The sequence below is a fragment of the Vigna umbellata genome, chromosome 2 (assembly GCF_029865625.1).
Source record: "Vigna umbellata cultivar VRB3 chromosome 2, Vumbellata_1.0, whole genome shotgun sequence".
In the NCBI taxonomy this organism is placed as follows: Eukaryota; Viridiplantae; Streptophyta; class Magnoliopsida; order Fabales; family Fabaceae; genus Vigna; species Vigna umbellata.
The window spans coordinates 3,084,560-3,213,761 of NC_142166.1; the positions used below are offsets into that span (position 1 = coordinate 3,084,560).

At 30.9% G+C, this 129,202-nt stretch overlaps 16 protein-coding genes, 1 non-coding gene and 2 pseudogenes across 22 annotated transcripts; 12 read left to right on the forward strand and 7 right to left on the reverse strand.

The window, feature by feature from the left end:
* The first annotated feature begins 9,837 nt into the window (after positions 1 to 9,837).
* LOC124836895 (uncharacterized) lies at positions 9,838 to 11,890 on the forward strand. Its single transcript, XM_047312140.2, has 3 exons — positions 9,838 to 10,311; positions 10,416 to 10,666; positions 11,354 to 11,890. Exons 1-3 carry the CDS (start codon positions 10,165 to 10,167, stop codon positions 11,742 to 11,744), a joined length of 789 nt encoding a protein of 262 aa, XP_047168096.1. The 5' UTR covers positions 9,838 to 10,164; the 3' UTR covers positions 11,745 to 11,890.
* Positions 11,891 to 13,148: 1,258 nt separating this feature from the next.
* Positions 13,149 to 17,516, forward strand: LOC124836904 (importin subunit alpha-2-like). Its single transcript, XM_047312153.2, has 11 exons — positions 13,149 to 13,545; positions 13,724 to 13,820; positions 13,914 to 14,005; positions 14,114 to 14,245; positions 14,337 to 14,522; positions 14,606 to 14,769; positions 14,860 to 14,938; positions 15,227 to 15,355; positions 15,945 to 16,072; positions 16,176 to 16,559; positions 16,674 to 17,516. Exons 1-10 carry the CDS (start codon positions 13,333 to 13,335, stop codon positions 16,543 to 16,545), a joined length of 1,590 nt encoding a protein of 529 aa, XP_047168109.2. The 5' UTR covers positions 13,149 to 13,332; the 3' UTR covers positions 16,546 to 16,559; positions 16,674 to 17,516.
* Positions 17,517 to 21,982: 4,466 nt separating this feature from the next.
* On the reverse strand, positions 21,983 to 22,934 carry LOC148203212 (uncharacterized). The gene has a single exon (XM_088107922.1). The coding sequence runs from the start codon at positions 22,752 to 22,754 to the stop codon at positions 22,254 to 22,256; it is 501 nt and encodes a 166-aa protein (XP_087964048.1). The 5' UTR covers positions 22,755 to 22,934; the 3' UTR covers positions 21,983 to 22,253.
* Positions 22,935 to 30,129: 7,195 nt separating this feature from the next.
* On the forward strand, positions 30,130 to 32,876 carry LOC124836920 (COBRA-like protein 7). The gene is made up of 2 exons (XM_047312170.2): positions 30,130 to 31,051; positions 31,310 to 32,876. The coding sequence occupies exons 1-2, from the start codon at positions 30,532 to 30,534 to the stop codon at positions 32,725 to 32,727; spliced, it is 1,938 nt and encodes a 645-aa protein (XP_047168126.2). The 5' UTR covers positions 30,130 to 30,531; the 3' UTR covers positions 32,728 to 32,876.
* Positions 32,877 to 33,054: 178 nt separating this feature from the next.
* LOC124836930 (two-component response regulator ARR2-like) lies at positions 33,055 to 37,102 on the reverse strand. Its single transcript, XM_047312181.2, has 6 exons — positions 36,712 to 37,102; positions 36,095 to 36,247; positions 35,634 to 36,008; positions 35,066 to 35,142; positions 33,730 to 34,911; positions 33,055 to 33,637 (listed from the first exon to the last, which is right to left on the reverse strand). Exons 1-6 carry the CDS (start codon positions 36,872 to 36,874, stop codon positions 33,566 to 33,568), a joined length of 2,022 nt encoding a protein of 673 aa, XP_047168137.1. The 5' UTR covers positions 36,875 to 37,102; the 3' UTR covers positions 33,055 to 33,565.
* A 5,609-nt stretch (positions 37,103 to 42,711) lies between these two features.
* Positions 42,712 to 52,819, forward strand: LOC124836934 (protein FAR1-RELATED SEQUENCE 11-like). Of its 3 annotated transcripts, none has more exons than XM_047312212.2 (4): positions 42,712 to 42,803; positions 49,615 to 50,630; positions 51,168 to 51,620; positions 51,691 to 52,819. In XM_047312212.2, exons 2-4 carry the CDS (start codon positions 49,662 to 49,664, stop codon positions 52,552 to 52,554), a joined length of 2,286 nt encoding a protein of 761 aa, XP_047168168.1. In that variant the 5' UTR covers positions 42,712 to 42,803; positions 49,615 to 49,661; the 3' UTR covers positions 52,555 to 52,819. The 3 variants fall into 3 exon arrangements, with proteins under 3 accessions (XP_047168168.1, XP_087961884.1, XP_047168162.1); XM_088105758.1 differs by having other exon boundaries at positions 51,168 to 51,611; XM_047312206.2 differs by lacking the exon at positions 42,712 to 42,803 and adding an exon at positions 45,096 to 45,233.
* On the forward strand, positions 44,839 to 46,630 carry LOC124836958 (cytochrome c oxidase subunit 2, mitochondrial-like; annotated as a pseudogene).
* A 3,083-nt stretch (positions 52,820 to 55,902) lies between the features above and the next one.
* LOC124836963 (cytochrome c oxidase subunit 2, mitochondrial) lies at positions 55,903 to 60,083 on the forward strand. 2 transcript variants are annotated; one of them, XM_047312237.2, is made up of 3 exons: positions 55,903 to 56,027; positions 57,871 to 58,299; positions 59,036 to 60,083. In XM_047312237.2, the coding sequence occupies exons 2-3, from the start codon at positions 57,908 to 57,910 to the stop codon at positions 59,793 to 59,795; spliced, it is 1,152 nt and encodes a 383-aa protein (XP_047168193.1). In that variant the 5' UTR covers positions 55,903 to 56,027; positions 57,871 to 57,907; the 3' UTR covers positions 59,796 to 60,083. The 2 variants fall into 2 exon arrangements, with proteins under 2 accessions (XP_047168193.1, XP_047168202.1); XM_047312246.2 differs by having other exon boundaries at positions 55,988 to 56,133.
* A 1,790-nt stretch (positions 60,084 to 61,873) lies between these two features.
* TRNAT-AGU (transfer RNA threonine (anticodon AGU)) lies at positions 61,874 to 61,947 on the reverse strand. Its single transcript has one exon. It is a non-coding gene; the product is annotated as a tRNA-Thr (tRNA).
* Positions 61,948 to 62,196: 249 nt separating this feature from the next.
* On the forward strand, positions 62,197 to 65,930 carry LOC124836977 (protein DEHYDRATION-INDUCED 19 homolog 7-like). 2 transcript variants are annotated; one of them, XM_088105759.1, is made up of 5 exons: positions 62,197 to 62,376; positions 62,483 to 62,619; positions 63,144 to 63,221; positions 64,925 to 65,192; positions 65,594 to 65,930. In XM_088105759.1, the coding sequence occupies exons 1-4, from the start codon at positions 62,307 to 62,309 to the stop codon at positions 65,186 to 65,188; spliced, it is 549 nt and encodes a 182-aa protein (XP_087961885.1). In that variant the 5' UTR covers positions 62,197 to 62,306; the 3' UTR covers positions 65,189 to 65,192; positions 65,594 to 65,930. The 2 variants fall into 2 exon arrangements, with proteins under 2 accessions (XP_087961885.1, XP_047168211.2); XM_047312255.2 differs by having other exon boundaries at positions 62,198 to 62,376; positions 64,925 to 65,184.
* Positions 65,931 to 71,746: 5,816 nt separating this feature from the next.
* Positions 71,747 to 72,467, forward strand: LOC124833087 (pathogenesis-related protein 10-like). Its single transcript, XM_047307466.2, has 2 exons — positions 71,747 to 71,942; positions 72,077 to 72,467. The coding sequence occupies exons 1-2, from the start codon at positions 71,762 to 71,764 to the stop codon at positions 72,367 to 72,369; spliced, it is 474 nt and encodes a 157-aa protein (XP_047163422.1). The 5' UTR covers positions 71,747 to 71,761; the 3' UTR covers positions 72,370 to 72,467.
* Positions 72,468 to 75,013: 2,546 nt separating this feature from the next.
* LOC124833077 (protein LlR18B-like) lies at positions 75,014 to 76,089 on the forward strand. The gene is made up of 2 exons (XM_047307457.2): positions 75,014 to 75,282; positions 75,542 to 76,089. The coding sequence occupies exons 1-2, from the start codon at positions 75,102 to 75,104 to the stop codon at positions 75,835 to 75,837; spliced, it is 477 nt and encodes a 158-aa protein (XP_047163413.1). The 5' UTR covers positions 75,014 to 75,101; the 3' UTR covers positions 75,838 to 76,089.
* A 2,111-nt stretch (positions 76,090 to 78,200) lies between these two features.
* LOC124833080 (major strawberry allergen Fra a 1.04-like) lies at positions 78,201 to 79,041 on the forward strand. Its single transcript, XM_047307459.2, has 2 exons — positions 78,201 to 78,472; positions 78,607 to 79,041. Exons 1-2 carry the CDS (start codon positions 78,289 to 78,291, stop codon positions 78,888 to 78,890), a joined length of 468 nt encoding a protein of 155 aa, XP_047163415.1. The 5' UTR covers positions 78,201 to 78,288; the 3' UTR covers positions 78,891 to 79,041.
* Positions 79,042 to 80,810: 1,769 nt separating this feature from the next.
* LOC124833079 (melanoma-associated antigen G1-like protein) lies at positions 80,811 to 84,255 on the reverse strand. Its single transcript, XM_047307458.2, has 6 exons — positions 84,051 to 84,255; positions 83,711 to 83,957; positions 82,037 to 82,189; positions 81,704 to 81,815; positions 81,474 to 81,588; positions 80,811 to 81,105 (listed from the first exon to the last, which is right to left on the reverse strand). Exons 1-6 carry the CDS (start codon positions 84,096 to 84,098, stop codon positions 81,070 to 81,072), a joined length of 711 nt encoding a protein of 236 aa, XP_047163414.2. The 5' UTR covers positions 84,099 to 84,255; the 3' UTR covers positions 80,811 to 81,069.
* A 1,914-nt stretch (positions 84,256 to 86,169) lies between these two features.
* LOC124833081 (cytochrome C oxidase biogenesis Cmc1-like protein) lies at positions 86,170 to 86,747 on the forward strand. Its single transcript, XM_047307460.2, has one exon. It carries the CDS (start codon positions 86,285 to 86,287, stop codon positions 86,543 to 86,545), a length of 261 nt encoding a protein of 86 aa, XP_047163416.1. The 5' UTR covers positions 86,170 to 86,284; the 3' UTR covers positions 86,546 to 86,747.
* A 913-nt stretch (positions 86,748 to 87,660) lies between these two features.
* Positions 87,661 to 92,634, forward strand: LOC124833083 (uncharacterized; annotated as a pseudogene). The gene is made up of 4 exons (XR_015784029.1): positions 87,661 to 88,789; positions 89,080 to 89,379; positions 91,826 to 92,002; positions 92,131 to 92,634. The product of XR_015784029.1 is annotated as an uncharacterized LOC124833083 (transcript).
* Positions 92,635 to 94,420: 1,786 nt separating this feature from the next.
* LOC124833084 (putative polygalacturonase) lies at positions 94,421 to 97,402 on the reverse strand. Its single transcript, XM_047307462.2, has 6 exons — positions 97,122 to 97,402; positions 96,283 to 96,594; positions 96,023 to 96,143; positions 95,755 to 95,929; positions 95,581 to 95,651; positions 94,421 to 95,444 (listed from the first exon to the last, which is right to left on the reverse strand). The coding sequence occupies exons 1-6, from the start codon at positions 97,125 to 97,127 to the stop codon at positions 94,771 to 94,773; spliced, it is 1,359 nt and encodes a 452-aa protein (XP_047163418.2). The 5' UTR covers positions 97,128 to 97,402; the 3' UTR covers positions 94,421 to 94,770.
* An 8,655-nt stretch (positions 97,403 to 106,057) lies between these two features.
* On the reverse strand, positions 106,058 to 113,323 carry LOC124833078 (topless-related protein 2-like). The gene is made up of 24 exons (XM_088107571.1): positions 113,049 to 113,323; positions 112,748 to 112,927; positions 112,541 to 112,654; positions 112,268 to 112,426; positions 112,038 to 112,158; positions 111,827 to 111,956; positions 111,344 to 111,435; positions 111,116 to 111,251; positions 110,922 to 111,031; positions 110,008 to 110,077; positions 109,852 to 109,925; positions 109,678 to 109,773; positions 109,500 to 109,592; positions 109,144 to 109,271; positions 108,821 to 109,055; positions 108,600 to 108,743; positions 108,307 to 108,459; positions 108,088 to 108,198; positions 107,756 to 107,932; positions 107,538 to 107,666; positions 107,364 to 107,459; positions 107,084 to 107,266; positions 106,401 to 106,576; positions 106,058 to 106,281 (listed from the first exon to the last, which is right to left on the reverse strand). Exons 1-24 carry the CDS (start codon positions 113,126 to 113,128, stop codon positions 106,152 to 106,154), a joined length of 3,117 nt encoding a protein of 1,038 aa, XP_087963697.1. The 5' UTR covers positions 113,129 to 113,323; the 3' UTR covers positions 106,058 to 106,151.
* Positions 113,324 to 117,247: 3,924 nt separating this feature from the next.
* On the reverse strand, positions 117,248 to 118,759 carry LOC148203213 (uncharacterized). Its single transcript, XM_088108058.1, has 5 exons — positions 118,532 to 118,759; positions 118,267 to 118,415; positions 118,126 to 118,177; positions 117,978 to 118,045; positions 117,248 to 117,908 (listed from the first exon to the last, which is right to left on the reverse strand). The coding sequence occupies exons 2-5, from the start codon at positions 118,402 to 118,404 to the stop codon at positions 117,402 to 117,404; spliced, it is 765 nt and encodes a 254-aa protein (XP_087964184.1). The 5' UTR covers positions 118,405 to 118,415; positions 118,532 to 118,759; the 3' UTR covers positions 117,248 to 117,401.
* Between the last annotated feature and the right edge of the window lie 10,443 nt (positions 118,760 to 129,202).

The window sequence follows — 129,202 nt, forward strand, 5'->3', positions numbered from 1 at the left end:
TTCATCATCCAATAAGCATTTTATTTTTTGGATGACTGGGTCAACACCTTTTAAAAACACTTTATATGCAGTGCTTCCATTCTAAAATAACAGCATTATTTTAGTTTTTTTTCTCAAAACCGACAGTCTTTTTTATGATTTTCTAAATTGTTTTTTTAATAGTACAATATAATTAAAAATAATAAAACATTACAATCTGTATTGAAAAGGGACACACAAATAGTTAAAAAGATAGTTTTTTTTTACACTTGTATGTAATTAAAAATAATAAAATAATATAATCTAAAGTGAAAAGGGACACGAAAATAGCTAAAAGGTTAAAGTTATTTTTTTTTCTTCATCTATATGGTAAAAGCTTAAAAGACTATTGTTTCAAAGAGAGGAATATCTAAAAGGGTCCTACTTTCTATTGTAATTTTTTTTTGCACTACCACAATAAACTAACTCTTGAAACAATACACTATTTAAATGAAATTTCTCCCAAAAAAAAAATGAAACAAATACTTGTCTAAAGTGGTAGCCAATACCATGTTCCTTTTCACCTACCTTGTGTTGAAGAATGGTATGTATTTCTGGTTTCAGTTAAGGTTGCAAAAGTCATGGTCGAATGGAAGTTGGAAATTTGACCAATGACAGTTTCAAATGATATTTAGGTTGAAGATTTGCGTAAGTTGAAGTACGGATACAGATTAAGAGTGTCAAGAAGGGATTGGTAGTTAAAAGATAACAAAAACACAACTGAGAATTAATGAAATATAGAGAAGATAGCAGGGGGAAGACCACCAATGGAATTAGGGTTCCATCTTGCATGTTGGATTAGACCAATTTCATATGTATTAAGAATTGAAATTAAGGATAACATACAGATGTTTTTTTTACCTTATCGAATCATATTCTAAATATTAAAATAAGACTATGTCAAACGAAATAGTACTAATGATTATATATATACAATTGTATAACTTATGTACTATATAGACTGGATGGTTATACAGTCTGCTCCATGCTAGTCAAAGCAGGATGATTTAAGAAGAAAGTCAGAACAAAGTTGAATATAGCGGGATCGACCGGTCAACTAAGAACGTCCGACAATATGCAGAAAGTAGGTTATATTACAGGAATTAAGGTAAATAATACTTAGAGGTATTGGGCTGAGATTGGGCCATGATTAAGGTTTTACTAATATCAGGCCCACACCCAAAAACTATAAATACAGGTCAAAGTAAGAGGTAGGTGATCGTATTTTCTGTGCATTTATTATTATTGCATTGAACTACTAAATGGACAGCTTACTGACTTTGACATCAGACTGGAACTAAAGATTGGACGGTGGAAGAGCATAAATTGTGTAGGTGTTGGAAGTGACTCGACCTCACACCCGAAACAACTTATAAGAATACTCTCTATAAATTATCATATATATTTTTAACTAAATTTTTTAAGTGAGATTAAATAATATATATTATAGATATGTTAAATAATTTAAAATTGATTCGACTAAAATTAATTTTATTACAATTTAAAACAAGAAAATATAAATACTCTGTTGTCATGGTTTTGTCTACAATTTACGCCTTTTTTTAATAAGGGCGCCACTAGAAGTACTTTTTGTGTTATTTATGAAATGAGACGAAGTTTAAAAACCTAATACCTTTGTTTCTTTAATAAATTAATAAGAAATATTGTAGAATAATATAAAAAGATTTCCCAATATTGTGTTGGTCTCAGTGAAAGGGACTTTGAAAAACTGTCACAAATTCAAATATTATGAATAAAAAACTAATTAAGAGAGAAGATTTAATCAATTGTAGTTAACCAAAATTTTCGTACCATCTAACATTTTAATATAAATATACTAAAAAAATAGAGAGATGAGAAGAAAATAAATTATAGTTCTCTTATACAATAAATAAATTAAGGGAATAAGAGACGTTATTTTAAGGGTTAAATATGTTTTTAGTCCCTAAACTATTAGCCGTTTCTGGTTTTCGTCCCTCTTTCAAAGTAAGGTACAGTTTGGTCCTCGTTCTTTTCGAAACGTTCGTTTTAGTCCTCGAAAACTAAACACTGTTTAAAAAGTTGGTCCTCATTTAGCAAATGAGGACTAAAACCAAAATGTCCTCATTTAGCAAATGAGGACTAAAACCAAAATTCCGAGGACTAAAACGAACGTTTCGAAAAGAATGAAGACCAAACTGTACCTTACTTTGAAAGAGGGACGAAAACCAGAAACGGCTAATAGTTTAGGGACTAAAAACATATTTAACCCTTATTTTAATCATTGTGAGATAACATTCATCGTTATCATATTATTTACACCTCTTAAACATTATAAATTTTGAATTTATCTTTATTTTCTACTTTTTAGACCTTTCTTTCATTCAAAATCTATCCTAAGAAAATAAAAATATTCTTTCAAACAGATAACCTTATATAAGCTTAAAGTAAAATAGTATAAAGTTAAAGAATTCTAACACTATATTAGTTATAGTTATTTTCAATGAAGATTTTAAGAATTACATAAATAATAAATGTGACAATAAATAAAAATTACACCCTTAGGCTTATGAATTTTGTTGCAACAGTGTGAAAAGAATAAATATCTGAGTGATATACCCTAAATGGAGTGCACAACATTGTGTGGTGTAAATTAAAGCACCCCACTACACGTAAACAGAAAATGCAACAACCTAAGACACTAACAAAAAATGAAAGAACGTGAAGAAAGAGAAGTTGGGAAAATGAGGTACACAATGGGAACAACATATTCCTCAGCCAATTCAATGATCGGTTTTCATTGGCCTCACAAGTACTATGAAACATCCATGAAAAGAGATTATGTTGCTCTTCCTCATTCCCAAACAATTCATTGCACACAAAAGTGGTCATGCCAAAGCCTTTACATCTCAATTTTTTAGATATAAGCCATTAATTAAGAGACACAAACATTTAATAATATTTCTATAATTTTTGTTTTTGTTAACAATTATATCATGTCCCAATTGATGATAATTGAATCCTCTAATAATGTGATTAATATTGTTTATGAACTTTGGGAGCACCTAATTTTGATGTTTTCAATTCATAAATTATTTTGTTCTTGGTATATTAATTATTTGTTTTTAAATCTACATACGGTTGATGGAATTCTATCAACAATAAAAATATATTAAATATAGAAAGTATTTGGGGATACTCAATCCTTCTACATACCTAAACATATACATTAATTAAGTAACCTTTACTACAAAAGTGCAAATAACTTTGACATTAAAACACAGTATAAAAGGCTTAACCAAAAGACTCATTATCTCCCCTTATGATTGATGGTGATTGTTTCACTTATTTCATCCAATAATTTTCATATAGGTATACGTATATGCTTTTTTTTTTCATTCATAATATTTTGTGCATTAATTGAGGGCCAGAAAGATGAACCCTGTTGACGTACTTAATCGTACTTCAATTTTTTTACAATTAGTGATATATATACTCAAAAGGTTTCTACAAATTGTAAGCACGAATTTCAATTTAAAAATCATCTGATAAAAAAAATTAAAATAAGAAAAATAGGTATTAGTAGATACAAATATTTGAATTTTTTGCATGATTAAACTAAATTATTGACACAACAAACGCTTGAAGGTTGGATCACAAGCAAAACCCTTATACATTTTCATTCAAAATTTTGTAACTATCATTGTGCGACGGGGTTAGGGTTCTAAAAGCAGACGAAATCATGAACATAAAAAAGTTTCTTGAAGCATGTGTATTTATTATTTTTTTAAAATTATTTATAGGGTATTGCACAATTTCTTTATAATACAACAAAAATTTATGTTGGTTTTTTCAGTAAAACATTTTGCATTGATTTTTCCTTACACTTATCTATGGATTCAACAGGAATTAACATGCTGCAAATTTTTGTTTTAGTTATATTTGTAGTTGATACCATTGCTGAATAATTAATAAAATTATCGTAAAGATAGAAAAAACCAAGAGTTTTTGTGTCTTATAGACAAAACATTATGTGTAATAAGCGTATTTATACACCCTAATGTCTAGTGTCTGTATATATTCTTTGACGATAAAAGAAACATTATGAACAGTGTTTTATAATACTAAGGTTGGTAGCTGAAGAGAAAGGAAAGTTGATTTGGTGAATGCAATGGAAATGGTGGAGATAGCAACACTGGTTGTATATGAAAGAGAAGAAGAAATGAGTGGTGGAAGTGTGAGAATGACAGTGACTTAGGTGCAATTAATGATTGAAGATGAAGAATGTTGCAGTCGCATTTGGGGTTAATCTGCAGATCAGTGTTTCGAGTTTTGGGACAAATTATAAACCTTCAGTAGTGTTTGCTTAGGGATCCTTTCAATTTATGAGGGGATAAAGTGAGAAAAAAAAAATTATTTGAAATATCTATACTTCTCTATTATTATATAAATCAATATTAATATTATTAGGATTTTCTTTGGTGTATACATTTTCTTTTTAATTTTATTCTTTAATAATTTTTATTTTTAAATTAAAATATTTTTTTCTTTAAGTAATTTTTTTTAATTTAATCGTTTCTTTCATTTGATTGCTTTTTAATTCAACTAATTTTTAAATTAAAATAACCATTTATAATAAAAAGTTACTTACAAAATTAAATAAATGATATCTACAATAAAATAATAATTATTATTATATTATTTTTTTACATTAAAATATGTAAATATATATGTGTATAGTGCTGATAAAGATGATGAGACAGAACAAATTAGTTAAATGATAATGAAGTCATAATTAACATATACTTAAATTTTTAATTTTTTAATAAATAAATATTTGTGTTAGTATTAATTCAACATAAATATTTTAAGCAAAAACAAAAATATAAACCTGTTTTTAATTCTTTTTATGAAATAAATCGAATTAATAGATCTTAAATAATGGAAGTTAAACTTATTTTTTTTTAACATTACATGTATTTAAACCGATATTAACTTAAAGAAAAAAACAAAATAAATATTAAAAACAAATAATGCTATTGTAATATTAACCTTATTTATTTATTTAAGTTAGAGTTAGTAAAAAAAATATAATATTAAAATAAGTAAGTTTAATCTAATTTTAACTTCATTTATTTGTAATATTTAGGGTTTAATTATTTTCCAAGTCTCTATGTTGGATTGTCTCAAATGACTATTTTTTTTCTCAATTGGACCCTTAAAACTGAAAAATTGAAAGTAATTGGCTCTGTACCGTTAAATTAGGTTAACATAATTACTTTAAGGTGATTTGTCAGTGTGAGCTGGAATAATTTAATGACGTCGCATATGTAGAGTCTCTTAAGTGAAAAATATTTCATTAAAAGATTAAAAAAAAATTCTGAAATATGAAATCAAAACATCACCAAATTATGATGGTCAATAAAAACCAATATGAAATGAAGTGTTCGTGTTCGAGCCTCGAGACGCAAGAAATTTAGGATTAATAGAATTTGATATTAGAGTGGGTTTTAAAAAATTTAATAATATTTTGTATTTTCATAAGTAAAATAAAAACCAATTTTTTACTTTTTTTTATTATCATGAGAAAAGATTGAATACACATATGCACAAACATATGGAATACCTCTTTTCATAACTTTTTATTTATTATTAATACTTTATTCATAAAATAATTTTTAATTATGGTTCTTTTCTTATTAAAAATGAATATAAATATTTGATGATAGATAAATTATATCGGTATCTTACGCTAAATTGCAAATTCATTTGATATAAATTTATAAATGTAACATATATTAATAAAAGTTTGGGCAAATATATTAATTTTTTTTATCATATCCAGCCTTTTTATTTAAAAATAAAAGACATAAAATAAAAAATAGTTTCACTGTATTTATAAAAATTAGAATATATAATTATATAACTTTTTTGAAAAAAAAGAGTGACCCAGTTTTATTATGGGCTTTTTGCACGAGGTCCAGGCCGGCTCAGCTCATTTCATTCGCTTTAGTTCTAAAATAGTCTTTGGAAAAGATTGTAAAGTTCTGGTGCATTGCCATCGCTATTAATATATTGATTAATAAATAATAGAAAAATAATTAAAAAAGTTTCATTAGTATGTTCTTAGTGTGATTTTTAATGTGAAATTTTTATTTTATTTCTTTTAAACTGGTGTATGAGAACACGTTAAGAGAACTCTTAAAAAATTGAAAAGTTAGGATTTTTTAGAATTTGTTCACTTGAATGAATTTGAGAGAAAGAGATTGAATATATTTGAGAGAATTTGAAGGTAAATTTTTTGTTGTTTATTTGAGTGGATTTGGAGATAAGTGAAAGTTGATTTGAAAGTAAAGTTTGTGAGAATTAGTGTAGAATTTGATTGATGTAACCGATTAAAAAAATTTACTTCTAAATTCATTATCACTTATTTCTAAATTCACTCAAATAAACAATAAAAAATTTACCTTTAAATCCTCTCAAATTCATTCAGTCACTCTCTCCAAATCCATTCAAGTGAACAAAGTGTTAAGAAAGTAAATAAAGGGTGATATTTTATTAGTAGCTATCCGTAAAAATATAATTATTATTAAATTAACTTGGTTAAATGAAATTATAATAATTTCATTATTCAAATTTTAAGTATTTTCATTCCTCTTTATATCTTAAATAAATAAACAAAAAATAGTGATATACTTAAATGGAAAAAAGAAGATGATGATGATATAGGTTGACACCCCTCTCCATTTTCTACATAAATTATTATTTTATTATAATATAATATTTAAATATGTCACCAGAGGAAACTGCAGAAAGCAAAACTGGTTCATTTATATTAAATCTCTTGCTGCCGGTGTACTTACTCTTTATCCTTGAATAAACTTAAGGAATATCTAGAACTTATATATTTATAATCCATACTATGAATGATAAATAATTGAAAAAAATATATTTTAATATAGATTTTTTTTAATAATATTTTGACATAATATATATATCAATTGTTTTATTGATTTATTATTATGTTAACATACTTAAAACTAACGAGAAATGACATGTGTACTTTATCAAAATGTTGTGAAAAAAAAAATCTGTGTTAATATATAATTATTCTTAATAATAATTTAGCACTTCATAATCTATTATTACAATATGAAATTATGCACTTTGGAAAGTGCGTCTCTTACTATCTATAAATTATTCTGCATAATCTTCGTCGAGAGAAACTTTACTTAACCTGCTAGGCAATGATTTGGCAGTGTTACTTGCAACTTTTCTTCTGCCATTTTTACGTAGATAAGATCTCAACACAGCTCTTCTGGCTAGTTCTTTTCCCATGTTGGATTTGGTGGGAGACATTTCTTGGGAACAGTTTCCTTGGTTGTTGCTGCTGACATCAAAACAGACCTTCTCGGAAGCCATTAACTAGGATGTTCGACGATGGTGAATGTTGAAGAAGAAGAAGAAGAAGAAGAAGAAGGGTGATTAAAACAGGGTACTAGGTGTCATATTTTAAGGTGGTTTGAGAGACATTCTCCTCTTATCATCATGCAAAAGAGAATATATGTTGGATGACAGCAAGGTTAATGGAGTGCTCGAGGAATCACTTCCAAAAGTTCATCACTCTTGGAATGTGTGAATGTGTTGTCTTGTTTATGAAGAAACTGTATTTCCAATATGCAGAAGATGCTCTTTTCTTCTTTGGTTACAGCTTTCATTAATATCCTTTAATTTAATAGGCCACAGAATAAAAGGACTAATTCATTATTTCAACTGTCAAATTCAAGCACCTATATGTTAATATCAAAATCACTTAACTCAAATCATCTCAATTCGACTTACTTTTTAATAAACATGAAATTTTGTAGCATGGTTAGACCAACTAGGGCTGGGATATTAATGAAATCAAGCAGTCATTTATTTTATTACATATTATTATAAATATAATAATTAAAAATTAAATTTTATAAAAAAATAAATTAAATATTTAAATTATTCAAATATTATTATATATTTAAAAGAAATTAAATTATCGACTTAAATAATTATAATTAAAATTTTATGAAAAAATATATAAAAACATAATAAAAGATTATTGTTGGTTAATTACATATTAATTAGTTCAAACTTATTTAATCCGACGAATTAAGTGACTTGGATTTTATTTAATTCATAAAAAAAAACTGAATTTTTTCCGATATAATGCTCAAAACCGTAATAGATTGAATTGACTGCGAATTTGAACCTATATGCATTAATTCTAAACGACCCAATAAATTTGGCGTGACATTTCTCTATATTGGCCCAACAGACTACTTTGACCCGATTTAAAGAATAAACAATAAATTCGAAAATTAAATGTTTTTTAAATAAGAGAAACACATAAAAGTAATTTTTATTTTTATATTTAATGATTTGAAATATATATATAAAAAGAAATTTAAGTCTCAAATCTAAGATTATATTTTAAAAATGAAAAATATTACACATCTAAATTTTTTACATCCATCTAACATTATCTCCCTCTATTTTTTATTCTCTTCTTTTTTTTATGATTGACTAATCATGTCATAATATACTTTTACACTCATTTGACACACACTATAAGGATAAAATGATCGTGTAATTTTTGTATTTTTTCGAAAAATAGGAGGGTAAAAAATGTAGTATCAAAAATGTAAAAAACTTATATATGTCAAAAAATCATTTTTCTTAATGGTTTTATTAATTAAGAGTAAAATTGGAAAGAAAAATGAAATATCAGGGTTTCATATGAGTGTAACTTCCACATAGGTGTGTTAAACAATTATTATTCTTTAAAAAATCAAAAGTTTATACTTTTTACCTTTATACTTTATATTAAATAAATATAAAAGTGTGTCATGATTATATTAGTAATAAAATACACTCCGTTCCAAATAATTACTCAATTAGGTATTAGTCTTGAGTATTTTCGTACTCCCAAAGTAACAGTATTTTTGTAGTTACCATCACTGAGCCAAAGAAAAATGATTCTTTGACACACCTAAATTTTTTACATTGATTTGACACTACCCTTACTTACTTTTTACTCTCTTCTTTCTTGAAAAAATACAAAATTTTACACTTTTAAGACTATTTTACCCTTATACTCTGTGTCAAATGAATGTAAAAGTGTGTTATGGTATCATTTCTCCTGAGCCAAAAGAAAAGAAAAAAATTAGCTTTAACTATATAAAGTTGGTATGGTCACCATGATTTCGTTCAATAATTTGGGAGAGATAACTCTTTAAAAAAACAGCACAATTAATATGATATAATGAAATCAATGAGTGTGTAATATTTAGACAAAGTATAGTGACACAGATTGCATTTTGGCATCAAAGATAAGGCTAAGAAATTGGCACTACAATTATATATATGTTGGGATAACTATGAAATGCATTTTCATAATTAATTCTTGTGGAGAATAGGAACCCAAAGATTTACTTTTAAAAAAATATGAAAAAGTTTTGTTTTTTCTCTTTTGTAAAACCAAACCAACAAGAGAAACATGGTCAGAACCGACATCAGACTTCCATTTGGCAATTGATTGACCTATTTGGTGTCTCTTGATGGCTATTTTTGTCCCTCTCACTCTCAACTACATTTTCCACCTCAGAATACCACTTTTTCAAGCTTTGTTCTTATGCTCACCACTTAGGTTTCAACCAAGAATATCAACTTCTACACAGCAATAACAACCGTTCATCTTATAATGCTTTGCCCCAATTCAGAAGCAGAGAATTCATTCCCTTTCTAATTAAATTAATTAACATTTTCTTTCTAATATTTGAGAAAAAAAAAAACTGAATTAACTGAAGGTACTCTGCACTTTGTTGGGAGGTGAAATGGCCATGATGAACACATGTTTGGTGTGTCATGAGTCATTAGCACTAACTTTGTTGTCTTCATCAATGAATACACATGAAACATAAACATATGGTGCTAATTAACAATTGCCTATGTGGGACTGTTTGGTATTAAATCCCCACACACAGTGGGAATCTTTGGCCTTTAAGCAACCTTTGCTCCAAGCAATTCTGAAAATCTTCCTTCTTCCCTTTGCCAGATTCTTCTCTTCAAAACTCTCAAACCTCATCTTCTACCCTTCTGTTCAATTCCATCTTTCTTCTTCAGCTCCAAAACATGGCTATCACACACGCTGACCTTCAACCCAGCAGAAGGAAAACAGATTTGAGTAGCAAAACCGGTGCCTTTCTTATGGTTCTCACAATTCTGATTGGCCTCTTCTGCTTCATCCTATGTCTCATAGCAGAAGCCACACGTTCTGAGGTACAAGATTCATATGTTTGCAAAATTACTAAGCGAATGAATGAAAAAAAAAAGAAGAAAACCCTGTCGTGAAGTTTTTAATGTTATATGATATGATTTGGTAGGTGACATGGATGAACGCAGGTGGAAAAGAAAACGGAGCCAAATCAGAATGTGTTTATAGTGGTAGCGGGAAAGTGCCATTACTATGTGCTGTTTCTGCTTTTGTTGGACTTGCCTTTGCCATGGTCACGCAGCACACTTACATGTTGATAGCACTCAGTAAATCATCACCTTCTTTGCTTACCTGGGATCTTGATTCTCCCTCTGCCAAGTCCCTAACATGGCAAGCAGCGTTTTTCTTCGTTACAACTTGGTAAGAGAAAGACATTTTTGTTCTTATGTTCTTGAATGATGTCACAGAAAATATAGCTCTGTGTGCTCTGAAATTAGACAGAAAGAAATTGAGAGAGTGGCTGATAAGAAAAACTCTGGGGAAGATAGAGTGAAAAAGCAAAGGAGAACAAACATATAGGTTGATTTCATGGTCCCATCAAGGATCAATTATTTGAAATCTTATTTCCATACATTATTCTTATCTTTTTGTAGACAAACTTCAGCCTTATATTATTAGGAAAACAGCATTATCTTTCCCACCTAACTATCCTTAATTTAAGTTAATCAAAACCTAATCCAGTATTACTTCTTCCTGCATATTTTAATCATGTGAAATAATAATATAAGTCCTCCCACCAACAAACTGGCATACTCGGATGATAATACCTTCATCTAACAGTAATGGATAACTACATGTCCAAGAGTTTAATCACTAATTTTTTTACAGTTTAGCATCCATTCACATTTTATAACATCTCTTTGACTAGAGATAGGACAGAATACCTGTCAAGCTGATTTTGTAATATAGTCTAACATGGTATCTGACTGTCATGTTCCACTTCTGATAAAGAAGAAATCAATTTTAGTATAATTTCTGATACAAAAAGTATCCCTTTTTCAGCAATCAACTAAACCAGAAATGGAAAATGTGAATTGAATGTTGTAGGATTTGTTTTGGAGTTGCGGAGATTTTGTTGTTGGCAGCACTGAGTGTAGAGTCAGGCCATCTGAAGAATTGGTCGAAGGCAAGAACAGGCTGCTACAGCATCAGAGAAGGGTTGTTTTCTGCTGCAGGGGTGTTGGCTTTGACGACAGTTTTCTTGGCTGCTGGTTTATACCTAACAGCACTACGTGCACAGAAAATGGCAGAGGAAGAAGCCATTGTTCGAAGAGAGGTTCTAGAAACCTCTGCCTTGTATGCTTCTCCACCAAGATCACCCCAACCACAGTACATGTCAACCGTTGCAAGGGAGAACCCCACAAGCAGAGAAAACCAGAATGAACTTCTCTTGTCTGTGTTTCCAACTCCATTTGTTAAAGGTTATGACTTTGTTTGAATCATGAAAAGGGCACAGGGAAAAAGTGGAGTTAGGAGTTTTAGTTTCACACAACTCAAAGGGTTGAAATTCATTTCATTCTGTAAATAACTTCAGAATGCAGATAAAAAGAAAAAAACAAAGCTTATTATTATTTCATTGTTTGATATTATCTTTCTTCATTGGTGTAAATAAGGTGTTACAATTCTTCTGGTATCTAATCATTGCGTGGTCTGTTTGATAAAGTATATATAGGAAATTCTGCAGAATGTGCCAGAAAAAAAAGGCCACATTTAAGTGCTTCTTATTTAGTTATATAAAACAAACATTTTTCTGCATTCTTTTGGCTTGTGAATTCTTGGAAACAATGTCAGAGAATGGAATAGGGAAACACGAGAAAGTTTCGTTACATGTATGTATTTTATAGCTTTGCCAAAATTTCAGAGAGAACGGTCTGCTTTCATTCATTGTATTTTAGACCAAACGAGTCATTTCTCATTATTATATGTGTCAACTCATAGTTATGTGACCACCTGAGGCATCCAAAACCATGTTCCTAATATTTCATCTAATAAGAGAAAGAAAAATATATTATTAAGTTAATTTAATAAAAAATAAGATTTATAATAGTATTGAATTTAATTTATTTTATGTACATTTATGTTTATATATTTATATTTTATTTTTATATTTATATTTTATTTTTATATTATTTTAAATATATGTATATAAATTATACTGATAAAATATACATTTTTTATTCTTTTTTTTATTAAAATTTAATAAAAAATAGTTAAATGATATTATTACCGTAGAAAGAAAATAATAAACATTTTATAATAACCAGATAACAAGTATTTGACAAATAGTAAAATGAAATTAGAATACTTCGAAATATTAAAAAAAATTATTAGCAGTATCTGTACTTCATAAGATACTTATAATAAGATCCTATTAATAATTCCTTTTAATATATAATTTATAAAGAAAATAGATTGGGTCAACCACTTCACCTATTTTTACGAGTCAACGTTAAATAAAGCAGGATTCTAGCAGGTTCAGCCATCCATACTCAACAGCAAAATTCAAGCTTCAAGCATTTATTTAACTTTTTAGATACTTAATATTAAAAACATAAGTTTGAATCGGATATTTAATTTTATGTATTTATTAAATACAAAAAATAAATAATATTTGGTTGAAAATGGATATTCTTGGAATTCCCATCCAATTTCATGGAAAGATTGATATGATTGAAGTGAGGGCCCATCTCTCCACACTGAACCGTAACCGGTTCGCATGACATCCGTACGATCCATTACAAAATTTGAAATCACTTTCATTATTATTGAGGACCAACGGGCCTGGATCCGACCCGAAACACCAGACCCGAGATCCAGAACCACAACCACAACCACCGCTGCACGCAACGCAACCCCAGACCCCACTACATACAGAACCCACCGCTATTTAAATTTCCTGAGAATATCAAAGAAACCATGTCGCTCTAATTCTCAATCGAAAACTTAGGGTTTTTCCCCATTTTCAATTCCGATTCCTTCGATCTTTGATTGTTCTTTGGGTTAGGGTTATTCTTGTTGCAGCGAAGATGTCGTTGAGGCCAAATGCTAGAACCGAGGTTCGTCGCAACCGTTACAAGGTGGCGGTGGACGCCGATGAGGGTCGTAGGAGGAGGGAGGATAATATGGTGGAGATCCGGAAGAGTAAGAGAGAAGAGAGCCTCCAGAAGAAGCGCCGTGAAGGCCTTCAAGCTCAGCAACAGTTCCCCACTCCTCTTCAAGCCTCCATTGTCGAGAAGAAGGTATTGCTGTTATCGGCATCGCATGGAAGGAAATTAGAATTCCACTGCGATCTTTGAAATTTCAGATTCATGCGCTTTGAATCGCGCTGTTGTGATTTGATTTGTTTCAGTGGGATTAGTCGGTTAGTTATGAAAAGGGTTATGATGGTTGTTTTTGTCTCTTTCTTGTTGGCTGCAGTTAGAAAGCCTCCCTGCGATGGTTGCTGGAGTGTGGTCAGATGATAACAGCCAGCAGTTGGAAGCGACCACGCAGTTTCGGAAGCTGCTTTCGATTGGTAACGTGGATTGATTTTGTTTGATGTTGTTGTGGTGCTATGGTTCTCTGTGTTAATTTTGTTTCGTGTTGTGTGGCTTATTCTATTGTGTAGAGCGCAGTCCCCCTATTGAGGAAGTTATTCAAGCTGGAGTTGTGCCTCGATTTGTGGAGTTTCTTGTTAGGGAGGATTTCCCCCAACTTCAGGTTTTGTTTTATTCCATGCATTGGAAGTTTTTGTGTGGTGTAGTGTAGTTTGGATGGAATTTGATTTCTTGATTGGTTTCTTATGTAATTTGTTTTTTTTTGTGTTAGTTTGAGGCTGCATGGGCTCTCACGAACATAGCATCTGGAACTTCTGAGAATACCAAAGTTGTGATTGATCATGGGGCAGTTCCGATATTTGTCAAGTTGCTTAGTTCGCCCAGTGATGATGTTCGGGAGCAGGTATGGTGATACGAGAATGTGGTAGTTCTGTCTTTTCCTTTCTTGGAATCTTGACCTAGCTTGCCGGAATAATGGAAGTTTGAAATTCCAGGCAGTGTGGGCGTTAGGAAATGTTGCTGGCGACTCCCCCAGGTGTCGTGATCTGGTTCTTGGCCATGGTGCCTTAATCCCACTGTTGGCCCAGTTGAACGAACATGCAAAACTTTCTATGTTGAGAAATGCAACATGGACCCTGTCAAACTTCTGCAGGGGCAAACCACAGCCTCCATTTGAGCAGGTAATTGTCTTTCTATTTGATAGAAATAAAATCTGTAAGATAAACTGTGTTGGGCTACAACGAAGAGAATTTTTTATGGACAGGTCAGGGCAGCACTTCCAGCTCTTGAGCGATTAGTATTTTCCAATGATGAAGAGGTCTTAACAGATGCATGCTGGGCGCTATCATATCTTTCTGATGGAACAAATGACAAAATCCAAGCTGTTATTGAGGCTGGTGTATGTGGCAGACTGGTGCAACTCCTTATGTGAGTGCTAAATCTACTGTACCTGGTCAATCATTGCTCTATTGTTTCAATTAATTGGCTTGGCACTAAACTTGTCTGTTTGTTGTAAAGGCACCCATCCCCTTCAGTGCTGATTCCTGCACTTCGCACAGTGGGAAATATTGTAACCGGAGATGATATTCAGACTCAGGTAATGAGTTGTAAACAGTCGGTCGTTCTAGTTTTGTACTGAATACAATCCTTTGAGGGTTTGGGGAAAATAGAGTGAGAGGCTCGGAAGAGTGAAGAATTTTATAGAATGATATTCATTGCATGCCTTATCCACTATCCACTGAAGAATTCAATTTGCATGTCTTTCTTGGCTTTTAGCACTATGAATTGCCACTGTAACACCACCACTAACCATGAATCTAGGTTTTGCTTCCCCAATGCATCATTGTTGAGATTTTCCTGACTTTGTTGTAACTCATTTCATCAGACTATCATCAATCATGGTGCTCTCCCGTGCCTTTTGAGTCTGTTGACACACAATCATAAGAAAAGCATCAAGAAAGAAGCTTGCTGGACCATATCGAACATTACAGCTGGAAACAGAGAACAGATACAGGTAAACCACTGTATCCCAATTTTTTTACTTGATGTAAATCCTTTTTTTAATCAAACAGACCATTGGTATTTTTTTGTTGTTGTTTATCCTTTTCTTTAGCTTGATGTTTGTTATCTCCATACATATTAAATTGGATATTTCAATGGAATGGAAATATTTATCTCTTAAAATTGGATATCTCTTCAACCAGTACGGAGTGCTACAGATGCTGTGGCTCTGTAATAAGTAATATAGGAAGCTAGATGTTCTTGAACGTGAACATGTGGGACAAATATATGGTAGGATTAATTTCATTGGATAAAGTAGTTCGTTAATTTATTTTGATCTATCAATAATTAATTTTAAAAAATTGATCCATCCATATTTTAAGAATTAAATATTTTTATAATTATAATATTATCCCCCCGTTCTCTCGTCCTTCTCTTCCAAATGCAGGTAAATCACTTGTATATTCAAGTAACAGAACATTGGTATTTTGTATTATAAATATAAAGTATTGTACGTTTGGGACCTTGAGAATGTTCTATTGGCACTTGTGAAGGATTAATGATTAAAATTTTAGTTGGCTTACAATTTATATGTGATATAGGCTGTCATTGAAGCTGGTCTGATTAGCCCCCTTGTCAATCTTCTTCAAAATGCTGAGTTTGACATTAAAAAGGAAGCGGCATGGGCAATCTCAAATGCTACGTCTGGTGGTACCCATGAGCAGATCAAGTATAACTTTTATATTTATTTTTTATTTTTTTAATTCCACTTCCTGATGGCAAGTTGCTAAATATTGGAAATTATGTATTGACTTATCACACGTGGTTGTAAGGTATTTGGTGAGCCAGGGTTGCATAAAACCACTCTGTGATCTGCTTGTTTGTCCCGACCCAAGAATTGTCACTGTCTGTTTAGAAGGTCTTGAGAACATTCTGAAGGTTGGGGAAGCTGAGAAGAGTTTGGGTAACACTGGAGATGTCAACTTGTATGCTCAGATGATAGATGATGCGGAAGGATTGGAGAAAATCGAAAACCTGCAGAGTCATGACAACAATGAAATATATGAAAAGGCTGTTAAAATTCTTGAAACATACTGGTTGGAAGACGATGATGACACACTACCTACAGGAGATGGTGCTCAACCTGGTTTTAACTTTGGAAACGAGCTTCCAGTCCCATCTGGTGGATTCAACTTTAGTTGAAGACTGTTGTGTGGGTAAATATGCTTTGTCTCAGTATTATTTTTTCTATAGGGTCATCAATTGAAATTTCCCCTCATTTTTTAATACAAGTTTCAGTTTTCTAAGCCAAATTGGTTTGAATAATGTAGGAACCTGGTTGGATGGAGCAGGGTTGATGCTAGGGTAAACTGTTGGGGAGTCGAGTCTGGGGTGGGGTGGGGTGGGGTGGGGTGGGGTTGGGGGCCAGGGGGTGAGTTCGGTCAGTTTGGTCCTTGCACTTCATGGTGTCTGGTTTAAGTCTGGTCTTGTGTCCGTGGTTAATGAGGTGCTGGGGTGGGTCAGTTTAACTACCAAGTCCAAATAAGAAGGGTGGTGGTGGGTTCAACAGCAGCATAGTGACCTTGTTAGAAGTTTATGTCGTGTTAAAAATACATATGCTGTGGGCATATATAACTATTGGAAGGTTCTATGTTGCAGTAGCAGGGACCGTATTATATGGCAGTGGATGGGTTTTTCTCGAATGCGGCTTTTGAGTCCTATTTTTTATTGAGTCGTGTAGTTGTATTGGTAATTTATTCATACAGAGTCAGTATTTGATTTGAGTGGATACAGTATTCAGAAACCGTGGTTGTATTCAAATGAAAGAATTAGAATATTTTTGTGCTTGCATTTCTCCGTTGGGCTATTCTGAAGCATTTTCTCTCGCACAATTCAAATCAGGAGCTAGAATGCGTAGTGTCAATAGAAGCCTAAATCGAGAGAGATTGCTGCCTGAAGCACAAACTCTCATTAGGAGAGCTGAAAATTGTATGTCCCCAATGGAAGGAATGTGTATCAACTGTAGTCAATTTGTCAAACTATGTTACAACAATTTGTTATTTCTGTGAAGGTTGTCTTTTTGCTTGCGATTTCTTGACAACTGTTCTTTGGGCTCTGATTTGAGTTTTGAAGAAAGATTATGATATTCAATAAATGTTTAGTTTTAAGATTTATTCGGTTGTCAAGGATTCTAGAATGGCAAATACGAAATGTTCACAAGTGTTTTTCATTTCAACCTGAAGGATCTAACGAGTAACATTCAGTTTCTCATGTGAATTGTTTATAATCAGAATAGCAATCTCTAATATTGAAGATACTTAAAATGGATGACATGAATCAATTTATTGTAAAAGAAAAAGTGATTTATTTGCCCAGTAGTTCATCCAACAATTCAGAATTTTCTCATGGAATCTCGTCTAAAATGCAAATGGTTTTATTTATTTTTAATTAATAATGTCCAATGAATAACAACTCACTATAAATTTCTCAAATATGTCCAACGAATGAGATTTCACCTAGTAAATCTCAACTCGTAATGGGTAACTTTATTGATTAAATTCACTTAGTAAATTATAATTAGTCTTACAAAATTACTTAATAAAATAAAGAAATATACCGTTGATAGTATGTTTAATTCAAGTTTTATATCCCTGTTTCTTATAACATTCTTTGTTTGGATTTTAAGCTTATTAGGATTGGTTGAATACTATTTGTTATTTCTCTTATTTATTAGGTGAAATGAATTGCAAGATGTGGAGATGGTGATAAAAAATGGTCGATTGATAGTATTATGGTGAATACATATATGAGTTTGTTAAGTTAAAGGATTCTATAGAATTTTATATTTTATTCATAGTCATATAAACAAAACAAAGATATCAAGGGGTAAAGATTGATGAAAATTTGTGACATCCAACCAAAGTGAAGAGTTATAAATGCTCGGACAAATATGTAAAAGTTACTTCACTGGATGAGATTTATATTATAAAGAGTAAATATTAGGCAAATTAGATATTGTGATAAATCTAAATTTCTAAATTCATATTTAATGGTCTTCAAGAAAAGGTTAATAATTATATATTTTGTTACTAAGATGAATAACTTTTGAGAAAGATACCTTTTTATTCATTAATATTATTCATGATATATTTAATCAAATAGTTATATTTTTTTATATAAATAAGAGTGGTGGAAGAAGAAAACTTTTATATATATATATATATATATATATATATATATATATATATATATATATATATATATATATATATATATATATATATATATATATATATATATTTTGTGTGTTATATTTATGTATGTTTTATATTTATGTATATATTGAGTGTTATATTTGAACTGTCCCTTTGAATTTTTCAAGTTATTTATGTATATTTTTATTTGGTTAATATTATATTCTATTGCAAATAATTACAGTGTCTGTATAGAATTGTCCCATTATCATTTACAACCATACAAAAATAAGTTGAAGGCCCCATTTAATATTTAAAAAATTGTAAAATTATTTATAAAAAATTAGAGAAATTAAAATATATTATATAAAATAGTAAATGGAAGTTTGGTATGGGTTGGGCATTGGAAACACAAACAGAAAGAGGGTGTTGCTCCCTCCACCACCACACCTTTCTCCCTCCACCTCCCTAATTTTTTTTAATTTCAATTATATCCTCAAATTAAAATTTTTTACTTATACTATTTTAATTTATTTCAAACCTAATTCTCCTACCTTACTCCCTGCACTCAATCTTTCCATCTCTCAATTCCGTTTAATAATTTGTCTTCAGTTTTACTCTACAACTCCATCTGTCTTCTCCGTTTCACTTCTCCTCATACGATTCTTTCTTCTTCATTTTCCTTACATTATTAAAATACATTAAAAATATATTAAAAAATAATAAATCAAAACATTTAAATTAAATTATTAAAATATTTCCAAAATAAAGAATAAACTAATAAAATAAATCCTAAAATTAAAAACGTAACTCGGATTCTGTTTAAGGAAAGAACTGATGTCAACATCCGTTTATGGAAAGAACGGATGTCAACATCCGTTTAAGGAAAAAAACGGATGTCAACATCCGTTTAAGGAAAAAACGGATGTCGACATCCGTTTTTTCCTTAAACGGATGTTGACATTCGTTTTTTTCCTTAAACGGATGTTGACATCCGTTCTTTCCTTAAACGGATGTTGACATCCGTTGAAGGATGTCACCGTTTAAAAGTTACGTTTTTTATTTTAGGGTTTTATTTGAAGGTTTATTCGAAAACACACCTTAAGGAAGCAACACACGCACTGCACCACTCCACACACTGCACCACGAGAGCGACACTGCATCACGAGAGCGACACTGCATCACGAGAGCGACACTGCACCACGAGAGGGAGACTACTTGATAATTCTTTCCACTACCACCAACCTTTAGAACTTGTAGTATCTCACCGCGACAAAAGAAAGAGATGAAGAAAAATAATGTTAAAATAAAAGAAAAATATTTTACTCATGTAGGAGGAACTAAAATAGGTTATTAGTGGAATAGGTTGTGAATGGGTAAAATTAAAAAAATTAACCCCAAAAATAAAATTTTATTTAAGGGCAAAATAGTAAAGGGGAGGTGGAGGAAAAAAGGTGTGGTGGTGGAGGGAGCAACACCCACAGAAAGATGAGTTGGATTTGGATGAGAATGCGTGAAGAATGAGAAGCATGAAAGAGAAGGTGGCCCACTTCACTGTTCTTCATCATAATTACTCATCTCATAAAAATTCAATAATTACACACATCTACAACTCAATATATACTCTAAAACATATTATTTTGAAAATATAAAATATACATTCAATTTTTTTTTTTAGAAATGTATATTAGAGATACATGTTACAAGCATATGTTGATAGAAACATATGCTACAAAATTTATTAGGAATAATATATGTTAAAAAAATAGGAAAACATATTTTAGAAATATATTAGAAACATTATTAGGAATAACTCTTTTTTTTTATTTTAGAAATATATGTTAGAAATAAAATAAAATAATATAAGTTAAAAGTTAGCTTATATGGATTATTGTTGTTTGGAAATATTGACTATTTAGTTGGAAGCTAATTTTAATCGGTTATATCATTTAAATATAAAATTATTACATCTACTCAGGTTATTAAAAATTGTGTTATTTGATTTTTGTTGTTAGAAATAAAATTAATTTTAATATAAATGTAAACATAATTTCATAAGTCAGCTCTTAATATGTATTATTTTTTATATTTATTTTAGTGAAATTTGTATCTTTTTTGGATATATATATCATTTGATTTATTATTGAATTATTTATTAATATTTAATTTTACATATAAAATGTTTATATCTTGACATAAAGAATGTGTTAAAAAATTTACACTTATTAATAATAAAATTAATTTAAAATATGTATGAATATAAATAAATTTTGTAAAATTAAATTACATTTAAAATTCACATCTTATATTTAATATATATTATAAAGTTATAATTTGTATACACAGTGAATTTGATAAATATCTTATTTTTATATCAATTTTTAGTCACTGTAGAAATATTTTCACTTTTTAAATCAATGATTTTCAACGATATAGAATGTTGAAATATCATATTAAAATTGAAATTAGTTATATTAAGAAAGAAAACAAAAAAAGAAAGAAAATATAAGAAAAATATGTGTCAACCTTTGATAGAAGGGTAGCATGGACTTCTGATAGTTCTTTGCATTTTAGAGCATAAAATCTAAGAACTCTAATACACATATACATCTATATTTTATCTATATTTTAGACACTCTTATTTGATATTAATTTTAACTATATAATATTATATTTTAATTTATTAAAATAATTTTGTATTCATCACATCCATAGAAACTTTCTTTTCAAATCTTTTTACTTTAACTTTTCTATCCAAATAATACTAATTTTCACTTTCTATCCTTCAAAATTTATTGATTCACTCTTTTAAATCATTTTTCAAAAATAAACAAAACCTTGATGTTTCAAAAACCACTTAGAGTTTAGATGTTTCAAATCGACAGAAGGAAAATATATAAAATAGATTTAATAAATGAATTGAATTCATATAATAGATTTAACGTATTTTTTATCCAAATTTTAACACTCAGGTGTGAAACATAAGAAAGCAACGACAGTAGTCACCGATAATGTGGTACAGTTTTGATGATGATGTGTTGTCTTTATAGTTATTTTACTGTTTGCACATGATCCCTTAATTATCATATCGATAATATATTTCTTCATCACTTGTTTTTATTACACGTTTTAATTATTCTTATTCAATAAAATATTCCGATAATGAAAAAAAATATATATTATCATCTAATAATAGCCTGACCTGCATTGCAAAATTATTAACTTTTGTAACATTATTTCATCAAATTATATATCTTTAACGGTTCCGTGGACAAAAAAGGTTATAGCTTTAATTCTAAACTCTAATTGGTGTTAACTTTTATGCTGACTATTAGATAACTGTATGTAAAAAATTATTATCAATTAGTTAATTAATTAATTGTATCTAATTCCAGTTGTGATGAAAAAAACGCAATATATTGACAAAAAAATAAATAAATGGAAACTAAAAGAACCTTCTTGAATTTATAAATTTCTCATAGTAACCAAAATTAAAAGGCTAAATACAGTTACGAATTAAATTGCAGATCAACCTACGTTACATTGTAAAAAAAGTGATATCATAGAAATTGAAACAAGTTCATGCTATTCCAGGGGCAAAATGGGAAATAGGCACACTGTCTTTGCAGTGACTTCACTTCCACTTTCCCAAGATCTGCTAATTTCTGCACTTATTCCCACAATTTTCCCTTTTTCTCCTTTTTTTTTTCTTTCTCTCTACCAAAGCAACGCAACAAGAAAAGGTAACAACGAGGTTGCACAGACTAACCAGCTTTTCACCGGCGGAGGAGCCGCGGTGGACGGAGAAGGAGGAGGGATGTGGTAGTAGAACGGGAAATAAGGGACAATTGGGTTCGGCGGTGGCGGCGTCGGGTAGTACTTATTCGGCGGCGGGTAATACACGCCGCCACCGGATGATGCAGGCGGCGGTGGAGAGGAGTAGATGTACGGAGAGGGTGGCGGTGGAGAGGAGTAATAGTAAGAGCCACCGCCGCCGCCGGAGCCTGAAGGAGGGGACGGCGGGGGAGGGCAGTAGGTGGTGGTGGGAGATGGCGGTGGTGGAGAGGGTGGCGGAGGAGAGGGAACAGCCTGGCCGCAGGGGGTGCATTTGATGTCATCCTTGGACGAAGTTTGAAGGTTGTGATCTGCTGCCATTGTTGAAAGAGAAGTGAGAGAAAGAAAGGTGACGAAAAACCACAACACCACTCTGGTTCTCATGTTCCGAGGATCCGAGGAATGAGGTTGTTATTTGCTCAGAAAAGAAGAATCAGAGAGAGAATGTGTAGAGAAAGAAAGAAAGAAAGAAAGAAAGAAAGAAAAGTGAAGGGAAGGATGCTGTGTTGCTATTTTGAGGTGTAGTGTTATGGTGTGGTTGAAACACTGTATTATCCTCTTTTCAACTGTGCTTGTGCGTTTCCATTATTATAAATAACATAATAGAATAATAAAAAAAAATAGTGTAAAGGGAATAATATCGAGAAAAAAAATGGTGGACACCACCGACACCTTTTTACTTTAACATAAAGCAGCCATGTTTGAACTTTGAACACGTTAAGAAATAAGAAATAACTGTCGAAAATATATATATATATATATACCTTTACCATTTTGGGTGTTGTGTTCCATTTAGGTCCGTTTTCGTTTAGGTTTAGTTAGACGAGCGATGAGGTAGTGTGTCCAGTCTGACATTAATTAAGGTAGTTCGTAAAATGTTAACATTTTTTTTTAATGATTTATTTAATATGGATATTTGAAATGGATCAACGTATTATTACATGTTGTAAAAAGATTATTAAAAATACATTTCTCTTTTAAATTTAAGTTAAATTATGGTATATACATTTAATGTAAGAGAATGAGGTAAATAGTAAGTGTTGGATGGTCCTAAAGAGGAGACGTAAAGGAAACGGAAGAAATGATAGAGGCCTTGGATTTTCTGGTTGTTTATTTCTTTAGATCTGTGCTATACAAATTGCTTGTTCTGTCAGTTTGTGCCTATAAATCTTGGTTATTGCACTGTTGATTAAGGCACACCAAATTCACTGATCCCAAAGTTTGGTTGATTATGGTAAATCGATGAAGCATTTGTCAACGCAAAGGATGTTAGAAAGCCAAATTTCCATCACAAATGGTTACTTTCCAGCCTGGTTACCCTTAAATAAAACAACCCATATATAAAGTTTCACGCTCATTCATCCATCCATCTCCGTCTTCATCATCATAGGCTCCACCATCCAATAATATTTTCTTTTCTTTTAACATTTTACACTTTATTTTCTCAAAATTTCAAATGTCACTTTATGTATAATATCAAGAAAAATTAAATATCATATAAATATAAAGACCCATATATTTGTTATTTTAAAATTTTAGATTAAAAGTTGTCTGAATTCCTTATACGTAAATTAAACTTATCTTTTTATTAGTATTGTATAACTCCTCTCTTAAAAGAATCTTCTTAGAAAAATCTATCATTTTTATATCTTAGTTTTAAAATTTACTTAAAAAATTAAATGTGATCAAATTTGAAAAGTCTACCATCAAAATAATGCTATTTTTATTTGTGCCAATAAAATAAGCTCGTAATTTCATTGAATTAATAAATTGGTCGACATATATCTCATTCCAATGGCATAAATTTAATGTGGGGTACTAGTTTAACATTATTGAACAAAAAAATGAGATGATTGATAGGTCATAGTATACCAAAAAGCAAAGAAAATGAACAAGACATATGCATATTGTCTGTAATATCACAACAAATGTTAACCCACATAATAAGGCTTATGTTATTCACATCATATATAAGATATGGATTAATTAGACATGTCAAAATATATTTTATTATTGAATTTTATTTTTATATTGCTATATGCATATTTTTACCTTTTGCTTGTGCTCGTTCTAGAAAGTTCCTTTTTTTTTTTGTCAAACATGCTCATAAGATTAGGGGAAGAATTAGTGTTCTTGCTGGAAAATAATAGTTCCCTGTTCATTTTCATGGTCCCCACTTTAACACTTTCTTCTGTTTCTTATTGTGGAAAGAGCATGACTCATCATACACCACTTTTATTTCTCTTTTATCTTTTCTCTTATATATTATTAGATTAAATATACATCTTTTTTAGTACAGTGAAACATTTTTACATCGGATACTAATAAAAAACAATCGTCTATGTTTTTTATTTCAAGTATTATAAGAATGAACAGATATATTATATATGATAGCGATGCTTTATCATGATTTGTGATTGATACATTACGTATTTTGTTAGTTATATCTTAACTTCTTTCTATGATTGTCACAATTGATACCTTTTTTCTTTTCTCTTAATCATTCTCTTCTCTCCATAAAAAAAATTAATACACTCATATATTCTTGATCTTAGCCAGCATGGACAAGCAATGCATTTTTCAAACTTTAAGTTGCTTTTTTATGCTTTTTCAGTGGCTTTTTTTCCAAGGGAATTTCTACCCTTTCTAATATATAATAATCATTAGTGCAAAAACAACGTATAACATTACACGTTCAATATCCAACCACTGAATAGACAATGTTAAAAATAACCGTTGACATTTTTGTAAATAAATGTAATTATTAGATATCATTTATAATTGTAATTCGATGTCAATTTGTAATATTGGGTAAATTTTGCGAAAATATTTGGCGCGAAGGTGAAAATGTATTTACGTATGACGTCGAATTTCCCAGTGTTACGTTAAAAGGTTAGTGAATGCAATAAAAGTTTGAGCAAGAGATTGAAAATTCATTCACTTTATCTTAGCGCGCGATACCTCTTCTCTGCTCAAACTTTTTTACAACGAAGTTTGACGACCATTACATGTAATCTTTCTTTTATTTGTTACAAATGCACGTTAATTAACTATTTTAGGTATGATTTTCGTTTTTTTTGACCGATTATTCTTTTGTTCTTGTCCTTCATAGGCGCATTCTGTTTTCTCTTTCACTGGTGACAACACTTTATTTCGACGAATCCACCTTTTGAAGGTTAACTTTCGTTTTCGTTTTAGAAGAACTTATTTGTTGAACTTGTTTGTTGTTTTTTTTGTTGAACTTGTTTGTTTGTTGTTGTTGTTTGGTTGAACCTGTGTTGTTGTTGTTTGATTGAACTTGTTTGTTGTTTGTTATTGTTGTTTGTTATTGTTGTTTGTTGTTCATACTACATTACACGTTCATAGTTCGTGCTTTATAAAATACAAAAAACTGAAATTTGTTGTTTTTCTGCTTTTCAAGTCTCGTAAAGTTGTGAAAAAGCATCACGATTAATTAAAAAAAACAAAAATATTGATTAACGTTGCATATTGACAAAATTCGACGTTAATTTGTTTTACTATAAATGTCGAATTGTTCTATGTTCGATATCATTTTAATGTCTCTCGATATGACGTCGACCTTAAATTCAACGTGAAAGGCCAAAAAACACCGACGTTATCCGGTGTTTTGTACTAGTGAATCATAATATATACGTGTTTTTGCTTCCCCAAGGTTTATTATTTCCTGTAATTGATCATCTATCAAAGATTTCCAACATTATTGAATCCTCAAATTTTGGAGTCACTTCGATGGTATACCATAAAGAATATTCAAATGAGACGAAAGACTTTGGAAATCGTTTAGTTTGAATTTGATTTCTCTGTTAAATACACACAATATAATGATAAATATTGATTTTCATTTTTAAAATATATTAAAATATTAATATATCAATGTCAGCATATTTTTAATGCTCCCAATACTAAAAAATTCAACCGAACTTGTTTAATTTCGGTAACAAATGACCAATAGATCAGTCACAAACCAAACAGTTAACCAATAGATCAGTCACAAACCAAACAGTTAACTAGTAGTAAAGTCAGACATTTCTAACAATATTCTAGTGATCGCACGGTAAAACCGAATGGTCAGTCGATAAAGAGATTAATTGTAACGTTAAGTAACTTAAGATAAAGTGTAATTACCATTAATTGGGCCTAGCTAGGTCATTGTTAATCAAATATCCACTCTGAAATTTAAAAATATAGGTTTGAAATAAGGGAATAGATGATTACATCTACTATATGCATTTAATAGCTGAATTGTCAAATTTAAATTGACTTTATCCTCTTAAAATCTATTAAATAATCAACTACAAGAATTTATATAGTTAAAGATAAAATAAACATTAAAATAATAATAAATGTCTCTTGTGCATGCGTGGTCATCATAAGTTAAAGATGATGATATGAGTGAAATTGAAGACAATGAATTTTCATTAGAACTCTATTTTATAAACTCATCAATAACCATTTAGATAATGATAAGTATATGATAATTTAATTTTCATTGTATAAAAGAGAGATAATGTAATTGTGTGACGTTATGGTGGATCATGTTCACCTCAGATACCTAAGTTGTATGTTTTATACTAATAACGGAAAAATATGCTTTTTCATCATCAAATTTGGTCAAGAAATCCGCTTAATTAGTGCTTAAGTAACATGAATTTGGAAAAACACTGAAAGGATGGGCCACAATTACTGGCCCCATTGGATCCTTTATGATCCAACCAGCCCAATTAAGTTCCTTTCTCAAATTATTAGTGGGTGGGTCCTCATATAATTTGGTTCCTCAATTGAATTTTTCAGGGCACGTGTTTCGTATCACATTATAAATATTATTTTAATTTACGTCATTTCTTTATGTTACATCATTTTCAAAATCATTTTATACTTTTTAACATAAGAATATTATAATTTTTATAATTTAATGGCCTTTTTATTTATATTTTAATTTTAAACAGTTTTAAATATTTTTTTATTCTGATAACTTATAATTTTATATTAAAAAATATGATCTTAAATATTATATTTCATCAGTTTTTTTTTAATTTATATCTTAAACGTATGAATTTGATTACAAAATTTTGATTGAACCTGTGTTAGGCTTCATACATTACATCTAGATAAATCACTACTTAATCTGTAACTGTTATTCGTTCCTAGTTATGGGTATTTTGAAATTTACAAATATCTATGGATACTTAATAAAACCTAAATAAAATTAAAAAAATAATATAATATAATAAACAAGATAGAGCAGTGATTGAGAGAGTTGATTAAGAAGGTGGACCATAATAAATATACTGACAATGTCAGAAAAATTATTAGCAATAACATTACAATGTATGTTCATGCAATGCTGGACCAACCTACTTAAATACTTAAATTTAATAAGTTTTTATACACGTTTTAAAAATGCATAATAATATGGAGTCAAGTTGATACCTACATAATGAAGTTTATGTATAGTTTTGTGAAATTCTTATTTTAAATGTGATGCAGCATATTAGAATAGATGGATAGATTTCAGAAGAAGTGTTTCAAAATCAAGACTCATCCTCATTGATTCTTTTTTAAATTATTTTTAAAGGGGAAGAGAATTTGTTTTTATGGCTTAAATATAACATCTTATTATATTATATTATAAGCATAATTATGTTTTTATGTTTATTTGAAAATTTTCAATTAAGTTTTTAATATATTTTTAAAGTTTATTGAAAGTTCAATAAATTTTTATTTTTTAACTTTTTTTTGTTAAATACTCTTTTGAAGAATGTGACTGTTAATTGACAGACATGATTATTATTTTGTCATGTGATCTTGTTTCATAGTATATTATTTTATTATTTTAAAAATTTATAATTTATATTTTATTAAATACTCAATTGATTCTAAAGATTTATTAGAACTAAATTGAAAGTTTTTAAATTTATGATGAGCTTAAAACATAATTAAGGCTATATTATATAATGTGAAAAATAATGTATCATACTTAAAATAATAAATACGGTACTGATTAACTAATGAAAGTAATTTTTATGATTAGTTTAAGTTTTAATTGTGTTTTCTATTTTTATTCTTAATTCAATTTTATATCAATATTTTAGGGAAGTATAAATTCATTCTATTATTTCTTTAAATGTAATATATCATTCTGGTTCAACAGGTTAATTTGAATGATAAAATTATCTTTTAAACATTCTAAATTGTTTTTCATTTTTCTTTTCTTCCATTATCTCCTACTTTCTTCTCTTCCTTATCATGTTGTCCCTTTTACAACACTCATCTTTAATCTCAAGCTCCAATCCCTTCTGAGTATAGAAATAATTGAATAAAATAGTATTTAATATAATACTCCCAGGCCCACCCAAATTTAGAATGTTTACAAAAAATTATTTCCAACACAAAAAAAAACAATTAACAACCCATACCAATAAACTGGGCCATGCAATAGTCCCTCTCTTTTGGGCTTTATTATTCTCACGCTCATTTTGTTAAGTTCACGCTAAACAGATTACTCCCTACACCACCTCACATTGCTCCCTGCACCATCATATTTTTTAAAAATTCTAAAACTATCATTTATATTTTAAAATATCTTACATCTTCACATTTTTTTTCAACGGATGTCGACATTCGTTGAAGACAAAATACTTCAACGGATATCGCATATCCGTTAACGGATGTGGCTACATCCATTCAAGTTTTTTCTTAGTTTTTCGTTTATTAATTTAATATTTTTTATATAATTAGTTAAACGGATGTGCCACGTCCGTTAAGATTTTTTTTTTTAGTTTTTAGTTTATTAATTTATTTAATTTTAAATTAATATATAAATATTATTTAATTTTATTTTAAATTTATTACATAATTATATATAAATTAATTTTATTTTATTTAATAAAAAATTATTATTAATTTAATTTATATATTATTATTTAATTAATTGTTATAATATATAAATATTATAAATTAAACGGATATGCCATATGTAAGTTATTTTTTAGTTTATTAATTTATATATTTTAAATTAATATATAAATATTATTTAATTAAATTAATAATAATTATTTAATTAAGTAAAATAAAATTAATTTTCGTAATATATTATAAAAAAATAAAAATAATAAAAAGAATTTATAAATTAATTAAATATAATATTTAAAAAACAAAAAGAAAAATACTTAAACGGATGTGGCATATCAGTTGAATATAATTAATTATAAAATCGGGTATGGGGTGTTGAAATGGATGTTGACATCCATTTTATATCAAGGATAAGTTGGATATGGGGTAGTGCAAAGAGTATGTGGTGGTGATGAAGGGAACAACATTCCTAAACAGATGCAGAGTAAAATATTTTTCTATGTTACATATAGGAAAATCTTGTAATTGAGATATAAAAAGAGAACACTAATTATAACGAAAAATAATTGAATAACAATAGGAAATATTTTTTTGACAGTAAGAAACTTAACTATAATAAAAAAAAATTATAATCTTTGTCGAATTTAAATTAGTTAGATACAGAAGTGATGAAATTAAATTAATTGGACAAGAAATGTGAACACATAATCAATGGCTAACAAATACCTTTTCTCCTTCTTCACTTGGTCACCCTTTAAGAATCAGTAAACAAAACAACACAGTCTTATATGATTAGGAGTAGATATCAATGGTAATTTATATGTACTTTCTTCTTTCTCAATTTATTAATAAATCTTGAAGTAAGAAAATTTCTTAAACAGCTAAGTGTTCATAATCTCTTGGTAGTGATTGTGACCAATATTGAAAACCCAAATTCCAACCTACTCTCAAATACCATTTCAACTCAGTACGCCATTTGGCCGAACCATACCATCTTGTCCTTGACCATGTCCGTGTTCATGTCCAAACATAGACAAACAATACCATTATCAGACACGAAACCTCAAAACCAAAATCTGTCACCATTTTGACAATCCAAAACTATATAACAAACAAAACTTCGATAAATTACGTGCTCTGTCTCTTGAATCAATCAACTCAAAGACCATGACAACCTTAAACATTAATATTCCTATATTCATATACCATGATATTCTAACATCTAACACCAAAACCACGCATATACACAATTTTTTCGCTTCAGGCACTTTGTTCGGAGTTCTTAGCCATGTCCATGCATGTCCACGTCTTCGTCTTCTTAACGCTTGCCATCTTTTCGGCAACGCCGTCGATGTCTCAGTCGCAAACCGCAGCTTCCTGCAATGGAATATTCGTCTCCTACGTCTACACCGGCGGCGAGCGGCTGCCGCCGAACGTTTCCGACGCGACGCAGCAGCCTTACCGGTTCGAGTCGAGGCTGACAGTGCTGAACAACGGGTTGGAGGAGCTGAAGTCTTGGAAGGTGTTCGTGGGGTTTCAGCACGGCGAGTGGTTGGTTTCCGCGTCGAACGCCGTGCTCGCGGACGGTACAAGTATTCCCGGTGCGGTTGGGAACGGCACCGTGTTGAGCGGGTCGTCGGTGAAGGATCTGAAGACGGCGGTGGCGACCGCCGGCGACTTGACCCAGATGCAGGTTCAGGTGGAGATGGTGGGGAGCCTTCTTGGGGTGGCACCACCTTCTGTGCCGATGCCTCGGTCGGTTACTTTGGCTAACGATGGATTCGTCTGTGGTCAACCCTCCGGAGAAGGTAGTTTTTATTTTATTTGTTCAGTTTTGTGGAACAGAGAAAAAAGTGAGAAAAAAAATTTATGTATAAAAGTCAAATATTACAATTCCGTCATGGATTTATAAAAAATCTTAAAAAAATATATAATTTATTTAAAATATTTAATTTTCTTCCTTAGAAAAAGATATTTTAGTGAAGAAGACAAGACATTTATGTGTAAGAAATGTTGATAAAATTGATGTGATTACTCTTCATATGAATGTTTGATTTGATTTTCAGGGAGCAATGAAACGCATGTGTGTTGCAGAAGTGATCCCAGTTCCAGAACAAACGTGAGCACAGAGGTAGAGTTTCTTCCCCGTGAGAAGGGTGATCTTAGCATCACATACGACATCATCAGAACCTACGATTCCAATTACTGGGCAGAGGTTACAATCGCAAACGACAACCCTTTGGGCCGTCTCGATAACTGGAGACTAAGCTGGGACTGGCAAAACGACGAGTTCATCTACACGACAAAGGGTGCATATCCATTAAAAGTGGATTCCTCCGACTGTGTTTTCGGTTCTCAAGGTAGTTTCTACAAGGAACTAGACTTTGCTAACGTCTTGAACTGTGAAAGAAGGCCAACCATAGTGGATCTTCCTCCCTCAAGGTTCAACGATTCAGAACTCGGTCAAATCCCATTCTGCTGCAGGAATGGCACCATCTTGCCACCAACAATGGACCCTAGCATGTCAACTTCAAGGTTCCAAATTCAAGTCTTCAAAATGCCACCCAACCTTAACCGCTCCACCCTCACACCTCCTCGTAACTGGGAGATAAAGGGTACCTTTAACCCTAACTATGAATGTGGCAACCCTATCAGGGTTAGTCCAACTGAATCCCCTGACCTCACTCACCCTCCATCAAACAAATCATCAATTGCAACTTGGCAAGTGGTCTGCAACATCACAAGCACAGAACGTGAAACTCCCAAGTGCTGCGTTTCTTTCTCAGCTTATTACAATGAATCGGTTATCCCATGCAACACGTGTGCATGTGGATGTCCAAGTAATCCGGAGAGAACATGCAGCGCAGCTTCACAAGCTATGTTGCTTCCACCGGAGGCACTTCTTGTCCCTTTTGAGAACCGAACTAAGAAGGCCGTTTCTTGGGCTGAGATTAAACATTTACCTGTGCCTAATCCCATGCCTTGTGGTGACAACTGTGGTGTGAGCATAAACTGGCACGTGGCCACGGATTACCGCAAAGGTTGGACCGCGAGGGTGACACTTTTCAACTGGGGTGACACCAGTTTTGCTGACTGGTTTGCTGCAGTGGAAATGGACAAAGCTGCGAAGGGGTTTGAGGAAGTGTACTCGTTCAACGGAAGCCTTTTGGAGAGTGTGGAGAACACGATCTTCATGCAAGGGAAAGAGGGGTTGAATTTTCTTGTGGCGGAAACTGATGGATCTAACCCTCGGAAAGATCCTAGGGTGCCGGGGAAACAGCAATCGGTGATCTCGTTTACGAAGAAGGAGACCCCTGGAATCAATGTGGTTGGTGGTGATGCGTTTCCAAGTAAAGTGTTCTTCAATGGGGAAGAATGTTCTCTTCCTTCGGTGTTACCAAGCAGTGTTGCGAGAACGGAGGTTCCTTTGGCTACTATGATGTTCTTACTGATGTTGTTGTCGGTCTTCTTCATGTCGCAATAGTGGCACTGTTTGATCGGTTGTTGTTCTGTGACAGGGTTTATTTAGCCACATCATCATCATCATGTGTTGTATATCCGTTTTTGTACGATTCTTTACAGGATGTTAATTCTGGAATTGTGTTAGAAAATATAGAGATATATTTTTTCTAATCCTTGGACAGTCCCTTATTTTTCTTTTTCTGCAGTTAACATTTACGAATTATTCATAGTTTTGGACATAAAATCCCATAAACCTAATCAGTTTCATTTGCATGGTGTGCATATCATAATGAAAAAAAGAGCAGATTGTCTACAGAAAACATGATTGAACAAGTACTATCCAAGCAAAGAAGCAACCACAAAACAATGGGCAGTGGAATATTTACATACTTACAGAAAAACAAAAAAAAGGAAGAAAAAAAAGATCAGAGGAAAAAACATTTCATGAGGGTGTTATTAAAGTTAAAAATGCTCCTACAAGTCTGCAGTAGTATCAAAACCTTGCTTCTGCAGTTCTGCCCTAAATCAATGTCTCCATGTACACTTCAACAGTAGAAGCTTGCTAGGATCTTTGCAATCAAAAGCAGCCAAAACTTGCAAATATGCCTTCTGCATACATGCATTTAATGTTTGTTATTATTCATCTTGATAGATCACTTAACTGATTTTGAGCATCCAGACTAAATCATAATAGCATACTACTCCCTGATGCCTGAATTTTTTACATCAACTGAATTCTATGTGTTGACAAATTTAAACTAAGGAACAAACTAACTGATTGCAAGATGATTTGGTTCAAATGGAACGCCAACTATTTACATTGGCGTCTGCAATTAAAAAGAGATCTGACAGGATCAGTTCTAAACCGGAATGTTGTCTAAGGAATATCCATCAAAGTCTAAATCGTGATCAGATGGTCCTACACCTTCTTGCTGCCAGAAAAACACAAGAAAATGATTAGTTTATAAAGGAAAACTATGTGAAAGGATATGTGTACAGAAAAGGAAGGAAGGAAAGGACCAACCTGTTTCAGAAATGCAGTGACAAGATCCTCCTGACCGTACTGATCAGAGAAGAGGTTATTAATCTGGGAGCTTGGATCAGGAAATGTTTCAGCCTTAACCCTTACTGAACTGTCAACAAGGTTATTGAGGTGTTGTTGACTAACATTTTGGAGATTACTCTGATGTATGGCTTCCCCAGTGGAGAACAGAGGTTTTCCAATTGAAGTGGAATCTCTAGTTTGCACAGACTGTTGCAAGCAGGGAAAACCCTGATGGACTAAAACTGATGGTGAGACATCAATGTTACCTTGTAAAGGATTTGCATGCTGAGAAGAATCATATGTTATGCCCGTGCTTGTTAAGTCCCAATCATGGGACTTCTGATGGTGGAGTTCATTAAACATATCATAACTTGAAACAAATCCATCAGGTCCTGTAATGCCGGAGGTACCTTCTTCATGAAACATGGCTTTAGTCGGGATACTAGTTATACCTGGAGTGCTTCTAAGAGGAAAATTACCGACAGGCATTTCATTGGTTTGGTTGATGGGAAAACTCAACAATGAAGAGTTTTGTGGAACTGTATTATAAGCACTAGTTATGTTGCTGGAGCCAGTAATTCTATTTCCCAAAACACCATTAGAAATACTATTTGGTACTATAGGCTGAACCAAAGATGATGGAAACCTGGTTGCATGAGAATCGGCATTTTCACTTAGAATCTGACCTCTTGGTTGAGACTGAGCCATCTGCATCAACAAGGGGTTGTTCTGTGCAGCAGGAGTACTGACTCGCATGTTCAAGTTACCAAGGGTTTGGGTAGATTGGTGCAGAGTGACAAGCTGTTTCGGCTCCATGTTGGTAGGAATGCCATGAAGCAGGTTCATTGGTTTACTGTTGCTTAAATGATGCAGTGACCCTTCTGCAAATCTTAATCTTGGGCTCTCAAAACTGAAAAGGTTCTTTTGATCAGATAGAGGCATAGACACACCAGCTTTAGAAGTTGTCCTGCCAAGTGCTACGGCTTGAAGCTTAGCTAGACTTTGAGCTGGAAGCTGACCGGCAACTGAAAGAGTTTGAAGATCAATTCCATTGATTGAGGTTGCCCCAAATGTTGCTTCTTGTGAGCTGATGAAGGAGTTGGTCAAGTTGCCCTGCTGCTGTGAAACTCCACTCAGTCTTCGAAGATACAAACGGTATTTCTGTACCAAAAAGCAGGTAGAAAAAGAGAAAACTCCTTCAAATCAAAACTGATACCGTAAAAATGAGCACGACAAAAAGTTTAAACTATGGCTAACATCAATTCCTGAATTTCCCCCAAAGTATGTTATATGAAGCATAATAACAGTATCAAACCTGGAGGTGGCTGGCAACATTTTCTCTAGTGAGCCCAGGAACATTCATCAACTCCAGAATCTTCTTAGGAACTGCCTCTGTACATGAACAACAAATTTAAAACATCAGATGAGGCATTTATATTTAAATAAAACTCTAACGAACCAGGCAAGAAGATATCACCGGATCTATTGGTATATTAGATATTCAGGAATTAGTTGTGGGTGAAAATGAAACTAGTTTAGAGATAAAAACAATTTTCCAAAGCTAAGGCCACTCTAGGAACTGTAATGTTTTAACCATATTGAATATGGTTAAAACATGATATATAGTTGGAAACTGATTTGGGTATTTGTGACAGTCATGAAAGGCTAGAAGGGGTCATCCCAAAATATTGCAATCTGACATGGAAGATGCAAGTAGTAAATGTGTGGATTTGATGCTTTCAAGATTCTTGTCCAGTTCGAAATTAGACATAAAGAATCCAAAGATCAAAAGTAGTGGGAGGCATTGTTTGCTGTGTCAGATAAGACAGCATGGAAAAGCAACAGAACATTTTTTTGCAAGGAGGTGATTGAGGAACACATACTATCAATTCCAAGTTGATTCACAGCAGCCATAAACTGCTGATGAAGCTCAACAGACCAAACAACTCGTGGCTTCTTCAACGTGGAGGAATCATCCCTCTCATCTCCTTCTTCCTCCTCATCCCTCCTCTTCTTTGAGCCTTTGCCTTCATTCACTGAAGATGAATAATCTCCATCGTCACACCCTTTTAGAAGCCGATCTCCTTCCTCCACACTACCCGATTGCTCTGCATCTTTCAACCCATTCTTTCTCTTCCGAATCACATGCTGCCATATGTTCTTCAAAGCCTCAATTCTCACAGGTTTAATCAGATAATCACAGGCACCGTGTGTCACCCCTTTCATCACAACGCTTTTTCCATCATCAGCAGACATCACTGTAAAAATCATTCACACAAAGTTTGTAACTGCATATCAATGCAGTGTCTCTCAATAGCCATAAACCAATCAAAACGATGCTTACTAATAACCGGAAGGTCCATCTCCAACCCAATATGCTCCAGAAGCTTGAATCCATCCATGTCTGGCATATGCACATCGCTCAAAACAATGTCAAACCCGTTTTTGTTCTCTCTCAGAAGCGACAATGCAACCTCAGCCCGCTTGCATTTCGTCACTGAACCCAACAACCAAACCGAATCAAATCGCAAAATCTCAAATTTCACAACTCAAAATGCAGAAAAAGGAAAGTGAAAAAAGAGGCACAGCACAAGTATACTCATCACGACTCCAACTTTACTTTAGAACCAATTCCAAAGGTTTGAAAAAAACAATTAACAAATAAATCTGTCAGCACAAGATGAAAACAAACACCATCAATCACTTCATGCCATGCTATTTAACCATACAAAAAAAAATAGCGTCAACTTGAAAAGAAAGATTGCAGCAAGAATCCAAACTTACTGTAACTACCGTATCAAACAACATGTTTGGAGCAAAAACTCCATAACAAGACACAGTTGGAGGTGATTGACAAGTACAAGTACTATCCACGACCACATAAACATTAAAAAAAAAAGAAAAGAAGCAAATTGCATTTCTTTTCTGTACCCAAAAGAAAGAAAGAAAGCGAATAAGCACCTTCATAGAGACAAGCACGCAGCATCCTCTCAAGTATCCTAAGACAAGTGGGATCATCATCCACCACCATCACCCTGAGACCCGCCGGAAACTGGTCGGAGACAACATCCCCGGTTTTCAGAGGAGAACTGGAAGTTGATCCCTTGCCGCTGCCGAGATTCATGTTTGAGAAGATCCAAAACAGTTGACAACAAGAAACTGAGACTGAAACAGCTTCACATGGTTGAAAGTGGCATCATCATGAGAGTGTTAAATATAATAACACAAGAGTGAGTTGTTACAAGAGTTCAGGCCAAGAAACAGAGAAAAGGGTAATGGAATTTCTTTTGGCTTGCAGATAATATAGCGTATAAATAATGGAAATGATTGAGGCTCTGATTCTGAAAGAGTTTTTTTTGCTCTGTTTCAAACGGATGCTCAGTTTCTGGCATATTTTATTACTTTCCATAAAATAATGTTGTCAAAATAATAATAATATTATTAAAATGTTGGTGTCTGTAATTATTTTGACATTGTACAATATTAATATTATCATATTTTAAGGTTACTCCTGAAAGAGTGGATCCAGCTCATTGGTTGAATTGGATTAACTAACCCTCCACCTCGGATCTCAAAACCACTTCCAACTCTGTCAGAAAATCACAACATTTCTAAAGGAGTAGTTGTAAACTCTGCTCTTCTTTTTCTCTGATTTAAAGCTGAATTAACTAATATCTAAAAGAAAGTGAAAATTGTTTTTTAGTCTGCCTGGATTTTAGAAGCTATGAATTAAGTAATTCATGAATGTTCAAATTCATTATTCCATATTAATGATTAGATATTTTAGTTAATGCACCGGCTTTCATTATCTAATATTTTAGAGTTAAATATATATTTTTTCTTAATTTTAAATAAAAAATAGAATTATTTTTTTTAAACAAACTTTGGACTAATTTATTTTTTTATATTTAAAATTGTGTGAATTTTAATTTTTCAATCAAATTTTATTAAATTTATTTAAAATTTCTCAAATAATATAAAAAATAATATGATAATGTAAATAATTTAAACATTATTATAAAATGTATTTTAAATGTTAAATAAATTTAACAACTTAAATTTATATAGTTTTTAAGTTAAAAACTATATTGAATCAAATTTTGACAAAAAAATAATTTAAATTTTTATTTAAAATTAAATGAATAAAAACATATTTAATCTATATTTTAATTTTTGTATAATACAATGTATTTTTTTCATATTTTCACTGTATTTTTATTTTTTTGAATTATTTTCTTAATCGGTTTGAATGTTTGATATTTGTTTTTTTTTTTTAATTTGCACAATTGTTTTAATTGGCAAAATAATGTTTAGTTACATTTTTTATCATACCTAGTATTTTTTTCAGAATAAACATTTATTATATTTTAAATTTACGGTAATCAGGTTATGATTTCAATTTATAGTGAATATTTTAAAGTATGATATAAATCCATTTTTATTATTACAAATTTCTTCAAAAAGTTATCTAAATCTATTTTGGAATGAAAAATTTAGAAGGTTACCGAAAGACAATCCGTTGAAAATACAATTATTATACCTATACACATGTATATAAGTTCTCACATTTTCTTTTAAATGTATTACTATAGTTTAAAAAATATTTATTATTATAATTACAATTATTTATATGTGTTTATTTGCACACATTGACAAACAAACTGTTTCAATATACAAGTGTGTATGAGTTGGAGTTTATAATTAATTTCTATTATTTTATCTTTTTTGGTCTTACCCACTAAAGAGGTAATTTACTTAGTTATAAATAGTTTTTATGTGTATATACAGAGCTTATTGTCATCCCTAAATTACAAATCATAAGTTTAGAAATATGTTTCGGTTCCTCAATTTTTAGTTCCTAAGTTTTTCCTCGAGGTAAATTATTTATTTTCTAAGTTTTTGGTCAAGGTAACATTTAAAATGTACTGAGAAAGGTGCTTATACAAGAGGTAGAATATAAAAAATAAACTAATTAATATATAAAATGAGTATTTTATTATTTTTTAACTTTTACATTACAAGAATAAGAGAAAATATAACAAAATATTTTTTTGTATGTTTTTCTTAGAGAAAAGTGTTATATTTATAAACGAAAATATAACTTTAAATTAAGTTATTTAACATTATTTTTTTTCATTTTTTCATCAAGAAAACTGAAAAACATTCCACTTCTCTCTTTTATTTATCTCTAACAATATTTAAAACAAACACATGTTAATTCAAAAGGAACTGAAATATTTTTTAACTTAATTTGGTAACAAAATTCTATTCACTCTCAAAATAAATAAAAAGATGTGATCTAATTAGCTTAAACAAATACTAACAATTTTTCTGTCATTATTTCACCATTATTGTTATCAATATTTAGCCATTGACATAGCTATGTTACTATTGTCCTTCTCATAAGTGATACAATTACACAAAGACATAATCTTAAATTGATTTCACAAAATAGAAATTATAAAAATTTGAAACTGAAAAAAATAAAAATAATCTCTAAAAACTTCGGACAATCAAAATCTCTCTAAAGTTACTCCTTCCCTCCACTTTATTTTTTCATTTTCTTATACAATAATCTCGAAAGACTTATTTATTTTTACGTAGCTATCATCCATAAAATGTAAGATTATATTAATTAGTTTATATACATGTATTCAGTATAATATAGTCATAAAAAAGTACAAAAATTTCATAAATATTTCATTAAAGTTAAAAAATATATATTAAATTTATTATTTTTTCTAAAATCCTTAATCTACATTTCAAAATAATAAAAGGGTATTTTTTTTATGGACATTGGTCATACCTTTTTTCTTTAAGAGGTACACATTTAGTGAAAAAGAAAATATTTTTTTATGGTAAAGTATGCTCAATTGCAAGTGGAGCACATGTCCCTCGTGAGAGTTCAAGAACTTTGTATCTATATATATATATATATCCTCAAGTTGACAACTTGACAGTAGAAAGATTATGTTGTTGCTTAGCCTCTCTGTTGATAGTGTGTCACCCCACCTCCCACATGTGTGATGGATTACACAAAATTTTATTCTTCTCAAAATATTCACATCTCATACAATTGACAAAGTACATAAACTACATCACCATACTCATTTGTTTTTTCCCAGGTGATGTGTTTTTGTTTCTTAACGGATAGGTTTACAAGCAAGAAATGATGTTTCATCTACAACAGAGTAAATCATGAAGAAGGTCAAATATAAGTTATAATTAGCATGATAAAATGAAAAAAACAACAATGTTTTTGTTCCAATTTAGAAGCACCTTAATTAAAGTGCACATGGTGTTCCCTAGCATATTTTTTGAGGACAGATGAAAATTGACATGCATTGTACTCTTTGGTCTCAGTGTTCCACCTGTTTGGAGCAATATTTATCTTTTTTTTAGGTTTTCAACATCCTTTGTCTTCTTCTGACATTCAGTAACACTAAGCATCAATAATATGATTGCTATAAGAAAAAGAAAAAAACACATTAGAGTACAATTCAAATAAAGGCAAGTGAGTCGAAATAATTGAATGGAATGGTGTAATGCAAGGAAACTATAAATGGCACGTACCATGAACATTACTTGTAGCCAATTTTGTGTAAGCAAGAAGAGAAAGAACATGACAACTTATTGACAACATTGGTTTGGGCCCTTAATAATAGCAATCCTCTAAATGGGCTTTAAACAAAAACCCACCACAAATATGGACAACGATAACTCTGCTTGTTTTGTTATCCAATATATATAAACTAAAAAATTGAAGGATTTTTATATGAGAGACATAGAACTTTTTGTTATACAATGTTTAAAATCACCTATTTATGCAATGTTATGCAAAAATCATTCTTCCACTTGACACTCTGAATTGTTAAATAACTCACATTATTTTATTTTAAAAGGTTTAATTTTAGCTATTCACAAACAATTTTCAATATATATATAGAGATATTTTATAAAAGATTTTTTTATTATGAAAAATGAGAATATTATGATGACAAATGAACTTATTTATGTAATATTATATGAACTCGTATCGATTATGACAAAAAATCTTTATGTTGATTTAACACAAATATAGATAATACCTTATTTTACATTACAATATCATTTTATATTCATCATTTTACATTAGTTACAATATCATTTTATATTATTAAAAAACCATAAATATTTTAGTCTGAAAAATTAAGCAATAAAAACTCAATTGAAAAGTATAAAAATTTAAAAACTCAATATATATATATATATATATATATATATATATATATAACTTAAATAAAAAACTAAATTAAAAATGTATTTAAATTTATGAAGATTTGAAGCTTAATTAAATATAAATTATAAATGTATTTTAACTTAAAGCTAAAAAATCTTCCATATTATTCCCTATATCACATAGTCGATAATTTGATGTCAATTAACAAAAGGTAAAATAAGTGTAGTTTTAAATTTATATATTAAAATTTTTAAAAGTAAAAATTCAAGTGATTCATAAAAGTATAAAATTATAATAGTAAATATGTATAATTTCTATCTTACACATATAAAAACAGACACATATATTATTGTGGAATATGTGCAATACTGTTCTAATAGTCCATCTTCACTAGCTGATGTACGGAGTTTTCAGTCTCCTCTTTCAAATCTACTAAGTCTTTTAGATGGGAAGTTGATAATAGACTGAACCAAGACTGAGATTTGTTTTGGTGTGGTTTTTAATGAATTAAAAATAAAATAAAATACATAATTAATAATAATAATATACACATATTTATTGTTATTGTTTTATTGTGCTGGACTGTGCTAAAATACAAAGGTACGTCTGGTTGGTGGCATCACACCAGAATTCATGCAGTACTCACCAAACATCACCTATCGTCTGCCATTATTCACTCTCTTTCTTCATCTACTATTTCTTTCACTCTCTTTCTTCATCTACTATTTCTTTTTTCTTACATATAAATAAACAACAATTTTGATGATGTTTTGTTTGATATTTTTGGTGTCAGGAATGCTTTGAGTAGTTCTGTGCTCTCAATCTTAGACTCAACTTCAAAACTTGGTCCATCTTAGTTCCTATACCAAGAAAATTCATCCTTGGATTATGAAAATTAAGTGTAAATTGAAAATTTAAATAAAAGTAAGTACGATAAATAATAATATATAAATAAAATATGCACGTGCAAAAATTATATAAGATAATGCTAACTAATTAATCTTTACTTGCATTAAAAAACAATCAAGAAGATCACCAAATATGAAAATATTGTGATTATAAGGTGGAAGAGCAGGTAAGGTAATTGTGAAATATGAATAAGTTGTTATAATTCAGGATGACTTCTAAAGTGAGATAATTGTTATTCCACTCATATTTTGGTTATCTGTCTTATGAATTTTTATGATTAATATAATTTGATATTGAAATTAATTTAAAATGATTTATACTTTTTATTGTTTTTGTTGAAAATATATATTGAATAAGAAGAAAGTTTTCATTAATACCGATGACATGAAAATTATGGAAATTATACAAAATTTTGTTATCTAACACGTTTTCAAAATCACTTATCATTTTACTAATATTTTTATATTAGTTACCGAACCTCGTATTCTTTTAGTAAAAATGACAAGAAAATAAAACAATTATGTCATTTAGTTAAGAGAAAAATTAATTATCAAATACTCAACTGAAAAATATAAAATTTTATTAAATATTTTATAGAAAAAAATTAAATATTAAAAATATTGAAATCTATCAAAAAAAAATTGAAACTTAATTAAGTAAATTATTTGTTGATTCTTTAAGTTGTTTTAGAACATATTATAACAGATGAATGCTGTAAATATAAAATATAATAAGAAACTTTTAAATAAAAAAAAGATATTTATGTTTTGTTAATTGGAGAGATAGTAATTGGAAGTAGATAGTAATTTAACTTTTAAGGAGTAGATAGTAATTTAACATTTAGGGTTTTCATTGACAACATAGGTATATATTCTAAAGAAAAGCTACAGGAGCGCGCAGCATCCTTCGGAGCAACACTGATGATGTAAGACTATCGATTCTATGTATTAAGTTTCCCTAGATCATTTAATCTTATTTAATATAAATCTGTTATTTGTTAACTGTTATTTTGATTCAATTCTATATTCAAACTACTGCGTTCTTCCCGATCTCTTTCTTTGAATGTTATTTGGTATACAGCCGTTTATTAGATCTAAGTTATTTAGTTTCTTAAGTTTATTAGATCTAAGTTATTTAGTTTCTTACGTTTATTAGATCTAAGTTATACAAGTCTTTTTTTGTTTATTAGGTGTAAGTTGTTTTGTTTCTTGTATACAAGCAGTATACAGAACATACACAAGCAAATCAAAATTTAAGTTTTATATGGTTTAGATGGAGTGTCGGTGGGATCTTTATCTTTTACATGGAGAGGAATGATAATTATGAAACCCTCTGTTTGGTATGCAGTTATATGATACTTTTGAGGGACACAATGTATTATATTTAGTGATCTAAGTGAAGAAGTACTCTAATTTGTAGAGTTAGCACACTGAGATATTAGAAATGGAGTATAAGAAATTGGATGCAGAATCCAAATAGATATTGTGAATTATAAGATATTTATTTTACATAGATTGTTGCTATGGAGGTGAATGAACAAATGTTTAAATAATATGTTGTGATTGTTTTTATAATGTTATGGTTCTTGCTTGGTTTGATTGACCAATGGTCACGGAAGCTTTGCAAGTATAGAATGTGGATGTTATGGAACATGGAATCTGTAGTCGACAACTAGTGTTTTTGAATCATGAGGTTTTTTGTTATCATTAGTACATTTTTGGAAGTTACAGTTTTCTACACGTTCAATTTTGCATACGTCATGCCTGTTTTATTTTATATGTGATTTGAGGTAATATAGCCTGTTTTATTTTATATGGGATTTGATGTAATATATATAGAAACTGTTTATGTAATTCTGCTTTATGCATTTGATCCATATCCCGTATGTCGAGTTTGTACCACTAGTTTTTACTGATAACAATGTCAACTTTGCCCGTGAAAAAAAATAGAGGAAACACAATAGGATTATTAAAGTACCAAGCATTAGATCATGTACCTTGTATTTATGTATGCATGTTTAATGAAGTCCATTTAGTGTAGAGTTTTTTCATATTTTCCTGTAAGTATTAGTGGTTTGGGTCTTCTGTTCCTATTCGTGCTTGAATATGAAAGAGTTTATGTGTGTTCTTTTGGGCATTTTGCCATTATTATAATACGATAATTTTTTCTTTTTTTTTCACAACAAAATCATAGAATTAATGTTACACGAAGTAACCATAGTTCAAAATTATACAAAAGGTAGAAAATATTAAATCTCCCACACACCCTCTTACATCATAATTTGATACTCACAGTTAAACTAGAAAGAATATCAACTCAAAATTTTGCTGCATAAACCAGAGGAATTGCTACCAGAATCTTTGAGAAGCCTATATTTTCAATCTAGCAAGGAACTATATGAGCATTAACCAAAGCACCTCCATCCAGCATCTTGCTAACCCATGCAGCGCTCCCTCCAAAACCTATCAATCTTCATCAATTCTTGTTACTTGGTGTGAACTTGACATATAGTGTATGAGCTTTTGTATTTCGTCTACCGCCTAATGAAGCTTCATAGCTTCTCTACTCTGGTGCTAAAAATATTGCATACGGTATTCTTCCCTAAGTTATAACATATGCTCGCCATACAACAAACTGTGCCCCTTACCCACTTGACATATTCGACTAATTTTATATACATTAGATACGAACTTTATGCCTCTTGTTCTGCTGTATAATACAATAACTATGCTAGAGCTTTTAAATTCTTACAAGAATATACTAATTAAACTATAAAACCAAAAAACGTGGTTTTGGGTTGTAATCGGTTCAGTCTTAAAATTTTTTGTTTGTGATCTCATTGACATGTATTATGTGCGTCTTTATTTGAAGTTGTTTAATAATGTCTCGGAATTTACCAAAATTTTATTAATTCTATTTTTTGAAACCAAAGTAAGCGCAAAAATTCCTCGAGTTGGAGCATGGGCCTGTTAGATCTAATGTTAGGTCCACAGTTGTTGGAAAATGTTGCAAAGGAAACTTTGGCATATCAAGTCTTGCATTCGAATTATTTTCAACGCAAGTTTATTCTATCCAGTGGTAAAGATCATACTATGAACATTTTAGCAAGAGATCATATTCTTCCCCTCGTGACTCCTGGAACTGAGAGTACTATTACAAGTACTAGAATTAAGATACCAAATATAGGGAGTGAAGGATTTGTCTGTTCATCTTTTTAATCAACTGTCAACGGAAATTCAAGAATGATTCATTTCATTAGTTGCTTCAAAACCCCTGTGAACCCCGAACAGATTATTCCTAATCCTTTCATCCATAAAATGACTACTGTGATGGAGAAGATGACAAGGATTCTAAGGTTTGTGTTCTTTCATTACCATTTAAATGTTAATATCTATGTTAAATATGATTATAATAGACTAGTGTGATTTGCAACATCCACTTTGCCATTGAAAAGAGAGACAATGAGAGATTAGAATTGAGATGACTCTCAAATTGTTTGTCATCACAAAGTGCAAGAAGACGAGATATAAGATGAGGATTTGGTTAAGCTAAATTTTTATAAACCTAGGATGTTCTTTTATACATAGAGATAATATTTCAAGATAATAACTTGAAACTCTAGTATTTAGGGAAATATACACAACTATGTTACCTTACTATTCTTGAAGTCTCGGATTGGATTGGTCTCTTCCTAGTATGAGTATTGTACAACAGTATTCGTTTCTAGAGAGTGAATACCTTAGAAGTGTCTAAGGTATGGATGAAAAGAAAGATGTGTTAGTGGCTTTTTCTTAGTCTCCACCTCATCTTGAAGTTCAATTCTTAAATTGTGTCAGACTATATAACCTAAGATAGACTATAACAATAATGCCTATCTTGGAATGATGAAGAAATATCAAGATAAAATGTGGTAAGAGTTAGGAAGAAACTATAGTTAGTTATTGAGATATTAGCTGAATATCATAACTTATAATGATTAATACTTGGATTTTTATAGGAAAATGGAATGATCATTTCCAGTAATCATATATTCCAAGTGTTGCTGTTTTTATTATGTATAGATGGATGTGTGGAGGCTTCCTTTCAATAGCTTATTGTGATGTACCAGAACCATGGCAACTAGGATTTCAAGATGCGGCAACACCTATAATGCAAGGAATAATGGACTTGCATCACGATGTCTTTTTCTTCCTTATTTATATTTTGGTGTTGGTATTATGGGTCTTGGCTCGTGTTTAATGGCGTTTCAGGTCTAAAATTAGTCCTATCCTACGAAGGATTGTTCATGGAACCAGCATTGAGAATCTCTGGACAATATTTCCTAGTATAATTCTCCTGTTCATCGTTATACCATCATTCACTATGTTATCCTCAATGGACGATGTTGTTGTGATCCAGCCATTACTATCAAAGCCATTGGGCATCAATGGCATTGGAGTTATGAGTATTCAGTCTATAACAATTCGGATGAGCAATCACTTGCTTTTGATTGTTAAATGATTCCAGAAGATGATCTAGAATTGGGTCAACTACGTTTATTAGAATTTGACAATAGAGTGGTAGTACCAGCCAAAACTCATGCGCATTCTTATAGCATCAGCTGATGCACTTCATCGCTGGTCTGTACCTTCCTTAATTGTGACATGTAATGCAGTACCTTGTCGTTTGAATCAAATCTCAACTTTTATACAACGAGAAGGGGTTTATTATGGTCAGTGCAGCGAAATTTGGGGAACTATCAGAAATGTTTAATTTAGTTTTGTTACGATCTAAGGTAGGGCTAATAATAAGGGTTAGAAAGTATATAAGCAGAGAGAATATTTAGTATAAGTTAATTAGAGTAAATAAATATAGTATAAGTTAATTAGAGTAAATAAATATAGTATAAGATAATTAGAGTAAATAAATATATATTTAGGAAAATATTCAATATAAGATATTTATAATTAAGGATATATGCTAGGATAATATACGGAGAGATATTTATATTAAATATAGAGATATTTATATTAAATATAGGGATATTTATATTAAATGCAGATAGAGGAATATTTAATAAGAGATGGGCTGGAAATAATTAATATAAATAAAGTTAGAGTCTAGGGTTAAAGGTAGGCTTTTGATTATTGAGTTTTGTAAAGGAGGTTATGCTCCAGAATAGTTGATGGAGGTTATGCTCCCAATTATTAGAAATAATTGAAGGAGGTTATGCTCCCAATTATTGTTTATCCTTGTTTATTCAGATATTACCATCAATAAAAGAGATTCATTCATCCAATATTATTCGTTTATTGTTCTATTCCGTGTGAGAGAGAGTGAAAGGTTGTATTTGGTTAGTTTACGTACTCAGGTACGTAACAATTGGTCCGACCTGCCGGATCGTCAAGGGAGGAAACTGCCGGATCCTAATAGAGACGAGTGAAAGACATCATGGAGGGAAGAATGAATGCAATTGAAGGGAGACTGGAGAGCTTGGAGCAAAGACTAAAGAACATGGAGTTCTCCCTAAGGAGGTTGAAGGCAGAGTTGAGTGGAATACGCCATGAAGTCCAAGCTCCAAATGGGAAGGGACTGCTGGAACCGAACGATAGTGGACTAACGGATCCGAACGTGAGCGAACTGCCAGAACCGAACGATAGCAGACTGCTGGATCCGAACGTGAAAGAACGGACGGAACCTATAGAGAGAGGACTTACCGAGCCGAACGGGAGGAGACGGCCAGAACCGAGCATGAGAAAACTACCTGAACCAAACGGTCTAGTATTGGAAGGAAGAATGAAGACTTTGGAAGGAAGGGCAAATGGAAGAATCAATACCCTGGAGAGAACAATGGAGTCTGTGAAGAGATGGGCCGACAAAAAGAACAGGAGGCTTGCAGTGTTTGGTACACTGGCGGAAGGAAGAGAGCGACGTGAAGTACTGAAAGACATTGAAAACCATTCCCTCAGGGCTTATGGTTCAGGAGAAGTGGTAACCAGAATGCTGGACGAAGAATGGAAGACATTAGAGAAGGTTTTACCACCACCCGAACCTCCAGACATGAATTGATGAGGAGCCATGAGATCCAGCTCCCCGTTTCCAACCTTGAGGACAAGGTTGTTTTGCAGCGGGGTGTAATGTTACGATCTAAGGTAGGGCTAATAATAAGGGTTAGAAAGTATATAAGCAGAGAGAATATTTAGTATAAGTTAATTAGAGTAAATAAATATAGTATAAGTTAATTAGAGTAAATAAATATAGTATAAGATAATTAGAGTAAATAAATATATATTTAGGAAAATATTCAATATAAGATATTTATAATTAAGGATATATGCTAGGATAATATACGGAGAGATATTTATATTAAATATAGAGATATTTATATTAAATATAGGGATATTTATATTAAATGCAGATAGAGGAATATTTAATAAGAGATGGGCTGGAAATAATTAATATAAATAAAGTTAGAGTCTAGGGTTAAAGGTATGCTTATGATTATTGAGTTTTGTGACAGACATTATTGTCTTGTGAGGGAGGTTATGCTCTCAAAGTAATTGAAGGAGGTTATGCTCCCAATTATTGTTTACCCTTGTTTATTCAGATATTACCATCAATAAAAGAGATTCATTCATCCATTGTTATTCGTTCATTGTTCTATTACGTGTGTTTATTGTTCTATTACGTGTGAGAGAGTGTGCAAGGTTGTATTTGGCTAGTTTACGTACTCAGGTACGTAACAAGTTTCCTGTTAAAATGAGACATAACCGTCTAGTTGCTTTTCTTAGGTAAAGTTGTCATCTGCAAGTTGTTCATACATGTCTTTTAGTGTGACAACTCCTCATGAGTATCCTCACACATCCTCATGTCATGGAACATACCCAAGTATGACACCTGAAAAAATGTCACACATTCTTTTTCTTCTGTTCTTAAATATTTCTAGTTTGTTATTGATCGTTGACCAAATTCTTACACCTAACGATTCTACCTGGTATGTTTTATGGCCACTTTTGTGTCGTGTTCAATTTTCAATTTCAAAAACTGAACCCTTTTTAAATTTGTTATATCACCTGTGACCGATTACTGGTCTGAATTTATTTACTCGATGTTTTCCTTTTGTGGATTTCTATTTTTTGTTTTTGGGAGTTTTTCAGTGTTTGGAATGGGGTTGAGATTGTTTGACATATTGGATAAATGGGTTTGGATCTACGAGTGTTAAGTATGATTCCGTTGTTTTTGAGAATTTTGAATTGTGGTATATGGCTGTTTTTTGGGGAGACCAACATGAGATTATTGGATATTAGAGAGTGATAATTGTGTGCTCAGAAGTGTTAGTAGAGAGTGAGAGTAATAGTTGTTATACTGACAACTAGTAGCAGATAAGTTTAGTTTGTTGGTATGAACTCTGATTGGTTTTGACACAGCGATTAACACTCACTTTTACCGAATAGAATGCACCCGAACTTGAAATATGTAAAGGGTGTGCTGTTTAAAAGTTCTGATACTTGTCATATTCAGGGACTCCCTTCCCTCTGGTCCCTTCTATTGTTATTTATCCATATCTGGTGCTACAATTTTCCATTTGGTTATCCTCTTCGTATCAATTGTTAATCTCAGCGCTAGCATATGAAAGGATATAGCATCTAAACCTTCCTGTATCTGAGTGTTTTTAGTAAGCTTATTTCTTATATTTGCGGGCATATCAAATTAGTTACTGTATACCATGCTGATATCTTAAACTGCTTGTTTTGTAGGTTTAAACATCTGCAATCCAATTGGTCTGATAGTAGTACTGATAAAAATGTCGGAAGGAACCAATTTGGTGCTGGAATCATCTGAAAATGGTACGGATTTGTCTCAGGAAGACATTGACACCATTGAGGAAACAGCAGAGGAAACAATTTTGTCAAGACAAACTTCTGTCAACCTTGTTCCTTTTATTGGTCAAAGATTTGTATCTCAAGAAGCAGCTTATGAATTTTATTGCAGTTTTGCTAAGCAGTGCGGCTTTTCAATTAGACGACACCGAACTCGAGGGAAAGATGGGGTTGGAAGGGGAGTTACAAGGAGGGATTTCACTTGCCATCGTGGTGGTTATCCCCAGATTAAACCTTCTCATGACGGAAAGGTGCAAAGGAACCGCAAATCATCTCGCTGTGGTTGCCAAGCATACATGCGTATTGTGAAAAGGGCAGATTTTGATGTCCCTGAATGGCGTGTTACTGGTTTTAGGAACACACATAATCATGAGCTATTAAAATCCAATGAGGTGCGCCTTCTTCCAGCCTATTGTCCGATATCTCCTGATGACAAGAGTCGAATATGCATGTTTGCTAAAGCTGGAATGTCAGTAAGGCAGATGTTAAGACTGATGGAGCTGGAGAAAGGGGTCAAACTTGGTTGTCTTCCTTTTACAGAGATAGATGTAAGAAACTTGCTGCAGTCTTTCAGAATTGTGGACAGAGATAATGATGCCATTGATTTGATTGCTATGTGCAAGAGGTTAAAGGATGAAAACCATAACTTCAAATATGAATTCAAAATAGATAGTAATAACAGGCTTGAACATATTGCATGGTCCTACAGTTCATCCATTCAATCATATGAGGCATTTGGCGATGCTGTAGTTTTCGATACCACCTACCGAGTAGATGCTTATGACATGCTGTTGGGATGTTGGCTTGGTGTGGACAATAATGGCATGCCTTGTTTCTTTAGTTGCACACTTCTACGGGATGAAAACATACAATCTTTCTCATGGGCTCTCAAGGCAAGAACCTTGTGATACTCTAACTTGATAATCTTGTTTGCCATTTCCCAATTGCCTGCTCTCCAGTGTAGGTTTAAGTTACTGTGCCAAAACCTACAATATGTTAGCTTTTGCAAAATAAAATGTGAGCAAATTAACTGTATAAATATAAGTTAGTATGAGTATCTAATAAATAGTATTGTTTGGTTAACATGTGGCACAAGTTAAGAATTAAGCACAGCATTAATTATTGTCATTGAATTACCCTAATTACTTGAAGAATAAAGAATCAAGTGCTGCTTTTATTTTCACGGTAAGAACCTTAGCATGTGCCCTATTAGCTCCTATAAACAAAGCCCTTAATGTCAATGCAGCAAAATATTGCATAGTTTTTTCTTTTCAATGTTTGATTCTTTGAAAGGAATAATTTTTTTTTTCTTGGTAGTATAATATTGCTGATAGTTTTGTTGAAATTTTTATGCTGTAAATTTCCTTTACATGATGTTTATGAGATTTGTTTCGGGAGTTTGTGTTTTTAACCTAATCATCGCCACACAGGCTTTCTTGGGGTTCATGAAAGGAAAGGCTCCTCAAACAATATTGACGGATCACAACACTTGGCTGAAAGAAGCTATTGCAGTTGAATTGCCTGAAACCAAACATGCTTTTTGTATATGGCATATACTTTCCAAGTTCTCTGATTGGTTTTCTTTACTTCTTGGATCACAATACGATGAGTGGAAAGCTGAGTTCCACCGGCTCTACAATTTGGAACTGGTGGAAGATTTTGAAGAAGGCTGGCGGCAAATGGTTGACAAGTATGGACTCCACACAAATAAACATATCATTAGCCTATATTCATTGAGGACATTTTGGGCTTTACCATTCTTGAGGCGCTACTTCTTTGCAGGATTGACCATTACATCTCAGTCTGAGTCCATAAATGCTTTCATCCAACGTTTCTTGAGTGCCCAATGTCAACTAGAACGCTTTGTGGAGCAAGTCTGTGATGTATAATTTGTTTTCTTTAGTTGTATTTCTTGATATGCTATGCCATTTTTTTAAATATTACTTTCTGCAGGTGGCTGATATTGTTGATTTTAATGACCGAGCCGGAGCGAAGCAAAAGATGCAAAGGAAACTTCAAAAAGCGTGCCTCAAAACTGGTTCACCTATTGAATCCCATGCTGCCACTGTACTTACTCCCTATGCCTTGAGTAAACTTCAGGAAGAGCTAGTTATGGCGCCACAATATGCATCCTTCCTGGTTGATGAAGGTTGTTTCCAGGTCAGACACCACTCTCAGACAGATGGAGGATGCAAAGTATTTTGGGTTCCTTGTCAAGAGCACATAAGCTGCAGCTGTCATCTGTTTGAGTTTTCAGGCATCTTATGTAGACATGTGCTACGTGTCATGTCAACTAATAACTGTTTCCACGTCCCTGATCAATATTTACCAGGTCGATGGCGAGGCACTGGTTCATCTTCTGTTAACCAATTCCGGGGTACCACTAGTAGGGATCAGCCTGAAAGGATGCAACTTTTGGAATCCATGGTTTCAACATTTATAGTGGAATCCATTGAAACTGATGAACGTCTGGATGTTGCTTGCGAGCAAATTTCCATGGTGCTATCACGCATCAAAACTCTTCCTAGGTCTCCACATGGGGTGAATGACATTGCATTTGGTTATCCATCAGATTCATTAATCCTCCCAGAGGTAGAAGATACTAATGGAATGATTCACAACTTTACAATCACAAATCCCCATGATTCTATCACTACAGGAAAGCTCAAGGAAAGAAGGGCCAGAGATGGAGTCGATCTCACAAGGAAGCGAAGACAGTTTTCTGCACCATTGTGTGCTCAATATGGACATGATCCATCTGATTGCTCAATAATGGCCACTGACAATATGAGTGGAGATGCATTAGGGTACTTGTAAAGTGGGTGGAAGTAGTAATGTTGTACAAAGTAAATGCATTTTTTTGGGGGGTACATAGATGCAATTTTTTTTTAAATTTCAGATGCATGTAATGTGCATTTTTTATATTTTCCGCCACTCCAGTGGTACACATGTTGCCTCCCTCTGTTTACAAGAACAAATGTTTCGGTGCTTCTTGCACCATTGTATGAGCATGAGAATTTAGATTTGCTTTAAATGCTTGTACATTTTGTGCATGTGTATAAAGAATCGTTTTTTTCTTGTATTTCTGTCTTCAAACATGACGTTTGTAGTTGTGTAGGTTTCGCTTTCATCTTTTTATCTTTTTGGCGTCATTTTTTCACAAATTACGTTGTTCAAGTCCTCATTATCAATCTTAATTGATTAATTAATTAATGATAATTATTAACAATAAAGTAAAGACCACAATTTATGTTGTCAGCAAAGAAATAAGAGTATGCTACTAATAGGTATCTCAACCCTTTTACATTAATGAAAATTGATAGCACAGTAGCATTGGGTATTACTATTTTGCCCCGATTTATATTTCAAATTATTATATCTAAAAAAGCTTTTGACTTAGTAAATGAATCTATTTTTGCTTTAATTGTGTTTATCTATTTTGATTAATATTTTTTTTGTTCAAAATGTTTAATCGACCTTGGTTGTTGATTATTAACATCTTTTATAACATTTATAATTACTTTAAATACAAATATATAGTTAACGTTGACTTTACTTAGATTCTATCTTATTTTATTCATAACATTTTTAGTTGAGACATGTATATTTTTATAATTTTAGGTATCCACTTTTCTTCCTAACATGAAATATTAATTATTCTAAGTATCAATAGCTGACATATCTGACTTAGTTTCCTTTTTCGTGTTGTTAAATACATCAATTAATTGCTTAACCAAGTTGTATGAGTGAATTATCTTTTAAACTTTTAATTTACACTCTTTTATACATGGATCAAGAAGAGATTGAGAGATCAATATAATTTTGGGTTTCTTTTTTAATTTTTATTATGATTTTAATTAAGTGATTGACATGTGAAGACAAAAAACCATAAGATTGTGGTAGATTGTTGATATTCTAATTTGAAAAATAATTATGTATATAATGAGAACTAGTAGTTGTACTAGTGATAATTACTTACTAATTGGTACTAAATGTTACAATATGAGAATTAATGTAAAATTTGAATATATAAATTTTGAAAAAAAAATAATTTTTTTCTTTTAAAATTTTATGGAATTTTGAGTCATAAAAATTCAAATAATTTGATTTTATCAAGTAATCCTAGTCGTGTAACTCATTAGTCACTTTCTCATTTTTTTAATTGTAACCTCGATATTTTTTTTTCAAACTAAATATTATAATAATTCATATCCTTTATTTTTATTAGTTTCTAATTATCTCTATTCATAATAATAATTTTCTTGAAGACACTTGAAACATATATAATCCAAAACTCAATCCAAAATATTTATTTATTCGGCTTGATGTGAATTCAAATAGCAATTATTTAATTACTATTGAATATTCAACTTCAAGTCAAATAAGCATGTTATACTCATTAAAAATATGATATAAATTTATCAAAAATAATTTAAGATATCATCATCACATTTCATTCTAAATATCCTCCATCACTAATAGGGTAAATAATTTTCAATTTTGATTGATAGAAAAAATTGACCAAAATGAATGTGAGTATCATCCATATATGATCATGACTACAATTACTATATTCTTTACATCTTTTCATTTTTTTTTTCAAGTTTTGGTGAGAAAAGTTATTTTTATAACTTCATTCAAAGTCATATTCACGTAGGACCTCAACCACAATCACTGCCATAAAAAATATTTTATTGCATTCAATGAACCAAAACTAATAGAATAAATCAAAGAATTTTCATTAACACTCATTATTTTGTTATAGCAAGAGTTGATGACATTATAAAAACAATAATATAATATAAAATAAATAATAAATAAATTTAAAAATTTAAACAAAATAACAATGTTAAGATATTAAAGAGATCTTGAAACTTGGAATTAGAAAATGAGTTATTCATTTTATAATTCATATAAATATATACTCTTGACATAGATAAATAAGAGAAATTAAAAATATTTTAAAATAATTTTCTTCAAATTTTCATACGAGAGAATAGTTTTATATTTATATTTGGTGATATAACTTAAACATGATAAATACAAGAAATTATTGACTAAATTAGATATCATTTTATAAATTAAAATTAATAAGTATTAAAATAGTATTTATTATTAATAAAAATTATAATTACTTGTTTTAACTACTTCCTATTATTTCTAAAAAATCATAAAATTACACAAGAGACAATCTTAAATTCATTTCACAAAAATAGAAATTATAAACATTTTAAAACAAAAAAGAAAAAAAAATGTTGAAGCTTCGTACAACAAAAGCCACACTAAACTACATAAACAAACTTAGTTACTCCCTCCATTTTTTTTAATATAATATTTTTGAAAAACTTTTTTCTTTTTATTTAACTATCATGCACAAAAATTAAGATAATATTAATTAGTTTACGTACATGTCTTCACTATAATACATGAAAAACAAAGGTAAATTAAAATATATTGAATTTATCAATTGAATATATTGGTCATACTTTTTTAAGGTATACATTAAAATGTCTTTGTATAAGATAAAGTATATTGAATTCATGTGAAGCACATGCCCTTCCAGAGAGTTCAAGAGTTATTCGTGAGAGATCACGAGTTATTATATATATATATATATATATATATATATATATATATATATATATATATATATATATATATTCTCAATTTATTGTGTTGTTTATTAGTGTGCCACGACAGCTCTCATGTGTGATGGATTACAAAATTTTATTCTCCTCCAAATATTCTCATGTAGTGGGATTTAAATAGAAATGTTATTTATATATTATTGATTTGATTAAACTAGTGAAAGTTGGTATATTTTTTTTATCAAACGCGAAAATGGATTTAGATTGATATTTTACCATATAAGTATTTTTATTAAAAAACTAATTAAAAGAATGAAAAAGTATTTCTAAAAATATTTTTTATTTAAAAATATTATTTTTAACTATCAATAATAATTATAAAATAAAAATGAATAAATAATTTTGTTTTAAAAAATCAAATATTAAATGTAAAAGTATAAGAATAAATTAATAATTTTTGTGTTACAACATAATAATTTATAAACACATATACTATTTAATTTTATTAAATCATTAAATCATACAGTTTAACTAAATAAGTTTATATTTTTTATTTAAAAATATTATTATAATCATCGAATAAACTGGGAGTAGATAGTAATTTAACGTTTAGGGTTTTCATTGACAAAGTCATAGGTATAAATTTTAAACAAGAGCTACAGAAGGAGCCACGCCGCATCGTTTGGGAGCAACACTGATATTGTATGTCTATAGATCCGATGTATTAGGTTTTTGCAAATATGTTATAAATTTGTTATTTGTAATTTTGATTCAATTCTAATCTCTGCGTTCTTCTCGATCTCTTTAGGTATAAGTTTTTCAGTTTATTCTTCTTTCGTTTGTTGGATCTAAGTTACTTCTTTCTTCCATTTGTTAGATCTAAGCTATTTCGTGTCTTCTATTTATTAGATATGAGTTTACTAGTCCATTTTTGTTTATTAGGTATAAGTTGTTTTGTTTCTTCTCTGTTTTTTTTAATAGCTATAATTTTGTTTTGTTTCTTGTATACAAGTAGGTTACAGAACATGCACAAGGAAACACACCAGGAAATGTAATTTTTTTATGGTTTAGAATAGAATGTTGGTGTGATCTTTATCTTTTACATGTAGAGGTTAAGTAGAGCTTTTGCCAATGGACGGGGTTGATAAACAATTTTGAAAGCCCTCTGTTTGGTATGCAGTTATAAGATATTTTGGAGGCACACGGTTTCTATTTTTTTTAGTGATCTAAGTGAAGTACGCGAATTTGTTGAATTGACACACTGAGTTCATAGAAATGGATTAGAAAAAATTGGATGCAGAATCCAATTAGATATTGTGGATTGTATGATGTTAATTTTACATGGAGTATTGCTATGGAGGTGAATGAACAAGTGTTGAAATAATATGTTGGTGCTGTTTTTATTATGGTTGTTGCTTGGTTTGATTGATCAGGGAAGCTTAGCTAGCATAGAATGTGGAATGTGGATGTTATGGAACATGGAATCTGTTGTTCACAACTCAGAGTTGTTGCGAGTTTGTAATGTCTATAGAAAGTGTTTTTGTAATTCTGGTTTATGCATTTGATACATATCTTGTATGTCGAGTTTGTACTACTAGTTTTTATTCATGACATCAACTTTGCCTATAAAAAAATAAAGGGAAGACAATAGGATCAAAGTACTAAACTATTATATCCTGTATCATTAAGTTTGTGTTTATATATGTATGTATGTATGTTTAGTGTAGAGTTTTCTTATTTTTTTCCTGTAAGTTTTAGTGGTTGTTAATGATCTATTATTTTTATTTGTGCTTGAATATGAAACAGTTGATGTGAGTTTTTCTTGGACATTTTGCCATTATAATAGGAATAATTTGGTACAGGATTTACCATAGTTCAAACACATACAAAAGTAGAAAATATTTAAGTGTCACACACCCCTACATCTTAATTCCATACCCACAGAAATACAATGAAGAAATCAACTCAAAATTTTGCTGCATTTTTTATGCGCAAACCAAAAGCTCTGAGAAGCATGTACTTTCGATCTAACCAGTAACTTTATGAGCATTAACCAAAGCACCTCCAACCAGCATCCCTCTTACCTGTAGAACCCTCCCTCTAAAATCTATCTTCATCAATTCTTCCTGTGAATTGGTGAAAACCTGACTTATAGTGTACGTTTTTTTTTGTATACGATATTCTTCTCTAATCTGCTGCTAAGTGTTGTATACGATATTCTTCACTAAGTTATAACATATGCTTGCCACACGACAGACTGTGCCCCAACCAACTTGATATGCTCTGCCAATCATAAAATATACATCACATATGAACTTTATGCCTCTGGTTCTGCTGTATAATACAATGACTATGTGAGAGCTTTTAAATTACTACGAGAATATATAAGTTAAACTACATAAACAAGAAATATGGTTTTGGATTGTAATTGGTTTAGTCTTAAATTTTTTTTCAGTGATCTGTTTGCCATGATTATGTATATCTTTATTTGAAGTTATTCAATAATGTCTTGGAACTAACCAAAATTTTATTATTTCTATTACAGTGGAACCGAAGTGAGGGAAAACTCTTGAAGCTCTAGCATGGGCCTGCTATCTCATGTTAGGTCCACATTTGTGGGAAAATGTTGCAAAGGAAACTTTGGCATGACAAGATTCCTGCAGTCGAATGATTTTCAGCGCAAGTTGATTTTATCCAGTGGTAAAGAATATGAGCATTTTAGCAAGAGGTCGTATTCTTCCCCTTCTATGACGCCTGGAACTGAGAGTACGACTGCAATTACTAAATTTAAGATGCCAAATATAGGGAGTGAAGGCTTTGCCTTTTCATCCTTTTTATCAACTGTCAACAGAAATTCAAGTATGATTAATTTCAGTAGTTGCTTCAAAACCCCTGTGAAACCTGAACAGATTGCTGCAAATCCTGTCATCCGTAAAATGACTACTGGGATGGAGAAGATACCAAGGGCTTTAAGGTTTGTGTTCTTTCATTACCATTTAAATGTTAATATATATGTTACATACAATTTTAATAGACTATTGTAGTTTGCAACATCCTTTTTGCCACTGAAAAGAGTGACAATGAGAGGTTTAAAATGGGATTGACTTTCAAATTGTGTCATAACAAAGTGCAAGAAGACGTGATATAAGGTGGGTATTTGGTTAAGCTAAACTTTTATAAACCTAGGATGTTTTTCATACATAGAGATAAAAAAAGTACAGCAAATACACTTTAGTTATGAATTTTTTTCCTGAAATATTCAATCTCAATACTCTAGCATTTAGGGAAATATACACATTTATGTTATCTTCCTGTTCTTGAAATTACACATTGGATTTGTCGCTTCCTAATGTCAGTATTGTAGGATAGTATTCGTTTCTAGAGAGTGAATACCTTACATGTGTCCAAGGTATGGGATAAAAGAAAGATGTCTTAGTGGCTTTTTCTAAGTCTCCGCATCGCGTTTAAATTTGATTCTTTAATTGTCTCAGACTGTATAACTTAAGATAGACTAGAACAAGAGTGCATATGTTGTAACGATGAAGAAATATTAAAATATAACGTGGTAAGAGTTAGGAAAAAACTAAAGTTTTTATTGAGATAAACCGATTATCATAACTTGTAATGATTAATCTTGAATTTCTTATAGAGAACACGATTGATCATTTTCAGTAATCATATATTCCAAGTGTTGTCTTTATTATGAATAGATGGATGTGTGGAGGCTTCCCTGCGATAGCATTTTGTGATGCACCAGAACCGTGGCAATTAGGATTTCAAGATGCGGCAACACCTATAATGCAAGGAATAATGGACTTACATCACGATATCTTTTTCTTCCTTGTTCAAATTGCGGTTTTTGTGTTGTGGGTCTTGTCTCGTGCTTTATGGTGTTTCAGGTCTAAAATTAGTCCAATCCCACAAAGGATTGTTCATGGAACCACCATTGAGATTCTCTGGACCATATTGCCCAGTATCATCCTCATGTTTATCGCCATACCGTCATTCACTTTGTTATACTCAATGGACGATGTTGTAGTTGATCCTGCCATTACTATCAAAGCTATTGGGCATCAATGGTATTGGAGTTATGAGTATTCAGACTATAACAATTCGGATGAGCAGTCACTTGCTTTTGACAGTTATATGGTTCCAGAAGATGATCTAGAATTGGGTCAACTGCGTTTATTAGAAGTTGACAATAGAGTGGTGGTACCAGCCAAAACTCATCTGCGTGTTCTGATAACATCAGCTGATGTACTTCATAGCTGGGCTGTACCTTCCTTAGGTGTGAAATGTGATGCAGTACCTGGTCGTTTGAATCAGATCTCTACTTTTATACAACGAGAAGGAGTTTATTATGGTCAGTGCAGTGAAATTTGTGGAACTAATCATGCTTTTATGCCTATTGTTGTGGAAGCTGTTTCTACTAAGGATTATGGTTCCTGGGTTTCCAATCAAATCCAATAATCTTGGTGGAGACAATGACGACATTGATATGGTGACAGAAGTAGCAGTGACAAGAATTGCTGATGGTCAGATAAGACAAATAAAATTAAGTATTTTTCAATGAGTATTTCGTATTTGAACCAAAGAATTGTCTCAGCAACATAATTAAGTTTGTCACTGTCTATTTGCACTTGGTTTGTGTGTCCCATTTTATTTTGTTATAAAATAATACCTGAAACAGTGTATTTTTGTTATGTGCCATACTTTTTTTTTGAGAAATTAAATGCATACATATTTATTTGTTGGGAAGTTTGTGGTGTGATTTTAGTTGATTCTGGATAAAAGATTTATCCAAATCAATAGAAATATGTATATACTACAATTTGATCTGATTCAGTTGAAATTCGTTCTGCAATGCAAATCTAGTCGAATTTCCTTGTAAGTTTTTGTATTTGATGGATAAATTATTTTAATCACATCAATGAGTTATCTTTATTTGTTTGAAACTTCACTTTGGATAAATAATAAGTGAAATGTTTGAAGGATATGATTCAGATTAATTATTTATTATAAAAAATGGAGAGAAACGTGCATTTACACTTTAATATTGACAATTTAAAGTTTTGTCAGCAATTTGATTGTAACCTAAGTTCTCTAACTCCTTTTCGTATTAAACCAACGTTTTTGGTTAACTAATACTAATTTCATGAAAACAATTTTACCGAATTTTGCTTGTAGGCTGACCATTTTGCACTTATCTTAAGTGTGCTTAAAAATTAATAGATTTTAGAGATTTTGGAGTTATATCATCACAATTTACATTGATAAATATCGATTATTATAAATTCTGATTTGTCGTTGCATCAATCAAATTAAAAAATCATTTTTATAGCAACATCAACTTACAATTATATGATGTTCTACTCCAAAAATAAATAATACTCCATCGAACCAATTTAATTGTTAGATATATCTGAATCATAAAATCCTCCAATATAAATATATACGAATCTAAGGATTTGCTCTTACATGACATAAAACAGTTACATAATAAATCAATAATATAATAAAATAGAATAACAACAATCAGAATTACATCATGTTATTATTAACACTTACTTCGGGTGTTCATAGCCCACCCATAATCACTTAAAATATATCATACTAAGACTTGAAGATCGTTTCTTTAACTACAATTCTTATTAGTATTTATACGTAAGATATTTTTCTTTTAATACTTTGATGGAACACATTATTTTATTCATTATCTTAAGAGTTAGAACTTTGAACAAGTGTAAAATGAAATGAAAACGAAAAACTTAATACAAATCTATTTTAATGAGCTCTTGTGATTAGACATCTCAATTCCAAACCCTATTCACTCTTAATTGTTTTAAGTTTTTCTACATGTTGAACTTATTTTAATAAACCACCTATTCTATTATCCAAGAGCAATTGAATAGTTTAATTAAATTAAATAAAATAAACAAACTTTTATTTTATGAAAAAACATGTTATATTGCATATTCTCCAATTATTTTTAACTAGAGAATCACATCTCATGAAATATATAAACATTTCTTAAGGAACAATATGGTATCCAAATTTTGTTAGTTCTTGGAAATCATAATTTCCAGAGTTTATGGAAATTGTGAATTACTACTCCTAAGAATAATTAAGTTCGGTTTGGATGGTGACAAATATTGTTAAAAACTTTTATATCCCATTTTTAGAAATCAATAGAAGTTATTGATTTTAATTTAAAACTTTAATTCGTTACAACATTAAATGACTTAATAAGAGTCTGGTCAAAATAAAATTAACATCTCTCATGAAAACGTTTTTTTTTTTATGGAAACTTTTAAAAATTCCAGAAAAGCATTGATTGAATGTTATTTTAAAAAGCAAAACCAAACACGATGAACAAGTTTTCCAACTTCATATTCCCAAAAAGAAATCTTTCGATCAAACATCGATATTCCCATTATCCTTTTACAGGAAAAGAAAAATGATTAAAGAAGTCTTATTTAAATGAAAAAGAAACCCAGAATAAGCAAAACATTATTAAAATGAAAAAAAAAACCGAGTACAAGCTGACATGCTCTCGTTGAGAGTCGAACTCAAGACCTCCCGCTTACTAAACGGGTGCTCTAACCAACTGAGCTACGAGAGCCACATGCTATTATAATAATCATTACTCAAAATATATATATATATACTTCGTTTAATTTTTACATACATTAATTAAGAAGAAGTTTATTTTTTGAATAGGATAGTTTTACAGTCATTTTTACTAAAATAATTACATTTAAAATTATTGATTTTAATTTAAAAAAAAATTGCATAGCTAATGTAGTTTTTATTACATATTTTGATATAGACAATGATTTATACAATTATTATTATATAAATAAATCCAAAACACATAAGCTTACTCTCTCCTCTTGCCGGTGCCACAATAAACTCTCTCTCTCTCTCTATATATCTCTCTCTCCGACGTACATTCCTCGCTGTTTTTGATCTTAGGGTTTCATGGACTCCTCAAATTCGTGGGCTTCCACGCGCATCTCCACCTCTTCACGCCGCCATCATTCTCGATCTGGTCTCGCACTATCTCCACTCTCTTGATTCTGTTGTTTGAATTTGAAAAAACGTTTATTATTGGATAGAAAATATTATGATATAGCGAACTGCAATTGTTGTTGCAGATCTGTACATGGAGGAGAGTGAAGGGAACGATGATTTAAGAGCGGAGTACCTCTGCCCTTACTGCGCCGAGGATTACGACGTCGTTTCTCTCTGTTGCCACATTGACGAGCACCATCCTATACAAGCCAAAAACGGGGTCCGTTTCCCCTTTCTTCTTTCCACTTACCAATTACCGACACAACCTCTTAACTTAATATCAAGGTTTAAACTTATTTTAATCCTTCTAATTAAAAGAAAAAAAATTCGTGTTCCATTCATGCTCTACATATACTTCTTTAATCACTTTTAGATGTAGTTATAGGAACTTAAGTCATTAAAAATGTATATTTGTAGAGATTAAAATAAGATGTTTTCAGTGTTGTAACTATATAATATGTAATGTTTACGGGTATAAAGTTGAAAGGAGTAGTTAAACATGATGTAAATTAGTGATCATAGTAAAAAAGATAAATAAATTATGTATTTTTATTACCACTCTCAATTCCTTCAAGTTCTTCAATGAGGATGAGCGAGTGAGTTTGTGGGTGGGTCTGCTTGCTAACTCAACAGCAATATTGGTTCTGTTATGTTCTGGCTCGCATTATATCTTTTATTAGCTGATTGCTTGTTTCGCGCGCTAAGTCGTGTTTCTTAATTGTTGCTTGGTGCTTGCGTCTTCAGGTGTGTCCTGTTTGTGGCAAAAAGGTAGGAATGGATATCATTGGACATATTACCACGCAACATGGGAGCTTCTTGAGGATATCCTTTTTGCAATTTGGTTCTTATGTTTCTTGATTTTGGTGTTTCTATTCGTCTTTGCTTCAGTGATTTGATAATTTTAAGTTGACGGTTCAGTTGTTTGATGCTCGTGAAGTTTGAAAAGTCGTGCACGTGTTTAATAGAGGAAATATGAAGTGAAATGAATGATTTTTTTGTGAAAAGTTAAAATTAACTTACAGACTTTAGCTTTTTGAAATGTAGGATATTATAACTTTTGAAATGGTTGTCATCCATAAATTGATTTTAACTTAGGAAGGAAGCTTGATTCATTTTATTTTCGAATTTTTTCCTTCCATAAACATTTAAACTATACCAAAATTTGTTGATGGATAAAATTTCAATATCCATGCATATTTCCTTTTAATAAAGGAAAAGAGAAAACAAAAAATTAAACCTGTAAAATGTCATGTGAAGAGTTTTCATGTGTCTTCCCGTCATTATGAATGGTCAAGTCAGCAGCTACTTGCGGAGTAGTGAATGTGTGATAAATTTCTATGAGCCAATTTGAGTATGTTTCTATTAAGCAAGCATTAGTTTATGTTGTTTGAAATGAAGAACAGTGGTACTCGACTACGCATGTTTTATCTGATGTATTAGACTTTATCAAATGTGGCAAATTGTTTGGTGTAGTTATTCCTATGATTTCAACATTGTTAAATAATATATCATGTGTTGAATCTGTCCTATTTAGTTAACTATGTATGTAGAACAAGAGTCTTTGTGTTGGGATGACAAAGTATGCGCCGACTTTGAATATTTGTAAAATTAGCCACAAACGAGTAGAATAAATAGCCGCTAATTGGGATGAGTGTAGGATATCTAGACGAGTCTACGATAGGTATTTACTTGTAAATTTTGTTGTGGACGAGGACGTGTAGTATACTATAGTACTTATCCTATACCTATTTTATTTTTATATGGTTTTGCTAACTTAAACCCATTTTGTGTTTTAGAAGGAGTAAGTTAGCAAATACACCTTGGATGTGTTTTAAAATTTTTTAGTTATACTTACTAAGTCATTTTAAAAGATAAGTGGATATAAGTTAGCAAGCCTGATTCTCCCATTTGCAAACTCACCCACTTATATACTTAGAAAGAGTAATTTACCAAGTTTCACATTGGGTGTATGTTAAAAAATTTGCAGTTATAACTTGCAACCTTACTCTTTCTAAAAGAACAAGTAAGTGTAAGTTAGCAAAACCTATTAAATAATATAAACATATTCACGCATTCAATTTATTTCGTGCTTTTGGAGAAACCAACAGAAATGCATGTTAACAATAGCATTCTATGTTTTGAGTGCTATAACAAATAACAGAAGGAATCAACTATATCCTTTCATTCAAGAATTAATTTTTATAATTAATATTTCTTTTATTGATTTATATACAAGGGAAGTGTGCAGTAATGGGAATGAGAATGAATATATAGGTATTCAAATGGCACAGGCATGAAGGTTAAAGTTGTTTATCCACACACCATAGTGACAAATGCAATTTTTTTTTTAAATACGGGCAGAGAAAAGGGTATGAATACAATAGTACTTTACCTAGTCCCTATCCATTCTCGTTCTTATGGGGAAGGTGAACCCAAATCGTATTTCCTATCTGCATTGCCTTGGTAGCTTTCTGATTTCAAGTACTATTCATTTGGCCAAATGATTTTCCATAACCAAAGTTTACGTGCAGCGTAAAAGGAGGGTTAGGAAAGGAGGCTCTTGCTCTACACTTTCTATGTTGAGGAGAGAGTTACGAGATGGAGCCTTGCAGTCACTTCTTGGAGGTTCTTCATTCATAGCTTCCTCCAATTCTGACCCTGATCCTCTGTTATCATCTTTTATGTTCAGCCCACTTGTTGCTGATGAGTCTTTGAGTGCAACACTTCCTGCTTCCATCCAAGGTGCTCTTGTAAAAGAAAACTCAAAAGATCATTTCTTGGAAAGGTAGGAAGGTTGATACCGCTATCTTATTATGTCCTTCTATTCTTGAAAAATTAATGGGAAACATTTAGGTTGTTTGTGTAATAGTTATAGTATTGGGTGCGTCTTATGCTCGATATGTGGTTAAATTTGTTACCGTTTTCTTTTTAAAAACTGACTGATAAAATTCGATCTGCATTCAGGTATTCATGAATTGGAACCTATATGTCACATTTTGAATACGTATTTGAAGTTAGATTTATCGAGATATAATGAGTAATTCGATCTGCATTCAATAGTTGTGATTAGTGGAATAACTTGAACTGTTATGATCATTTTAGCATCGTGTCACCCTGCTTCGAAACCTTTTCATTCATTTTGTTATTCACAACTATTCCAACACTTATAGTCTGACAATGTTATGTTGTTACAGAAAACCTAAACAGTTACAGCTGTCAGAAGAAGATAAAGTAGAGAACGCTCGGAGGTTTGAATTTGTGCAAGGGCTTCTGTTGTCCACCATTCTTGATGATAAATTATGACTGCATTTGTAGCTCGTATGCCATTATTGTATTAGGAGCTGGAGCTGTAAGCACGAGAGAGAGAGAGAGAGAGAGAAAGAGAGAGAAATTCAGAACGATACGAAGTGGCGGTAGTTATATATATGTATTGTGCTATAGTTATGTTCATAAATGCAACGTTTTTTTATCCTGCTTGTCTTCTATGTTACTTCCGAATAACCATTGGGAATAAAATTCGTTTCACTAGCACGAGCATATGGTGGCAGTAGAATTTATAATTGTACATCCCATTCAGTTTTAAGGATTGTCTCGTCAGACTTTTCTAGATGATCCATAAAAAAGGCATTACTTGAATTTTTCTAGCTTAATTTTAGCAGTTCTGCCTGGCCAATTGGTTGAATTTTCTGATTGGTTATCGAGACCAAAGGTAAAGTTAGTTATTAATTGAAGGTTTCAAAATATCTGTTTGTTTACATGGCATAATGGGTACGCTTAAGATACTTTTGTATACAGAAGATGGTAGCTATAGTCTGTAGAAAACTAGATAGAGTGCCAATTAAATGTCCATTATCTAATTGAACAATATTATATGATCGCATTCTTGTTTTAATTTCACTCTCATCCTTGATTATCATTCTAATAAATTTTAGATGAATTTCTCTTTTAATTCCACTCTCATCCTTGATTATCATTCTAATAAATTTTAGATAAGAAATTCATCACCGAGTAGAATACAATAATTTTAGAAAATAGTTTTTAAAAATAATAAGTGAAATTAAGAAGTGTGTTTTAGTTGAGGTTTTAATTCTTATTTTTTTATTCTCTTAAAGCATAGTTTTACTTTATTTTAAACTCTTAATTGAATTAGTTGTTATAAACCTTTGAATATATGTTTTAGATATAAAAGAAAAAAAATGATTTAACAATTCTTTTAAAACAAAATACCATTAAATCATCTTTATTAATTTTATGATTAATGTGAGTATATATATTTTTTTCTCACAATATCAGAACTGAAAAAGTACAAAGAAAACAAAATTATCGCATCATTTATTATACGTATCATCTCAACATTTACTGAACGACAATTACTTTTTAGGACCGCGATATTCCAACAACGCATATTTAACACTGTTTTGACAACGCCACGTGTCGTTCTTTGATTGGTTTGTTTTAAAAATAAATTTTTTTTAAAACCTACGAAACGGAAGTCCGTAACCCTTATTTTTACTGAAATTCCGAAAATAGCTCTTTCTCTGTTCCATTGGAAACGAAGGTGCGTTCTCTTGGAAGGTCGAAGATCGCGTTTCGTGGCGCTTCACTTTGTTCTGTGTGCGTTCGTCTTCGAAGCTTCCATCTTCGCTGTCGTTGTCTCGCTCTCTCGCTCTATCATTTTTACTTTGTCTGCAAGGGATTTGTTGACCAAAAAACCATACAAGTGAATTTAAGGGTCATTACTGGTTGGGAGGTTATGTTTGATGACCCCAAGAAGTGGGGAAGAAGTCATTCTTACTGAGGGGACCAAGTTGGACAAGTGCAGAGCTAATCTGCAGAAAAAACATTGTCGTAATCGTTTACAGTGGCCTCGTAAACGATTACACGAGAGAAATAACTGTTTTGTACAGAAAGTTGAACTGAAGTAGTCAGTTGTAGTGTCCTGGGTGATCATTGGCAAAAACTGTTAATTTAAAGCACAAGTCCACTTGTATTTACTTGGTGTTGGTGTTTGACTGGTGGTAGAGGGTGGTAGGTGATGGGAGGTGACCCCAAGAAGTGGGAAAGAAGTCATTCTTACTGAAGGGACCAAGTTGGACAAGTACAGACCCAATCTGCAGAAAAAACACTATGGTAATCGTTTACAGTATCCTTGTAATCGATTACAGTGTCAAAAAAGGTGTAAACTTGATTTCTAAGGCATAATTTGAAAGGTCTTTGAGTATAGATTCCAACAAAACAAGAATCAACTCATTTGGAGTTCGGTGGAGAAAGTTATGAGCAAAAGAACAAGCAAAGGTGAGAGTTGGCAAAAATATATGAAAAGCTAACTTGAAAGAATAAACTGTACCAACTCAGATGTCCAAAAATTACAAATTAGTAGTCATTGGAAAGATTTTTGAGTCTAGTTTCTAATAAAAAAAGAATCACATCATTTGTAAGTCGGTGGAAAAAGTTATCAGTAAAATAGCCAGCAAAGGTCAAAGTTGACAGCTTGTTATCTCACCCAAGTTGCTCATCTCATAAACATTGTTTTTTTCCTCCATCATGAGGTGCCAAAACATCACTTCCCACCATTGAAACACCAGACCAGCCTAAGAAAAGTGCAAAAGTGCTTAAAACTCACCTTTTTGGCCAATGGTGACCCCAGTTCACCTGACTGAGTACCTGTGTTGGACTTTCTGTACAAAATCCAGTTTTGTCTCGGGTAATCGTTTACAGTGTCCTTGTAATCGATTACAGTGTCAAAAAAGGTGTAAACTTGATTTCTAAGGCATAATTTGAAAGGTCTTTGAGTATAGATTCCAACAAAACAAGAATCAACTCATTTGGAGTTCGGTGGAGAAAGTTATGAGCAAAAGAACAAGCAAAGGTCAGAGTTGGCAAAAATATATGGAACGCTAACTTGAAAGAATAAACTGTACCAACTCAGATGTCCAAAAAATACAAATTAGTAGTCATTGGAAAGATTTTTGAGTCTAGTTTCTAATAAAAAAAGAATCACATCATTTGGAGGTCGGTGGGAAAAGTTATCAGTAAAATAGCCAGCAAAGGTCAAAGTTGACAGCATGTTATCTCACCCAAGTTGCTCATCTCATAAACATTGTTTTTTTCCTCCATCATGGGGTGCCAAAACATCACTTCCCACCATTGAAACACCAGGACCAGCCTAAGAAAAGTGCAAAAGTGATTAAAACTCACCTTTTTGGCCAATGGTGACCCCAGTTCACCTGACTGAGTACCTGTGTTGGACTTTTTGTACAAAATCCAGTTTTGTCTCGGATAATCGTTTACAGTGTCCTTGTAATCGATTACAGTGTCAAAAAAGGTGTAAACTTGATTTCTAAGGCATAATTTGAAAGGTCTTTGAGTATAGATTCCAACAAAACAAGAATCAACTCATTTGGAGTTCGGTGGAGAAAGTTATGAGCAAAAGAACAAGCAAAGGTCAGAGTTGGCAAAAATATATGGAACGCTAACTTGAAAGAATAAACTGTACCAACTCAGATGTCCAAAAAATACAAATTAGTAGTCATTGGAAAGATTTTTGAGTCTAGTTTCTAATAAAAAAAGAATCACATCATTTGGAGGTCGGTGGGAAAAGTTATCAGTAAAATAGCCAGCAAAGGTCAAAGTTGACAGCATGTTATCTCATCCAAGTTGCTCATCTCATAAACATTGTTTTTTTCCTCCATCATGGGGTGCCAAAACATCACTTCCCACCAGTGAAACACCAGGACGAGCCTAAGAAAAGTGCAAAAGTGCTTAAAACTCACCTTTTTGGCCAATGGTGACCCCAGTTCACCTGACTGAGTACCTGTGTTGGACTTTCTGTACACAATCCAGTTTTGTCTCGGGTAATCGTTTACAGTGTCCTTGTAATCGATTACAGTGTCAAAAAAGGTGTAAACTTGATTTCTAAGGCATAATTTGAAAGGTCTTTGAGTATAGATTCCAACAAAACAAGAATCAACTCATTTGGAGTTCGGTGGAGAAAGTTATGAGCAAAAGAACAAGCAAAGGTCAGAGTTGGCAAAAATATATGGAACGCTAACTTGAAAGAATAAACTGTACCAACTCAGATGTCCAAAAAATACAAATTAGTAGTCATTGGAAAGATTTTTGAGTCTAGTTTCTAATAAAAAAAGAATCACATCATTTGGAGGTCGGTGGGAAAAGTTATCAGTAAAATAGCCAGCAAAGGTCAAAGTTGACAGCTTGTTATCTCACCCAAGTTGCTCATCTCATAAACATTGTTTTTTTTCTCCATCATGGGGTGCCAAAACATCACTTCCCACCATTGAAACACCAGGACCAGCCTAAGAAAAGTGCAAAAGTGCTTAAAACTCACCTTTTTGGCCAATGGTGACCCCAGTTCACCTGACTGAGTACTTGTGTTGGACTTTCTGTACAAAATCCAGTTTTGTCTCGGGTAATCGTTTACAGTGTCCTTGTAATCGATTACAGTGTCAAAAAAGGTGTAAACTTGATTTCTAAGGCATAATTTGAAAGGTCTTTGAGTATAGATTCCAACAAAACAAGAATCAACTCATTTGGAGTTCGGTGGAGAAAGTTATGAGCAAAAGAACAAGCAAAGGTCAGAGTTGGCAAAAATATATGAAACGCTAACTTGAAAGAATAAACTGTACCAACTCAGATGTCCAAAAAATACAAATTAGTAGTCATTGGAAAGATTTTTGAGTCTAGTTTCTAATAAAAAAAGAATCACATCATTTGGAGGTCGGTGGGAAAAGTTATCAGTAAAATAGCCAGCAAAGGTCAAAGTTGACAGCATGTTATCTCACCCAAGTTGCTCATCTCATAAACATTGTTTTTTTCCTTCATCATGGGGTGCCAAAACATCACTTCCCACCACTGAAACACCAGGACCAGCATAAGAAAAGTGCAAAAGTGCTTAAAACTCACATTTTTGGCCAATGGTGACCCCAGTTCACCTGACTGAGTACCTGTGTTGGACTTTCTGTAGAAAATCCAGTTTTGTCTCGGGTAATCGTTTACAGGGATGCTGTAAACGATTACCAGACCCTTTTTTCAACACCCTCACTCATCCCTTGCAGAGGTTGCTCCTCCAACTGATGAGGGGTCACCCCACATTCCTTGGACACACATCACATCACCAACCACCCTCTCCCACCACTGAAACACCTGGACCAGCCTCAGACAGGTGCAGAACTGCCTAAAACTGAGCTTTTTTTCCAATGGTGACCCCTGTTCACCTGGCTGACTACCTGTGTTGTACTTTATGTACAAAATCCAATTTTCTCTCGGGTAATCGTTTACCAGGATTCTGTAAACGATTACCAGACCATTTTTTCAACACTCTGACTCATCCCTTGCACTACTTCGTCCCCCTACTCATCACGGGTCACTCCACACTTCTTGCGTTTACATCAATGACCAACACCCATCTCCCCACTCAGAATTTGATCAACTCCTTCCCATTAATTACCATTAATTTTACTGAAAATGGTCTCGTACTTTTCAAATTCTTATTATAATGTTGCGTTCATTTTTCAATCACTACTTTTGTCATTATAAGTGAGATTAACACAAAGTAAAAATGATAGAGCGAGAGAGCGAGACAACGACAGCGAAGATGGAAGCTTCGAAGACGAACGACAGAGCGAGAGAGCGAGACACAATATGGAAGGGTTGAACAAACTTCTTTCCCACCCGAAACCGCCCAAACCCAATTCTTTAAATTTTAACGAGAGAGCGAGAGAGCGAGAGAGCGAGAGAGCGACAAGGGTTGAACGAACGTCTTTCCCACCCTAAACCGCGAAACCCAATTCTTCAAATTTTAACCTCGAAATCCCAAAATACCCCTCGCCCCGTAACCCTTTCTCTGTTTTATTTTCAATTTATTTGGCCAATCAAGAGCTGACACGTGGCGTTGTTAAATCTGTGTCAAAATTTCGTTGTCCAAATAACATTTTCCTACTTTTTATAGGCTCCTTTTTTTTTTCATCTACCTCATTTCTCATACACACACATTTTATATGTATTTTTTTTTATCAAATGACTAATTACTGTTATCACTTCAGTGCTCTCATATTTTCTCAAGAATCCACTACATTTTATGGTGGGTGAACATGACTTCAATTGCAGAAAAACCACAACTTGACTAATGAGTCAATCTTTTTTTCTAAATATTTTCTTTCCACCAAAAATTATGCCAATGGAGGAGAGACCCCACCAAAATGGTAGAAGTATACCTAACCATCACACATGGCCAATGCAGGCCACCCTAGCCGGCAGCCACCACTGGTATATAAATAAAGACTTCCCTTTCCACATATCAGCAACCAACACCAACATCTTCTCACAACAACCACATCACTGTCATGGGTGTATTTACTCAGGTTTATGACACCCCTGCTGCTGTGCCTCCTGCTAGGCTTTTCAAAGCCATGACCTTGGATTTCCATAACCTCTTCCCAAAGCTTGTGGATAGCATCCACAGTATTGAATTCACCCAAGGAAATGGAGCTCCTGGCACCATCAAGAAGATCACCACCATTGAAGGTCAGTAAATATAAAACGCTACCTTTTAATTAATTCAATACATGGCATAGCACATACTTACATAAGATTCTAGAATCGAACGTTGTTGTGTAAAAGAAACTTGATGAATGTGAATGAAATGAACATGGGAGCAGGTGAAGAAAGCAAGTATGTGCTGCACAGAGTTGATGCAATCGATGAGGGTAGCTTTGTGTACAACTTCAGCATAATTGATGGCAGTGGCTTGCCTGAGACATTGGAGAAGATCTCATTCGAGAGCCAACTGGTAGAAGGCTCCAATGGAGGAACAATTAGGAAGGTGCATGCCAAATATTTCACAAAAGGTGAAGCTGTTCTTACTGAGGAGGAACTGAAGGCTAACCAAGCCAAGATCCAAGGTCTTGTGAAGCTCGTTGAAGGCTATCTTCTGGCAAATCCTCATTACTGAACCTCTTTGCAGTAAACCATTCAACCCTTCATGGATATCTGCATGCAGACTCACCAATAAATTAATAATATTTTTTTAAACTTTATAGTATTATAGTTAAAAATCCATGTTACATTCTGTGAGATTGAATGAAGAATAACTTAAGAGTCATAACATACTTAATAAACCTACAAAATTAGGTATAAGATAAACCAGAACACGTTAAGAACTTGAATATTTCATGCAGAAAAAAAATAGACATGAGGTTAGCAGTCAAAACAAAATGGCTAGTTAATGCAATGAGTTACTTAAACTTAATTTTGATGAAAGATATAATTATAATTGAAAATGTTTCTTATATATCATTAATTTAAACAAATACCATATACATTAGCAATAAAAAACAAATCAATGAATTTGATATATATAGGTGTGTGCGTTTGTTTCACTTAATTAACACAGCTGATAAATAAATATTGGAAACACAACGGAACGAAAGGAAATGAATGTTTATTGTAACTTTGTCTTAAAATATGCTTAAAATGAGAATCTCAAATATTATGAACACCCCAATTTTTATTATCTATTTTAATGTAATAAGTAGCTTGTTAATACATAAACACCTTATTTAACTAAACAATATAAAAAATTAAATTAACCAGATTAGAGAACACATCTTTGCTTGTGAATTTAGAAACTTTGCCGTCCATCAACTCTTTGTTCTTTGCTTCAGTCAATTTCTAACTTTTTCTGGATTATCTTCATAGTATAATTATAATTAAGAGATTAAATATACTAGTTCATTGTATAATTAAGTACAATTTTAAATTAAAAAATGTGTTTAAAATTATGCGTATGACTCAACACAAACCGTGCATTCGCGCGCGCACACATATACATATATATATATATATATATTTCATGGTCGGCAAAGTTACATTGTTTCTATCATTTGGTCAATTTGGACAAAGTCCACATTTGATGACAAATAATTCGATCGAAGGATGTTGGTAACATATATCTTTTAATGTTATTCTTTTCCACATAGGATATTAATATCCTTTTATACAAAATTTATGTAAAATTTGTTCAATTATGATAATTTTTTTTATTAATTCATAATAGGATTTGCTTTATTTAATGAAACTCTTCGGATTTTTATTATATTATAACGAGCATGGTAAAATAATTTGCTTTTTAATAAATTGTGATATTTCTCGAGGGATATTACGTTGTGAGCATGCAGCTGTCAATTAATTGCTAATCAATTATTAGTTAAACTAAATTCTATTATTGATAATAGATTTAATTTAATCTAATGAATTAGATTCGTTGACTACTATAGCAACTATTTTTTTTTAAAATGAGAATATTTCTTGGTATATCTTTTTTATTATTTTAACGTTTGATGACATCGAACTTGTTGAATCATTCTGAATACTACAAAATTAATCTAGATATATCTATCAGAGTAAAGACAACGTACAAGTAAATAAAATGAGGAATTATTTTATGAAAGATAATCACATATTAAGTTTTCACAAATAATGTAAAAGAAAAATCCTTAGAGAAGAAAATAAACTTTATTCTATTACCAATATATATATATATACACACGCACACGCAAAAAATAAAGTGGCATCAACATAATTATCTGAAAAAAAAATCAATAAAGCCGTGATTTCATTAACTTAATAAACTTCTTTATTTAAAAATAAATAAATAAAGCCGTCTTTGAATTCACATGAATTTTATATCTCTAATAAATAAAGGTTTAGGTAAAAAGGCAAAAAGTTATTGACTATAGGATGTTCTAACCAGAATAATAATAAATCTTTTTTACATTCCACTCTAATTAATACACTAAGTGTTTGAATCTTAAAATCTAACTCCGAGTCTAATGTACTTTCTTTAGACTTAAATTTTTATTTCAATAATTTGCACAACGGATATTTATATTAAAACTTTATATAAGTTACGAAAATAAAATTTCATTTTTAATTAGAAATAATATTGAAAGTGTATAAAGAATCACATCTAAATTTTCATCAGAAGTTTGATTTCACTCAAACAGGTTAATTTTTGTCATAACCTTGTTGGGTTCTTCATTTTATTGAAGTCCACCATATTCTCATTGGGTAAGAATGTTCTAAGGTATTATAAATATGTTTGGATGCACTTATAGATATTTAAAAATGTAAAAGAAATTAATATTAAAGCTGATTTAGCATAAGTTAAGAAAAAAACAAATTAAAACTTTCATAAATTAATTTTTATATGAAAAGGTTTATTTGCAAGTTCTGTTAGGGTTGATCGATCTGTATAAGAGAAGAATCAACTATGAACTATTTGACATTTTCTTTTTAATATTTTCTATCATTAACTATACATAAAATCTACTATGAATTCATAAAACATTAAAAAAGGTACATGATTGCTAGCATTTTGATTAGAGAATAAGATGTACTGATACTTATTCCACCTTTTGTGACTAATTCTTAGTCTTCATTCACCTAATCTCATTATAAAACTTGGAATATACTTCATGATCCAATAATTAAATGAACATCGTGACGAGCACCATGGAGAGTGAAGTTGTTGAGATAATTGAGTAGCATTTATGAGTAAGAATGGTAGCTGGTGTGAGGCTATAAATACCATCTCTCCCTATACCCTAAACCACATCACAAACCAAGCACACTCTAATCTCAGAATCTGTGTTAATTAATTTTTGTGTGTTTATATTATCGATCATGGGTGTTTTTGCTCACGATGATGAGAACTCCTCTACACTGCCTCCAGCAATTTTGTACAAAGCTCTCACAAAAGATTCAGACATCATCATCCCAAAGGTTATTCCTGTCATCCAGAGCATTGAAATTGTTGAAGGAAATGGTGGACCTGGAACCATCAAGAAGCTAACAGCTCTTGAAGGTCAGTGTGTGTGTGTGTGTGTGTATAGACATTAACAATGTTAACTCTCGTTTTATGCTTTACTTTTAGCTTAATGTGTTTGTGTATTATAAGCTGAGAAGTGTTTGTTTTGATTGTGTATACATACATACATGATTACTAATTCAGATTGGTTTTATTAAGTATGTGAGTAATAAAAATAAGAAAGTTGAACATCATATCAAGATATTCTATTAAGATTTTGGGTTTGAGTGGTATTAATTTATTATGATGGTTGCAGGTAGCGAAACGAGTTTTGTGCTGCAGAAAATCGATGCAGTGGACGAAGCTAACCTGGGATTTGATTACAGCATAGTGGGAGGACCAGGGTTGCATGAAAGTTTGGAGAAAATCACACTTCAGACAAAGGTTGTGCCTGGTCCTGATGGTGGTTCCATCTCCAAGGTCGCTGTCAAATACCACACCAAAGGCGATGCACCTCTCTTAGAGGCAGTGCTTGAAGAATCAAAGGCCAGGGGAACCGGTTTTTTCAAGGCTGTCGAGGGTTACGTTTTGGCAAACCCTGCAGAATACTAGATTCATCTGCTTCTTCAAATTTCTCTCTTGTCGTACGTGGCTTCTTGCGTTTGGTCTTGTTTGGTTTAATTTCCTTGCGAGCAAGTGTTGGTTTTATGTAACATTCTTAAATGTTACGGTGATATCGGTGAATTTGGTTGAGTACTGTAATACGATCGAAAATCTACTTGTCTTGTTGGTGTTGATGTCGATCTCCATATCTGTATTCTGTAATACGCAAAGGAATAATCTTATACTGTGTTGCAATTTCCATTTCATGCTTTCGATAACAGCTATTCAAAACACACACATATGATTATCTTAATTAATGAATTATACAGGATAGAGTTTGCTTATGATATAAACAACCAACGTGTACTCGTGTACCTAAACTTATATATAAACTAATCATCAATAATGAAGCTGAAAAAGATAAATAATTCTAAGACTTTTGGAGAGAGGGCATTAAATAATCTGACATAGAATGATAATACTATAATGAATAATATACAGGTTAATTATGATAGTTGGTTTTCTAGGATAATAATTGTATAAGAAATGTATGGAAAGAAATAAAAAGATGAAGCCTCTCCCTTTACCAACAAGTCATATCACAGATATCAGAAATTGCAAGAAAGGGAAAGTTGAGGATTGGACAAAATGAAAACTTCAATAATTAAGAAAGGAATAAAGAATATAAGACTTTGTATGAAATGGAAGATATAGGGAGTGGATAAAATGAACTTTCAAGAATCAAGACAAGAATAAAGAATACAAGAAATCCACAAAATGTAAAAAGAATGATATAAGTTAAGCTTCATAGTTAAAAATTTAACTTTGCAACAAACCAAATTGGAAAAATATGATATTGCTGTAATTTTCAGAATTGAACTCTAAAATCACGTCTATTATAGATTTATAATAACGAATATAAAAATTTATAATAGTTACAAAATTTATTATTACCATAATTTTATGAATTGAACTTTAAAAACACTACACTCTGTCTTAATTTATGATAATGTCCTAAAATTTATAATATAATGTTATCTTGTTATACCAAATGGAATTAGTGAGATAATAAAGATGCCCTGAAACTAAAGTTGTTTATTTCATTTTTTAAAAATAAGACAATATGATATGTGTGATAGATAATCATTTAATTTGTTAGCAACAAATTATATTATTTAAGTGTATTTCTCATATAGTTCAGATCGTACCAGTAGTTTTTTTGCCATCTTATCTTTATAATTCCTTTAATATATTTTGCACAATGCCCTTCACCTAAGCCTATTTGCAAACAAGATACAAAAATTAAGAACAATTATATATATATATATTGAAAAAAAATAATTAAAAGATATTTTTAACAAAATCTGTATTAATTTTACATTAATTAAAAAAATTTGATACTAATAATCACGAAAAGATAACTTATATAAAAGATTATATCAGTTTGTACATCCATTTATTTATGTATTACTTAATTTTTGTAGACATGAGACTCAAAATTATATATAAATTTTTAATAATTTTTCAATAGACTTTAATATAAAGTGCGAATCTTACCAGCATGTCAATGTTTGCCAGCAACTTATTATACTATATGAACTTTAATTTATGTTCATTGCTTAATTGCATACTCAATGTATCTTTCTAGTTAGAAATTTATACTTATTCTTTCCCTCTTTCCCTCTTCTATATGTATATGTCTATATCTAAATATTTTTTTTTTGCAAAAAGTAAAAAGATTAATAAATAAATGTGATATTGTTCAAATTTAATACTGCAAAACATAGATATTTTTTCGTCAATATCAATTTACAATAAACAAAATTATAATTACATGAATATTATAGCAAACAAATTAATAACATTTTAATAAATTTAAGCAACAATAAATATATAAATAAAAAAGACTTAAATATTTATCTTCACTAGTTGGTTCAAAAGTCAATTTAAGTATTTTTAAACAGTATCACATCGTGTTCATGTACACGTACCATTTTCCATTCCTGGAAAATAAAAAGATAATCCTAATCAACATGGTTACAAAACCAGTTGATAAACTTTTTTTTAAGGTACAAACTAAGTAGAACTTAATCTGCTTATAGTTTAAATAATTTATGCTTACATTAGCGTATATATAAATTAATACACAGTAATCAAGCTTGCATAGACTAATATTAGACTAATATTCTCTGATAAAGTCTTGGAGAAGGAGCTGGTTTTTTAAAGTTTAGATTTGACTTTTTCATTAATTAATTTATCATTTCTGCAAATTAGTTTAAAGAGATATTCAAACTAATTTGAACATTATAATTTGTTTGCGTATTAGGGGAACTTCCCACTTCCCATGTCCATATAAAATGCCATATCCACAATCAACAAACTCACACTCTCTATCAGCTAATCAAATTCTTCTTCTTCATATAATTTCTTGCCCTAACCCTAAATTTGTGTCAAAAGATCATGGGAATTGTCACTACAGAAAGTGATCTAGTTTCTGCAGTGGCACCTGCAAGACTATACAAAGCCATTGTCCTTGATTCTTCCAATTTTTTCCCCAAAGCTTTACCAGACTTTGTTAAAAGTGTTGAAATCATTGAAGGAGATGGAGGGCCAGGAACCATTAAGAAGTTCAGTCTTCCTGAAGGTGAACTGAGTTTATGTTTCAAATAAACCTTATATCATCATTGACAATATTTCATCATGTAGTCATGGATTTACATATGATCAAATCGTGAACTTTTATGATAATTTGCTATGTTTGATGGTATATATGATCAGGGTATGTGAAGCAAAAGGTGGATGTGGTGGATGAAGATAACTATGTGTATCAGTACACAATAGTTGAAGGGAATCTTCTGACAGAGCCATTGGAGAAGGTGTCTAATGAGTACAAATTGGTGCCAAATTCTGATGGAGGATGTACTGTGAAGGCCACACGCAAATACTACACAAAAGGAGATGCTGAACTCACACAAGAGTTTCTCAAATCTACCAATGAGATGTCTGCAGTGTTTGCCAAGGCTGTTGATGATTATCTTTTGGCTAATCCTGATTACAACTAAAACATGCTTTCGTCTGTGGATTATGTTGCTTCTGTGTTCTTTCCATCACTTTATTTCATTGAGAAGTGTGAGATTATGTAAGACTTGTTTGTGTGTATGCATGTATAATAATGTTGTGAAACTATAATGATAATAATATAACTTTTGTTCATCCTCTAATTGTTGTCTTTAATTTTTATGTATATCATATTCAGAAGTTTACTTCCTTTATAAATATAAACATTTTAGTTTTAATAATATCTTAATTAATCTTTAACTTTTATCTTATTTGTAAATAGATATTACAAACTTATTATAAGTGATGATTGTTTGAATTACAATGTTATTATATGTTTACATCTATCGATCATAAAAATTCAAATTATATTTTTAATTTAAATTTTAATATTTTATAAGTACTTATGTCCTCCTTTTAAGGGCAAGTTAAGTGTGGCAAGTCAGAAGATAGTAAGTGAATTAAATAACAAATTAAAATGTATTAACGATCTAAAAATGTTAGTACATGACTCAATAAACTCTATCAGCATAATTAACACTAAAATTCAAGGAACAAACAGATATGGTTAAAGGCTAAATTATTTATTTGCAAAAGAGATTTAAGAGAGTTAATTTTTTAATTGAAAATGTGTTAGGGTTGTTAATTTAGAAAATCGAAGCTAAATCTAAAATAGGTCTTGTTTTCTTTTATAATTATGTACAATTAGTAGATTTTATTTTTCTTGGGATAAATACATTGTAATGGGACCAATCTGTTTTTTCTAGAATACTGAATAACAGTAAAAGATAGAATTTTTTTTTCCAGAAAAGTCACCTCACATTAATTAAAGAAAATGAAAGAAAGGAAATTGAGAATTGAAGAATGAAGAAAAGAACGTAGAAGGGGAAAATAAACAATAAGCAAGAAAAAAGGATAGATAGAGGCTCTTTCTTTTTCTTTTAGAAAAGTCACCACACAACAAAGAAAGAAATTGTAAGAGAAATGAAGCTGAAGCATTAAGAAAGGAATAAACAATATGAGAAACATATAAGAAAGTTAAACCATTCTTTTCTTGTCTTAAAAAAAAAAGAATTTGGTGTTTTCTAATTAGCTTTACTGCATGCTTCTTTCTTACAAAGATTGAATAAGACCCTTCGCATCATTTTACATTATTAGGTGCAGTCAAATATAAACTCAAATCAAATTAAAACTTTAAAGTATAAATCTAAATAAAATTATACTCTAAAACATTACAATAAATGTATTTAATTGCTAACTCAAGTAAATTCCACTGTCATAGCAGATTTTACTCACATGTGATTTTTTCAATAGATCTGAATGCTGTTGAGGTTTCTTCCTGCATTCCATGGTTAATATAAAAATGATTGTCAGAGATGTTGTATGTATACATGTTTCTTTCATTTATAAACTAGGCTTGAAATTGTCATTTAATTATGCAGGCCGCATCTATAATGGAGCATCCTTTATGGTAATATAAATGTTTTTATTATCAATTTCTTTTTATTAAATTTTATAATCCATTTATATAAGTTTTTGTGCTTGTTAATCAAATTTTGTTAATCAAATTTCGTAATCTGATAGAGTTTTGAACGAATCCGGCATGTCTCAAATTTCATACATTTCATATTCCATATATAACAATAATTTATTTATTTAATATATATTTTATAGGAGTAAAATGAAAATGGCAGCAAAAGGTGGGGTGGGGTGCAGGAAGGAAGAAAACAATGGAGTGCGAGAAGAAAACCCCATGCTGATTCCTGTCATTCAGTTACTCGTAGGTTAGAATGGACTCATTGGGCCCAAACGGGTCAAAAGTTGGTCCAAGATAATACAGATATTCATTTGAATACCTTGTTCAACTAGAAGATTTAAAATATAAAATAAAAGATATTTAAAATTATAAAAAAAAACACCTTAAATACATAAAATAAGATTAAACTTAACCTTTGTTATATACACAATCAGCTTCAAATTTACAAAACTTTCATCATTGACAAATCTGAACCTAAATCTTAACACCTGCACATTTCACTGAAGACAGGATTTAGATGGAGATTCTTGAAGAGTTCAAGGCTTAAAGTTAGTAATCAATTGGAACCATGATCTCATCTCTATTTCTCTACTATTGTTTTTTATCAGCATAACTATATCCCAGTTGAGAGAACGAAGAACTAGCTCTTAGGCAGCACCCACTGTAGTATTATCCTGTACAATCTGCAAGAGAAACATGTTTCAGATAGACACAAGTAAAATAATAGGATTATCCAAAACTAAAAGTAGTACATGATATTTACATTGATCAAGAACTACCATACAATCTTAACTTGTTTCAATAAGTTTCTCGTGTAGCTTATCAAAATAAGCTCTCTCTGTTTTTTTTTTTTTTTTTTTTTTTTTTTTTTTTATGGCATAAACCCTAGTGTGATAAGAGCTTAATGAATAAGCCCTTAGTGAAATTGTGTCTTCAATTAAATCTGCTATTATTGCGCAACATTAGACTGAGTTTATTTTTATTTTTATTTTTTATAAAAAAAGAAAGAACTAACCAAAAACTTATATGATTTACTTTTCAAAAACACTACCTGAGAGATGTATTCCTTCACCCTGTCATTCATGGGTGCATCTAAAGCTCTCTCAGCTAGCTCATAATATAGGGTATTGCCTTCAGGACCATTAACTTTGTCTTTCTGTAAATACCTACAAAGTAAAGGAAGAATAAATAACTACAACATTGCTTGTCCCTGGAAATCAGAAGTGTCACAAAAGGCAACAGATATTATGGTTTAAATCCATCACATCAAACAAATTTCACCTTTGCTGAACAAGAAGTTCCAATGCCTGCTTAACATTTCCAAAGACTGGATGACTTCCTTCATTTTCACCCAAGGCCAAACCCATCCTCCTTAATTGGCTCCATAGAATGTCTGCAGTTCCCTCACCAGGAGTTCCATAGTGTTAACTTTCACTAAAGTTTTAGGCCAATAACAAGCAAAATGAAAAAGAAAGCAGAACCTTGGTATTTACAACATTTGTCTAGAGACATCAAGGTAGTAGTAGCATTGACTTCAATATAAGTTTATGAGGTGGATAGAGATATATACATGTATAATTTTAGCATTGTGACACTAAATTAACAATAGCATACCTTCTGGAATTTTGCCACCAGCAAGATGGACAATACTAATCACGACAAAAGTGAATCCAGATAGATGAGCAGTTTTCTCATCCACAACATATTTTTCATATACATCAGGAGGAAGTTGACTTATGAGAATGTATGATTTTGGATCTGTCCCACCTGAAAGAACAAACATCATTAAACCATTAGAAGAAAATGAAGATGGCAAAACCTAAAATATTGTTGGAAAATTCTGGGGAACACAACCAGCTTTGAACAAGTATAAATCAATCTGTGCTCAAACTGTCATTAAAAATTCACAAATAGAACTCAAAATTTTCAACAACCCGATCATTACAATGGAGTGTGAGTTATAGGTTTTGTTTGATTAATAAAATAAACACCTATAAAAGAATAAAATAAAAGGACAAAATTGATTAAGCTCTTAAACAACTTATGCACTTCATCGTTCATAGAAGAGTTCTCATTTAACTTCTCCAAGAACTGATTTTATCTTGAAATGTGATAGACATACAACAAATCATATAGCAATTAGCACATCATTTTTTTTGTCTACTATTGCTCTTTGTCACATCATTTATTATATTTCTAATGTCTCTCTCTTTTCATTCTTAGAACATCGCCCCTTAGGTGCTTAGTAAGTTGCTTAACAAATTTTTCCATAGAAACATATTATGTTACCGCGCATTACTTGAGTGAGTTGTTTAAACAAGCAATGTCAAGGTTATTAAACTCGAGAGTCTACACAGACTCTATTTATAGATTTTTCTCAAACTTGTAGGAAAATGTAAAAAGAACAAATAATAACATATGCACATAGCATGATACTTTTACACAACAATAGTTCAACATTTCAACTCATAACAAAGACAAGAATCAGACTACAATAATAAGTTATGATAGTACATTAGTGCAAAGTAAGATTAAAGTCATATATATGACCTACTTATATATAAATTCATAAAAGCACAAGTTCTTAAAATGAAAACATTTCAGAAAGGAGCTCATTTCTACAAACAGTTTGATTCTTAATAAAATACCAATACTATAGGACCAATGAAGGAAAAGAATTATACAGATATCAAATTCGTTAACTCACTTGCCGACTCGAGAGTTTATGCAAGTATACAACTAAAAAGAGTTTCCTCAAGTTTACTTAGAAAAGTGTTCGATAGTATGTTAACTCGTTTTCTCTACCTAGGATCATAAACTCATAATTAGTTGTTCGTATTAATAACGATGCCTCTGTTAGCATGGAAAAGAAGGAAGAAGCATTGAAATAGTGAGGAAAATGATGTGCATTGTTTGGAAATGAAGAAATCAAGGCACGAAGGAATAAAAAGGTGAGTTTTAATATTAAATTTTATTTCACAACAAAATTTACATTCTCTTTTTTAGTTTTCAAATATAATTAAAGGTAAAATACGTAAATGAAAAATCCCTTTATATATATATATATATATATATATATATATATATATATATATATATATATATATATAAAATAAATTACATGATTATTTGATAAAAATAATTCTCTTTTAGCATACTCATAAGATAAGTTTAAGCTTACAAGAGAAAGTGCATTCAATTTCTTTGCATGAGTGATGGAAAAGCTATATCCTAACAGAACCATAAATAGAATGAAAAGAGAAAAGAAGAAAAAGGCGAAATGCTCACTCTGTTGGGATGCCCGAGTTTGGGCTTTGGATGAAGGTTGTGCCCTTTGAAGCTCCTTCATTTCATACCCAAATACGGAGGAAAGCTTGTCCTTAGCTTCATTGATAACAAAGGCAGGAAGGCTACGCTGATGGTAGTTCTTCGTAACGACTTGAGTGAGTTCCTCTCTCTTAATAGGGCACCCTGAAGTATGATGGGTTTTGAAAAGCACATACCTAATCACTTCCCCAACAAGCTTATCCTTTTCCTGAAAAACAATTCAAACAAGAGCATGCCCTAATTCTCAGAATGCCTGCATTTTTAAGAGAGGATGATGCGAAGAAAGGAAAAAGCCATTCACCTCCTTTGAAATCCCGAATTGAGCGAAATCTTCTGCATCATTCGCCATACTTCAAGCGCGTGGTGAAAAGGGGATGAAGATGAGGAAATCCAAACCTCAAAGAAGGTGAAAAGGTCGAATCTTTTTACCGTTTTTTTTCTTTGAATTCGACTGTGCTTGGTGGTTGCAAAATAAATTAGGGATGTCGGCGCCTCCTTGGTGAATCTACAAGTCTTCTATCTTACAGTGGCGGGAGAAGATCCTTATATATTTATTATTATTATTATTATTCATAAAAATTTAAATATTATTGATATACCTTAATTAAATTCCAAAATTGTTTCCATTTAAACAATTTTCATTATCTATTCGAATATTTGAATGTTGGTCGGATTTAAATTTAACTTTTTTTATAATAATTGAAATGTTTAAAAATTGTGTTTCAATTGAGATTTTTGTTTGTTTGAAATTTGAGTCACTTCGTATATTATATAAAAAACTCTTCTTGAAAAAAAAAATGAAACTCTAATATAAGACTTTTAGTCTCCATATCATTAGACTTTAGTCTCTAATTTTTTTAGTTTTCTCTTTCTTTAGCTAATGATGGTATAATTAAAATGTCTATATAATAATAATATAGTATTAGAAACTAAAATAAAAATTATGTATTTGTAAAAGACTAAAATAAGAAATCATCGTATTTTTGAGGTCTAAAATAAGAAGTATATATTGTTATTTTTATTTCATAAAGAGGATTATAGTTGTTTAAAAGAGTTGTTTATTAGAATGATGATTAAGTACTAGTTCACTTTTTTTTAATGGATAATTTGTTTAATAGTTCTTCAAATCTTAAAAAGTTTTAGATTTTGAATGGTGAAGAAATACTATTTGCACGTATTTAAAATATTATTTTCTTAAAAGAGAAAATCTATGTATTTTAAATATTTTTCATTTTTCCACAAAAAAAAATACCTAATTCAATTTCAATTATATATTTTTGTTAGTTTTACTTGACTTGTTGAATGAGATTTCAAAATGACCTATCGACCTATTTAGATCATTTTACTTTTACAAATTAACATTAATAAGATCATAAATTACAAACAATTTTCTAAGTAAAAAAGTATATTCGATTGATTATTGTAAATTTTCAATAATACTAAATATTAACGTAGTTTTTCAATAATGACAAATATTTTCATAATTAAATACAACGAAAAAAAAAGAATTGTATAATTAATAAAACTAATTTAGTTAACATTTTTTTTTAAATAAATTATTAGTGTCAACAAAAATACGCTTAAATGTTAATCAACTTTAGTGTAACACGTAAATATGTAATTATTTAACTTATTGGTAGATATGTTGTTTTGGTTTTTAGTTCAGATAATACATTATTTGTTTTCCAAAAAATTATATCAATTTTCTCTTAGTTGTTGCATTTTTTTTTAGTTTAATTCCTATAAATATATTTCTTATTTTAATATTTAGTGAAATCACAAATTAACATAGCAATTCTTTTTATTTTAAAACTGACAACTTTATTAATTTCATAGCACAGTTATCACTATTAAAATTAACACAAGGGTTAAAGATAGTAATTTAAAGGAACTAAAATTTTGTTGAGTTAATTTATTAGATTTTATTCTATATATTAAAACCATAGGGTTTTAAGCCTTGATGATTTAATTACTTAATGTAGATTAATATTTAAAAGATAGTAACTTTTGAATTAATAAATAAACAAAATTTAATCTCAATGTTAAAATCATAACCCAATTATTTATGATATTATTTATAATATATTAAACTGTTTGTATTTTTTATTAATTGATTTTTTTTAAATAGGTAATGTCACATGTATGGTTATATAGATTTATCAATATCTGCTAAGTTTTAATGCTAAATGAAAGACAAAAATAAAATTTCTCTGTGTAGTTAAAATTATGAAAACTAAATTTCTTATTTGGATATGTTAGTCAAACTTGGACAACTAAATTACAAAAATAAATTAGATTGTACTAACCTAAAAACCGAAAATTAGAAGTAAATATAAAAATTAGTTTATTAATTATATTTTCTCACATCAATGCTAATTATAATTATATTTCACTGATATATATATTTAACTATATTATTTTATTAAATATAATTACATTCGGCGACGTCGTTTCAGTCTTTCTTGGTTTAGAGTAACTACAATTGGTAGTGAGAATCTGCATGCTCAATTGTGCGATTTAGAACGAACGAGAAAGATGAGAAAGGAAGACACGTGCGAGCGTATGGAGAACGCTCTGCGAGAGTGCCACCGTCGAATTCCGGCGGGTCCAAGTCGCGACTCAGCGTGTCGCCACCTTAACCAGGCGTTGGCCTTGTGCCTTGTTTCGTCGGCGTGTCCCGAAGAATCGGAGGCGGTGCGCACCCTTTGCTCCACCGCCGGCACCGCTCTGAAGCGCCAGCAATGCCAACAGGCTCAGTTTTCTCTCTCCCTCTGCCTCTCTTCTCACCAACAATAGCTTATTCCCTAACCTAATTTTTGCTACTCAATTCTGTATAAATTTTTGGGAATTTTTAGCAACGCTTATTCATTATTCATATTGATTTAAATTTGATCTGTATCCGGCGGTGAATTTATTGTCTAAGAAGAAAAATTGTTTGTCAGTGATGTTTTGTTTGAATTTGCTTGATTCAAATAAAATTGAAGATATTTATGCAGCAGAGTTGAATAATTTGAAAGCAGACTCATAATTTATCTGATTCAAGTGAAATTGGGGGAAGCATTTTAGAACATATAAATAAGTGTAAAATAAAACAATTTTTGTGTTGACCTTCAACTCAAAATTATTAATCAAGCATATAACTTAATTAATTAAATTAATCTATATTTTAAAATCTATTATTGATTTATATAATCATTATTTTCACTTATAAGAAACTTTTATATTAATATTGTATAAACTTTTATTTGTTTATTTTTCAATGTAACATGTTATGAATACATTTTTATTCTCATTTTAACGTATTTCTAACTTAATTTATTACGAAAAATTGTTATTAATATTTAATTATTAACCCATTAAATTGTGTAATTATTTTTTTTTACCATCAGACATATATTATTTTAGTTTGTGCAATGGACTTGACTGTCTATTTTGTACAATATATATAATAAGTAAATATTTTATATATAAATTAAAATTTGATACAATATTTTAAGTAAATAAATAATATTTTTATTTATGCTAAATACTTATATCATGACAGTCATTTTTAACCATTGATTTTTTTAAAATAAATATTAAATTTAATTTAAAAAGAAAGATAAGTGAGATATATATTAATACATTTAAGAGGTTAACTATCTTAATAGCCACAAAAAATACTCTGATTTAATGTAGTTATTGAGTGGATTACAATTATTAAAAATACTCTGATTGTAACCACTTTAATTTTCTCCCCTTGGATTGACATTACATTTTTGTGTTCTTCGGCTGTAATTTTTCCTTTACAGAGAGAATGATGCTGAACTAAAAATGGAGACCACAACTACCTGTTTCGGCCATTAATTACGACAAGCTTCGATCAACTTCTATTTATCTACATAGAATTTATTTATTTTCCAGTAAATAGTCAAACAACTCATTAAAAGTTTAAAGCAATCTGTTACAAGGTGGGGGAATGGAAATTCATCAATGAGTTCGATGCTTGTTTTAGACAGGTAGGCAGGCACACTAGGAGCCTATGGTCTCTGATATGCAAAAAGAGCAACCATGATCAGTCATTGATGGCTATGAATACCGTAGGGAGAACTATAGCATTAAGATGGTGAAAAGGAAAGAACATGATTCTTTATTGTTTTACTGTAATTTGCTCTGGTTTTACGAGGCTAGATCCATTTCCACACACCTATTATATTTCTCAAGATTTTTGTATTTGCTTCTTAGTTAAATTGAGATCCTTGTGCCTACACAAAGTGGGTGCATAAATTGCAGCCAATAAATTCTCAACTGCATTAGAGACTCAAATAGAAATCCAACCCCCTCATTTATGTTGGACATGCTTAAAATAACGGTGAGTCGGTGGGCGTATGTTGAAGTCATGCTGAGGAAATATTGGAATCTATTACACCTTGGAGAGGTCTTAATCCCTAAAAATGTTAAGGTGTTAGGATTTACAGTGAAAAATTCATTCCACTATGGTTGCCAAAAACATGCTAGAGTATATTATTAATCAGCCTACTCCATGTATGTGATTTCATAAAATCAGTCACTGCATAGATTTAGGAGCATTAGGGTCACAGGTTGCGTTGTCCGATTAGATGTTTACTTTGGTGAAGGAAACAAAGACTTCCATTGGAATTAATAAGGCATGCAAAGGGACGGTCCACTTTACTCTAGTGGGACAGGCACCTTCGTAGTTTGTTGAAATATTGTCAAATGTGGTATTAATTGCTTTGTTATCCTCTTCATCTATAAATACTCACATCTCTGATATCTCACATCACTGCATTTCCTAGTGCTCATAAACTTTAAGTTTCTATCAATATCTTGTAGTTCAATTCAAACTTCTAAGCAGCATGGGGGCACTCACTTTCACAGAGGAGTTTACTAGCACTGTCCAGCCAGGAAGGTTGTTCAAGGCTTTGATCCTTGATGCTCCAAACCTCATTCCCAAACTGATGCCTGAGGCCATTAAGAATGTTCAATTGGTTGAAGGGAATGGAGGTCCTGGAAGCATTCAGGAGATAACCATTGCTGAAGGTCAGTTGCACCATTTCACACTGATTTTCACTTTATCTTTTTTTGTTGTTATTTGTGACTAATTGTGTGTCATGTGAAGACCAAAGAAGATAATAGACACATGGTAGTTCTAAATCATATAATGATTTCTCTAACCATGTGATCTTAAGTTAAGAACTCATTAGTTTTCACCTTTATGTGCTCTAGAGTTGGTTTTCTAAGTATATTTTGAGATAATCCCATATCTCTTTTGGTAGGTTTCAAACAGAAATGACTAACAGAGATCGTTATTGGTAATGCCTTCAATGCAGGTGATAAGATCAAACACTTGAAGCATAGAATTGATGCAATTGACCCTGAGAAATTGACTTACAGCTACGCAGTGATTGAGGGGGATGGTGCACTGGAAAAAGTGGATTCAATTTCACACGAGCTTAAGTTCGAGGCCACTGAAGAGGGAGGTTGCAAGACCAAGAATGTCAGCACTTATCAGCCCAAAGCAGGGGTTGATGTCAAAGAGGAGGATTTCAAGGCTGCAAAGGAAGAAGGCTTGGCTCTCCTCAAGGTAGTGGATGCTTATCTTGTGGCAAACCCAGAGGCCTATGCTTGAAGCCTTGAACTGATCTTATATACAGGGCACCTTTGCATCGGATTATAACATGTTGTGCTCTAAATTCAGCCTATAATCTGGTTGCCAAATATGATATGGCTTATAATAAAATTTTATTTACTTTTGTGGGCACTGATAGCCAAATATGGTGATACATACACACTATCACACGATTACTACTTAAATGGTGGGATGATCAAACACAATGGTTAATTGGTACACTTTTTTTTCATTTTTCCCTTTAATTGCTTCCAGAAATTGACTATGTTAATGGTATCAGTCATAAAAGTGGTAAATAAGAGGTTTATATGAAAAATCACACCACAAGAAATTTTACGTAATCGAGCCACGAGCTTTCCACAAGCCATGAAAACGATGTTTTCGTAGTAGTTTGGCTTACTGGAACTTGGACCATTGCCTTTGTCTCGAAGTTTTTTCGAATCTGAAAGGAAACTGATCTGTGATTGTTCATTTTTGGAACTTAAAAAACAATGTCTGCTAAAACTGCTTTAGCAGATTGTGACGTGCAAGCTTATTACTGATTAGTAAATATAATATGAAACAATTTTATCATCAGAAGAATATTACACTTACATGAAAAATCCCTTTCATGAAAGTTCCGAAACAAAAATTGACCTGTTAGAACTGTCCAAATGCATAGGGTCAATGAATCCTATAACCTTATGCTTCCCAATGCTGCTTGGTTACGCCAAAATCGTTTAAGTGTAATAACTATGAAGACCAATGAGGGGTTTTAATCAGAAACTTCAATTTCTTATCCTATCAACGTTCCATCAATTTATTGGGACATACGGATAACTTTATTTAATTGGGCCCCTATCATACGATAGAGATGCAAAATTCACCACGGAATAATGTGATATTCTAGCTCATTGTGCACCATAATTTGGTTCTCTCGAGTCAGACTTTGACTTGGCAAATGAAAGCTACAAATTTTGGTTAAACACATGGCTTCTGTTCCTGCAAGAATATACTATTATCGTATAAATCAGAATTTTGAAATGAAGTTATCAAGAAATTATACTTTTAGATGTTTCATATTCTCAGAAACCTGTGTGACAGTGTTATAAATTTTTAATAACTGATGTTTTATCCTGTTACAAGAAACAGAACTTCATGCCTTTTCTGGTTAATCTTACAATTGTTTTCATATTTTTCATTTGGTGAAACAAACCTCGAAAGCAACGAAGCATAAAGACAGAAAATGAAAGGGGGTCTGAACTTGGACATTATAAATAACAGTACCAAAACATTGATCCATGCCAAGTATTTTTTTTTTATACCATTTACTAAAAAATCAATATAAAAAAGTATTAAAGTTTCCTCTCCTAATACCGTTTTAACTTGTCTCTATTTCTTTAATCATGAATCATAGGAAAAACACCAAAACTACATATATAATTAAAATACTTAGTTTTTAAGTGAAAACTATTATCCTTATATTTTAGTTTTTCATCAGATACAAAATAAAATTTGCTGCAACAACATTTAAGTTGATTTACCATATCATTTTCTTATGAATTTTTGTATTTATCTGTTTACTTAAATATTCCCATAGACAAAATCAACAGACATAATTATATCATAGCAATTGTCAAATATTTTAAAGCAAAATCTGTCTCTATATATTAAAGTAGAATCGCTACCCTGTTGATTGTTCGTGCATTACCTGTTTCTAATAAGACAAGCCTTCTTCCTAATAAGAATCAAGATCCAAGAACTATTCTTTCTAGTGATAATTAACTACCAAACACCTTGTGCCACAATCAATACACTAAGATAAACTCTCTTTTCTGCTAATGAAAGATTAACCAATCACCCGGTTGTGTATTTTTCTTTTCCATCAGAAGTTTGTCACAGTTTTTCTTTGTTTTCTCTATGTAATGATAAGATATTGTCCGTTCTGGATCAAATATTTACGAATTTGTTTTTGGTATCACTTCAAAAAGTCACTTACTAATTAAGGTATTTTATGTGGAATTTTGTTTGTGTCCTAGTAGCTAATGCTCTTTGACTAATAGCCTCAAGGCATATTGATTGTTCAAAAATGGTGAATGACACCTTGTGATTCAAACAACTCATGAGGTTGGTAATGCAATATTTTCACTTGCAGGAATTCATGTCCATAATGTTTGCAAAAAGGTCTTATTCTGCCAATAGCCGCCCATGTGTATTGTATAGGTTTCATACAATTATTTGGAAATATGAAATACAAAACTCATTAATCATTCACTCATTGATTTGAAAGTTTTCCAATAAAAAATGCCATTCTTAACTGTCAAATAAATGCCCATTTTCCCTAAGCTGCATCAATAAACATATTAATTTCCATCAAAGTGATCATTCCTATATAACCACAAGACCTGTAAAGTGCTCTCCCTTGGGATCCAACTTTCACAACCTTGAGTTTTCTGTGACCATGGGAGGAACAACTTTTACATATGATTATTCCTCCGCTGTTGCTCCATCACGCATGTTCAAGGCCTTGATCACTGACTCAAGAACTTTGCTTCCAAAGCTCTTACCACAGTTCATAAAAGAGGTCAACGTGGTCCAAGGAGATGGGGAAGCTGGAAGCATTGAGCAGGTTAACTTTTCTGAAGGTTAGCAAAAACACTTTAACAAACTAAAGTGAAAGTAATGGATTACAAAGTAATATTGTACCTATTTGTATGAATATATCTGTGTGTATAGTAGCTGAAAAATTTCTTGTGTTTTGATTTTTGTGCAGCTGGCCCCTTCAAATATGTGAAACACAGGATTGATGAGGTTGATAAGGAGAAATTAGAGTGCAAATACACTATGATTGAAGGGGGACCATTGGGGGAAAAGCTTGAGTCCATAGCTTATGAGGTCAAATTTGAGGCCACAAGTGATGGTGGTTGCCTCTGTAAAATGACAAGCAAATACAATGTCATAGGGGATTTTGAAGTCAAAGAAGAAGAGATAAAGGAAGGAAGGGAAAGCTCTCTTGGAGTCTGTAAAGTGGTGGAAGCCTACCTGCTTCAGAATCCACAAGTCTATGCCTAAATTTTCATCTGTTTATGTTAATGATATTCAATTTATTCAGTTTTTGAATGATTTAGTATTGATAATAGAAGGTTTTCCAAGTATTGACTGAATTCCTAAGTAAGTCCTTACCCTTCAAAGGCATACTCAGTGATAATAATTCTACCTAGTACTTGGAAAATCAATGGCAAATGCAATTATCCATAAGAAATTTGTATTTTTTTTAGATCACAGAATTCAACCCCTCTCTCATGTTTTGTATTTGTCTTACCAAATGTTTCTGTATTTAGTTTCTGTTCCAGCCAAATTCTACCGATTTGAACCAAAACCCATGAGCACTAAGTAGTAAGCAATTGGCGAATCTGCACCTTAGAGGCAGCAAACAAACACCATAAGAAAGATGATTGAACTTTTTTCTTGCAGAAGGTTGATTAAACCATGGCAAGGAAAAGCGTTTTGGAGTTGTGTGGTTCACAAGATTTCCAAATCCAAGAACAAAGTAACATATTCAACCAATTAGGAAATCCAATGAATAAACTACAATTTCAGAACTTTACTGATTTATTTTTGATACAACTCCAAAAAATATTTTATGTATATATAAACTCATATTCATCTCTTGTTTTATCTAATGAAGGTAAGATTTTGTTTGTATCTTAACACATCTAGCTAGCATTGTTAAATAGACGTGTTAAAATCAATCTGATGGTTATAACTAGAGGGTGATTGAACAGTCTAAATAAATAAAGTAGTTGGAGGAGTAAGAAACTCAAATTACCAAACAGAAAAACATTAGCATATAGACAGAAAAGAAGAAAGCAAAAAATTGAAATAAATTAGAATTTTGGATAGGTCAAGCAAAAACAAGAATGATACCATTTTGCACACATGACTAATGTTATAAAGCTTGTGGACTTTACTACTTTAGGTACAACCTTCAAATTTTATTACCCTTTACATTCATGATTTGTCCAAGTCCATTACGAGAAAAATGAAATATTTTTCAACCATGGCTAGTGATGAGAAAGTAGAAAACAAAAGTTGGCATGCTCAATTCCCTTCAAAATTAGGATATAGTTGGACATACATCTCTATAATAATTTATAGGAGAAATAAATAAAAAAAACTAAATTAAAATTTTCAAAAGTACAAGCTAATTTGTGGAATGTTTCTAATATAACTTTTCTATTTTTTAAAAAAAGTACACAAACTAATAATTTTAGTTTGTAAATGATTATGAAGAAATTTGCGGAAACAATTTCTTAAATAACATTATATGACAAACTAATATATAACATCTCATTTTTCTATATAATTTTTTTAGAAACTTTTTCAATAAAATAACTGAAAACGGGGAAAATAAGTTGTCGCAAACACCATTTTACCCAATTTTGGATTCAACAGCTTATACTATATGAAATGGTCAAATATTGTTATCATAAAACCTCTTAATCCAAACCAAACCATGAAATACGTTGTTGAAACATTACTGAAATTCAAAATAATTTAAACTTTAAAATTACATAAATTGGAATAATGATATTCCAGGTTAAATAATTTTAAATTATATCCCAAATCATTTGATGTACTAATATATTTCTATTAAATTAATTATAAAATTATATTTGCAAATAAAATTTAATTAAGTTATTACGAGTAACTATTAATTTTTCCAGTAAATTATTTTATTAGTAAAAATATTTCATTCTTAATTTTGTATAGATATATGTATTTTTTTTATGCTAGTTGAGAAAATCTGAAGCCACCCACTTCATTATTCGATGAGATGTGACTTCTGTTGATTATCAGATTTGAAAATAATGCTGTCACTGTCATCAAATTTCATTACAAACTAAACTGTCATAAGCACTGAAATGCTCCAATTGAATCGAGACAGATTAAAGCATGAAAACGTAATCTATCAAGTGGAGAATTGGAAGGTTGCAAAAATCTTGTTATAATAAACATGATTATATATAGATTGCAGGCATGCATCAGTATCAAGACTTGGATAACGATGAAAAAAAGTTGAACTTTGTTTAATTGAAGTATCACCAAATCCACTACATGCTTTACATCCAAATCCACTAATGCAAAACTATGAAACTTTGAGTCCTCCTGTGGCTGGCACTACCAAAATTTCCTTACACATGAATGAAGAAATGAAGCTGTACAAATAATGTGCTGATAGGAACATGCAAGAACGCAAATCTAAGAGATGAAAAAATGAATAATCCTCACAACCGTCTTATTGGAAAGAATGTGGTCTGATCTTTGATGGAAAATGGCCATTCACTTCTTCATCAACATCAAGCAAAAGGGAACTTAAGAATAAGAATCTTGTTGTATTGAGAAAGAATTATCACTGCACTGCAGTTTTTCCACTGATACTCACAAGGTAGAAACAGGAGGAAGAAGAATCATATGAGGGGTTTCCAAGTTCAGGACAAGGTTCTGGGAGCACTGAGTCTGAAAATCCAGACACATTTGAGCATTCCCATGTCATGGGAGAAACAGAATTTGTTGACAAGGTTATGTTGGAAAGGCATATGTTTGTGAAAGGGGATTCCTCTATTCCAGCAAAGTTTCCAGCAATGCTAATGTTTGTGCCTGTGACATCCCTCAATGTGATGTGATGCAATAGTGGGAGTGCATTTGGATCAAAATTGTCATCAGGATGAGAACCACAGTTACCAGTGGCAGCAATTGCTGTGTGGACATTTTCCATTTCTATGTCTGATATAACAATATCTTTCATATAACCACCTCTTCCTCTTGTGGTTCTAAACTCAATGCCACTGTTTGATTTCATAAGATGAGCATGCTCCACTACAACATTTGAAATGCCACCAGACATGTCACTTCCAAATGCAAGAGCAGAGCCAGAAAATGCATGAAGATGCACCCTTCTGATGTGCACATTCTCAGTTGGCCTGCCATAGGCAATGCCATACTCATCCCAGCCACTTTTAAGAGATATTGCATCAAATCCCATGCCAACAATACAATCTTCTATACACACATATTCAGAAGAATCTGAAAACAGGTATTGCACAAAGGTTACCAAAGTCACCCTAACTAAAGTTTGGTAAGGTAATCATATTTTAGAAGCAATGTCATTTCCACAACAAGGACCAAAAGCAAAGATAATGATAACATGTTTGTTACAAACCTGGCACTATACCAACAGTATAAGGGGATTCTGGAGGAGCAGAGATTGAAACATTTTGAATATGTACATGGCTGCATCAAATTACATACAACTAAATCAACACGACCCTTGAAAAATAAGTATAATTTCATTTACTGTTTAGAAGAATAACAGAACAGAACATATATAATATACCTGCAATAGACTGGGTGTATGCTATAAGCTGGGGCATTCAAGAATGTAAGATTTGAAACCACCACATTATCAGATGCCACAATTTCAACCAGATGAGGACGGCTATGGTTCAAGGAATGGGAGCTATACCACTCCCACCAAACCATTCCCATGCCATCAATGGTTCCATTATTACCTGATGAATCACACAAAGACATGAAAATTCAATCGAGAAACAAACCAATGAAATCTTGCAGGAAAGAAACAGAATATTGGGAGATGACAAAACCTGTTACAACCACATCATGTAACATGTATCCATTTATCAAGCTCTGATATCTTCCCCCGGGAACTTCAAGGCCTCGGCCATACGAAGGCAAGGGTTCAACAACATCCCAATGAGATGGATCCTAAACAAGTAATAACAGCATGTAAAAACCGAAACCAGATACAAACGCACCCCCATCAGAACATGAACCATCACTACACGCAAAGGATCAGCAGAAAAAGGCAGGACCAATCAAAAGTTAGTGGAAAGAGAAGCAATACCTGAGATCCAATAATGACAGCACCTTTTTCCAAAAAGAGGGTGAGATGGCTGGTAAGATTGAAGCTTCCGGTGAGCCATTTACCGGGAGGAACATAGAGCTGAGCGCCACCCTTATCGGCAAATGACTTGAGATAAAAGATGGCGTTCTGGAATGCAATGGTGTTGAGTGTTCTACCATCTCCAACCGCACCAAACTCCAAAATGGAGACACTGTGTGGTCTTGGGTCTAGTGTTGGGTTGGAACCACATTGCCCACCATCTCCGCTAACTCTCACGGCATTGCTCAATGCCACAAGCAAGAGCAATGCCACCTGAAAGAGTGTACAAAAAGCAAAATGCAACCCATTGATTCTCAGGAGATATCCTACAACTTCAATAATTAATCACACCGAAATCCAAATCCAAATCCAATCACAATTCAACTGGCATAGAAACAAATGAACAATCTCATCATTGACCAAACAATTCACTTCACACACACACACAGACCCATCAGATGACTAAGAACTTGAAAGAGAATTCCAATCTGAAAGAAGAATGCAAGTTTATCAGATCAAATGGAATGAAATTTGATCCATCTGAATCCCCCATCATTGGCATGGATCATCTGCCACATGCGTGACCAAACAACAGAACAAGACCCAACATTTACCCATCACTCATACTTTGACTTATCTAAAACCAAACCAAAGATTGGAATTTGAGAATGCCCTCTTACTTATCAATGACCCCCAGATTTGAAACAAGGTCTAAAGTCAAAAGGAAAAGACCACAAACATAGCAAAAACAAAAACAAAAAAAAAAACCAGAACAAAATAAACCACGAAAACGTACTTACAAACATCTTCTTGAGTCAAAGCTGGCAACAGGGTCAGACTCCAAGGAAGACAAGAAACAAGTAACCAAAAGAAAAAAAAAAGAGAAAGAAATTGCAGCAGAAGCAGAGAGAAAAGAGAGAGAAAGAAAAAAAGAGGAAGAAGAAGCAGCCACGGGGAACAGAAGCAGCTTTATTCCAGTTTTGTGAGTATTATTATAAGCATTAATCTTCGCACAGAAAAGGAGAAGATTAATAGTCCTTTCCTACATGTAACATGGTGATGTATATACAGATATTTACTAACCATTTCATTTTTTTTTCTAATGACAGCCTTTGCTTTCCATACATATACTAATTAATTATCTTAATTCAAATATAGAAAATAAACATAATAATGGTGAGAGAAAAAAAAGGTGTGGAAAGAGAGAGAATAACAATAAGGAGACAAAAAAGAAATCAAAGCAGAAAAACAGGTAAATTAATTGTAATAATTGGCTATTACCCCTGTTAATGAACATGATTATTAACGTCTCTCGCCGACAAAATCGTTCGTAACGGCCCTCATAGATTGTGCCTGCAGTGCAGAAGGAACAGTGTATGTGTGGGGGGGGTGTTTTCACATGTCAGAGTTTTACCAGGCAAAGTAAATTGTTTGAAGTGTGTTTTGTTTTGGCACGTGTTAGCAAATGAGTGAGTGAGCAGAAGACCGAACACTGAACGCCTAAGATACAAAACAACGTTAACATTATTATTCTTGTTTGTTAACATTAAGATTTCTGAGAGGCTGATTAGTGGGATGGGGAGTGATAACATTCAAGGGTTTTGTATTTGGGAGTGACACGTGGGATGAAATAGGAGGATGTTGAAAGGGAAAAGTGGCTCCCCTGAATGACACGTGGAAAGAGTAGGATGCAAGGGTGGGTGAGCGAATGAGAATAAGTTTGGAAATGCATGTGGATTGACAGAGCAGAAATGGGGGAGGGTGGGACCCACATCAATCATGCCAAAGATGCTAGCCTGGCTTCACTCACTTCACTCCCACACCCTTCACTCAAAATAGGTTTTTTTGAATTTATTAACATGTTTAATTTATTTCAAGATTAATTGATATGGTATAATATTTTTTTATAACATTTTTAATTTCAACTTTGGAAAGTTAGATTCTGACTTCTCTCATGAGCAAATCATTCTACAAGAAGTATTGTTTCTTGATACTGTTATTTTCTTAAAAATAAATTAAATATTAGAAACATGTTTTTCCAAATTTAGATTTTTGGAAAATTGAAAATGGTTTCTCATGTTAAACATTTTAAAAATAAGTTGACATATGAGCATATCCAAATAATATTTTCTTGTATCTGTGTTGTAATTTTAAAAATACCACAACAATACAATAATGATTACTGACAATTCATTTCAATCAAAATGAATAAAATGTGCAAAATGGAACAAGTGATTTTTTTTTTCATTATAAAAATATAGAAAAATCGATAACTAAGCATCAACAACTATTTTCTTTTCATTTGATTAAATTTGAATTTTCTAAATTTGCACATAACTTTGCTGATATACATTATAAAATAACTAATATTTTAGTTTGTACGATGTATAATATAATGTTTTTTCATAACTAAATTTTAGCAAATAAATATTTTGAACATATAAAGTATCTTCTAATTGCAATTTAAAATAAACATTTCTTAATATATAAACAATACACACAAGGTTATATTAACTATGTAACTTCTTTTAAACAAATATTAAGATCCAATGATTAAAAAAATATTAAAAAAAGCTTCCATTGAAGAAAAAAGTTCAAAAAAAAGTTCATAAAATTAAATTTTAAAAGAAAATTTCAATTCAAGATTAATTAGTTTTCAACTTTTTATAACTTATAAAAGAATGGTATTTAAAAGATGTTTCGTTTTAGGTTCCCTTTTATCTTTAAAAAAAGCCATATTACTAGTTATTTATAAATTACTGAGGTTTTTTTTTCTTCACAATACATTAATCTCTTCTTTAACATACAATATTAAATTTATGTAGTTAGAAACTTAAAAGGATATACAACAATTTTTTTTATGTATAATACAGACGAATATGAAATGAAAAACTGAATTAGTAGCATATCTAATCCTGTTAGGGAGTGGGGAAAAAAGTATAATAAAAAAAAATAAGATTATTTGAATTAAGTGAAAAAGAATGAAAAACCACAAAAAATTGCATATATCTGTATCTTAATTCATTATCATGTTCTTGGTTGTTCCTTAGTCATGTCAAATCAACTTAATTACAAAAATGACAATCTTAACCAACAATTTTTTTTTCTCAAAAAAAGTGATAAATAAAAAATAGAGAAAAGATATATTTGAATTGGAACTTTCCTGGTTTATCTTCCCTCTATTTTAAGTGTAAGAACACATCTACACATTTAATATTTTAATTTTTTTATAATATATATATATATATATAATAATAATCATAATAATAATAATAATAAATAAAAATGTGATGCTTGCTTTCTGACATTCTTTTACATGTTCATCATGAACATCATAAAATAAGCACCATCACAATTATAAACTTTTTCAGAGTCAAAAACATATCATTAATCAGGAGAAGAAGATGGAGAGGTGGAGACGAAGAAGAACTAATTAATTTATTAATTATGAATTGGCAATAAATATGACTAAGATGCAATCAACATATAGAAAATTATATGTGGTTCAACCCTACTTTGTTTCTTTCTTTTGGTTAGTCTTGAGGAAAGAATCCACACTTCTCAACAACATCATCATACTTCTGTCTGTCCCACAAACTTTTTAAGAGACATCTTTAGAATAGAAACGCAACACTTTTTAAGACTGTATATTTATTTAATGAATCTTTTGTTCACATCTTCTCTAAATGAAAAGGACGAAAAAACAAATAAAAAATATGACAAATACGAAATGAAGATGCTAACTAGCTAATCAGATAATTAATTCCAATCAGAAAGATATCAAAATTCACGACTTTTTACGTTCAAATTTCCCATTCCCCTACACTGCTACATACACATTCCTGAAGACTTTTTACATCGCACCAAAACAAATGGCAGTTCAAAGTACATGCATGATGTTGATTTTGAATGATTCCACTAACTCATTTGTGGTAGTGTTTCAACAACACAGAACCAATTTCTATATCTAAATAGACAAATAATGGTAGATGACACGTTTTCACGTTCATTTGACACAGAGTATACAAAGATAAAATGATCATCAGCGTAAACTTTTGTGTTTTTTTTAAAAAGAAAAAAGAAAATAAAAAATAAACAAGTCAAATAAATATAAATAATTTAGGTGTCAAAAAGAATATTTTTCCTAAATATATATAAGCAAATAGTTATTAATGCACAGTCCTCAATAAACCTGTCTGCAGATTGGATTACTGCATCTGCATTCTTCTAATCAAGGTGTCACAATCCTCCCTCACTGTGACTAAATCAATTTGCTTTTGTTATGATAAAAGAACCTTATGATAAAAGATAACTATGTTTTCTTATGATTGTTGTCCTTCTTATGTAATGATGTTTTTTTAAGATAATAACATAATGGGTACAATTAGGTTCCAATGATACTTAGTTCCTAAGGGATATAGATATGACAGAATCATGCAAATAACATTAATCTCATTGACTATAAATATTAGGTAAAATTATTAGAGTTGTTTAATTTGGAATCACATGTTCTTAGAGCTCATTTGAATCTCTCTTCAACCAGCTGTAAATGGTCAGCTATATATAGGTTTGGTAGCTGTGTGTGAAAAAGAAAATAAATCTGAGATAACCCTATTCTCTGTTCAATCTCTTTGTAAAGAAGAAATTCAAAGTTCTGTCAATAATTGCAAACTAGCCTTTGCTTTTCTTTTTCCTTTCCCACCATCTGGGTCAAAGGTGTAGATCACATATCGATTAGCCACAACCCTTTTCATACAAAAATGTGTAAAATATGGAGTATTACATGGTCAAATCCTTTAACTGAAATGAATTGTATCTAAACATATTCTAAAGATGATAACTGCATGTGGAGATGTCAGAAAATTTTAGCAGTAGAATGTACGTTGGTGCAACTATTTCAGTGATGGAGGAAACTGAAGGCAAGAAAATGTGAATGTATTAGCATTTGTTGTGAGTTGTGACAATGGACATGGCAAAGAGAGGACGTTGATTGTGAGAGAAAACGAAAGGGTGAGGATGAGTAAGAGTGATTATGGATAAGAGAGAATGGGTGGGGCCAACATGAAAAGTTCCACATAAGCACAAGACATGAAGATCCCATAGGACTAAAATAAAATATGAGAACTGCATAGGTCGTTTTCTGCAGCAAATTATTACTGGTGTGTGCAGAAAAAACCAAAAGACAACACTGAAAAGTGAGCTTTCTGTCCAAATTAAACACATGTCATGATAAGACTTAAACCTTATTAGGCTAATGCAGCAATAATGAAGAGGACCATGCAAGAAGCCAAAGTTGGGGTCTCCAAGTCAAGTACAACTACACTTCTCTGTTTTCCTTTCCTATTCTGTTATTTCAGTCTCATTTGCTTCACATCCTTATTATATATGTATTGAATTTTCAATTTTAACAGTCATGTTTTGTGAATGCAAATTTCTTTCACACTTTCTGTTATTATTTTTATTGACAAGTCTAGATGAAAATACACTCAGATATTATGATTGAATGAAAATTTGAATAGTACATGTACTATTTATGGGACCTTTATTTTTGTCCTAAATACAATTAATTACCAAAATACTATATGAACTTTCAACCTTAAAGGCAGCTACTCAATTATTACTATCAAATTACAATTTAATGAATTCCATAATTCTTACTGAGAAGCATTCTTATTTTTTGTATTTTCCCAATCACTTTCATTTAAATTTACCTAAAAATCCTTTCTGAAAACTTAAATATTTCTTTTATTCATCATCTTGATTCTTTTATCTTGGCTTCCTACATGTAGTAAATCATTTCACACCTTGCATACTCTTTTCATTATATTTTTTGCTTTCTTCACGATCACTTTACTTTCCTTGTGGTTGACTTATTCTTTCCATTCTCGATAATCAATTTGTTTTTAATTGGATTCTTTACTATCTCAGTGGCCAATTTGTCTTTTTTGGTTGACTTCTTCTTAACCCTGACCCACTTGTCTTTTGTTGGTTTCTTTACTGTTCATGTAGCCGACTTGTTAGTAACTAAGTTTCAGCCAATAGGTTGAACTCCTTTTGAGAGATCGCTCAATTCCCACGTATTGTTGTACTTAATCGCATTTATCTTTTCATCCATTGCAAGTCGTTACTTCTCATCTTGCACCATCAGTGCAGCTCTCAAATCCTTCTCTTCTTATAATTGTTCTTACCATTTTGAAACATTTGTTTAAGTTCCCGCTGCTCATATAAAACTTGTTTCCTTCTCTCTAAACTTGCCTCTAACTTCTTTTACAATTCTTTGTCACAAATCATTTTTTGCAAGCTTTAACCTTTGAATAACAAGCTCGTCTTCACACAAGTCCAAGTTATCCATGTTCTCCACACTTTTTGTCAATCTTTCTAAGCTATCCAGGCACCCCATTAAGTTGTTTGGACTATATTCCATCAACAACAACATCGCTTCTTCTTCAACTTCTTCGGCAAGATTGGTTGTCTATTCTCTTTCATTTCAGATCGACAGTCTTTTACGAAATGTTCAACCTTACCACAACTAAAGCACTTAATCGATTTGTACTCCTTTGCGTAATGACTATACTTGTCACACTAGAAGAACTCAACGCCTGAGTTGCTTGATTCGACCTCCTCTCCATTAACATCATCTTTTTTTCATGCCAATTTTGTTGGCTGGATTGTTATTTCTCCTCTTTCTATCCATGACTTCTACCCGGATCGCTTCCTATACCTCCTTGGTATTGTCTTCTCCCTTGAGTGTTCTAAGCTTCTCCCTTTATGGTTGCCTTTGCTTGAAGTGCTTGTTTAAGAGACTTCTTGTTCTTCTTCCTTCTTCGTTGCTCATACGCTTCAAATGATCGACAAACTCTTCGACCGATAACATTGACAAGTCCTTAGACTCTTTAATAGAGCATACTATGTTCTCAAAGTTATCGGTTAACGACCTCAAGATTTTCTCTGCTACTCAACTAGTGTAGGCAGTGTTTCTCCGTTTCTTTCAAATTGGTTTGCCATTGTTTCAACTTGAAAGATTTACTTGGCTACTCCCTCAGACTCCTTCATCCTATGCTCTCCAACTCTCCCTTGAAAGTTTATGTCAAACCTGTTATCCCTTATACGCCTTCTCCAAAATGTGTCGTGTTTTTTTTGAGAATTTTGCAGTTACAATATTCTCAAAGCCAGACTCATCCACAACTTGGTACAAGATATATAGAGTTACCTTGTCCTTTACAGGTACTTCTTTCAATGCTTTCAATTGGATATTCGACCAATTTATGGTGTTGATTCATTCTTCGAAATCATTTGAAGCCACCTTCTAATTTTTCTTAGAGTTAAGAAGAACTTACATTTTCATACTAGTTGACCACCTTTGTTAACTTGGACAATGACATATTGTTTGTAAGATTGACCATCTATTTCTCTAGCTCTTTCTAAGCCCTCGAACAATGAGGAATTTTTTGACAAGTCTTTCTTAAGATACACTATAATATTATGACTTGTTATGTGAATTTTTAAATAATACATAGGTCTTTTACCTTATTCCTTCAATCATATACATTTAATACATCTACTACCAAAATACAATTAATATATGCACCCAACTATTATTAAAATATTATTAATGAACTTCTCGTCTTAAACACAGTTATCGAACTACTACGAAATTAGAATTTAATGAATTTTATAATTATTATTAAGAAGTACCTTTATTTTTTACATTTTTCTAACTATCCTTGTTTAAGTTTATCTAACAATTTTTCATTCTGGTTTTTGAAATAACTATCATAAAAGTTACCAAATTTATCATGTAAGAAGTCTTATTTTTATTTATGGTATGTCCTGTTTATTTATTCATTCATTTTGAAACAAAATAATAATAAAAACAGTAAAAGTGATGTTGTAAAAAAATATCATTTGTTGTTTTATAGATATTGAGATACGACCAGGGAATTATGGGGGGAAAAGATGTACCATAATAAGGATAAAGAAAGTAAGAAAAGACAGTAAAAAGGAAAAGTTTCCATGATGTTCAAGTTTTAATAGGCAGCAAGAGTTAAAGCAAACTGATGGGTTTTTGGCAGAAAATTTCTGATTCTGGTACTGATTTCTGAGAACAGGCATCATGGGTGTCACATTTGTGTAGTACTTCACAAGATCTTACGGTTTTCCTAGAATCTTTGTTCTGCTTTCATGTTGCACCATCTCATTATGGAGTTAGATGTGTTGTGAAAAGGACCAGTTTTCATGGGTAGAACTTGTGGTCAAGTGTGTCCTTTGATTCCTTTCTATGTGCATGATGATATTAGGCACCTTTTTTGGATGCAAAACAGGTAAATATATTGCAGTAGCAGTGGTAGTAAACATGCAATATATATTTACTCTTTATATATATATAATTCATTTGGTACTAGGATGCGTGGATTACATTCTAAGGAAAATCAATACACAGACTGTGTCTATAAGCATGCTGTACTACGACCACCTTTGGTCCACAAAAAATATGACATGGTCTGAAGTGGGATCAGCAGATTCACATCAACACTTAATCCTTTCATTAATGTTTTTTCACATCATAAAAAGTGTATTTCAACACAGTTTTACGTTTTCCAAACATGCAAAAAGAGAAAAATTATTATGAAAACTTGATGTGTACAAAATATTTTTCTGTCGAACTAATCAGTGTGGATTAATAATTATATATGGTAAATCTATTATTATCTGAAGGCAGCATTGGTAAGAGACACATACTGAGATAATATGTTAAAAGAAAAAAGAATAGGGACAGTTTTGAAGTACATGAGTCTGCAACAAGAACATGAATTCAAGAATACACCACAAATCACAAAACCTACTGCTGCACGCTCCATTGCGTTTTGGGCCAAACAGGTATTTGACTTGTACTGCCTTTTGATACTTTGGTCATGCCATGGACCACACATCTTCAATGTACTTCCATCACTCTTTACTTTCCCATCAATGACAAACCACTCAAACTGCACATGTTCAAGTTTCTCCAAAAACACTCCAATAGTGCAAATTATACTCAAGGATATATAACTATACTTGATTTAGCATTTCTGACCGTTCTTGTTGAAAGCTTCAAAAACATGAATTTGGGTGCAAGTCAAGCTAAAATTTATATTTGGTAAATTTTTCTTTTCAATTATTCAATTTTCTACCTCTTTCCTTTTTCTTTCAGTTAACTTTGAATCTTTGCTAAAATGATTCAAGATTATTTATGTTAAATTATTTGTACTATTTTTTAGTTTATTTATTTATTTATCATTATTTTTTTATTTTTTTGTCAGTATAAAAATTATTATTGTGTTATGTGAGTGGTATCATATATGTCACGTACCAGTGTCGAATGTTATATATAAATAACAGTGTCACGTGACATTGTCTCGTTTAGTTCCTATATTTTAGAATGTTTATACGAAAATCACATCATTTTTTTTAATATGATTATAATTGAATTTTTCGTGTGAACTATATGTTTATATACATTTTAGTTATTAATTTTAACGCAATTAATTTCATGATAGTTTATAAAATTAATTGATTTATCTTAAGCCTACGATCAATTAGTATTTTTTGCAAAATTTAAATTGAATTATATTGAGGGGTTGCATTAATACATGTTTTGAATAAATTAGTGAAAATATAGCACAAGAAGGAACAGTCAACCTCAATAATTTTACACCATATCATCGAGAAAAAAAACTAAGGAACCAAAAGTTTAAAATGATGTAAATGAATAAGATCTTTAATTGAAAGTGCTCAAAGTTACATTATTTTCATGATTATTGCCATATTTCGTCACACTATCAACATATGTCTTAATAATTTCCCCATTTGGTATCACACTCCCTAGGCTCAATAACCTTAATTGAGCCATCAGAAAGTCCAATTGCAAATTGATTAGGCTCATCAGGATGAGCTGCAACAACTATAGGATACACATTTTTCCTACAAAAGAAAAGGTTAAGATTAGTGTAAGAAAATGACATGAATTCATATATTCTCTCATATGATATATCTCAAATATATATATAAGGAGATAATAAATTAATGAAGTGTTGGAAAACCTTATTATTGTGGGTTGATGTAGGTATGCTGATGAAGCAAGACGACATTTGACCTTGAGTGTGTTCCCATCAAATATTCCAATATTTCCATCAGGGAAAGTAGCATAAACTAGTTGGCTATTGCATGAATATGTTGCACATGATAAGGAACCGATCAACCACTCTTGTGCTACCCACTATAATCCAAACATCAAGATGTCACTAACTCATGTAAACATGAATAAATTTAAAAATTAAATATATTTTGTTTTTAAATTTGAACTTTGAAATTAAAATTCATTCATGTTTCAAACTTTAATATACTTTAATTTATAAATTTAAAAAATAATGAAAGAGTTGTTTTAATCTTATGACATGATTTTTTGAACTCATTAAACTCTGTTTTAGATTTGAACTTATTAAACTGTATTTCAGACTGGTATTTGAGTTTAAACGTGTTAAAATGACGTAAATAATTCAAACATCAATATGAAACGTGTTTAATACATTAATAAAATTGAATATAATCCAAGTTAAAAATATTATATTAATTTATTTTTAAAATTAAAATATATTATTGAGAAATTCTAATTTCGCATCAAAATTTAAAAATTAAAAATATATTTAATTCTAAATTTAATCATAGTATAAGTTAGTGTGATTTCATTGTTTTGGAGAGGATGAAAGGGAAAATAAGTGCTTACGCTTTGAATCAATTCCATTCTAAAAGCATCGTATATTGCAAGTTGAGTCTCATGGCACACCAACAAGCGTATTTGATCATTGTTGAATTGCACTTGAGTATCACCAACAAGTGTATTTCCATTAGGCATTTGGATTGATACTGATTTTTTCTTATGCCACGAGTCAATGCTCCAAAAAGAAAGCTACAAATAACACCCAAAACAATTTCTTTTTATTGTGAAATTATAAATTAAAAAAAAGCTTTCCAAGAAAAATATGAAATAGATTGAACAAACATACCTGAGCATCAGCGGCTGATGAAACCAGTATATTGAGTCGAGCTGAAAAAGCTAAACCAGTGATACACTCATGATGACCTTTCAATTTAGATTTGACCTAAACAAAGAGAAGTCAAATCAATATGTGATTCTAATTAAACGAGGTTAATTTCTAGAACACCTTTGAAGTAATTACCTCATTCACCCTGACATTATAAATGTGAACTGTGGAATCATTCATCCCAATTGCAACAATATTGTTATCTTTAGGATGAAAAGCCAGACAGGTCGGAATAGGTGGAGGTGTCATAAAAGTTGTCATAACCTAATAACACAGCAAAAAAAATTAAAATTGTAAGAGAAAAAATATTAATAATATAACAAAGTATATTAATAAATGAGTTTTGCTATCACCTTAAAAGTCATCATGTTGAACAATGAAATTTTTCCTCCACATGCAGACATAACATAGGAATCATTCTTTGAGAGTGCCATGCAGGGAAATATTGCTTCAGAAGAGTTTGGAACATCGTTAATCATCACAATACCATTATTCGGTTCCCAAAGTTGTGGAACAACACTTGCTGTGGCCTTTTGAACAAACATAAGAAAAATTAGATCTTTATGTGAAAAACTGTGTAGGAGGTAGCAAAAATAAAGACATCATATGTAATAGAAACTCAAATATGTAAATACGTATGTGTTGTGTATTTATAAAACACCTTGGTTTAAGGGTACAATATTACCTTTCCATTTGGATTCAATTCATTACGACTCCATTTCCACAACCTCTGAATCCCTTTTGAGCCAAGAGCAATGAGACTAACCCCAGAATTTGTGTAAATAAGGCGAACAACCTTGGTAAAAACAAGATTTTATTTATCAAACAAAAACATATTAATTAAAAGTCATAGGTAACACAAATTAAGAATACTATGTAGAAAAGGAAAGGTTGCAAGAAATACCTTGTTAGTGGGATCTGCATTATCTGTGAGAGTAATTGTTCTACACTGAATGGGGTCAATTATTTCTGTTGTTTCCCAAACTTTAGCCTTGTGCGATGCATGATCCAAACTTCCTTTCCTCTCTATGCATCTAGGAATAGAATCACTCCCATTCTTGAAGAAAAAAAGTAAAGATCAAGTTAGTGAAACACTTGCAAATTCTAATTTGCTGAGGTTGAACACACTATACTGTATATAGAACATGGAATTTATAAGTAAAAAGGAAAAAATAATGGATAATGTGAAAAATAAACCTTTGTTCCAAGTGGAGCTTTAAGTGTTTGATGAGATCTAAAGTATTTAATGCCCTCAGAATTAGAAAGGACTTTGAAACCACCATCTGATGTTGTAACAGCAAGCAAATTCCCTTCCTTATTGAATCTCAAACGAGGGAGATTCTGACACAAGGAGTTTACTGCATCAAACAATGTTCTAAAAATGACAGAAAAAATTGGAAAGTACAAAGACTACTCACAGGAAGACCTCCTTCAGCATCTGTACTAAACAAGACATTGACATTATCCATATCCCAAAACTTAATCTGATTATCTTCACCAGCACCCAAATAACGACCCTTTGTTGTGTCAAATTGCACAATTCCATTACATTTCTTTCCAAACCCAAAATATCTTCTCTTTGGTGATCCTTCTCTTTCATTCCACTCAACTAGGAAACAATCTCCATCTTTACTTGTCCCACAAGAGAACAGTCTAAAATAGGAAACAACAATCATAACTCATTACAAAATTGATGACATATATATAGATATATATGTTGTGTTATTCATGATTTTCTTACCTATTTCCGACAGTACTATAGAGCATTCTGGTGCACCACTGTCCAGGAGCATCGTAGTCCAATCGAGAGCCGATGTTATCATATAACCATGCCTTGATTTTCCCATCAATAGAAGTTGAAAACATAAACTGTATATATATATATACATACGACTAGACAGATGTTAGTTCCTAGATTATATTCCACAAGCTTTATTTTTTAGAATTCTTAATTTATCATAGTACAAAAGTTCTGCATTAGGTTTCATATACTTAGTTTAAAAATTTAGATGATAACCATATTTTCTTATCAACTTACAACAAACAAAAGTATCATAGTTTAGGGTGATACCTCAAGATCAATAAGAGAAATTTTACCTGAATATTTTCCTTTTGATGAGGACAGATACAATAAACAGGTGCTTGATGACCTTCAAAGTTGAAAAGCCTTTTTCCGTTCAAATCCCATACCTATAACATTATTTTACAAAATAATATAATTAAGGATAATTTAATTTGTCTATAAACTAATACATAGCAAAAACTAATTATTTACCTTTATTAACTTGTCATCTCCACAAGTTACAATACATAAATTCTTGTTCAAATTAGAAAAAGCCAAGTCATTAACACCACCAACGTGAGCATCGATCTGTAGTGAAGAAGAATACATCAGTAAAAAAATTACAAAAACTATATTAAATTATTATTGAAATTTACACCAACGTGCCTCTAAAAATGGTTGTAGGTGATTAGGTGCTTGATAGATATATAAATGAATCAAATGTTTTGTAAAAGCAACCCCTGAAAAGAACAAAAAAGTTGTATTATTAACCACTAATTGAGAAACAAACTATAGAACCAAAATTTCTTAAAGCATACTTACCAATAAAATCTCCATCACCACTCCATAATACACGATTAATGGATACAGACGGGTCTTTCAAAAGTGCATTCTGTGTAAAAGTGGAATTCAATAAACTCTAACTATGACATAAACATATGGCAATCTGAATAAATAGAAATTCAGTGTGCAAATAAACAAATGGAATAGAAGATGAAGAATAAATCATGTTGATTTTGAAGTTGAGTAATAAGTGTAGCAATTGAGCATATTTAATGACTTGTGAATTCATGATTAATGAAAGTAAACATCTCCATCATATTACTTATGATTTCCTATTTTGAATTATAAATAATCGAAACAAGTACTCCAACTTAATGTGATAAAAATAGTCCTTTGGATATTTAATGGTGAGTAAATGGAATAGGACAAAACAAGTACTCCAATTAATGTGATGCAAAAATAGTAAAATGGTGGAATAAATTAATGTTACCATTTTATTGTTTGCATATATTTATGATGAAATGAGGAAAATAAAATAATTCATTCATTGGATGCAATTCATCGCGAATGGTAGAGACAATAATATTTTATATATAACATTACATTCCTCTTCATGTTATCTTTTACCATAAATTCAAACAACAGCTCCATACATGTTGAAAATATTGACCTTTTCTCTCTAATAAATAATAAATACATATGATAAAAAAAATGCTCCACATTTTTTTTCCATTTTCATAGATAATTTTCTTATGAAATTTACAATACATAATACATAAAAAAATGACATCTAAATAGGTTAAGAAGGATCTCTTAATGAGTTGGAGAAATGTAATTGTTATAATATTTGCTTAAAGTCCTAAGTATAAGATGCAAGTCAATAAGCTACAAATAAACAATATTTTTGTAAAAAAAATCTTAAAAACTACGCAATTGAACAATGCAATATAAACCTGAAATAAGACAGAGCAAATAGAAATATTCCATATTTTGAAAGGATTTGATAAAATTCTTTGTTGATGTCCTGCTTCCCAAAGTGAAATGTCACCATTTGCACAACCAACTGTTTCATAAATTATTTTTCTAAGTCAGTAATAGAATTGAATTCCTCATAAAACAAGACATTAAATTGATTATTCCAACCTACCAGCAAGTAATGAATGAAGAGAAGGATGAAAATCCATTGTTGTAATTGTTGAACCTTGTTGCAATGTACAAACAACAATTCTAGGAAGATCATCAAAGATGGAAGATGTTTGTTGCGGTGTAGCATTGTACGTAGCCTACATAGATTATTAAGAGTTTTAATTACATCATACATATGGAAATCCAATTGCATGAAGAAAAAAAAAACATGTCAAACTTTTGTTAGCACCTCTTCTACATGTCGTTGTGTAGTTCGCATTTGTGTCATTAGTTGTCCTTGATCATTGTGTAGATAATCCAACATTCCAAGAGCATTGGAGGCTATAAGAAATTGAATAACATGTCTCCAACATTTCATCAAACAAACATTTCAAGAATTAATAACCCAAATGCATAACAACATGGACAATATGAGAATTATACTATTAAAAGATAGATATTAGTTAAAATTATATCAACTTATTAGTATCAATATACAATTGAAAAAAAAATTATGCAAGGGGGAAATCGAATTATTTCTTACACTTGATGAAACAAAAAAACATTGTTAATTCTTATACAATTAATAAGGAAATTTGTCTATCCACCAAAGTTTATTAGATGCTAAGAAAATCTTTTTATGTTTTTCATTTGTTTATTTTAATAAACCTAGAAAATAATGTACCCTAATAAAAGAAAACATCTTCAAAATTAAAAATTAACCCAAATATACCTTGATGTGTGGGAGCAGACAATGAGGAAGCAACACCTACAGGTATTTGGGAAGATGTGGACTGAATCTCATTCAATGTCCATCCCACTAAAGTATTAACATTAGATGCAGATTGGGATGGTGTAAATGGCTGCAGAAAATTAAATAATATTGAAATGTTTGTATATATAAATAAATATTTTATTAATGAATATTGAAACTACATCCATACCCCAACATGTTGTCCAAGTGAAGGAGATCCATTTGCAGGTGAACAAGAATGGTTAATAAATAAAGTTTTAATGTTTGGATTTGGCATTGGATTCTTGCACAACTGATGCTGCCAATTCACACTACATAGAAAATATTGACAAACATTCTTAATCATCAATTATAAAAAAAAAAAAAAAAAAAAACATTGTAAAAATAATGTTGTATAATGTTGAAGTCACACACTGTTACCTTTGATTAATCAAGGTTCTTAACCGAGATGATTTAATTGAAGGAAATGTGAGTTTATCTTGAAAGATAGGATTTGCTTCAATCAATCTTTTAAGCTCTAATACCAAAATATTTCGAGCTGATTTAGTGTCACCATACTTTGACAATTGTGCATTTTCCCTTAATTCAAGTACAATAAAACAAAAGAATATCGATTCTCAAATTCTTAGCCAACAACATCATATAATTATAATATAAAATAAAATAAAATAAAATAGAAAACGAAATATTTACCTAAAATTATTGAGGGTTAGAAGATTTGTGATCTCTTTGAATAAGTATTCATTGAACGATTGAAAAACTTTCAAATCATTCACTAGAATTTCAACAGCTCTCACTCTGTCTCGTCTGAATGAAATTAGTATGAAAAAATATTAAAAAAATACTTTAACATGGACTTATAATAAGTAATTACAAAAAAAAATAACATTAATTAATAACCTATCTAGAGCTTCTAGATATTTTTGCTTCCTAATCTCGAAGAATGTCATGATGGAGTATCGATTGTCATCAACTTTTGTAAATCCAAATAGGTATTTCTCAACATCGTCCCACTCTCCAGCCAAAACTTTCTTTTCAAAATATTTAATATTGAAGAACAAACCTGATTCTTGTTCTAACCTGAATCCATACACAACACAAAAAATAAACATATTTTTAAATGTTTATGGTCACGACAACATCAACAATAAATAAATCTATAAACAAATCTTGTGTGTCTCCCAAAGAAAAAAGGCTTTACTTGTGCACAGTGTCTTTATAATTCTCCTCATCAAGATATTGAAGAATGAGAAACATCAATTCTTGGTTTAAAGATTTCATTTTTTCCTCTAATTTGTATGGAATTAGAAGAAAAAGGCAAGGATTTAGAACAAAGGTTGGAAATTGAACACGACAAACAAATAATAGCTTTTGGGTGCTGAAAAAAAAAAACACAAGGATTTACAACTAGGGTTGAAAATCGAACATGAAAAGTATGAAATTATAACTATGCTCTTTTGATGTGTTTTTCAGTGATTTTTTGTTTCACAAATGTTGTGAGTGATCTATCATATAAACATCATAGTTTATATAGTAATTGTTGATAAGGAAACAAAGAATGAGAATGGATTGACAGACACATTTGTATACCATTGGTCAAAAACACTGCATCATTCTTTTGTCCCTTTTCTAAATTATAATTACTTCTTTGACTTCTTCACGCGTTTCTCATTTTCTTTTCTTGCATAACTGAACAAAAACTATTAATGATTTCTGAAAATATATCACACCTAATAAATAATACTAAAAAATGTCTTACTTTATTTAAATATTTTTAAACTTAATAGTATTTTAATCAGCTCATTAATTATAATTAATGCTTTTATATTGTTATTAATTATTATAATTATTAAAATACTTTTTACAACATTAGATATATTTAAAAAAGAAAACTCATGTTAGAGATACAACATTGGCTATATTTTATTTCATCATCCTTTTCTTTTATTTGTTATCTTAATTATCTTTCTCAGTTTTTTATTTTTAAATTAAGTTTAAATTTACAAGAAAAAATTAATAGTGTATTTGAATGAGAATTATTAAAGGGCACTTATTTATATAAAGAATTTGTAATGTTTTATATAAAAAAAATCTATATGTTATTTAGATAATATAACTTTAGGAGAGGAATTTATTAATTTTTAAAATATACCTAAAGATTAAGAATTGAAATAATAGGCTAACTTTAAAAGTGGAAGTTTAAATAAAGTTCAAAGTTTTTCACATATACGTAAAAAATAGATAATAAAAGATAATGAATGTTTCTATTTTTAAAAGACTTTTGATAAATTAAGTTTTGCAAAATAAAAAGTGTAAAGATTTATCGAAATAGAAAGTTTATAACATTAGTATAAAAGAAGTCTTTTACGTTATATTTAGAACTAATTATATATATTAAGAATTCAGCTTAGAAGTGGAAGATATAAATTAAGTACATTATTCAGTGCATAATGTAAATTTTTTTACTTTTCTAAAAAGTCTGACAATAAAACAATGAAAATTCTCCTTCAAAAAACTCTTAAGACATTCTTTAACTATTGAATTTGATTAAAAAAATAAAAAATAATAAAAATCAGGGTAACGTTTTGCTTACTTAATACATAATGTCAATTCTGACAAATAGGAAGTTTTTTACTAAAGAAAACAGAAAACTTCTTTCAATTTAGATATTAATTTATGAATTTAAAATTATTGGTCTCTACAATAGTTTTTATTATAAATAAAAAATTATAATTAGTTTGTGAATTAGATCTAAATTGGTCTTTAACATTAAATACTAAAAGAATTAGCATCTAAATTAGTATAATTAGTATGTAACACCAATAATTTTAAATTTATAAATTGATAGTTATTTTTTGTCTTTAAAATTGATTGCTATTTAAGGATTTTCTTATAATATACTATTATGTTTGGAAAATTTTGTATCCAACTTAACTTTATCAACCATGCATGTATTCAAGATCATTATTTACCAAACCTTATTGTTCTGGTAAATGAAGTTTAAAGTTGTGAGTCAAAGAATTTTATGGATGCACAATTTAATTTCAATCAAATTTGAATGCACCTTAAGATGATGATAAAAGGGCAAGCATGGCTAAAAACAACAAATTTGTATCATTTAGTGATGTTGTTTGGATTAAAGAACATAAGAAATACCTATTAGTTATTAATGGATAAAATAGGTAACAAAATGTCAAATATAAAGATTGAAGTTTATGTAAATTATATGGTCATCAAGTCAATGAAAGTCAAATGTTAAGCTATCAATCTAACAAATTATTCAACAAAATATATCAATATCAATTTATGTTGAATCTTGATAAATGTGTTCTTCAATTTAAAATCTAATAAATTTAGTGTTAAATTTAATTTTTAAATAAATTAGCAGTCATCATTAACATGAGAGACCATCACAAATATGTCACCATCATTATTAAAGTAATTTATATCGCCATTATTATCAGAGTAACTATCACGACGTCACCATCATTATCAGAGTACGTAACTATCACGTTATCACCCATTACCACAATAACTATCACGTCACAAGTAACTATCACGTCACAACCATTATTACATTAACTATCACGTCACTGTCACCATTAACGTAATTTATTATGTCATCATCAATGGCACCATCATCATTCATGTTATAGTAACCAATAAGCGTTAAATATGTTCTAGTTGATACAAAATTAAAAATTGTCTCTCTAGTTCAAACTTTGATACATTTTTGTATCAAAATTTTAAAAATAAATAGATATAATCATCAAAACCTAACATTTTTACATGTTAAAGGTTGTTCCAAAAGACAATATAAACTACTTAAATACCAACTTAAAACAAGGTTTGACGCATTAAATAAATTTAATGCAGATGAATTAGAAAGACTATATATATTAATTTATTTTTAAAATTTTACAATCAAACTATATCAAAATTTGAAATAAAGACGAGATTTGATTTACATTAAAATTTAAAAACTAAAAACATATTTAAAGATAATTATCTCTTTTAACCTTTGTTTTCAAACACAAACATCTTATCTTGTTAACCCTTAAATCATTCAGTTATGTAAATAATTTGAAAACGAATAATTGTGTACACATTGGTCAGAGAGTTGAGAAATTTTGTGATTTTTTAGAAGATGGAATAAATTTTAATTGTTAGTTTGTTGAAACATGATATTCTCTTGCTTTGGTGAAATGGCCTATAAAGGATTTATTTAAGCAAATGACGCTTATTTCACACTCCAGTGAAAGAAGAGTAAAGTGATTTCAATTAGTACTTCAATATGTAAATTTATAAATTTATGTCATTCTACTGAATTTATAAACAGACTAAAAAATAAAATTAAAAGGTAGTGATTCTCACCATAATAAAAATAATATTAACTTTATCCAATTATAATTAATTGTTTAAAAAAGTGGTGGTAAACCAAATTAAATTTTAAGAGTCAATTATATATAGAGATAATTATCTTTATTTAATTAAATGTGCAAATGTAATTTTTAAAATATTGACTTTACTCTTTAAATCACATAAATTAAACTGTGTTAATTATTCAAATATTAACATAATTATTTGGATTCGGAGAAAGTTAATCTTACTTTTACTATTTTGTTAGAGTTGGTGTTTTCTATTTTTAATATATTTTATGAGCTTACATAATTTATTTATATATGTGTGTCTGTAGAGATAACCAAAGAAACTACGCTTGATATTACAAATCATACAAATAAAATTTACATATTGATGTTGTCAATTATTGTGTGAATTATACTTAAAATAAAATATTTAATCTATATATAAAAATATATTATATTCAAATGCTAAATCATTCATAATATAATATATATATATATATATATATATATATATATATATATATGAACAATATTTTAGAATTTATACTCAAAGATTTTCACATTCACTTCATTTTCTTTTCAAATATACTCAATTCACTTTTCTAAATATATTTTTCAAATCCAAACACACACTCTTAATAAAAGATAAATGTGACTTCATATATTAAAGAGGAACAAGGAAGAAACAGGGATAATTTGAAAAAAAAAAAAGAATGTTTTTGAGGTTGATTAGTATACGTAACAAGAGCAACAACCCTAGTAAGCAATAATTATGTGGTAGCATCAACACCTATTTTTTATAGCTATAACATACAATTTGTCTAGTATAGTATATTGTTATTATTATAGAAACTTTATGCATCAATAATGTATTTTTTTCAATTGTTTTGCTGAAATAATATATTGGATAGCATGAATTCAGATATAACCGCTCTTTTTTAACTATGTGGCTATTATTAATAATATCTTTTATTTAAAGATATATATTACATTTTTTTTAAGTTCATAAATATATATTACAAAATAATTTACTGTTCAAAATATAATTTCTCTGATAAAAAAGTGGGTCTACTGTAAGGAACATACACATTCTCTCTGAGAGAATCTAAGCAGTATCATAGCTCATACAAATCCACAACGAACATGTGTATTTAGTACAGAATGACTTTAAATTTTTGAAGCTAGAATCATGATGGCTGATAAGGAAATCTATTCTGTGATCTGACCTCAAACACTGGTGAACCATACTTAGCTTCTCCCTTGTGATTCTGCACAAGATTTTGTGTATCAAAGTACCAACATGTCTCCCAATTGTGATGAACATGATCTCTGAGATGAGGATATCCTTGGTACAAGTATTTCAATGGATTGAAAACAGGAACTTCTCTCTCAACTTTATGCAGAAATCTGCTTCCATGTCTGTAATCTGCAGGATTGTACAGTGGAGACTCTTTTTTTGACATCAAATTTGCTCGGAGACACTTCTCTATAACCTTAGCCTCCTCCTTCAACATTTCTCTCATCTCTTTAATATTTCTCCGAACTTTGTAAGATCGTGTCGACCCATTGGAATTGCCAGGGACAGGGACTTTTTTAGATGTATATGGAATTCTATTGCACTCAAAGCAGAAATTTTTAGATCTTTTTGAGTCAAAACCTTTCCTTTTTGCGGCATCAGACAGACACATATATGCCTACAGAAATTATCCAATCAGCGTTTAATTAACTTCTTTACTCAAGAACACTGTGTATCAGAAACTCACCTCAGATATAAGCTTGAAAGCAATTTCAGCCTTTGGATGTTTGTTCTTGTCCGGATGAAGTTGCAGGGCTGAATCAAAAACAACAGTTCTTGTTATACAGGAGAAAAAAACCATGAAAAAAAGAAGAAAAAAAAGGAGTTAAGCCTACCAAGTTTATGGTATTGCTGGCGGATGGTGAGCAACCCTGCATTTTCTTCCACCTATGAGAACCCAATATGGAGAGATTAATTAGCGTGATCATATAAAAGAAGAGAGAAAAGTGGTAGTATAGTATGTATGAAATACTCACTCCAAGAATGCAATACCAATCTATGAAAGTTGGCTTAGCAGGGTTTGAGAGAAGTGTATGAACACAGCCAAGTGAACGTGTGGAAATGGAGCAAATCTCCAACACTAACTGGGTTTTGTGATCTGATTCTTGTCCCATTCTGCTGTGATCTGAAGTGCAGAGGAAGAAAGGTGTTAGATATAGAGAAAGATGATGTTTGTTTTCAACGTCAGTAATAAGTAACAAATAACGAATGGAGTCGTTTGAAATAAAGAGCATGCATTACGGAGTAGATTTTTTTGAAGTAGATCAGTTGGTGGGAACAACAAACAGGTAGAAAGAGATGGAGAGATTAACGTTAAACTCTCCAAATGGCACAATTTCACACATCAAGACCTGTTTTATTATTTATTATTATTATTAAGGCCTATGGCATACAATTCAAAATCATTTCTGTTTCCGTGGCTATTTGTTGCGACTTTCAACCAATAACACATCCTGTATATGAAAATACATTAACACCGATCAAGTAACTGATATTGTTAAATGCTACTTTGATTAAGCAAATAATAGTATTGTTTTATCACCATACTCATGGTGTAATGCAAAATTTGTGGTTTAGATTAATGTAAATATACGTTTAATGAATTGATCTTATAACTAACAGAAAGGTTTTAAGTTTTAATTTTACAAAATTAGGTCAAAGGCTAAGTTTAGCAGAGACCTCAACAGCTAAAGCATAAGAAGCATGGTGAAAACTTAGAAACCCATATTAGCAATATAGCAATGATGAAAATATATATAGGTCCCTACCCTTATATGAAACTTCTGGTTGTAGGTAGATGTCTATATTGCTTTTTACTGTTTGATTAATTTGAGAAATGAGACTTACTAAATGAAAAATAAAAACCCTATTCAAGAGATTTATAAATTTTTAACTAAATGAAAAATAAAAACCCTATTCAAGAGATTTATAAATTTTTAACTTAAACTAGCAACAACAAAAATTTATAATATAGACTACCTATGATTAACTGTTGAAGAAGGAGTGGGTCTGATTTGGTAATATAAGATATTAGATATAATGGTTGGTAGCATCCTAAGGTAAAAAAGAGAGAGGTATGTATGTATTATTGGTACCTATGCAAACAACTATGAAGATATAAAAGAGCAAAAGTTTGACCTACACCTTGAATGCATTAAGAATGGTTTGTTCAACACTTTATGACTTTTTCAAAACTTGATATCGGTATCCAAGGTGAATTTAATGAAAAGGAAAATGTTTTGAGTGTAAAAATCGAAAATATATTTTAATTTGAGTAATTATATGGTAACACAAAATAATATAAAAATAAAATGGTTATAAAAAATAATTTTTTTGTATTTCTTTTTAAAATAAAAAAATTAATATCAAATAAATGTAAAAAATTTATGTGTGTGAAAGTATAGTTTTTTTTTTCAAATATTTTTTTATTAATATTAACATATTGTTAGTAGGTTGTTTTTAACTCTCTTTGATAATGTAACATCCCAAAATTATACAGTCATCAACTATATACTTAGAATAATCACAATTATCAATATGACAAAACAGTCTTAAAATAACAAGGATTAAATTCGATAATAGTCGAACGGCCTTAAATGCATTCATAAGTTACGAGCGTTTACAAAACAATGAGGACGAACGGTTTACAAAACAATTACCGAACGTCCTAATATTTACAACTAACAAAAGAGCGCTCGCTCACAGCCGCTCGCTATTCTAACTACACTAAACCGAACGCCTTTACTGTTCGGCCTTCACTTCAACTTCAACTAAGTTATCTTCAGCAATAACTTCCTCTTCAAGCGCTTGCTCCAGAGAAGCATCTCCATCTGCTCACATCCACACGGATGATCATTGCATTTGACAAGACGGATATACATAGACAGACAACACAATGGAAGTGCAAGGGTAAGCTTATTGAATTTAATTCAAATCAAACATACTTTTCATACATATCAAATACACAATCAAATAAGTCACAACACATACATTTCATTCCACCATTAACTCAATCAAAATCCTGATACTAGACCGACCGTCCGGACTTGTATGAATTCTGTGTAGCTACGACGTCCGTGCACTCAGGTGGAAGAGCTGGAATACTCGTCAGCTACCACCTGAGGTTAGTCCGTTCTGTCCAAGTTACAGTTATGGACTAAGACCTCCTGCCATTCTCACACATGACATGCTCCTCTCTACTTGAGAACGAGCACTCACGGAATATCAGGATGACCCGCCAGCTAAGCTTACCACATTCATACTTTACAAAATCTCAATTTCCATTCATGAGTCGTTCCTCCATGGAACGCTCGTTCAAAAACCATAATCACAATTTCAACTCTTATAGTGTTCGCACATCATAATTCTTCCTCTTAAATACATTTTCATTCTATGTTCCACTTGCATAAAAAGACGAACGTTCACTCCCCTTCATAACGAGGACGAACGTCGAGAGCGAGACCGAGAAAGACTCCTTTGAATCAATTAAATGAACTGACTTTAGTACGACCCGAATAACACTTAGAATAATTTAAATTCAATAAATTCCGGGACGAATCAAATGGATAGATACATCACAATTGTTTAGATAAAGAATCCAAAACACGATTTACTCCAAGAGTCAACTGCCAGTCAATGACCGAGCGTTAAAATGAAACTTTTGGACGAACGTCACTGAAATCTTGGACGAACGTTACTAGAATTATTGGTCGAACGCTATTTAAATATTAGGACGAACGCTAGGAGAATTCAGGACGAATGCTATTACCGTTTCGTTGATAATTAAAGAAGGAACGAACGTTCGGTATATGACCGAGCGTTCTTTTTCCACATACCCATTTGGACGAGCGTTCGGTATCAGACTGAGCGCTACTTATCACTTACTCTTTGGAACGAGCGTTCGGTCTAAGACCGAGCGCCACTTCAGGACGTACGCTTTTAGGTAGGGGACTTTCACAGATTCTAAATCAAAGAAGTTTGGGATTTCTATAAGATAAGATACTTAAAATTTATGTCTTACAATTTGACTAAGTGTTCAAAAGGATGTCATCAAGCTTCTCAATTCTCACGCCACACTCATGAAGTGTACGTCTGGCCAACTGCTCAAACGTAAAACTATAGAAGAGGGCGTTCGTCCTCAAAGGGAGTCCTTTCCAAATGAAAGGGTCCGATTAATACAAGAATTTACTGATAATACCGAACGGTAAATGACCGTATCGATAACGAACGTTCAATTTCACGCACTTTTCATATAAAATCCTCTTTTACAGTAACTCATTTTTCCAGTATAATCTTACAGTCATTTAATCAATCATACTATGGTATTTTCCATACTTCTCAAGCTTTTAATCAAAATCATATACTAACATCAAATATCAAAATCGTACCACATACAACTTTTACAGAACATTCATACACCCAGCATATAATTTCCAGTACATACATGCATCGTTTTCTCATATCATATCAGAATCATATTCATAAACTCAAAAGTTCAATATCATAAATTCATATTTTCCAACATCACATAACGCACATGCAGTACAAAAATCATGCGAATTAAATCCTAATAAGCTTCCCTTACCCGGATTGTAGTGAACGTCCTAAAATGAGTGGATCTTGATTCGTCTAACCGAGACTCTCTCAACATTTCACTTAAGCTTTCCAACTAAACTAACCAAAGAAAATGAAAGGACTTAGTCCACACCATTGCATGCAACGGAATATGGTTTGCAGGAACTTCCAGAAATGAGCGTCCAAATAAAACTTACCAGAACTGTAAGTTGTTCGGTTCAATCTGGAGCTCTTGGTGCAGTGATCGTCCTCACGGCTCTGAAACGTGATCGGAGTGCAGAATGGTAAGTTACAGAAGAGAGAAGAAGAAAGGTCTCTAGAGAGAAGGTAGAGAATTTGGAAAGCAAGAGTTTGGGGAAGAAGATGAAGTGTGCAGAAGAATGGGAAGAGTTTCCCAGAGAAATTAATTTCTCTTCCCACGTAGGACGAACGTCCATTCGTCTGCTGCCACCTGGATTCCACTATCGTTTTAGAATGTTCTAAAGTGACACTTGGCAGTCTGCATGCGGTGTGAGTTAGTGCGTTTTAATGAAGGGGGTGTGCGTGTCACGGTGCATTAATGGAAGCAGAGAGGTGACTAAGCAGAATAATTAATGGAACGTGACAGATAACTCCTTTGAATCAATAATATATGTTGACGATAACTCCTTTGAATCAATAATATAAGTTGACATTGATGAATATTTTCTAAACAATAAAATGTTGACGAAAATAATTTGTCTATTAATAATTAAACAATGATAGCCCAACACTGCTTTCATGTGTGTCCACATAAACTATTGAAATGAATCATTGATTCTAAGTACAACTCCCTTCTCTTGAATTCAGAAAAACTTTTAAAATTATGAATTATTTGTATCTGAAATGTTTCGATTTCAGGATATGTTTGCCACGATTTTTCGTTAGGTTCTTAACTTCTTCTTTTTCCTAGTTGAAAAACCTTTTTTTTTTTTGTAGGGTAAAGCGTTTTTTTTAATAATTTTAGAGATGTTTGTAATATTTTTAAAAATTGAACCAATCATTGAAGCAAGACATTGACTCAAGGTTTAATAATTCGATTGTGATTGAGTTTTGATTGAATCAATTTTAATAAATAGTAATTAACTAATATATATATAAAAGATCATTTGATTTTATTTGTATCACACAAAATAAATACAATAGTCTACTAAAATGTATCATAATAAGCATATTAATTGATAAATTATAATAACGTACTTTAGCAAAAACAATTTTATACAAAAAAAATAATATAAAGAAAATGAAAAATTAATACATTATATTAAAATAAGACATAAAAATATAAAGTGATATTTATGAAGAATATAATTGATAACATAATATATATATATATATATATATATATATATATATAAACTTTATTTATTAAACAAATTTAAATTATATTTGAAATTTTTTAAAAAGAAAACATTAAATCACCAGTACAATAAGTTCAACGTATTGGTTTTCGCCAATTACATCTTTTATTATTTCTCAATTACCTATGACAACGGGAAGTCTCATTATCTAATATTTATTTCTAAAAAATATATTTATCTTTATTTTTATACTTATATTTAACTGATATAATTTTTTTGTCATACTTTCTGTCAGAACCATTAAAAATGCACTCAAACCCCTCTGAACGGACGTCAGGTGTCAAGCTGAGGGCAATCAGAAATCAGATAGTGGAATGCAAGTGTCAGCAGAGGAGCGGATGTTCGTTTTAAGCAAAACTGAGTTTTTGAAAGTTTACGTCACACTCTTTGCATACACCTTCTTCTCCAAACTCTGAAATTTCATTTCTCCTTCTTCTCTCTAAAAAGCTCTCCCTTCTCTCTACCAAAACTCACCATTTCTCTACTCCGATCTCCGTTCAGGCACCATAGAAGCACTTCCGGCGTCAAGAGCTCCAGTTTGAACCGATCAGTTTCGAGTTATGAACTGGTAAGTTCTTTTTGTCCTTAGTCGTTCGTTCTCTGGTACATGCAAACCAAGTTTTGGTTGCATGATGTCTTCTTGTCTGAGCCATTGTTGGTTTTCTGTTGTTTGGTTTAGTTTGAAGAATTTTTGAACGTGAGGATAGAAGAAATTGTAGTCAGGCAAGCCTTAATTCTGCCTTTAGAACGTTCGTCCACGCTCAGAGGTAAGGGAAGCTTATTTAATTTAATTTGTATGTTTATTGTGCTGCATGAACGTTCGTTGTGTTGTTAAATTAAAGTGAAGCATGATTGTCGAGATATTTGACTATATGAAATATGATGGTTATTACGTTCTGATGTATGAGGAATATGAAATGTGCTATGATATGAATGTATGAAATTATGAAGTTATATGTTGAGAAATGAGTTTGAATATAAATGAATTTTGAATATGAAATTTCCTTATGATAATGTACGTTCGTCATTGAACGATCATTGACCGTTCGGTAATACTAGTAACCTTGGTAAAAATTGGATTCTTTCATTTGGAAAGAATCCTAGTTGAGGACGAGTGTCTTCGTGTGGTAATACTATGATTGAGTGTTCGGCCAAGCATAGTTGCATCTGAGTATTCGGTGATAAACTTAAATTTTGTAAATATATGTATTTGTATATTTTAGTTATTCTTAAACACTATTCCAATAGTACCTTATTATATTTATTAAGCTTTCTATTATAAGTTTAGTAGTGCTCGGTCTCACACCAAGCGTTCGTAATGAGTAGTGCTCAGTTTTATACCAAGCGCTCGTACTCGTTTATGGTATGATCTATCTTGATGAAAATAGCGTTCGTCCAACTTCAATAGAATTTCCCTCTACCGTTTTCGGTCATTGACTGACATTAGGTTTCTTTATGTGAATTCTTCTAAGTATGGTTCTTTAAACGTCTTGACGTGTCTACATTCATTGGTTCCGGCCTAGAGCCTTAGTACTTGGCATGTTCTTTGAGGTGGTTGGTTTGAGCTCACGAGAGTCAGTTCATTTAACTGATTCATGTTGTAAGTAACATTCGTTCTTGTGACATATAGTTGTACTCGGTTTCTTTCTCAACCTGACAGTAACCCCCTCGGTCTTATTCTATTCTGGAACGGGAGACTTCTCTGTCTCGTTCCAAGTGTTCGTCTTCATTCTAAGTGAGGATTGAACGTTCGGTATTTGATGCCCTTAATAATCCTTGAACAAAGATGGAATTTAAATGATTGATAATGAAAGATGAATTTGAGAAGATTGATAATGAAAGATGAAGAAAATATGAGATGGATGAAATGTTGTGGATTATGAACGAGCGTTCTAGGGAGGAACGACTCATGGATGATTATTGAATTTGTAGAGTATGACTGTGGGCATGCTATGCTGGCGGTTCATCCTGATGTTCCGTGAGTACTCGTCCTCACGTAGAGGAGAGTAGGTCATGTGTGGGAACGACAGGAGGTCCTAGTCCTTAGGGTTACTTTGGACAGATAAGACTAACCTCGGGTGGCAGCTGTTGAGGGTATCCCAGTTACTACATCACCCGGGTGCACAAACGTCGTAGCTACACAGATTTCATACAGTCTGGATAGTTAGTCTAGTATTAGGCTTTGTATGAAACGTATAACGAAATTTATCTTGTGTGTTGATGGTATGAATTGTATGATTATATCTGAATTAAATTACATAAGCTTACCCTGTGTTCCTATCCTGTCTTGTTTTGTACGTCCGTCTTTGTCATTGCAATGATCATCCGTGTGGATGTGAGCAGAAGGAGACGAGCTGCTGGAAGAGGCGCTAGAGGAAGATAATCTAGTTGAGGTTGAAGTGAAGACTGAGTCTTAGTACGTTCGGTCCGTAGTTTAGTTTGAATGGAAGGTGGTCGTTCGATGACTTTCTCCTTTTGATTTATTTGATCGTTCGGTATAGGCTTTTGTAAACCGTTCGGTCAGATTTTTTTAAAACCTGTACAGTTTAAAGTTTGTAACTCTTTCTGTAAGGTCGTTCGGCCATGAGCGTACGCTCTACTTTAGTGTAAAACTGATCTGAATTATTATTAAATTTGATTATTCTATTATATAATTTAGATTGTAATTTTGGAATGTTACACTCTCATCCTTACTTACATTACTTATTAATCTTTACGTACAGCGTATTATTTTTTTTTACTATTTCAATATTAATTAATTAATTTTTATAAAAAAACAAAAGAAATGAAAATAAAATATAATATTATTAAATATTTATTATCACAATTATGTACAGTAATTTCTTCAATATCAAATATTTAAAAAAACATTGGTACATTTCAAATTATAGTACAAAATAAAATTTAATGACAAAGAAAATATGGATTAAATTTACAAATTTTAATGAAACAGAGCTGATAAAATTAAAAAAATAGTTTTAAAAATTATAAAAAATAGAAAATATTTAGTTTAAAATTATTTTAAATATTTCTTTACTTCCTTACTCTAAATTGTAATGAAATATTTTTTTATACAATAATAAATATTATAATACACCATTGAACAAAACTACATAAAAAAAATTAAACTAATAATAATTGAAATTTTGGATATATATTTAATCTGTTGAAACTTCAATCTATATTACAAGGTGATAAATAAAATTCATAAAAATAATATTAAATTATTATATTATAGTAAATGAAATATATTTTTGATAAAATTATACTTAGATAATAAGTTAGACAATAAAAAAATTATATAAAAAACATCAAATTAGTATTCTATATTATGAAAATATTAAAAACGAGTAAAAATAGTATTTTAAAAACAATTTGATATATCATTAAAGGAAATCAAATAAAAGAAACTAAATATATAATTAAATTTATGATAAGATAAAAATATATTAAATATCAATGAAACTCTTTAGATATCAATCTAGTTAAATTATTGATAGATAATGAAAATATTTAAAAATAAATAAAATTTATTCAATTTGAAATAAAAATTAAGAATCAAAGAAAATAAAAAGTAGGCAAATAAAATAAAAAGTATGTTTTTTTTATTTGAGAGCCAAATATTCTTATCTCAAAAAATAAATAATAAATAAAAAATTAAAAAAATATATATTTAAATGTAAGATATAAAAACTATTTGATTTACTTAATTAGTAATAAATATAACCATAAAAAAATTATGATAATAGAAAAAATAAATTATGTAATTGAATTTTGTGAATATAAAATAAATCAAACCACTATAAAGTTGGAGGAAAAAGTGTGTTGCAAAAAAATAAAAGATTACAAAAATAAATATTGGAAAAAGAAAAATCAATCACAACACTGAATTATGATATCACTTATGAGTTTTGTGGAAAAAAGATTATCAAAAAGAGAAAGTAACAATGGAACAGGAGTCCAACCTACTATAAAGGATGGATATTCATGTTAATAAAAAACTTTAAAATAATAAATTTATCATCTTCATATAATTCTAATTTTTTTATTTTTAAAAGAGTTGACCTCATTAATTTTCAACATTAAATTCAATTTATAATATTTAACTATTTTCAGTTTTTCTTCAACGTTTTGTTCTCATATTATTAATTGTTATTAATTGTGTTAACCTAATTAATTATTTTATGTTCTCATGTGGCATCTTACTTTTTTTATTATTTTTTCATGCACACCGACAGAGTATGAAACTAGTACATACCAAAATTAAGGTACTCGTAGGTAAATACATACGTACAAGTCTGAAAACAGTATTTTATGTCCTCGTCCCAATCTTACATTCAGACTTTCCAACGGAGAAGTTTAAGACAAAAATATCTCTGTCATTTCCAACTTCAGATAGATTTAATTAGAAGAGAATAAGAAAAATTAATTTCATGAAGCATATTATATTTTCAGTGTCCTTTAATTTTTATGTTTAAATTAAAATATTTTTATGCATTACCAACCATTCAATTACTTAATATTTGCACAAAAAGATATTTGTTTTTGTAAAAAGAATTAATTTTATATAATTAAAATTATTAAGTACTATAATTAAACCTAAATTAAAAATATATAACATAACGAGTAGTTTAATTATTTTATTATAGTTTTTCACTAAAACAAAAATTGAAATAAATTGTTGAAATATAATGTAACATTTTAATATAAAAAACAAGTAATGTAATTTTTTGTGGATGAATTATTTAGTTGCATACACATCAAAACACCACTCATTTTCAGCTTGCAGTGATTTCCAACCACAAAATGAGACATCCCTACCTTTTTTGTTCTTTAATCTTATCCTATATAGTCACATGATGTTATGAGAGACAAAAGCCATATTATAAATATAATAACCACCAAATTGGGATATAATTTTTTTTTCTTCATATTTTGTTTATTTCATAGAAAGTGTTAATACTAATATTAATATTAATTATAAGTTAATAGTAAATGATATATATTTGCATCTATTTGACAATATTATAAAAAATAATTATAAAAAATAAATTTTATATATTTTAAAAAAAGATAATATTAAATAAATGTAAAAAATTTATCTATCAAAACAGTGACCCACTTGAAATTATTTTATGATGCAGTGATTGTTGGGTTGGATCCAACAACCAACCATTTATTCAGATTGCACCGCTTCTTTCTCGTCTCCTTCCTTTTCTATTATTCTAAAATAATTTAGGATTTTACATTTTTTATTCTTAAATATTTCTATTTTCTTTATTTGCTAAATAATTTTTTTGATAATTTTAATTCCCCTACTGCCTTTAATTGTGATCAGTAACAATGAATAATTTATTTTGGCAAAATTAATTTTCATTTTATTGAGAAAGTCTAATTCACTCATTGAATTAAGTGGAAAGATATATTCAAAGTTTAATTCAATAATATTATAATAAAACTTCTTTCATTTGATATGAAAAAACATTCTTAAATATAATTATTTTATTTTTTTAATTATTTCATGCAACTTTTATTTTACATCAGTTCTCATAAAAAGAGAAGAAAATTCAAAATGCATTATAGAGAATTATATATTTTTTATTATTATACTTAACAATAAATCGAATTATTTTTTGAAATTTTCAAAAGAGAATCAATATAACGTGTGATTTCTTCTTATATGAATAAAAATAGCTACTTGTTAAGATATGATAACTTATAATCTGTTAATGCTGTTATTTAATAACAAAAAAAACAATGTGTATAAAAAATAACAAAAAAATACGTTAAAAGATTGTTTAAAAAATAAAGATTCAGAATTTTTTTTAAGAAAACTTATTAAATACAATGTGTAATTTATGTTTTGCTATGCTAATAAAATATAAGAAAACGTATTATGATAGGGTAAAACATTTTCATATCATTATTTAATAATTTTTTATTTTTCAAATATCCCTTA

Bases quoted from the DNA above. Each gene is read 5' to 3' on its own strand.
- LOC124836895 (XM_047312140.2), top strand. From the start codon at position 10,165: ATGGCTATCACACACGCTGACCTTCAACCCAGCAGAAGGAAAACAGAT. The intron at 10,312-10,415 runs GTACAAGATTCA...ATGATTTGGTAG, and splicing joins CAGAAGCCACACGTTCTGAG to GTGACATGGATGAACGCAGG. The intron at 10,667-11,353 runs GTAAGAGAAAGA...TGAATGTTGTAG, and splicing joins TTTTTCTTCGTTACAACTTG to GATTTGTTTTGGAGTTGCGG.
- LOC124836904 (XM_047312153.2), top strand. From the start codon at position 13,333: ATGTCGTTGAGGCCAAATGCTAGAACCGAGGTTCGTCGCAACCGTTAC. The intron at 14,523-14,605 runs GTAATTGTCTTT...TTTTATGGACAG, and splicing joins CACAGCCTCCATTTGAGCAG to GTCAGGGCAGCACTTCCAGC. The intron at 14,770-14,859 runs GTGAGTGCTAAA...TTTGTTGTAAAG, and splicing joins AGACTGGTGCAACTCCTTAT to GCACCCATCCCCTTCAGTGC.
- LOC148203212 (XM_088107922.1), bottom strand. From the start codon at position 22,754: ATGAGAACCAGAGTGGTGTTGTGGTTTTTCGTCACCTTTCTTTCTCTC.
- LOC124836920 (XM_047312170.2), top strand. From the start codon at position 30,532: ATGTCCATGCATGTCCACGTCTTCGTCTTCTTAACGCTTGCCATCTTT. The intron at 31,052-31,309 runs GTAGTTTTTATT...TTTGATTTTCAG, and splicing joins TGGTCAACCCTCCGGAGAAG to GGAGCAATGAAACGCATGTG.
- LOC124836930 (XM_047312181.2), bottom strand. From the start codon at position 36,874: ATGAATCTCGGCAGCGGCAAGGGATCAACTTCCAGTTCTCCTCTGAAA. The intron at 35,143-35,633 runs GTATGTGTTCCT...GTTCATGTACAG, and splicing joins GAATCAACTTGGAATTGATA to AGGCAGTTCCTAAGAAGATT. The intron at 34,912-35,065 runs GTTTGATACTGT...TTTTTGGTACAG, and splicing joins ATGTTGCCAGCCACCTCCAG to AAATACCGTTTGTATCTTCG.
- LOC124836934 (XM_047312212.2), top strand. From the start codon at position 49,662: ATGTCGGAAGGAACCAATTTGGTGCTGGAATCATCTGAAAATGGTACG. The intron at 50,631-51,167 runs GCAAGAACCTTG...ATCGCCACACAG, and splicing joins CTTTCTCATGGGCTCTCAAG to GCTTTCTTGGGGTTCATGAA. The intron at 51,621-51,690 runs GTATAATTTGTT...TACTTTCTGCAG, and splicing joins TTGTGGAGCAAGTCTGTGAT to GTGGCTGATATTGTTGATTT.
- LOC124836963 (XM_047312237.2), top strand. From the start codon at position 57,908: ATGGGCCTGCTATCTCATGTTAGGTCCACATTTGTGGGAAAATGTTGC. The intron at 58,300-59,035 runs GTTTGTGTTCTT...TATTATGAATAG, and splicing joins AAGATACCAAGGGCTTTAAG to ATGGATGTGTGGAGGCTTCC.
- LOC124836977 (XM_047312255.2), top strand. From the start codon at position 62,307: ATGGACTCCTCAAATTCGTGGGCTTCCACGCGCATCTCCACCTCTTCA. The intron at 62,377-62,482 runs GTCTCGCACTAT...TTGTTGTTGCAG, and splicing joins CCGCCATCATTCTCGATCTG to ATCTGTACATGGAGGAGAGT. The intron at 63,222-64,924 runs ATATCCTTTTTG...ACCAAAGTTTAC, and splicing joins AACATGGGAGCTTCTTGAGG to GTGCAGCGTAAAAGGAGGGT.
- LOC124833087 (XM_047307466.2), top strand. From the start codon at position 71,762: ATGGGTGTATTTACTCAGGTTTATGACACCCCTGCTGCTGTGCCTCCT. The intron at 71,943-72,076 runs GTCAGTAAATAT...ACATGGGAGCAG, and splicing joins GAAGATCACCACCATTGAAG to GTGAAGAAAGCAAGTATGTG.
- LOC124833077 (XM_047307457.2), top strand. From the start codon at position 75,102: ATGGGTGTTTTTGCTCACGATGATGAGAACTCCTCTACACTGCCTCCA. The intron at 75,283-75,541 runs GTCAGTGTGTGT...TGATGGTTGCAG, and splicing joins GAAGCTAACAGCTCTTGAAG to GTAGCGAAACGAGTTTTGTG.
- LOC124833080 (XM_047307459.2), top strand. From the start codon at position 78,289: ATGGGAATTGTCACTACAGAAAGTGATCTAGTTTCTGCAGTGGCACCT. The intron at 78,473-78,606 runs GTGAACTGAGTT...ATATATGATCAG, and splicing joins GAAGTTCAGTCTTCCTGAAG to GGTATGTGAAGCAAAAGGTG.
- LOC124833079 (XM_047307458.2), bottom strand. From the start codon at position 84,098: ATGGCGAATGATGCAGAAGATTTCGCTCAATTCGGGATTTCAAAGGAG. The intron at 83,958-84,050 runs GTGAATGGCTTT...ATTGTTTTTCAG, and splicing joins AATTCGGGATTTCAAAGGAG to GAAAAGGATAAGCTTGTTGG. The intron at 81,816-82,036 runs GTATGCTATTGT...AGGGAACTGCAG, and splicing joins TGGTGGCAAAATTCCAGAAG to ACATTCTATGGAGCCAATTA.
- LOC124833081 (XM_047307460.2), top strand. From the start codon at position 86,285: ATGAGAAAGGAAGACACGTGCGAGCGTATGGAGAACGCTCTGCGAGAG.
- LOC124833084 (XM_047307462.2), bottom strand. The intron at 96,144-96,282 runs GTATTGCTTCTC...TTACTTGTTTAG, and splicing joins CTGTCATTATTGGATCTCAG to GATCCATCTCATTGGGATGT. The intron at 95,445-95,580 runs GTTTGTAACAAA...ACCTGTTTTCAG, and splicing joins TACTGTTGGTATAGTGCCAG to ATTCTTCTGAATATGTGTGT.
- LOC124833078 (XM_088107571.1), bottom strand. From the start codon at position 113,128: ATGAAATCTTTAAACCAAGAATTGATGTTTCTCATTCTTCAATATCTT. The intron at 109,593-109,677 runs GTAAATAATTAG...ATAATGTTATAG, and splicing joins GAGATGACAAGTTAATAAAG to GTATGGGATTTGAACGGAAA. The intron at 107,267-107,363 runs GTATGTTTGTTC...TGTTATTTGTAG, and splicing joins CATCAGCCGCTGATGCTCAG to CTTTCTTTTTGGAGCATTGA.
- LOC148203213 (XM_088108058.1), bottom strand. From the start codon at position 118,404: ATGGGACAAGAATCAGATCACAAAACCCAGTTAGTGTTGGAGATTTGC. The intron at 118,046-118,125 runs GTAGGCTTAACT...TTTTTGATTCAG, and splicing joins CCAGCAATACCATAAACTTG to CCCTGCAACTTCATCCGGAC. The intron at 117,909-117,977 runs GTGAGTTTCTGA...TAATTTCTGTAG, and splicing joins CTTTCAAGCTTATATCTGAG to GCATATATGTGTCTGTCTGA.